The sequence below is a fragment of the Erinaceus europaeus genome, chromosome 19 (assembly GCF_950295315.1).
Source record: "Erinaceus europaeus chromosome 19, mEriEur2.1, whole genome shotgun sequence".
Lineage (NCBI taxonomy): Eukaryota > Metazoa > Chordata > Mammalia > Eulipotyphla > Erinaceidae > Erinaceus > Erinaceus europaeus.
Window position 1 is genome coordinate 60713223 of NC_080180.1, and position 142302 is coordinate 60855524.

The 142302-nt window shown below is 46.0% G+C and overlaps 4 protein-coding genes and 1 long non-coding RNA gene across 7 annotated transcripts; 2 read left to right on the forward strand and 3 right to left on the reverse strand.

Annotated features, from left to right (window-relative positions):
• Positions 1–5957: 5957 nt before the first annotated feature.
• Positions 5958–12330, reverse strand: RAB33B (RAB33B, member RAS oncogene family). Its single transcript, XM_007523757.3, has 2 exons — positions 12091–12330; positions 5958–6444 (listed from the first exon to the last, which is right to left on the reverse strand). Exons 1-2 carry the CDS (start codon positions 12328–12330, stop codon positions 6004–6006), a joined length of 681 nt encoding a protein of 226 aa, XP_007523819.1. The 3' UTR covers positions 5958–6003.
• LOC132534664 (uncharacterized) lies at positions 7903–8754 on the reverse strand. Its single transcript, XR_009546401.1, has 2 exons — positions 8033–8754; positions 7903–7966 (listed from the first exon to the last, which is right to left on the reverse strand). It is a non-coding gene; the product is annotated as an uncharacterized LOC132534664 (long non-coding RNA).
• Positions 12331–24033: 11703 nt separating the features above from the next.
• Positions 24034–84711, reverse strand: NAA15 (N-alpha-acetyltransferase 15, NatA auxiliary subunit). Of its 3 annotated transcripts, none has more exons than XM_007523754.3 (20): positions 84341–84711; positions 60300–60384; positions 59231–59335; positions 55541–55698; positions 54685–54819; positions 51793–51946; positions 48894–49013; positions 47142–47237; positions 46911–47017; positions 45889–45961; positions 43122–43291; positions 40403–40555; positions 39218–39346; positions 36845–37058; positions 34560–34753; positions 30593–30701; positions 28616–28714; positions 26907–27053; positions 26439–26536; positions 24034–25484 (listed from the first exon to the last, which is right to left on the reverse strand). In XM_007523754.3, exons 1-20 carry the CDS (start codon positions 84392–84394, stop codon positions 25284–25286), a joined length of 2601 nt encoding a protein of 866 aa, XP_007523816.1. In that variant the 5' UTR covers positions 84395–84711; the 3' UTR covers positions 24034–25283. The 3 variants fall into 3 exon arrangements, with proteins under 3 accessions (XP_007523816.1, XP_016043924.1, XP_060035048.1); XM_016188438.2 differs by having other exon boundaries at positions 26907–27050; positions 84341–84679; XM_060179065.1 differs by lacking the exon at positions 39218–39346 and having other exon boundaries at positions 84341–84596.
• Positions 84712–92238: 7527 nt separating this feature from the next.
• NDUFC1 (NADH:ubiquinone oxidoreductase subunit C1) lies at positions 92239–96641 on the forward strand. The gene is made up of 4 exons (XM_007523753.3): positions 92239–92332; positions 92681–92784; positions 94609–94688; positions 96497–96641. The coding sequence occupies exons 1-3, from the start codon at positions 92269–92271 to the stop codon at positions 94666–94668; spliced, it is 228 nt and encodes a 75-aa protein (XP_007523815.1). The 5' UTR covers positions 92239–92268; the 3' UTR covers positions 94669–94688; positions 96497–96641.
• A 6380-nt stretch (positions 96642–103021) lies between these two features.
• On the forward strand, positions 103022–118810 carry MGARP (mitochondria localized glutamic acid rich protein). Its single transcript, XM_007523763.2, has 4 exons — positions 103022–103174; positions 110736–110839; positions 112546–112639; positions 117720–118810. Exons 1-4 carry the CDS (start codon positions 103093–103095, stop codon positions 118019–118021), a joined length of 582 nt encoding a protein of 193 aa, XP_007523825.2. The 5' UTR covers positions 103022–103092; the 3' UTR covers positions 118022–118810.
• Positions 118811–142302: the final 23492 nt, after the last annotated feature.

Below are 142302 nucleotides of genomic sequence, written 5' to 3' on the forward strand. Positions count from 1 at the left end.
GTGGTTTTATCCCCAAGACCAATCTCTTCCCTGAAACATACCCTCCAATTCTTGCCATGCAGGCACTGTTAGAACACTCCTTAATAAAGATGCCCCACCCCCACCGTGGCAGGTGTTCTGTTTTGTTTTCTGTTTTGACCCTGGATCTAGCAAAATGATCGACATGACAGACTGTACTGTGTCTCTCAGCAGTGTGTACACACCTGCCCAGGTAGCGCTGCCACACTTGGGACTGCCCTGACTCGGCTCGCCGAGTGCTGGGGGACTCACAGGGCCTGTGTGATGCCCGTTGACCATAGGAGAAGTTTACGTTCATGGCTCAGAGCTCCAACTCCCAACATTTGGCCCCTGTGTTTTCTGTTTTTCTTTCTTTTTTTTTTTTTAATCCAGAAATGCATCTGTGAGGTGTGAGGCATGTTTACACATGGGAAGCCAGGGTACTTTCACCGTGGAATACAACCCAAAGTTCACTCCATCTCTCGTTCACAGTGGGGACGGGCCTCTCCAATTGGTCTTTTGTGGGATTTCAACTAAATCTATGAGCCTTATTCAATATCTGTAATTCTATGGATTTTTAATTATGGGGATTAATGGAAGATGTTTACATGAGTAATGTTTGCCCTTACTGTGTTATGAATGAGACTTTTGTAGTGTGTCTGGGTGCATGTGCAAGAGAGTAGGAAAAAAAAATGTTTCTGAAATTAAACTTGACATATTTGTAATGAGAAGTAAATTTAAAGATTGCTATAATTGCGCTATAGAAATAATGCAAGTATTAAACAAAGCATACAATCACTTGTCTTTGTCTTTTTTCAAAAAATTGTTTAAATTATCTTTATTATTGGATAGAGACAGCCAGAAATTGAGAGGAAGGGGGAGACAGATGGAGAAAGGCAGAGAGGCACCTACAGACCTGCTTCAACACTTATGAAGTGTTGAACCTCCTTGCAGGTGGGGGCTGGGGGCTTGAACCTGAGTCCTTGAGCATTGTGACATGTATGCTCAACCAGGTGCACCACCACTCAGCCCCAAGTCTTTGTCTTCTTTTGACTGAGCAGAAATGAGTCCTCTCCTTGTGACCCACCTATACGTAGTTTAATTTAAACTACTAGGAAAGCTGGGCATTTAGGTTGTTTACAAATATCTCAAATTATAAATACCCCTAGCGTTATGGTGAGGCAGTAGGGAAGCATCAGGATCTTGCTGTATATACCTGATATGAAGAAACTGAACACTCTCCTTTCTCTTTTGCCTCCAGGGTTATTGCTGGGGCTCGGTGCCTGCATTACAAATCCACAGTTCCTGGTAGCCATTATTTTTCCATTGTTGCTGTGTAGGACAGAGAGAAATTTGAGAGAAGAGGGGAAGACAGAAAGGGGGAGAGAAAGGTATTTGCAGACCTGCTTCACCGCCTGTGAAGTGACCCCTCTACCCCCTGCAGGCAGGGATCCAGTGGCTCAAACCCGGATCCTTCCGTGTGTGCTTAACCTGGTGCACTACTGCCCAGGTCCTGATTATGTTTTAGTAAAGAAAAAATTCTAGCTCTGAGGTTCTCACACCCAGTACTTGAAGAGTACTCCGAGATAGCACGGCTGATAGGCAGTGTGTCTTACTGAGCACAAGACCATGGGTCTGAATCCAGACACCACGTGGGAGCACCACGGATGGTGGAACGGTGTCGTGGTGTCTCTCCCTGTCTAAAATGAAGAAATATAAAACCATGCCAGGAAGGCTGCTCAGCGATAGCAGGTATATTGAATAGTGCTCTGGTTCTCCCTTCCTCTCTCCCATGAGTAAGTAAGTATTCACTCCTCACAGTTCCCAAGGAGAAAGGGACTGTGGGTTGGGGGCCAGGGTGAGGGGGCCAGCATTCAGGGAGTTTGGGACTGGGCAGAGGGAGAGGGAAACCATTTGGTAGTAAGAAAGGATGGCTGTGATTTATTTTAATTAATTTAAAAAAAATTTTTTTACCAGAGCACTGTTCAGCTCTGGCTTATTGTGGTTGCAGAGGCTTGAACCTGGGTCTTTGGGGCCTCAGGCATGAGAGGCTGTTTGCATAACCATTATGCTATCCACCCTCTGCCTGGCTGTAACTTTTGATCTGAGCCCGTCACCGCTATCAACGTCCACGGCCTCAGCCCAGTCATGGGCACGCTCCCTGGGGGTCTCTGTTTCCCAAACCAGCTGGTGCTTTCTTCATGGTAAGTTCTTCATTGGCAGTAAGGATTTGGGTTGTTTTTTATTTATTTATTCCCTTTTGTTGCCCTTGTTTTTTATTTTATTGCCCTTGTTTATAGTTATTATTGTCGTCGTCATTGGACAGGACAGAGAGAAATGGAGAAGGGAGAGAAAGACAGACACCTGCAGACACCTTGTGAAGTGACTCGCCTGCAGGTGGGGAGCGGGGGGGCTGGTCCTTGTGCTCTGCGCCACCGCCCACCCGACTCCCGGCAGTAAGGAGTTGTTCTCACTCTGGATTGGACATGAAGTGTAAAACAGACTGTAAAGGCAAAGGGATGGTTTAATACATTAAAACAGAAAAGTGAAAAAGGAAATGTTTATTTCTGTCTTCGGTTGAGACTCTTAAGTAACCCAATGAAGAGATCGCTCTCGGGCTTTTTAGTCAAATAAGCCTCCATTTTGAAAAGGCCACTAGCCCTCTGGCAGCCTGCAGGAGGCTGACTTAACAAGACTTACCTTTCAAAGCAAGCAATGCCCTTCTATTCTCACAACTCTTTAAAATCTCTGTCTAGGAGATACAGCAGAGTGGTTATGTAAAATAGACTCTAATGCCCAAGGCTCTGAGGTCCCAGGTTCAACCCCCCCATACCAGCATAAGCCCTGAGCAGTGCTCTGGTAAAATAAAGAAAATCAAACACCACTTCATGGTAAAGCTGGTTTATTGGAATTTACCAGGAAGTGTTACAGAGACACAATTTTCACAACAAAAATTACTAAGCCTTAGTTTAGTGGAAACTTCAGTTTCACAAGGAAATGAAGCAGCAATAGCCATTGATGAAACACTGCCGTCAAAAGCTGATACACTAGGGTCTGAATTAGCTTCCTTTGGTGTCCCCAAGTCAAGACTTTGCCAAGACATAGCTGACGACTTCAATGAAAGGTCACAGTTACAGAAGATCCACACAGAAGTTGTCAAATGTGGGATCTGGGCCCTACTGCACAGCCGCTGTGTGAGCAGTGAGGACTCAGCAGTCACAATGAAGTGCTTTACAGATGTCTCGGAAAATATCACCAAGTTTTATCCCCAGTTCAACTAATGGGTTTGTTCTTTGTAAAAAAAAAAAAATACCATACTTAGAGACAAAAATTAAAACAGTGACTCGTTATGAGATACAAATATTTTTAAATTAATAAATATTAAAGTGAAAAAATAAGTCCTTTGATAGCACTATAGAGGGTACTTACTACTACTCACTTCTTAGAAAAAGGAACAGTTGGTTTTTAGAAATCCATTAGTCACTGCACTGACTAAACGTAAGTGTGCTTGGGAGTCTGTAAACCGTCTTCTCCCACTGTAGGAACTGTTTGGGGAGGCAAAAAGCAGATCCCTCAGACAGTCGCCTCCACTGTATCTACCCTGCTATCATTCTTTCACTACAAAGATAGACACGATTTAACATTGATTGAGAGAAGAGTTAAGCCATTTTCCATTCGAGCATGAGAAAGATGAGTTCATCTCCCTCCATATGAATAAGGCCAATTTATCTTTTTCTTAAGCCCCAATACTTAAATATTTTTCAACAGAATGATTATTTCCTATAATTGTTACTACCAGTTCCTTTGATAGTAAGTCACCTTGTATTTATAATGATTCACTTATCCTGCTAGGACCACCTTAGTGATGAAACAAACAAGATTAGATTACATATTTAAGTGGTCTCTTACATCCTCAAAACATGAAGTACAATCACCTGTTGGTGCCGCTGCCTCCAACGCGTCCGGGGGAAGCCTCTGCAGACAGAGTGCACACTTCACGGTCACGGCTGGACTCCATCGTGCACTGGCTCACACGCAAGCTCCCTGTCTCCCTAGCCAAAGTCTTAAATGCATTTAGTGTAGAACCAAAATGAAAAATAAAGAAAAACCAAACAACTTTTTCAAATATTCCTTTCACCACAGAGGGACATGGAAATATGTTTTCAGGGGGCCAGGAGGTAGCACGCCTGGTTAGGTGCACATGCTACCGTGCGCAACACTCAGGTTTGAGCCCCTGCTCCCCAACTGCAAGGAGGGAGGCTTCACGAGAGGTAAAGCAGGCCTGCAGGTGTCTCTCTTCCTCACACTCTCACCATCCCCTCTTGATTTCTCTTTGTCCTATCCAATTAAAAATTAGAAGGGAAAAAAAAAGGATAAAACAGCCACTGGGAGCAGAGGACTCATAGTGCCAGCACCAAGCCTCATAACCCTGGGAGCAGGAAAAGAAGGAGGAGGAGGAGGAGGAGGAGGAAGAAAAGAAAATATTTTTCAGCGTCTAATTAATTTCTCAGGTGGAAAAGGAGTAGCTGGTTGTGCTCATACAAAGTAGATGTTAAGAGCCGATGTGTGCTGACACATCTACAGAAACAGGGAGAGTCACTGGCGTGAGAGCTAAACTCCTCAGAGCTGCAGCGTGTGGAGGAGGCCCGCTGTGTCAGCCCAGACCAGCCAAGCGGTGTGTGGAGGGAGGGAGCAGGCTGGAAGTCGCTAAATGCCGCGCAGTGCGTCTCCTGGGAGCCTTCTGATTTCTCCCCAGCTGCTTCCAATTCCAGTCGCCCTCCCTCCCCCTTCCCCCGTGCACTGTTTAAAGACATCAAAGTCTAAAGCACCTTATTATGTCACTTGGTTTACATTAAAATCTGACTGACTTTTCCACATTACAAAAGAATTCAGTAAGAAAACGATCCCAAGTGGCCTGGGAGGTGGTACAACGGATAAAGCACTGGACTCTCAAGCATGAGGGCTGGAGTTCAATCTTCAGCAGCACATGTACCAGAACAATTCTCTGGCTCTTTCCCTCTCTCCTCCTCTCTTATTAAGCAAAATTACGGGGGCTGGGTAGTAGGGCAGTGGGTTAAGCGCACATGGCGCAGAGCACAAGGACTGGCTTAAGGATCCCGGTTTGAGCCCCCGGCTCCCCACCTGCAGGGGGGCCGCTTCACAGGCGGTGAAGCAGGTCTGCAGCTGTCTGTCTTTCTCTCCCCCTCTCTGTCTTCCCCTCCTCTCTCCATTTCTCTTTGTCCTATCCAGCAACAATAACAACAAGAAATAACAACATCGATAAACAATAAGGGCAACAAGAGGGAAAAAATGGCCTCCAGGAGCAGTGGATTCATAGTGCAGGCACTGAGCCCCAGTGATAACCCTGGAGGCAAAAAAAAGAAAACAATCCCAATGACTATTTCAAAAACAGTGAGTTCCGTAGAGCCGATGGGTAGCACTTAAATACTAGACATCTAAAATGACTGGCAAAGCCATTCTTTATGAACTGAGACCAGAGAACATTCCCTACTTCTCCCACCGGAACTGAAATTCTGACCGTGAAGTGTACCAATAACAATGTGATGAAATACGTGAACAAATAGTCAATCCACTCTAGAGAGGAAAGGCCAGTCTTTCTCCTACTGAGAACACTGCCTGTTCCAGGACACACTTTTAAGTATGTGTCTACTAAGCCCTTTCGATTTTGTCTCGCCCTCAGGAACCCAGAATTGATTGGCCAATGACTCTTAAAACCCACACCTTCCACCGGAGCCTCCCGTGCTAGGCTCTCAACGGGAAGGTGTTCTCTGACTCATCTGCCTTCGCTTTGCTCTCAACCTCACCTGAAGAGGACCAACTTCCCTTGTGCTGCCACAGTGACAACGCACACAAGTGTGTGTGACAGTGAGAACAGACAGGTGTCGGGATGCTCCGGACATCTTAGATTAAGTCTTATGACTGAGCGCAGCCACACGTGGGAAGGTTTTCCTCCAGCCCAAGGGGATGGGACAGTAACAGGTTTATTTAGCACCAGCACGGCACGGCAGGCTTGGGTCCCGGCTTCAGGACAACTCCGTCACTGGGGGGTTGGCTGAGCATCAACGGTTTGTGGCTCTTGAGCTTATGGGCCAGGGTCATAAAAATAGCTTCCACGTGGTCGTTGTCGTTGGGGTTTTTGGCAGAGGTTTCAAATAAAGGCATACTGTGTGTGTCGGCGAATTTCTGTGCCACGTCCGTGGGCACCTGGACGGCGCTTCTCAAGTCACACTTGTTGCCGACGAGAATGCGGGGTGTGTCGCCGGCCAGCAGGTGCTGTCTGCATTCTTCGATCCACGCCGGCAAGCTGTGGAAGCTCGCCATGTTGGTCATGTCGTACACGAAGACCACGGCGTGCGCGTTGCGGTAGTAGTGCTGCACCATGCTCTTCCGGAAGCGCTCCTGGCCCGCCGTGTCCCACAGCTGGATCTGCAACAGCAAGGACAGCAGCCTCAAGCTCATCCAACGGGCGGCAGGTGTGGGAAAGCGGAATCACTCAGGCCCGGGTGGTGGCGCACCTGGCTGAGCGCACGTGTTGCAGTGCGCAAGGACCCAGGTTCGAGCCCACGGCCCCCACCTGCAGGGGGAAAGCTTTGCGAGTGGTGAAGCTTGGCTGCAGGTGTCTCTCTGTCTCTCTCCCTCTCTAGCTCCCCCTCCCCTCTCAATTTCTGACTGTCTGTATCCAACAAGTAAATATAGTAAAAAAAAAAATTTTTTTTTAATGAATTGCCGTTGTGTGGGCTTAGGGGACCTTGTGTCGTCCCAGAATGCCCTGTGTGGTGCTGTTTATGGGACCTAGGCTTCACGATGAGGTGTCTAGCTACCTCATCGTGAATGTGAGTGGATTTCCAAACATTAAGAGAAAAGCATCATATTTTAACAAATGTGGGGTCACAGGGTCACCAAGTATGACACCTGCACTGCCAGGCTGTGGCCCCAGCACTATGCAGGAGCAGCTGTGGCCTTAGGGGCAGCTCTGGTGCTGTGGTGTCTCTCCTCCTCATCTGCCTGAATAAAGTGTGTGTGTGTGGGGGGGGGGGGTGAGAGCAAGCCTGGAGCAGTGAAACTGTGCCCAGTTCTAAAGGGAAAATGAGTTTCAAAAACATCACGTGGGGACCAGGCACACTTTACCATGCACAAGGTTCAAACCTCTGGTCTTCCTGCAGGGGGAGCTTTATGAGCAGTGAAGCAGTGCTGCATGTCTCTCTGAGTTCATCCCAGTACCAGAGTGATGCTCTGGTTCTCTTTCTCATTGAAAGAAAGAGAAAAAAATTCTGGGATGGGGGTAGATAGCATGATGGTTATGCAAACAGACCGCCATGCCTGAGGTTCCAAAGTCCCGAGTTCAATCCCTTGTATCACCATAAGCCAGAGCTTGTCAGTGCTCTAGTTAAAAAAAAAAAAGAAGGGGGGTTGTAGGGTGGTAGCGCAGCAAGTTAAGCGCACGTGGCACAAAGCGCAAGGAACAGTGTAAGAATCCTGGTTCGAGCCCCCGGCTCCCCACCTGCAGAGCAGTCGCTTCACAGGTGGTGAAGCAGGTCTGCAGGTGTCTATCTTTCTCTCCTCCTCTCTCCATTTCTCTCTGTCCTATCCAACAACAATGGTATCAGTAATAATAATAACTACAACAATTAAAAAAAAAGGGCAACAAAAGGGAAAATAAATAAACATAAAAAAAGGGGGCCAGGTGGCGGTGCACCTGGTTGAGCGCACATATTACAGTGCACAAGGATCAGGGTTCAAGCCCCTGGTCTCCACCTGCAGGGGGAAAGCTTTGCAAGTGGTGAAGTGGGGCTGCAGGTATCTCTCTGTCTCTCTCCTTGCCTATCTCCCCTCCTCCTAATTTCTGGCTGTCTCTATCCAATAAATAAAGATAAAAAGATGAAGGAGGAAAAAATTCTGTGCACTTTATTGTGTGTTATACTCTTTAAAACCTGGTTACTAGATGCCCCTCTTGTGTTCTCTAGTCTGATCTAGAACCTTGAGCCTGGGGCCCACTCCCTGAGACCTTCGGCACCCCTGGGTCCCATGAGTGCTCTCAGCTGATTCCCAATCTCCAGCTGATTCCCAATCTCCAGCCACTATTATCACCTACTTTTCCACACTGGAGACATCTGTGGAGCCTGCCCAAGGACTAGATTCCCCAGCTCCCTGACACAGAGGGAGGGGCTCCTGGGACACAGGACTTCCGATGTGAAAAGTGGGGGAGCACACCCCAGTACCCTCACCCTCCCAGAGCCCCAGACTTAGGTCTGGGAGGGGCTCCTGAGCCAAGGGAGACCCTTGCAAACCTCAGCAGCTCTGCCCGTCTCTGTCCACAGCTTCCTGGGGCTATAGCCCCGGCCACAAGAAGAAAGCCTTCCGATCCCCTGGTCCAGAGCAGCCGGAGGAACACCACTGGCGCTGCAATGGGGTCAGCAGGCCCACTGGCTGCCTGTCCTGAGCGCACACTATTCCTTTAACTAAATGCATTTCCGGGCACACAGGGAGCCCGAGGTCAGCACTTCCTCATTTCTCAAGGTCAAGCCTAAGCTTTGCCTCTTGGAGTGTGCCTTCTTTCAGGTCTGTACTCTTCTCCAGAAAGTAAGGAAGAAAGGGAAAGAGGACAGGTGGGAGAGGGAGAGCACACAGCACACAGCACAAGGCCCCGGTCCAATCCCCATGCCACTAAGAGCCCAGGCTGAGCTGTGCTCCAATCAAACAAGAAAAGCTCAGACCAGAAGCCTGACTTGTCTTCATGTCCCCGCCTTTAGCATGTGACACATCAGCTGAGATGGAGGAGCGAGAGGGAGTCTCACAGGGAATGACATGGCCTCCTGGTCCACAGGGGCTGCGTCACAGCTGAAGCCAGCTCCCAGCCCGCAGCTCCCCTCCAGCACAGCCCCACAGTCCAGGCGGAGAAGGAAGCAGCCCTCACATTCTGCTCTCGAGCTGACGTGGAGAGAAAGTCCCAGAGGTGCTTTGTCCCGTGTTTTTGTCCCCTTGAAGTGGGACTATGTCTTACAAATGTCACGGCTAGGTGGGTAGATCCAGTTGGGTCTCCCTGGCAAAAACTCTGAATAAAACCCAAGGGCCCTGAGGTGGCACAATGTCAGAGCACAGGACGTGCGTGTGTGCGACCCGCAGGGAGGTCCCGGCACTGCACATGCCACAGTGCTGCTCTGGCCTGTCTCTCGTTAACAGACCCACCGATCTTTGAACAAGGGTCAAGGGCTAAGCAGCTGTCAGGTATCACGGCCCATCCTCAGAATCCGGCAGCAGCGAAGTCTGACCTAGAGCCCACTTTCCCTTTACCGCCATCAGCAGAGAAAGCTGTGCAAGACAGGGGTGATCTGGGGCCAGAAAGTAAGATAAACATGTTGCCTTGGGGTGTAGGGAAGCAGTGTGCCTACCCACCCCCTCCCAGCTCAGCACACAGGGAAATGTGGTGAAGACATGCTTCCTAACGTAAAGCAAAAAAGCAGAGGGTATGAGGAAGGCTGGGCAGCTCCTGGGCCCGGGCGTAGGGGTTCTAGAATGGGTGTCGAGGAGTGAAGTGTTGCTAAGGGTTACCACCCTCGCCCTGTCATGTATCCTGCCATGGCCTCCATTCTGCCCCACAACCTTCTTTGTCACTGTGTCCTCAAGGTCAGGAGGCCCCAACATGAAAGAAGGGCATCAGGGGTAACTCCAGTAGGGACTCACAGGACTGCACTGTTTCTGTAAGGAAACGGAGATTTTTCTTTTTTCTTTTTTGAAATATTTTTATTTCCTTTTGTTGCCCTTGTTTTATTGTTATTGATGCCGTCGTTGTTGGATAGGACAGAGAGAAATGGAGAGAGGAGGGGAAGACAGAAAGGGGGAGAGAAAGACAGACACCTGCAGACCTGCTTCACTACCTGAGTGACTCCCCTGCAGGTGGGGAGCCGGGGGCTCGAAGTGGGATCCTTACGCTTCACGCCACCTGCACTTAACCTGCTGCGCTACCACCCGACTCTGGAAACGGAGATTTTTTTCTAACCAACTCGAGAGCACGCAGAAACCACTGAGGCAACACTTGGTGAGAAATACCTAAGTACTTCCTCAAAGGCATCTGAGGACACACTTCCACAATGTCTAGGGCTGGGCACAGATCAATGTTTCATAAATAACATCTGGTCCTTTCTCTCTAATAAATACATTTTAAAAAAATAATAAATTTTCCCGGGTCAGGAATTGCATGTGTGAGGCCCCAGGTTCAATCCTTGGAACACCATTTATGCCAGAGTGGGGACTCAAACCTTTCCCTTCCATAAAATAAATGAGCGGTCTGGGAGCACTGCACGGTAAGTATGAGGCCCTCAGGTTTGATCCTCAGCATCATGGGCCAGAGTAACGCTCAGGGTGTGTGTGTGTGTGTGTGTGTGTGTGTGTGTGTGTGTGGCGTTCGGCTAGGCCATAGTGTACACATGGGGACACACACACACACACACACACACAACACTGCATATATGTTGGGGGTCAGGAGGTGGCCTGCAGGTTGCCGCAAGAAATGGGAGTGGAGGCGGGGCTTGGGTGTTCAAAGCCAGAGCTGTGGGCGTGGCCTCTCCATCTGCCCAGGTGACTAGGAGCTGTCAGGGGTCTCTCTCTCTCTCTCTCCCCCTCCCTCTCTCCCTCTCCCGTCAAGATGTGAGTAGGGGGCTTCTCTCTCTCATGTTCTCTCTGCTGAGGTCACCGTGAGAGTGAGCCACGCCCACAGCTCTGGCCTATAACACCCAAGCCCCGCCTCCACCTTGCCAAGCCACACCTGTCACCGCTTCCATTTCTAGGGCGGTAACTCCAGGTACCTCCTGCCCTCGTTATTTACATGCACTCGTTCTGCATTTACAGGCTCTGCATCTACATACACACAGTCACTGCATTGACACACGGACACTGCATTGACACACGGACACTGCATTGACAGACTGCACTCACACACACAGACACGCACACACTGCATCGACACACTGACACTGGACACACTGACACTGCATTTACACACTGACACTGCATTGACACACTGACAGACACTGCATTGACACACGGACACTGCATTGACAGACTGCACTCACACACACAGACACGCACACACTGCATCGACACACTGACACTGGACACACTGACACTGCATTTACACAGACACTGCATTGACACACTGACAGACACTGCATTGACACACGGACACTGCATTGACACACGGACACTGCATTGACAGACTGCACTCACACACACAGACACGCACACACTGCATCGACACACTGACACTGCATTGACACACTGACAGACACTGCATTGACACACGGACACTGCATTGACACACGGACAGACACTGCATTGACACACGGACACTGCATTGACACACGGACAGACACTGCATTGACACACTGACAGACACTGCATTGACACACGGACACTGCATTGACACACGGACAGACACTGCATTGACACACTGACAGACACTGCATTGACACACTGACAGACACTGCATTGACACACTGACAGACACTGCATTGACACACGGACACTGCATTGACACACGGACACTGCATTGACAGACTGCACTCACACACACAGACACGCACACACTGCATCGACACACTGACACTGCATTGACACACTGACAGACACTGCATTGACACACGGACACTGCATTGACACACGGACAGACACTGCATTGACACACTGACAGACACTGCATTGACACACTGACAGACACTGCATTGACACACGGACAGACACTGCATTGACACACTGACAGACACTGCATTGACACACGGACACTGCATTGACACACGGACAGACACTGCATTGACACACTGACAGACACTGCATTGACACACGGACACTGCATTGACACACGGACAGACACTGCATTGACACACTGACAGACACTGCATTGACACACGGACACTGCATTGACACACGGACAGACACTGCATTGACAGACTGCACTCACACACACTGACACGCACACACTCTGCATTTACACACACACACACACACACAGCTTGAGACGCACAGCCTCGGGGATCGGGCTGCACACTCGGACCCCGGCCCCCCGCCCCGGCCGCTCACCTTGATGCGCTCCCCGTCGATGTCCACCGCCCGCTCTCGGAAGTCCACCCCGATCGTGGCCTCGGTGCGGTCGGGGAAGCGGCCGGCGCAGAAACGGAAGGTCAGGCACGTCTTGCCCACGTTGGAGTCGCCGATCACGATGATCTTGAAGATGCGGGAGCGGGCGGGCGGCAGCGTGCCCGTGGCGGTGCCGCTGGCCGACAGGCTGGTCTCCAGCGACGACTCCATGTCGGCGGCCATACTGCCGACGCGCCAAGGGCCTCAGCGCGGGGCGCGATGACGCCACCGCCCGCCCGGCCGCCAGTTCCGCGCAGCGACGTAGCCGCGCCTCCGCCTTTCCGGCGCCGCAGTGCGCGTGCGCGTGCGCGTGCGCCGCGCTTGGCCTCGCCCCGCCCACCGCAGAGTCCCCGCCCCGCCAGGTGTGCCGCCCACTGCGCAGCCGCGCCGACCGGGCGTGGCCCCGCCTCCACGTCCACGTCGGTCCGGGGCCGGTGCGCGTCTAGGGGCGCGCGCGCGGGGGCTGCCGGGAGCTCAGTGGTGGCTCGCGAGGCGGCAGCCTCCCGGCCCGGTGGCGCGCCTGCACCTGGCGGCCGCGGGGGGCTGCCGTGGACCGCGTCCGGGCACGGGCATGCCCCAGAGCTCGCCGAAGGGGAACAGGTACCACCAGGTGCACTTCTGAGACACGGGGGCGGCGGTGCAGGGGGCGCCGCCGGGGGTGTCGGAGGCGCAGGGGCCCTGGCTGGCCGGGCCGCCCCGCGCCTGCAGGTGCAGACGGGCCCCCGTGGCCTGCAGCTCGGGGCTGCCCCCGCGGCCGTGCGGCCGGGGCCCGGGCAGAGGGGGCAGCGCCCAGGGCGGGGCTGCGGGGAGCCGCCGGCGCGGGGGGCTGGCGGGCGGGATCCCCGGGAAGCGCGGGGCTCTGCTGTCACCGGGCCCGGCGCGGGGCAGGCGGGCGACGCAGGCCGCCCCCCACCGCGGCTCCCACCGGCCCCTCGGCCACACGAGGCCGCCCGCTCGGCCTTGGCCCCCGGCCGGGTAGGTGCGGCTGGGCGCCGGTGGGTCAGCCGGGGACATTGGAGGCCGAGCTGTCGCCCCTGGGCCGCTGGTGATGGATGAGCGCGCCCTTTATGCCCTAGCGATTGCTGTCCGGGACCCGCTGGGTGACGGCGGCGGCGCCCGGAGCATCTGGCTGAATCGTCGCGGGCTCCCGGGAGAGACGCCTCCGGCCCGAGAGGGTCTCTGCATTTCTCTGGGTTTACACCGAGCCATACATACTCACGGGCCCAGGGGGTACCGACGGAGCCTCTTTATTTGTTCCTTAAATTTCTTGATTGGGGAATTCATGTTTGACATTCAACAGTAAATACAGTGGTTTGTGCATGCAGAACATCCCCCAGTTTCCCATATAACAAGACAACCCCCACTAGGTCCTCTGAATCCTTCACGGACCTGTATTCTCCCCACCCCACCCACCCCAGAGTCTTTTACGTTGGTGAGATACGCCAATTCCAGTTCAGGTTCGACTTGTGTTTGCTCTTCTGATCGTGTTTTTCAACTTCTGCCTGAGAGTGAGATCATCCCATATTCATCCTTCTGTTTCTGACTTATTTCACTTAACAGGAATTTTTCAAGGTCCATCCAGGATCGGCTGAAAACGGTGAAATCACCATTGTTAATAGCTGAGTACTATTCCATTGTGTATCTAGACCACAACTTGCTCAGCCACTCATCTGTTGTTGGACACCTGGGTTGCCTCCAGGATTTGGCTATTACAAATTGTGCTGCCGAGAACATATGTGTACACAGATCTTTTTGGATGGGTGTGTTGGGTTCCTTAGGATATATCCCAAGGAGGGGAATTGCAGGGTCATAGGGTAGGTCCATTTCTAGCCTTCTGAGAGTTCTCCAGACTGTTCTCCACAGAGGCTGGACCCATTGACATTCCCACCAGCAGTGCAGGAGGGTTCCTTTGACCCCACACCCTCTCCAGCATTTGCTGCTGTTACCTTTTCTGATGTGTGACATTCTCACAGGAGTGAATTGTTATCTCCTTGTTGTCTTGATTTGCATTTCTCTGACAATCAGAGACTTGGAGCATTTTTTCATGTGTTTCTCGGTCTTTTGGATCTCTTCTGTGGTGAATATTCTGTCCATGTCCTCCCCCCATTTTTGGATGGGGTTATTATATATATATATATATTTTTATGAAGTTGTTTTTCTGCAACAAGACTTGCACTTATTCATTTTCTGTCTTAACTGATGGTTTGTAAAGTCAAGGCCTGTGGAGAGGAGGACGTGGCAGGCCTTCAATAGAACGAGGGAAGAGTACTACAAATTCTAGAAAAGGGGGTAAAGCTACTAATTCCACCTGAAAAATAGTCAGACCAGATCAGTGGTAAAACCAGAGCATATGCAGGGTTCATGAGAGTTTGCAGAAACCTTATAGTCACTATAGAAAAACTTGAGAGAGTTGTTAATACACCAAATGACGCTAGCCCTCAAATCAGGTCTTCACCTGGTTGTGGAAGCGAGTCAAGCTTCCTGTTCCAGGAACTAGAGAGAGCATGGGCTGCAAAGTTCCGCTTGTCTGATTTCTTTTCCCCCATGAAGAGAAATCATTCCAGAAATTATTACAGCGCCTTAGAACATATTCCTGCTACTGACTCTGCCAGCCCCATTCAAAGGAGACTGAAGATTTAAAAAACAGAGAGGAATTGAAGAACTGACTCAAAGCTGTGGATGAACAGGTAACTTCTAAGGGTAGTGAGACCAGCACACGTGCCGTCACTCCAGAAGATGTGGCCGCGTTTGTGTGTGTATTCTGGCGTTTCAACTTAGCTCTTGTAAAATCTATCTGGTCTTTATGCAAATCCTGTTCACATTTACGTCTTAGAGATATCTCATCTCTGAAACCTTATGATTATTCAACCTAGAATTTTTTTTTACTTTTATTTTAAGTCTGTAATCCATTTTTGGGGGGATGTTCATTTGATCTTTGAATACTATTTCACTAAGTGTCATGATTTTGTATCATTCTACGCCTAAATTGAAAGAGCGTTGTCATTTACCAAATGCTGAATAAATAAAAAATTCCTTGTGTGAAAACTGCCCATTTGAATTGTTTGTCAGCCGTGCACGACACTGTTGTTGACAGGAACATCTTCATAGACGCGTCGTCTTGGCTCTCAGCTTGTTAAGGAGTTGCTTCATGCCATTGAAATACGTGTGTGTGTTTTCTACCTTTTCAGCTTTGGGGGTCTAACGTGTGTGACTACGCTGCTACCTGGCCCATGTTTTTTATTTTTTTGAAATTTTCATACAGGGAGAAAGTGACGGCAGAGAGATCACATTATCGTTCGCCTGGTGCCACGTGTCATGCTCTTGTGTGGTTCTGGGCTTCTAGCCTGGCTGTCCGTATGGTGAAGCTCAGGGTCTACCCGCCGCACTCTCCCCTTACCCCCTTACCCCCTTACCCCCTTGCAACTCTTCCTGAATAGCTGGCGAAACTCCAGGTCTGACACTTAGAGGAGATCCTTGAGTTAAAAAGAGTACCTAAGATTATGCAGCCCTGTTTCCGGAGAATTCATCTTGGCCTTAGAGGGCTTCATTTTCTAATGTGACTGCCACTTGGCCTCAGATTGTAAATGTGTAACTTTTTTAAAAAATTTATTAATTTATTTCCTTTCATTGTCCTTATTTTATTGTTATTGTTATTGATGTCCTTGTTGTTGGATAGGACAGAGAGAAATGGAGAGAGGAAAGCAAGATAGAGAAGGGGAGAGAAAGATAGACACCTGCAGACCTGCTTCACCGCCTGTGAAGCGACTCCCCTGCAGGTGGGGAGCCGGGGGCTCGAACCGGGATTCTTATGCTGGTCCTTGCGCTTTGTGCTACCTGCGCTTAACCCGCTGCGCTACTGCCTGACTCCCACATGTATAGCTCTTAGAACTCTATGCAACTGTAGAGAGGCTAGAGTTGAATTCATCGAGCTTTACCACATAAGCCGGATACCACAAATGGTTTAGAGTAAGACAGGCCAAATGAGTGGCAGCACAGTGAGCATTGCACTAAAGCCTGAGCCCCCCCCCCCCCCCCCCCCGGTTTCCTCCTCAGCATTGCGTGCCAGAGGAACACTCTGCTTTTGTGTGTGTGCATCTCATGATAATTAATCTTTAAAAAGAAAGAAAACTCGTTACCACACACAACAAGCAGGTATGAGCTTGTTTGACAGTGGTGTCCTCACCTGCTGGGGGCAGCTTCGCAAGCAGTGGAGTAAGGCTGCAGATGTGTCTCTCCTTCCTTCCCCTCTCAGTGTTCCTCTGTATCTCCCCAACAGCTAAAATAAAATACTTAAAAATAAGTAAAATGAAAGTATCCTAATGAGGAAAGACTGAATAAGTACTTAAAACGTAGGCTAACCTACAGATAATCTTACAAAATATAGCTATTTCTTTTCATTTTTTTTTTTTACTACAGAGAACGCAACTCCCTATGATAGACATTTAAATTCAGATTTTATTGGTTTACCAGTTTACAACAGCAAAGACATTTCAAGAGTCCAGTTCACCACACCCACAGCACCACTCAGCCATCTTCCCTGCAGTCAGACAGACCCCTCTACAGATTAAAATGTCCTTAAGTGCAGTGCAGACTGGGCTCCAGCCTAGGCTGCACACATAGCAAAGCAGGACACTGTCCTAGTGAGCTGTTTTGCTGACTCCCTTATTTATTGGGGGGGGGGGGCGTCATTTCTCGGGCTTCAGTGCTTCCTGCTGTTTCCAGATAGAGAAGGGGTGAGCGTGGGGGCCAGCACAGCCTCCCCCAGTGCTGAGGGCCTGGGCTCAGACCTAGGTCGTGCGCATGACAACAGCACACTGCCAGGCGAGCTATCTGTAGGCCCTGCTTCTCCATGTTCATCCACCCCTTGCTGTCTTAGTCCTTAGATATTAGAAATCATTTCCTGGGGGAGGGGTGGCACTCCTACTTGAGCTCACAGGCTACCATGTGCAAGGACCCAGGTTCAAGCCCTTCTTCAAGTCTCCACCTGCAGAAGGGAAGCTTTAAGAATGGTGAAGCAGGGCTGCAGGTGTCTCTCCTTCACTATCTTCCCTTTCCAGTCCACTTTCTGTATCTAGTAAATGTATAAAAAAATAAATTTTTTAAAAAGATTCCCAAAGGGAGTCGGGTGGTGGCGCAGCGGGTTAAGCACACGTGGCGCAAAGCGCAGGGACCGGCGTAAGGATCCCGGTTCGAGCCCCTGGCTCCCCACCTGCAGGGGAGTCGCTTCACGGGTGGTGAAGCAGGTCTGCAGGTGTCTGTCTTTCTCTCCCTTATCTCTCTGTCTTCCCCTCCTCTCTCCATTTCTCTCTGTCCTATCCCACAACAAAGCAACGTCAACAATGGCAATAATAACCGCAACTAGGCTGCAACAACTAGGGCAACAAAAAGGGGGAAAAATGGCCTCCAGGAGCGGTGGATTCATGGTGCAGGCACCGAGCCCAGCAATAACCCTGGAGGAAAAAAAAAAAAGATTCCCAAATACTAAAAAAAAAAAAGTTTTTCTGATTGCAGTATAGAGATCACATTAAAAGATAAGCAGTGTGATCAGATGGTAGTTTCTGGGAGTAATTTAGACAAAAGATGAGGGTGCTAACCGAGAGTTAACTACATGGGACCAGAACTGGGCACTTTGTAGTGTGTCTTGCAGATCACAGTGAATACGGCTTGCTAAACAGCTAGCTGAAAAGTTAGGAAAAGGCAGACACCAAGGGTCATTCCCATGTTTCTGACTTAATAGCCAACCAGATGGAAGCACCCAGAAAGTAGAGGGAGAGTGAAAAACCCAAGTTTAATTCCTTGGAGCTAGAAACATACATGGTGTATCCAGGAATAGAGGTGATGGCTAGGCCCACGGTGTCCTCTGGTAAAGAGATCTGGGACGTGTCAGCACACGGGCTGTCACCCATAGATGCGCCCCGCAGAGGTTGAGGCTGGCCGTGTGCCTGGACCAGAGGGAAGATGCAGGGCGGCCCACTCTGGCGCCCCACCTTCCCAGCCACGCACCTGTGGAGGCCCCCTCAGCTGTCACGCCGTGTACTTCATCTCTCCTGCTCCACGTAAACATCTGAAGACCAGGCTCATGTCACAGTCATCACTGGATGCCCAGGACTTAGCACAGCACTTGCAAGTTCTTTATCAAATAACTGATGAAAACCCTAGGTACTTTTCTGGGTTAGTCTGTCATGTACTACGGTCCAAAAAAGTTCAAGGAGTTGCTCAAGAAGCTTCCAGGATCCAAACCCAAATGTGTGGATTTCTTTGAGAGGGAGGAAAAACACCCAACACTTTTTGTTTCCCAGAACACTGCTCAGCTCCGGCTTGTGGTGGTGCTGGGGATTGAACCCCACACTTGGTGCTTCAAGCATGTAAGTTTTTGCAGAAGCATTATGCTATCTCCTCAGATGAACACTTGAATCTCAACATTTTGTCTGCTCACAAAGTTTGTGTTTAGTTATTCCAAACTAGTGTTTGTTTATACCAGAACGTAAGCATTTGGTCACAAGTAACTAAAACTGAAGGTGAATCTTCAGTGTGGAGAGACTAGAACAACTTCGATCTTTCACTTGGCAAAAAGCAAGGTCAGAGGAAGTCCATCTGCCTATACTCAACAGAGAAGAACAGAATCAGCCCAAGACTTCAAATTCTCTAAGCAGCAAGTTGGAAGTTTCAATGGATGAGCAATAAAACAGTCACTCTTGTAGCTCAGGCAGTTGCCCAAGAAGTCTGCCCGTACAGGAGAATACTAGGTGCAGTCATTTCTAGGAACCTATCTGGTTGGTTGATCTATTCCAAAATGTCGTGAAGCAGGGTTTGCCTGCATGCAGGTCTTGTAGCATTACATCTCCTTTTTATTTAATTTCAGTTTGAGTGCTATAGAAAGCCCTTCTCAGCTCTGGCTTGTGGCGGAGATGGCGATTGAACCTGAGACCTTGGCGTCTCAGGCATCCAAGTCTTTTGCAGAATCATGATGATGTGTCCCCAGCCCATTACATCTGTTCACTGCAATCTGGATGAACAATCCCATCTGCACCAGAATCATGGCTCAGGTCTGAGATGTTTCTTTGCCACTGGGGTTTTCATCTGTGCAATCACATGGTTCCCAGCTAACTTTCCTTTCTAGAGCTTGAGAGCTACAAACTACAGCACTGCTTCATGAGTTGTGAAGCTTTCCTTCAGTATGTGGTTGCCAGGGGCTTGAGCTAGGGTCTTTCACAGTACACTGTGCATTGTTCAGGATATTTCCTGGCCCCCACAGTGGAAATTCCCCCCCCCCCGATTTATTACTGATTTCTTATTGATAAGACTGTGGGATAAGCAGGGTAGAATTCCATAGAATTCTCACCACCACAATGCTATATCCCATCCCCTCCATTGGAAGCTTCCCCATTCTGTATCCCTCTGGGAATATGGACCCAAGATCTTTGAGGTGCACAAGGTGGGAGGTCTGATGGACATGGGTGTTGACAGGTTGGTCTATACCCCCACATCAGAGATTTTAATAGTTCCTTTTTTTGGGAGATGAGCCCCACATGCATTTGACTGGGGATTAGGTGTGTGGACATTCAGGTAGCTAGCAAAGCCCCCACACCAAGATGGAGTATCCACTACAGCAGTTATCCTTGACAAGTTGCTTCAATGGAAACCATATTACCAGGACATCTCATAAACTCTCGTGTTGTAAGTCATATGGTAGAAGCGTAACTCTAAGTGGAGAAAAGCAAACTGGAGGGGACCACTGCCCAGGCCGGGTTCCAAATGATTTAAATCAGCAGGTCTTAAGGCTTATGATTTCTGTTGTTCCTGAACTGCTTTCCTGGTGTAGGGAAGCTCATGGCAACCACAACCGCTACAAGTGGCAACAGTGGGAAACAGCCTTCCAGGTCGGAGGGCTTGTGTGCCTCTAGTTTTCTCTTACTACCTAGAAGCGAGCAGCTGAGGGTCAGCCTGGGCTCGCCACAGAGGCAGTTGGGAAAGCATCACCTGCCAACAGAGGCGGGTCACAACCACTCTTGCCAGACCAGAAGCCCCCCCCCCCCCAACAGGCATGTGAAAAATCAAAGCACAATTATCTGTGGTCCCTGAGTTTGTGTCAACGCCTTAGGATCAACAGAGGGAGGGCCACAGGCAAGACAAGTGGGAATGCTCCGAAACAGATAAGGGGGGAAAAATTGTGAGTCTTTGTTAAGTGACCTGAAAGTTGAGAGTACTTTATTGCTATTTTCTACAGTCCGTAGGGCAATTATTAATATTCACAGTAAGTTTAACAAAGATTGGGATATCTACTATAAGCTGTCCTAGTCACTACACTTTTCTACTACAAGTAGCCAGTAAAAAGCCTTAAGGTTTCACACAACAAATGGGTGAGTCCAATTTAAAGCACTGGTCATTTCAATTGATATTGCAATTACACACTTCTCACTTTAAAAGTGTCTTTACAGGTGAATGGGAAATGCTACGTGAAACGGAATGCATGAAACAGCAAGTATGTCCTGAAAGTAAGTTTCTAAAAAATTACAGGTGGATTAGTTGGCTTTTCGTAAGTTCTTTCGAAACAACCACCAAATAAGCAGTGCTAACAGCATCATCACACTAGCGGTATCCGTGTTGCTAAAGGCTTATACTGATGCCCAGTAAAGCTTCTTACAAAGTTAAGGGGAAGAATTAGCATTCAGCGTTTGTTTCACAGTTCAGAACTTTAGGAAAGTCTACTATCTCCTTGAGTGGTCTTTTCATGACAGATTTCAACCAGCTGCTGGCTACTTTAGAAGACAGGAGATGAGTGGTGGTGGCTAGTCTAGCTGCATGGTGAGGAAGCGCTGTAAAGGACACTTTACAAAGAGCAGCTTCTATTTCAGCTGTGAAGGAAGCGTCAAGAACAGACACTGGGCCCAACAGTCTTAACAAGTCACAGTATGAACAGCACACTGATGAAGGCCCAGCGTCAGGCAACATGACAGACAGTGCAGGTGGTGTGGAAATGAACAGACAACTAGGTTAGAAGGCAAATGTAATTACCAGCTGGAAGCAAGCTGAGGGGTCCAGCATGCACTCCAAAACTCTCTTCGCTTCTAGCTTGTTTCCAAATGAAAATGTGTATATAGTCAAGATGAAGGTTTAGAACAGCAGAAATGTGCTTATCAGTAAGAAAATATATGCTCATCATCATCAGATTCTGCCCCCGCCCCCGGGAAGAATCGTACCATGTATATGAGAGAGATCTTAAAACAGACAGAAACGTCTGGCATTTAAAAAACGTAAGACACATTATAGTATAGTGCTGACTCTTATGTTGGGGTCGGGCTGTGGCGCGCCAGATGGAGTGCACGCGTCAGGTTGCTAATGGCCGGTGTTACATGAATAGGCAACCCTGAAGCTGCATGTACACTCACAACACTGTTCTGGAAGTAGAGAACATAAATGTTTCCAGGCTCTTTCCTAGAGGACATTTTAGTAATGGCTCTAATTTAAATACGGTATTTTCTTCTTCTGGCCACAGTCCCAAGATGGCACTGCTTGTAAGGCAGCTGGAATAAACTGAGGCTGAAAACCTCTAGACTCTCCTAGAAATACAATTCCCTTTCTTTCCACCTCACTGTAGGTCATTACAAGAGGGTACACGTCCTGGTGGAGGTAGCAGTGTCACAGGGGCTGTTAATTAAATCTAAGACTCTTCAGCTTTACTGAATTCAATGCATTCTCTGCTCCTTCAGAACCTCCTGCACACTATCAGTAAATGTCGTTCAAAATCCATGTTACAAGTTGTGTGTACTGCAAGCTGAGGGTGCAGCTCCAAAGACCCAGTTTCTAACATTTAACTACAGCTGTCACATTTGCAATCGCCACATTTAGAACAAAACGCAAGGCTTCAGCTCTCTCTGGCGATACCAGTCATTCCACAAGACTAATTTAGGTTCGGCAGTGGGGTTTGACGATGCGGAATGGCATCGAGAAGTCTTATCTCTAGCAATAGCTTGAAGTGCATATAGGAGCTTCAACAGGAAGACTGCCTTCCATCTGAAAGGTATTTTGAGTTAACTTTAAGGTTGGTAATTACTAAGAAAGGTACGCATGCATCTTGTAATTCACTTCTTACTTTGTTCTAAGGTTAAGAACTACACATGGCAACTGAAAGATTCCCCAAAACTGCAGACTTCCCCAAACCTGTCACAACCTACCTCAATCTAGATCACACTGTACTTGTAGTCATGGCTTATCACAACTCATCACACAAGCAGAGCATGAGTGCAAATGACAAGAGCCTGATGAGAAGAAAGAGTGCTGGTGAATCTTCACATTATCCTTAGAGAAACACGGCCATAGGTCACTCACGCTTGTATATAGCGCACACAGGAAGTGCTAAGAAGTCTCAGCTATCTTAAAGCTTAGTGAACTAGTGAGATCTGACTTTTTAAGTAAGAAATGACAGGTAAGTATAATGAAAAGGAACAGGACTTTACTTTCCTATTAATGTCAAGGGACCCTTCATCTCAAAGGGTTCAAAACACCAATTCTTAGCAGTGAACATAAGGCACTTATTTAAGATTACAATACCGCTGATCATTCCATTTATTTTTTTAACTAAGCTCCCCCCCCCCCCCCCCGCAATACCTGGAATTGACTGGGTGAAGGAGGCCAATGTGTGACAGCTTGGTGGTACAGCACAGTGGTGTCTGGGGTGATGCCTGAACATGACACAAATCTTTGTCAAGGTCCTCTGACACCAAACAATGTAACCACTATCAAGTAAACCTCAAAGAAAATAAAATATTTATTCAAGAATTCCAGTAAAATTGAGCTGGGATACAATATACATGTTAGGGACTGAGCTCCTCGCGGACGGTCTCTGCATCGAGGCATCAGTACTTATGGACACTCCTTCTAAGACAGTCTACATCATCTGAGCATTGTCAAGACAAACAAATTCCATTTCCATATACAAAAGCGTTTTAACATGATCCACATATATACCCTCCTACAGCCAGCGCCTCCTCCAGACACCAAATCAGCGGCAGAGGCGGGACCAGTGTTCTCCCCCAACGATGACTTCAGCCGCCACTCATTAAACAGTTCCTGAGACAGGGCTAGTGAATAGAACATCGTAGCGCACTGGAGTCAGACTCGCACATCTCTTTAATGGCTAAACCACCAAACTGGCATGTGGAACACAGGTCGCGTACTGTGACGGGCTGAGTTTAATCCAACCCTTCCATCAGGAAAAGGGTCAGGGCTCCTGAAAGTTCTCTTCAGAATAAGCTTTCTATAAACTAAAAGTACCACAAAGAGGTCAATTATATATACAGTTGATTCATTTTAATTTTTTGTTGTTGCTCAGATTTTGCACATACATGAGAATACGGAGTCTGAGGCTAGTTCCCAGTACACATTTGTCATTTTTCTTTATTGTTGTTACTGATGTTGTTGTTGTTGGATAGGACAGAGAGAAATGGAGAGAGGAGGGGAAGACAGAGGGGGAAAAGATAGACACCTGCAGACCTGCTTCACCGCCTGTGAAGCGACTCCCCTGCAGGTGGGGCGCTTGGGGCTTGAACCGGGATCCTTAACGCCAGTCTTGCGTTTCGCGCCACGTGTTTAACCTGCTGTGCTACACCTGACTCCCCACACATTTGACGTTTTATGGCTCGTTTTCTTGATCAAAAGAGCAGTTTTCACCTTTCCTTCTGAATTATGATATTCCTTGTCTGCCACCACCCGAGCCCTCAGCGAGCTCTGAATGGCGCACCGTGCACTGGTTTCAGGGCTCCCTGCCACCAGTGCTTCCAGACAGCCGCCTATCTGCACAACAGCACACCGCCTCTGGTATGCACCTGTGTCCACCTGTGTATTCCACAGAAGCCCAACACAGATTAGTTGAAATATTCACACCACTGTTTTTCAAAACAATTTATTGCATCATATTTGGTACCTTATGTTTTTGACAACAAAAAGGAAATTACATCTGTAACTGCAAGAAAAAGAAGCTGGTCTGTTATTGGAAAAAAAAAAAAAAATCTTGGGCCCTTTAAAAATTACAAAGTCTTGGGCTTGCCTGAAACAACTGAGCAAGAAATATATTGTTAGAAATGTAGGGCTTCAAGTATTACAAACCTGTGACACTGTGGAAAATTCCAGAGGTATCTAAGCTGCAGCACTTTCTCTGCACATCGTGAACAAGGCCTGCTGAGGCTGCTATAGTCTCTCGACCAGTCAGAGCGTGGTAGGCAGGAGTTCTGCTCTTTAACTTCAAGCCATGGTGGATTTTCTTTTTTCACGCTCGAGTGAAAAAACCCGTGCTTGCTAATTGGTTGGTGCCACATCACAGTGCATTTGGTTCTTGCATTACAGTTTTAACAAGTTTGGCCAAAACAATGCTTGAAAAGTTTGCATTGTTGTTTTAGTTCTTCAAGTTTTAGTTAAAATTGAGATTGTTCCAACTGGTTCCTTCAGTTAAAAACTGTGGTACAAGAACACCAAACTGATCATGTACAGTGAACTGTGGAGACACAACAAGCGTATCGAACACCCTCTAGGTTTCTTATAATTCTGCTTGGTATCTACACGTCCCAGCTTCTACAACGTCAAGCATCTGTTGTAGGTTTCTCTGTAAATAGTGATTCACATTCATACTTCCTATGGTCAGAATCAACCCCGTAACAAAATCAGTCAGATGCTAAAGCCCCAACGACGCTTTGTGCTCAGTGAAAGAATCCAGTGCTAAAACAGCTTTTTTCTTTTTTTTTTTTCTTTTTGCTGTTTGAGATATAGTAAAATCTCACAAGATAAATTTAAAGTAATATTTCTGCCACACACCTGCTTTGTTAGCTGTAACGCCTCCAGATTTTATATAAATTAGTTAAAAACATGGGTGGGTAGGTAGGAATAGGATACGGAATCTTTTTTTTTTTTATCCTTCAATTTTAGCAGCTTTTAATTTTTTAAGAAACTGAACCTATATCATGTAGTATGTTAGATATTTTATATATTTTTCAGCAGGATAAAAAACGTAAAACACTATTTGAAGGCAAGAACATTTACTCTTCTCATTCTTGTGTAAGTTAGAGCAATGCAGCAGGTGCGTGACACAAATATTATACAATAGATATGGTCCAAAGTCATTCTGTTTGCTTGTTTAATGATGCTCAGATTTCATTGGCCAGTTCTTCAGTTTCCACAGAACTATCTCCATTAACTGTGATCTTCATGTCTTCTTCATATCCAGGGGGCATGAAAGCCAAAGCATAAGGGAAAAGCTTATGACAATCTGCTCTGTAAATGTCAGCAGCTTCTTTACAGTCTCCTAAGCTACCGTCACACAAGGCTTCTAATACCTCCATACAAGTCTAAAGAAAAATAAAAATGCCACGTTATAACCTGTCAAAACTTTTTAATGGCATTACCAGAAAATTCATTTCAAGGTCTGCAGATTCTAAAAAGAAGCAAATGTCCCCATTTGAATTAGTTGTCTCAATGACTACAATTAAATTTTTTCTGAGGCTTCAGTCACCAAATTAAATAGTAGCTTCCCATCTTGTAGTTAAGTCGAGATCTGTAATGTACATACAACAATTAAATCGGGAAGGGTCTCAAACACAAAGTGTGTATGTACAAGAAAAGATGGTTCTCGAAAACTTATTTCAACCCAGCAAACACTGTTCTGCATCTACATGTTCTTTTCTCTGGCCACAGGGCTGCGCCACAGCTACGCGCCCACAAGGCCCCACTATTCGCAGGTGTGGGAGTGGGTTCAGGCAGATGGTGAAAGGCAGAGAGAGGAAGAGATGCCATAGCACGTCGCCACTCGTGGCGTGGGGCTCCCATGTGGCGGCCGGGGCTTGGAACCCACGTTCTGCCTCACTGACAAGAGCGTGTACTGTACCAGGATGACGAGCCCCTGCAACTTTCATGTTTCTAAGTGATTAATCTGGACTTTCCTCGTGTCTTTACTTTCCATCTACCAAACACGAGGTGCTATCCAGATCTGTAACGAATACCCTAGGAAGGTACTGGATGAAGCTCTAACAACCAACCAGCCTATCGCTTTTCTTAACGAGAGTTTCTTCATTTGCTATTAAAAGAATATACTTACCTGTCTCTCAGCAAGTGCTTAATCTTGTTAGTGAGCTTACTCTAAACTAGGAGAGATCTGTAATTTTTTTCTTTTACTGTGCTAAGGGTGTAAACTATGGACAATAACTTTAAATCTATCACAATCGCCGATGAAACCACTGCCTGTTCAGAAATGCAGATACAACAGAAAGCCAAAATTCAGAAAGAGAGTTTCAGCAAAACATTACCTGAAGGTTTCTGTTAGTGAGGGATTCATCAAGTGTTGTTGCCAACTCTATCGCTCGCTTCTGACTAGAAGGATCTAAATAATATATCATTTTGGCAGCTAAATAAAAAGACAAAGGGAATTTGTTTAATTACAAAGCAGAACTAACATCTTTCCCTATTTTCTTCAACTATAAAGCATAGTTTCTTAGCAAAGTAAGAATAGCTATTTGAAATACTCTCGTAAAGATAATTCACATGTCAAGGTGAAGGCTATTTCTGATGTACTAAGCAGCATTAGAGTTGACTTAGCAGCACGACTACTCGGCCATCTGTCAGTCATCTTCAGACAAATGAGTTCAGAAGTAGTTTAAGTCTCCGAAGCAAGGGAATGACTAAGGTAAGAGAGACTAGACAGGCATGAATTTGGTGCTTCTCCTAAAAGAAACCTAACTTAGGGTTGAGGAAAACACTCCAAACAGGAGGGTTACCTGATAATCTGTGTGGCAAGGATTCAGAATTCCTCTTCAGGAACGTTTCATTAAAATTCTTTGGATTTGTTGCTCCAAAAAGTCTATTCATTTCTTGTTTTAATACTGTCCTAACTGTATCGGGCAAATCTTTACTTTCAGACACTGCTGAACAAATTAAAAAGAACCTCTATTAGCAGCTGGATATTTTCATAATGTGTTTAAAAGCAAAAAAAATATAAAGCCAATGAAATGATTAAAGTTGAAGAATTTATCTGTATACATATAAAGACTAATGGTTTTCCAAAGGCATACAAAGATTTATCGTTGCCGGGGAAGAAATTTACATAAAGAACAGAAACAGAAAGTATAGCTGACAATATAGTCCTATTGGGTAGTGTTGCCAAGGGGTTAGAAGGGAGGCCCTAAAATGTTAAGGGAACCCATGGATGTGGTAATATCACACAGCAAATATTGGGTTGTCAGAAAAGTCAGGACACATTTTTGTATAGAGATACGTTAAAAAAAAAAAAAAAAAAAAGTCCTGTATTGTTATATGGGAAACTGGGGAATGTTATGCATGTACAAGCTATTGTATTTACTATTGAATGTAAAACATTAATTCCCCAATAAAAAAAAAAATCAGAGAAAAAAAAAAGTCCTGACTTTTCCGACAACTCAGTATGCAATGTTAAAGCAAATGAACGAACATCCCACCATACTTTCTATCTTGTATCCAGCTTGCATTATAAACTTAACCATTTTAAAGAAAGTCATGGTTGAATATGAATATAAAGTATGGATTCTAAGGGGGGGGTTGAGTGTCCATCCAGGAATAACCAATTGAAATCATTCCCAATCTCTGCATATACTATTAATGATTCAATTTTTCTACCACCATTCACTGAAAACCAAAGAACAATAGCAACACTACTTGACTATAGAAGTATGTTAAATGAAAATTAAACCTTTTCTAGGGAGGAAAAAAAAAAAGTAAGGGCTGGGTGGTGGAGCCCATGGTTTAGTGCATGCATTACAGTGCCCAAGGACCCAGATGCAAACCCTGGGCCCCACGTGTTGGGAGAAAGCTCTATGAGTGGAGACGCAGTGCTGCATGCCAGTATTTCTCCCTCTCCCTCTCTCTTTTCCTCTCAATTTGTCTCTATCTAAAGAAGTAGAAAAAAGAGTAATGTGAAGATCTCACTTCACTATTGATTATGTTACCTAAAAGTAAGTAAATCCATTAATCTTTTAAGGTCCTCGTTTCTTAACTTCCCATGAGAGATGATTAGCGTAAACTTTACCTCTCACTCTCTAAAATCTTGTAGTTCTAGTTCGCATTAAAACTCATCTCTACAGGCTACTGTCAAAATACATGAAACGGTGTATTTTGTGTTAAAGTTGCTCTAAGTCTCCTTAGTGGCAAAAGGTCCAGGCATCAATTGTGCTAACCACAACAACTGTGGTGGCAGTGAAACTGAGATTCTTCAATTTTAAAAGTTTACAAAATAAGCAAAAACCTTTACATAATGAAATAGGACTCAAAACTGCAACTTACATGTAACATTTACATACAGGTAACTTTTCAAATATCTAAGACTGAATGATACTGTAAAACACAAGTGCTTTCAAATGAGTACGCTTACGATGAACAAGTACAGATCATTTACACAGTCACTGCCAGCAATGGTAATCACAGGTAATCACAGAATAGACAGCAACTGACATACCAGAACTAAAGAGTCGAATCATACACTCGTGAAGCCAGGGATTGCTAGCATCAATAGCAAAGGCCCTTTTTACCGACTGCAGCATCAGAAGAAACTTCTCTGGAAACAAAAAAAGTTGTATCTTGATTACGGAGTAAAATAAGACCTTACAAACTGAACAATTGGTTGAGTCAACTGAAACATGCCAAATAATTTTCTGAAAATTAGCGACATTAGCGATTATTATTCTAGACAGCATTCAACAATATCTGGCAGAAACCAAGACCCAATTTGAAACCACTCATTCCCTTGCCTTCAAAGTAAAGGAGTTGTCCCTGCTTTGGAGTAAACATTGCTGATGCCTGAAAGCTAGGTCCTTCTGTTCTGAGACACATGAAATGGGGACCATCCTGAGTCCCATACCTCAAGGAGAGGCTGACACCACCCCCCAAGCTGTCTTCCTCATTCTCCTGTACCGTTTGACCTGCATGCTCACCGTACACCAACTACCTGTTACCACTTCCCACATTTTAAACCTTTCTTCTAGGTGAAAATCCAAAGCCCCAGACTCCTGGGACAATTTCTTTTCCTTTACCCCGAACAATCAGAAAGCTAAAATCACCACCAGGCCCTCCGTCCCTCTGTCCCTCTCTGTTTCCACAACCGCAGATTACAAATGCTGCAGAGTCCTTCTGGGGTGAGAACACAGGCCAAAAACCAACTGGCTAAGATAGCTGCTATCATATTTTATACTGGGAGGGCCCACTGAAAGAGTGATGGTCAAAGGGAAGCTGTGTTCACAGATAACGGTTCTTTTCTTATCTTTATTTATTGGGTAGAGACAGCCAGAAATTGAAATTCACCGTTGATGAAGCTTTCCCTCTGCAGGTGGGGATCGAGGGCTTGAACCTGAGTCCTTGGATACTGTAACGTGCACTCAACCAGGTGTGGCACCACCTGGCCTCTATAAATAATGCTTCAAAATGAATGCATAAACTTATTTCTAAAACTATAGTCTTAAATTTAATTATAAAATTTATTTCCTCTGTGTGACCCAGGAGGTGATGCAGTCGATAAAGCATTAGACTCTAAAGCCTGAGGTCCTGAGTTCAATCCCTGGCAACACATGTACCAGAGTGATGTCTGGTTCTCTCTCTCTCTCTGTTCCTATCTTTCTCATTAGTGAATAAATACTTTTAAAAAATGAAAATAAAAATAAGATTTTTTATTTCCTCAATGTTATTACCTTTGATAAACTTTATCTTCATCTGACTCAAGCAATATCAACAACTCAGTATTTTAAGACATTTCTATTGACTTAGAAGATTATCTTCCACTCTGTGCATTTATCTTTTTTTTAGAAATATAATCTATCGTTCAGGAAAAACTCCAAATATAACATGTTCCAGCTGAAGTAGCTAACACTTAATGTAAACTCTGTAAGGTGCGCTTTTCAATGGTTGTTATTTTATGAGACAGAGACAGAAAAATCAGCACGCCACTTCGGCTCATGAAGAATGAACAAAGCCTTGGACATGCAGTCCTATGGTCTGCTAGTTAAGCTACTGCCCCAGTCTCTTAAGGAGCTAGTCTTAAGCTTTACATGTATTCACTAATGTCAACTACACGTACAATGAATACATTTGAACCAAATCCTAACTATATACACATATTACTGATTTTTAATGTTCTGTAAGAAATCACTGTAAGGTCCCAAAATATTTTCTATCATACAAAAAAAAAAAAAGAAAGAAAGAAAGAAAAGATACATACAATATAAAACTACAGCATAATTATGATTTTTTTCATTAAGATACTTACATAGACAGAAGAATGTTGTGGAACAAACAGTTTAAAAAAAAAATCAGAGCTATTCTCTTAGTGGGATCTGAGTTGTAACAGGAGACATTTCTGTGGGGGAGCTGCAGTGGTGTTTGCTAGAACACTCACTGCAGGGTGTGGTACTAGTATCAGGGTCACGGAATCCTAAACACCTACCTTTCCTAAAGTAAATCTCAAAGGCAAAAAGATGCGTTTCTATCTTGTTCTTCACTAAGTTCTTCAATGGTGTTAAAAATTTAATCGCTTCTTCCAATGGAGTTTCAACCTGACAAAAATAAAAGATAACGCATAAATGGAAGATTGGGAGGGATGCTCTATTATAAATATGTCATGTTTTATAAAAACACAACTTTTAAATTCTTTTTTTCTTTACCAGAGCACTGCTCAGCTCTGCCTTATGGTGGTGTGGGGAGTTGAACCTCAGGCATGAAGGTCTCTTTGCCTAACCATTATGCCATCTCCCCTCCCCCAACTTTTAAATTCGTCAGTTTCTTTTCTGTTATTGCTGTGGTTGTTTTGCGGTCACCACAGGGCTTCACTGCTCCAGGATGACTTTTTCAGATAGTCAGAGAGGCAGAGATGACACAAAAGCAACTACAGTGCCAAAGCGTCCTTCAGCGTGGCGGTAGCAGGGCTCAGAGCTGGATCTTGCACATGACAAAGCAGCACACTAATGAAAATGCTACTTTGCAGCCCCTTTTCACTGTTGTGTGTCCCCACACCCACAGAGACTGCACAGCCTGTAAGGAGAAATAAACCAACAAGTAATGCAAAAGCTAACACAAACCCAAGAAAGGGAAGTAAGCTAGCCAGGAGTAGCCAGGAAGTAACAGAAGGGTATGAAGATGGATGAGGGACAAGGAGGCTGAGGAAAAGATGACAGATTAGTGATGTTATAAATTCAAAATGAAATAGAATCAACCAATTTAAGCAAATAGAATCAAGCAATTTAAGCGGTCTTGCTTTTTTAAAGAAACTTCTGTATTGGGGAATTAATGTTTTACATTCAACAGTAAATACAATGCTTTTGTTCACAAAGCTGCACAGTAGTGGTTCTGAGCTCTAGTGGTGAGAAGGCATTTGAAAAGACCTTTATTTCCACAGACCTACCGTCAACCCACCCTTTCTTTCTCCAGCATCTACTCTTCCTCTAAGTATTCTACTATAAAACTAAAGTGTCCCCCTCCGTTAAACCCTTTTCTTAAAATATTTATTTATTTATTCCCTTTTGTTGCCCTTGTTGTTTTATTGTTGTTGTAGTTATTATTATTTTTGTTGATGTCATTGTTGTTGGATAGGACAGAGAGAAATGGAGAGAGGAGGGGAAGACAGAGATGGGGAGAGAAAGACAGACACCTGCAGACCAGCTTCACCAATTGTGAAGCGGCTCCCCTGCAGGTGGGGAGCCAGGGGCTTGAACCGGGATCTTTATGCCAGTCCTTGCACTTTGCGCCACCTACGCTTAACCCACTGTGCTACCACCAGACTCCCTTTAATTTTCCTTAGCTGCAGTTTCTACCCACCCACCTCCCTACCCAAGATCAAGAATTCACACTCTACCTTCAGCAAGTAGCTTTTCAAAACAAAACTGCATTCATGGCCAAAGTAGGGGAAAAGATTCTAGAAACCTGGCCTGCTACCTGTAGTAATGATAGCAATGTCCTGTTACTTACTTACTAATTCATAGTCATTACTAGGCAGACACAATGTTTACTACACAGTGCTACTGACAGACTCCTAGACTGAGTACTGAAACAAAAGTATTTCCTATCTGCCAGGGCTAGGAATGGTAAACTGTGTTTATCAAAATGGCACTGAACATCTGGATTCTATATTCATCTTCCGTAAATGCAGAGGCATATAAAAACTAGGGCCAGAAGACAACTACAAAGGTATGCTAGAATGTAATAAAAAATACTTTTTGTAGGGGGCTGGGTGGTGGCACAGTGGGTTAAGCACACGTGGCGTGAAGCACAAGGACCGGGATATAGATCCTGGTTTGAGCCCCTGGCGCCCCACCTGCAGGGAAGTCACTTCACAGGCACTGAAGCAGGTCTGCAGGTGTCTTTCTCCACCACCCCCTTCTTCCCCTCCTCTCTTGATTCTTCTCTGTCCCATCCAGCAATGATGACATCAATAACAACGATAACAAGGGCAACAAAAGGGAAAACATAGCCTGTAGGAGCAGCGGATTCGTAATGCAGGCACTGAGCGCCAGCAATAACCATGGAGTGAGGAAAAAAGAAAAAAAAAAAAAAGCTTCGTGTAACAATAGATGGCTTGGCTTCAGTGTTGTTTTTGCCTCCAGGGTTATCAATGAAACCTGGTACGAATATTTTTCTCCCTTTTGTTGCCCTTGTTACCGTTGTTATTGCTGTCACTGTTGTTGGATAAGACAGAAAGAAATCAAGAGAGATGGGGAAGACAGAGAGGGGGAGAGAAAGATAGGCACCTGCAGACCTGCTTCACTGCTTGTGAAGTGACCTCCTTGCAAGTGGGGAGCCAGGGGCTTGAACCAGGATTTTTACGCTGGTCCGTGAGCTTCGGGCCATGTGCACTTAACCCGATGCACTACCATCAGCCTCTTGCTTCAGCATTTTGACATTAAGACACACACACGCACACATAGGGGAGACAGTCTAGTGGTTCTGCAAAAGACTTTGATGCCTAAAGCTGAGGCCCCAGGTTCAATCCTCAGCACCCCCAGAAGACAGAGCTGAGCAGTGCTCTGGTATTCCATTCTGTCTATCTTTCTGTGTCATTCCCTCATTCAACTACATTTAAAAAAAAAAATTAGGAATGCATACCATAAGATCTTTGCCTTGGGCCAGCAACATAGCTAACTCGGACAGAGCACTTATGTTGCCCCGTATGACCTACACTCAATTCGGGCCCACACTGCACTGAAGGAAGCTTAGGTGTGGTGGTGGCCTCACTCACCCGCTGAAACTGAAAAACCCGACCTGGGGCAGTGAAGCCCCAGCGCCAACAGGGCAACAAACAGGTGTTCAGATAGTCTCAGCACATACAATAGGCTCAGGACAGGACAGAGAAATGCAGAGAGGAGGGGAAGACAGAGGAGAGAGAAAGACAGACACCTGCAGACCTGCTGCACCGCCTGTGAAGTGCCTCCCCTGCAGGTGGGGTGCCGGGGGCTCGAACCAGGATCCTAACGCCGGTCCTTGTGCTTTGCACCACAAGTGCTTAACCTGCTGCGCTACTGCCCGACTCCCAATATTCATTTTTTAACAAGTTCAATTTAGCCTGGCTGACCACTTTTTAAAGACAGGAGTGTTCCGGATGCAGGAGACAGCATAATGGTTATGCAACGACTCTCAGGCCAGAAGGTCCATGTTCAGTCCTTTGCGCCAACTCATTGGGATACTGTGTTGCTTTGCCAAGTGAAGCCCCCAGGTACAAGTCAATTCCCAGTGCACTGGAGGCCACTTAGGTGCTGGGGTCGTTCTCTCTGTCTCTCTTACCTGGAAAAGGTCACACCAAAGCAAAGGCCTCACTCTTCCAGATTCTCTAGATGGGGGCTGGGTAGTGGCGCACCGGGTTGGACACACAGCGCCAAGCACAAGGACCTGCACAACGACGCTGGTTTGAGCGGTTTGCTCCCTATCTGCAAGGGGGTTGCTTCTTAAGCGGTGGAGCAGATCTACAGGTATCTCTATCTATCTTCCCCTCCTCTCTCATTTTCTCTCTGTCCTCTAATAGAAATGGGAAAAATGTGGCTGGCAGGAACAGTGATTCACAGTACTGGCACTGAGCTCCAGCAATAACTCGAGAGGGAGAGAGAAGAGGGGAAGAAGGAGAGAGATTATGAGATTTCTTTAGTCTCCAATAAATAGGAAACTGCCAGAGAGATGAACAAAGTGTCCACAGAGACCACAATGACTAACAGTCAAGTATACCATTACCAGACGTACCCTGGTTCAAACTCCTTATTTCAAGTTCAAGGCATGAAGTATAATCAAAGGGAAAAAAATAAAACCTCAAAGGCTAAAACCTACAACGATTTTTGTGCTAAAATCCCTAATGAGAAGGGCTAGATAAGATACTATAAATGGCAGTAACTGGTGAGGAAACTCCTCTGGAGGGTGCTGAACACTATTAATACCTTGGCCAGCTTTTCAGGAATAAGTTCTTCTTTTGGACCTCCAATTTCCTCATCATCATCATCCTTCTTCTTTTTCTGATTTCTCTGCTGCTTTTCTTTTTCTGCATTTTTTTTCTCTTCTTCTAGTTGGGCTTTCTTTTGGGCTCGTCTTTGTTTATTACGGAGCTTCTTCAACTCCTTATCAGACATGTTTGCTGTAAGAAGTGTCAGTAAATGTTACTAAGGTCAGTAATGTTCAGCTACTAAGATCTGGTGTTCCCATACAAACTCCCATAAGCATAAAGGTGAGGAGCTAGCACAGTGGGTAGGTAAGCAGATGATTTTCATGGTAACATCGTAAGCCAGAGCTGAGCATGCTAAGTCAGCGCTCTCTCGGCCTCTCTTTAAGAGCCATTATTTATTTATTTATTTATTTATTTATTTATTTATTTATCTGATATTTATTTATTTATTCATTCCCTTTTGTTGCCCTTGTTATTTATTGTTGTGGTTATTTCGTTGTTGTTATTGATATCGTCGTTGTTGGATAGGACAGAGAGAAATGGAGAGAGGAGAGAGCAGGGGAATACAGAGAGGGGGAGAGAAAGACAGACACCTGCAGACCTGCTTCACCACTTGTGAAGCGACCCCTCTGCAGGTGGGGAGCCAGGGGCTTGTACCGGGATCCTTACGCCAGTCCTTGCGCTTTGTGCCACGTGTGCTTAACCCACAGTGCTATTGCCTGACTCCCATTATTTATTTATTTTAATATTTATTCTCTTATTGCCCTTGTTGTTTTATTGTTGTAATTATAAATAAAATAAAAAGATAAAATAGGCCCGCAAATTCTTCCCTTCAAAACCTAGCTTTACTACTTCTTGTAAGTGTGAACTGTAACTGAAGACTCAGTTCTAAGGCACAGAATGTGCTAGAAATCTCTACCCTTCTACATGCCCAAGTCACTTTCAGTTTGACTAACTACACATATATGTAGTTTCCCAAAAATATCCTACTTGAAAAAAATTTGCCAGTGTTAAAGTCCAGGGCACTTTTAAAAATTATTATTATTTGCCTCCAGAGTTATTACTGGGGCTTGGTGCCTGCACTATAAATCCACTGCTCCTGGAGGCTATTTTTCCCATCTTGTTGCTCTTGTTGTTGTTGTTATTCTTGTAATACCTGTTGTTGGGTAGGACAGAGAGAAATGGAGAGAGATGGGGAAGACAGAGAGGAGGAGAGAAAGACACCTGCAGACCTGCTTCACCGTTTGTGAAGTGACCCCCTGCAGGTGGGCTCAAACAGGATCCTTACACCGGCCCTTGCGCTCTGCGCCATGTGCTGCGCTACTTAACCTGCTGCGCTACCGCCCCCAACTCCCTAGGGCACGTATTTTGGGTCATCTGCAAGGCTTTACTGCATCAGGTCAACTTTTTTCAGACTGAGAGCATGGCGGTGTGTATGGAGGGTATGGAGGGGGAGGGGGCAAAGGGCACACATCAGGGAAAGACACAGCAATGAAACTTGCCCCAGTGCAGTAGGAGTCAAGCTCAAACCTGGGCCACGTGCATGCAAAGCAGGCACGCTATACAGGTGACCTACCATGCCAGCATTACTGAGCAACTAGCTCCCTTAATTCACAACCCAGGCAGGTTAATTACAAATGACTATTAAAAAAGAGAAAGCGAATGTAGAGTTCCAACACTAATTGTACAGTTAACAACTGATAGTCTTGGGAGTCGGGTGGTAGTACAGCAGGTTAAGCACACGTGGCACAAGGCGCAAGGACCAGTGGTGTAAGGATCCTGATTCGGGCCCCGGCTCCCCACCTGCAGGGGAGTCGCTTCACAGGCGGTGAAGCAGGTCTGCAGGTGTCTGTCTTTCTCTCCCCCCGTCTTCCCCATCTCTTTCCATTTCTCCCTGTCCTGTCCAACAATGAGGACATCAAGAAAAACAAAGACAACAAAAGGGAAAATAAATATAATAAAAAATATATAAAATATTAAAAAAAAACAACTGATAGTCTTGCACTCATGAAGTTACAGTACTGGATAAAGTACATATTAAAACCCTTGAGATTCAACTCCATAAAAACGAATTGCCAGCTACAAATTCAGTTCTTGGAAATATAAAGTTTAGTATTTTTCTTTTGCTCCTTAAAGAAACGCACAGAGACCCCCATCACTTGGTAAACATGTAAACTATATTCCCACATGACACTCAATAGCTCAGTGAACTATAAGGTGCGCGCACACACACACACACACACACACACACACGCACACACAATAAATCTTTGACTACTATACCTGTATCAGCTTCATGCTCTTTATTCTCATCCGTGAGGGGGTTGTCGTGAAGCTTCAGGTATATCTCTATAGCAATCCTTGCTGCCTTGAAGTAAAACGGATGTTGTCGAAGTATATCTTCTAGCTTTAGTAAGTCCACATATGATCTAAGGGTAATCTTCCTCATACAATATGTATGAAAGTCAAACTGGTCATCAGTGATTTCTATAAAATGCTAACAAAATTACCTCTTTTATTATGCTGAAGTATAACAATTTCAAAGAAAAACCACAGCCCAGGACAATTACTAATTTCCTTAGCATTAAGAAAAATAAAGGGGGCGCTGAGTGGTGGTGTATAGGATTGAGTGGACATGTTACAATGCGCAAGGACCCAGGTTCAAGCCCCAGGTCCCTACCTGCAGGTAGAAAGTATCACAAGTGGTGAAACAGAGCTGCAGGTGTCTCTCTTTCCCTCTATCACTCCCTTCTCTTCCCATTTCTGGCTATCTCTATCCAATAAATAAAGGTAATACCAAAAAAATTGAAAGAGAGAGGAAGGAAGGAGGGAGGAGGAGGAGAGAGAGAGAGAGAGAGAGAGAGAGAGGGAGGAGCTTAGCCTGTAAAGCACACACCATACCACGCACAAGGACCTAGTCCCCGGTCACCACATGGGAGAGGTACACAGAGGAAGAGTTCACCAGCAGTGACTCGATGCTGGAGTGTCCCTCCTCCTCTCTGGGTTTTTTCTTTGTATTTGTTTTTTTTGCCTCCAGGGTTATTGCTGGGGCTCAGTGCCTGCACCACGAATCCACTCCTCCTGGAGACTATTTTTTCTCTTTTGTTGCCCTTGTTTATCGTTGTTGTGCTTATTACTATTGTTATTGCTGTCATTGTTGCTGGATAGGACAGGGAGAAATCGAGAGAGGAGAGGAAGACGGGGAGAGAAAGACAAACACCTGCAGACCTGCTTCACTGCTTGTGAAGCGACCTCCCTGCAGGTAGGGAGTGGGCTCCAACTGGGATCCTTATGTTGGCCCTTGCACTTTGTAGCATGTGTGCTTTGCACCGCTGTGCCACTGCCTGGCTCCCTCTATCTTTGCCTTTTACATGCAACTGGGGGGAGGAGGGAGAAGACTGCCAAGAATAATGGAACTGTTCTGGCACAAAGTCCCAGTGGAGGCCTGGTAGCAAGGACTCAATAACAAAGAGCAAAACAAATACTTTGCATATGAAGCAGAAAACTATAAGGCAGATGTATCAACCACTGAATTTGAAAAGGAAACTGCAGTACTTAAAACAGTAATGCACCTATCCTTAGTCAAACCTAGTATATAACACAATACAGTAGATTTATATGCACAGAAATACAATTTCAGGGGCCAGGAAGTGGCGTAGCTGGTTAACTGCACACACAACAGTGTGCAAGGACCCAGGTTCAAGTCCCTTGTCCTCACCTGCAGGTGGAAAATTTCACGAGTGGTGAAGCAAGGCTGCAGATGTCTCTCTTGCCTTCTCTACCTCCTACTCCCCTCTCAATTTCTGTCTCTATCCAATAATAAATAAATAAAATTTAAAAACGTATGTCATATTTTGTGATCTTTTAAATCTTAAGGACATATAGCATTAACAAAATGTACAAACAAGGTTTCCAAGGTAACAGCTAGCTATGTGTGTGAAGCCACTGCACCTACTGGGGGCGGGGATAGCTAAAAGAAACAGAAAGTCAAGATGAGAATTCTAAGGTTTCTGCATTAATTCCTAAAAAAATATTAAATGGTTAAGTAGGAGTCAGGCGGTAGCCCAGCGGGTTACGCGCAAGTGGCGCAGAGCGCAAGGGCTGGTGTAAGGATCCCGGTTCAAGCCCCCGGCTCCCCACCTGCAGGGGAGTCATTTCACTGGCGGTAAAGCAGGTCTGCAGGTGCCTATCTTTCTCTCCCCCTCTTTGTCTTCCCCTCCTCTCTCCATTTCTCTCTGTCCTATCCAACAACACCAATAATAACTATAACAATAAAACCACAGGGGCAACAAAAACGGATTAATAAATAAATACTAAAAAAATTTTTTTTAAATGGTTAAGTATCCTGAAAGTATAATCTATTTCCCATTACGAAAATAGAATGACTTTCTGAAGTCTCTCTCTTTACACCAGTGGGGCTTGCTCACTATTTTAGGCTACCTTTTTCAGGCAGAGAGGGAAACAGCACTGAGCTTCCTCAAGTGCCTGGATCAAGGAACCTGAAAGCCTCAGTACAAGCCAGCACCCTCCCCGGATATCTGTAGTGGCAGCGAAATACTGGCTTTAGAAATGGCTCGCTATGAATTACAGGGAAATCAATTCAACTTTTCACCAAGATTCAAAGTATAACAAAATAAAGCAAGGTAGGATACTTACTCTCTCAATCTCGTGACACTTTTTAAGTGCTTCACCAAATTTATTCATTGCTTTATAAGCCTGTGCGCATTCTGTCTGGAACCACATGCACTGCATCTCATTCAAGTTCTCTACTGCAGACGTTCCTTCCTACATAAAAATCATGTATCAAGACAGTTCTTACCAAAGGCATTATTTCACCATAGGATTTCAGAAGATACAAATGAGCAATGGTTTAAATTCTTTCAAAATCATTTTTCTAATTATCAAACCATTCTCAGAGTAAGAGAGACCCATTAATATGTGACATGACCCCTGTGCCAACGATCCTATAAAACTACATGTCCTCAATAAAGCGATTTTAAAAATATATATGTGAGGGGCCTGGAAACAGCTCACCCCTGGCCACTGCATGAGAACAACCGCACAGGGGGAGCTTCCTGAGCGACGGACGGCACTGTGACGCCTCAATCCTCGCTCTCGCCCTCCATCTTAGGGGGAGGAAAAAAGTTTCCATTGAGACTGGCAGAACCATGCAAAGACCAACACCAACAACAAGAATGTCCTGCCTGCAACCAGAGGAGGTGAGTGCAGATGCTGTAATTTGACATTCTAACAATAAACCACAAAAACAAAACCCTAACTTTATAAACAGTTATCAGAAAATCTGCATAGCCAGAGTTGAAGTGGATCCCAAGTAACAGAGCACGAGTACTCAGCAGGAACACAATTATGTCCCTTTCTGTGCTAGAGCTTGCATCTGGCTACCTGGGATGTGGGACAGTAACTAGTGGGCTTAGAAGCATGAGTTCAATCCCCTGCACCACATGACACCATGGTGTTGCCTCTCTCTCGTCAATGAGACGGGGGGGGGGGGGATGTTAAAGAAATATTTATCTGAACACCTAAACTAAAAAATGTTTTAGACGAGTGATTTCTGCCCATTAGTAAATCAACTTAATGAAAATTCACTGTGACGTTTAAACAGATTAGAAATTAACGCTGGGGTGGGTGTAGCTATCATAACAGTTATGCAAAGAGACTCATTCCTGAGGCTCCAAAGTGCCAGGTTCAATCCCCCTGCACCACCATAAGCCAGAGCTGATAAGTGCTCTGGTGGAAAACAAACAAACAAACAAAAAACCACCTCTGGAAAAGTGTACGTATGAACTAGCTCATGTTCTCGTGGAAAGAACCAGTACCAACCCTCGTGAACTTGGAGCACATCTCTTCAGCTTCTTTGATCAGGTTGGCTTTCAACATGTATTTTGCACACTTGGAGTTAATGAATCTGTCTGCTGTGTCCAAGGCCTGGGCTTCATCCATCCACCTTGCAGCTTCTTTAATATTCCCGGCATGCTTACAGGGTGCAAAAGCAAAGTGAAATGGTGAGGGTCCAATTTTTACTATGGTAATTAGTTAGCTGTTAATAAATAACTAAAACATAAACAAATTGTTCTGATTTTTTAATCTTTTTTTATTTTTACATTTGTGACTGGTTAAAAACTGTTCTGATTCTTGGGAGTCGGCAGATAGCGCCGAGTTACGTGCATGTGGCGCAAAGCACAAGGACCAACTTGAGGATCTCGGTTCGAGCCCCCGGCTCCCCACCTGCAGGGGAGTCACATCACAGGCGGTGAAGCAGGTCTGCAGGTGTCTGTCTTTCTCTTCCCCTCTCTGTCTCCCCCTCCTCTCTCCATTTCTCTCTGTCCTATATAAAAACTATGACAGCAATAACAACAACAATAAAAACTACAACAACAATAAAAAAAAGACAACAAGGACAACAACAGGGAAAATTAAAATAAATAAATAAATAAATAAAATTAAAAAACTGTTCTGATTCTTAAGGCCTAAAAGGAAAGTAGATATATATATCTATCTATACTGCCACGGTGTAAGTCTGACCGTAGACACTTTGATAGCAAAGACTTGTATTACCGGTTCTTTCTACAGCTATGACCTCATTGTCCAGCACAGCCAATACTCAGAATTAATGGTTGAATCAACAGTAATAGTGGAAATCACTAAGTCAGTACAAATAAAAGTCAGTGTGAAGGTAATAAAAATAATTGGTGGCGGCGGCGGCACACTGGGTTAAACACACACGGCATGGAGCACAGGCACGTACTGGAGTAGATAATCCAGTTTGAGCCCCTGGCTCCCCGCAGTAAAGCAGGTCTGCAGTTGTCTATCTTTCTCTCCCCCTCCTCTCTCGATTTTTCAGTGTCCTAGCCAACAACAGCAGCAATAACAACAATGTAATAGAAAAAACGGCCTCCGGGAGCAGCGGATTCCTAGTGCAGGAATGATGGTAACCCTGGAGGGGAGGGGAAAGGGGGGTGGGTAGGGGAGACAGCATAATGGTTATGCAGAAAGACTCTCAAGCCTGAAGTCCCAAGATCCCAGGTTCAGGAAAAGGAAAGCAAAAATGCAAAGCCAAGGAGAAGAAGGAAGACAGAGAGACAGGTAGGCAGAATCGCTCACTTGGACAGTGTCTGCTTTGTCACGTGTGCAACCCAGGTTCAAGCCTGGCCCACTACACTAAAGGAGCCTTCAGTGCTGTGGTCTCTTTCATCATCTCTATTTCTATCTGAGGAAAAAAAAGGTCCATCAGGAGCAGTGAAGCCCCAGAAAAAACGACCCCCCAAAAAAAGAAAGGAAGGGGAGTGGAAAAAAACAAAACAAAGGCAGGCAGGAATTCCGGCAGTAAGGGAGTGAGGTAATGAAAGAGAAAGAGGAAGGGAGGAGGAAGGGAGGGGAAGAAGTAAAGGGATAGACGAGTTTCTACTTCAGAGGGACATGAAAACTGATGAGGACAATCAGTGGACACCTCACAAAGTGACACCCACTTTAAATCACCTAATTAGTACATCTAGCAGAGCCACAGAACTAATGAACATCATTCATCTCTGCAAAGCACTATGAAAACATTACTTAACTTCATTACAGCCTGGCAAACAAATTATTGGTGTACAGTCTCTTCCACAAGAGTTCTTATGACTAAATTATACTGAGAAACACAAGCATAGTTAACTTAACTTAAAAGATGGTGCCAGAATATACGACCGGAGATTCTCCAAGCAAGACCCAAGAGCTCAGGAGGCGTGGTCCGGGAGGTGGCAAAGTGGATAAAGCGCTTGACTCTCAAGCATGAGGTCCTGAGTTCAAGCCCTGATAGCACATGTACCAGAGTGATGTCTGGTTCTCTCTCTCTCTCTCTCTCTCTCTCTCTCTCTCTCTTATCTTTCTCATCAATAAATAAATAAAATCTTTAAAAAAAAAAAAAAACAGCTCAGGAGGCAAAGCTACACAGTTGAACTTACAGCGGCACAATCATTTCATTAAGACTGTGAGATATTGACACATGACACTCAAATGTTAACAGAAACAACTACTTGACAGTAAGCAGAACTATCTTCAACTAGCTACTCTTACTACTCAAACCTGCCCCGCCCCCAAGTCAGGCGTTAGCCCAGCAGGTTAAGGCAGCGCAGCAGGTTAAGCGCATGTGGCACAAAGACCTGTGTGAGGATCCCGGTTGGAGCCCCCGGCTCCCCACCTGCAAGGGAGTCAATTCACAGGCGGTGAAGCAGGTCTGCAGGTGTCTATCTTTCTCTTCTCCTCTCTGTCTTCACCTCCTCTCTCCATTTCTCTCTCCAACGAAAACATCAATAACAATAATAACTATGAAAAGGGCAACAAAATTTTTTTTAAAACCCCCAATCCAGAAATGCTTCTGAGAATATGTAATTATGACCCACTGTGACACACTTTTAAAAAAGCAAATCAGCATGACTATGACAGGTCTAAAGTCATCAGAAAAGCTGCTGAAGTCTGAAGAGCCGTATCTCAAAGCATTTAAGTTATGAAGCAGAGGAAAGATATACTCTATTACATACATACAAAAAAATAAGATTTTTACCTTGTAGATTTTAGCTTTCACAAGAAAGAGTTCTATCAACGTAGGTGTGCTCTCGATGGCAGTGTTGATATAGTCCAGGGCAATGGAGGGCTGGCCGGTTTTGTCATAGTGCTGTGCCAGGTAGTACTGGACCCAGAGCAGCGTGGTTGGTGGCTCCTCTTTTCCATCATCTTCAACAGTGGGGGTGGGGAGAGTGAGAGCAAAGGAATTCAATGTAGTCATTCCTGAGGACCCACCAAAGAACTGCTCTGTATTTATTCGGGGGTGTGGGGGCATAGTTTGGTCGGCCGGGTGGTGGCGCACCTGGTTGAGTGCAGGGTGTTACAGTGCACATGGACCTGGGTTTCAGTCCCCGGTCCCCACCTGCAGGGGGAAAGCTTCGAGAGTGGTGAAGAAGGGCTGCAGGCGTCTCTCTGTCTCTCTCCATCTCTATCACCCCTCCCCTCTTGAGTTCCGGCTATCTAATAAATAAATAAAAATAGTTTAGTGGCACTGGTACTAGACCCCTGCACACATAAAGTTCTGAATTAGATCCCTGTCACTACATGTGCCCACAGTGATGTTTCCTTCCTGATAATTTCTCTCTCTCTCTCTAACACCAGGATTATCACCAGGGCTCAGTGCCTACATGAGGATACAGGGCATACTCCCCAGAGACAGAGAGGGGACAGCTACAGCACTATTCCACTACTCATGAAGCTTCACTTCACTGCTACACTTGGGGGCTTGAACTGAGCGGTTGGAATCCAGGTCCTTGCACATCTTAATAACTGTGCCCTACCATGCACGCCAGCTCCTCTCCCTCACTTATGAATAAAATAAAATGTTTAAGGAAAATAGTTCCTGCTGTTATATCTAGTTAGAAAAGTACCCCTAGATGTTAGAATAGAAAAGGACTGTGCCATGCTTTTTTTAAATTTTTATTTATTTATTATTGGATAGACACAGAATTTGAGATGGGGGGAGATTGAGAGGGAGAAAAATGGCGCATCCAGTAGAGTGCACATACTATCACGCCCATGGCCCCAGTCCAGCCCCTGGCCCTACCTACAAGTAGGAAGCTTCACGGAAGGCGAAGTAATGCTACAGGTATCTCTCATTCTTTACCCCTATTCTCCCCTCCATCTCATTTTCTCTGTCTCTATCCAATAAAAAAAAAAAAAAATGAATGAATAAAATACTTTAAACAGAAACAAAAGGAAGAAAGTGACATTCAGGCATATTGAATTTTAGAGTATTGAAACCTGGGATTTGTACCAAAACAACAGAGGAGTATAGGAAAGGAGGCTGTGAATATAGTGAAGTAAATCTCACAGTGAGTTAATAATTACTCAATCTAGTTGGCAGGTAAAAAGAAATTCACTATTATTACTTATCAGATTCTATAGCTGTTGGAAAAAGTCGTGTGTGAAATTTTCATAATGGGGAATCAGGCAGTAGTGCAGTGGCTTAAGCACAGGTGGCGCACCTGCAGAGGAGTCGCTTCACAGGAGGTGAAGCAGGTCTGCAGGTTTATATCTTTCTCTCCTCTCTGTCTTCCCCTCCTCTCTTGTTGGATAGTATGCCAGCTCCCCCTGGCTTCTGCTTAACCATATGCCTATATAGGGATTGATTTGATCCCATTCAAAGCTTTGGTCTATTTACATAAATCACTTTTACATTTACATAAAGCACCACACCCCCCCCAGGGCATTGGTGGTTTAGTGGTAGAATTCTCACCTGCTCCACCCCCTCTCCTTGTCACACCCTGATCCTCTCCTTGTCACACCCTGATCTTCTACCAGTCACTTTTTGCTCCTTCCTCTCTATGTCACATCCTGTTTCCACCCTACTTGGAGAGTATAAAAACAGCTGCTCTTCTGATTAAAGACACTTGGAAATTGCTTTCGGCTCCAAGAGTTCCAGAGTGTATCTCCTGCGAAGTTAGTGCGGCACGAGTTCCTGATCCTGATCCCTCTCCCACGCAGCAGCCTAGATCGGCTCCAGTTGAGTTCTCTCCAACCCAGAGAGCACTAGCTCAGGAAGAAGCACCCTCAGGCTATCCCAGCACTCTCTCCGTTTCTCTCTGCCCTATCCAAAAATGGTGTCAATAACTACAACAATAAAACAACAAGGGCAACAAAAGGGAATAAATATTTTTAAAAATGTCAAAATGTTAATGTGACTCATTATTTTTTTTCTTCATTCTTTCCTATAGTGCAGAGCTGGGTGAGAAATATCCAACCTGTAAGAGCATCTGGTCTGGCCCCACCATATCAACCACAGGCAAAACTTAAAATTCAACAGGTCTAGGAGCTTTCTTCTGAGCAACATTAACTGCTCATTTATAAGTTGTTAATTTTCTATCTCCTGTGGATGCTGTAAACATGCAAGTCACCCCCTGGCAGGAAGATTCCCCACCCCGACAGAGAAGATGAGAGACAGAGAGGTTAGAGAGACAGCTGCACAAGGAGAGAGACACTGGCACTGCAGCACTGCTCATAACACTGACCACCCTGCAAGGAGCTTCCACGTGGTGCTGCAGGTGTTCAAACTCTGGTCCCATCACAAGGCAGCACATGGACTCTACCAGGCTAGCCATCTTTTGGTCCCTTACCAGGTATTTTCATAGGAGGTGCATATTACTGCATCTCCAACTTAAAGGGGCAAGAAGTCTGAATATATTCTGCTTTCTGCCCACGCAACAAAAACTACTGACTTGATAAAGAAGTTCATAATCCATTAAAATTCTCAAGATGTGTTAAAAGCATAAACCTTCAGCACTTACCATTGGGGTTAAATAACCGGCAGCTTTTTAAAGACGTTTCATAACCTACTACTAATTCTTCTATGATTGCCACCTAGAGCACAAACACAGAAGCACACTTTAATTATACATACGTAAATAATAGGTGGTCCGGGAGGTGGCACAGTAGATAAAGCATTGAACTTGTTTCAAAGCATGTTCAATCCAGGGCAGCACATGTACCAGAGTGATGTCCGGTTCATTCTCCCTCTCTCTCTCTCTCTCCCCTTTCTTATTAGTAAATAAATAAAATCTATAATAATGGTAGTTATTACTCTTGTGCAAAATGTGTTCTATTTACTACTGAGCAGTTTACCGACCATTATAACACACATCCCTTTGTAAATTTCTTAACCTTTGGTAAATAACTAAACCATTATTGAGGGTGTATATTAAAACAAAGCGTTTTAAAAATTTAATGGCAACTAGAAAGTAAAGTCTCAAGCTGAACTAGAAAATCAGGGAACAGCTGGACAAAAGAAGCAAACCTGCAGATGGGTCTTAGTTTGGTTCGTTCTCATTTCAGCTCACACATCTGATTTAAGCAGCACCTATGTTAGCATTTGTTCTTCCAGAATCTAGAATTAAAGTCCTGGAGTAGGTAACGGCATCCACTCTAAAGGAGACGCCTGAATCGTAAAGAGTTTCAGGCCAGATTCTGGCATCTGAGTCACAGCCACACTCCCTGTTCCTGCGTTTGACAAAAGCTCTGTGAATACTTGTAATATACACACTAATTCTCTTCGTTTAGTTTATTGTTACTGAACCTGAAACTATAGTTCTTTTAAATGACCCCAATTTAACCAACTCAGCTGATTAACAGCAGCTCTCTCCATTGTCCCCCCCCAAGCCTGGGAGGACTGCATGGTCACAGCTAAGGGACTCGTGTCTTCTGCTCCCACAAGTTAAGCTACAGACACTTAAGATTTTTGTTTTCCTAAATTTGAATGAGTCTGTGGCATTTATTGCCCTCGCTGCTGAATTCAAATCCTATTTGACTTTACCTTCTCTTTATCTTTGTATAAAGACCTCAGAGTATTGAAGACTGGTGGGCAGCCCTTGCTGAAGTTCATCCGGAGAAATTTATCCAAACATTCTTTAAACTTCTCACCTTGGAATAGAAAAACGTTGCTCATTACTCAGGTAACTCGAACAAAGCACTGTAATAGTAACATTTAAGACCAAGAAAAGAACTAAATCCCACTGCCACCTCAACTCCTGGCGCCGGCACTCACCAGATAAGAAGTTTAATGGCAGTCTTCTCGGCACCAGGCCCCGGGGGTATTTAGTCCAGGCCTCCTCGTAAATTTTTAGCCGTTCTAACATATTAGCTGCAGACAAAGAAAGTTTCTTCTTTATATATAAATATAACTTGTATATAATAACTTGTATATTAAATAAAAGTTATACTGCAGATTAGGAAATAGCTCCACAGGTAAAACACTGAACTGAAAAGCCTGAGGCACCTCCGTTTAAACCTCAGCACAGTATGCAGAACACTCTGTATCTCAGATGAAATAAAGTACATGTTTTTTAAAATGTCAAATAGGGGTGGGGGTTGACAGCATAATGGTTATGCAAAGAGATTCTCAGGCCTGGGGATCCAAAGTCCCAGGTTCAATTCCCTGCACCACTATCAGCCAGAGTTACGCAGTGGTCAGGTTTTAAAAAAAAGTCAACGGGGACTGGGTGGTGAAGCAGGGCTGCAGGTGTCTCTCTGTCTCTCTCCCCGTCTGTCACCCACTTCCCTCTCCATTTCTAGCTGTCTCTGTCTATAAATAAAGTTTTTTTTTAAAAAAAAAAGTCATAATCAGAAGATGGAAAAATTCTAATCCAATCACCCAAATACATCAACAGTTAATTTAGAAAAGCTCCTAACATTTCACATTTTAAATAGCTGTATCACAAAAATATACTTTTCTTTTTAGAAAGCCTTCAAAACTGGAAGGCCGCCTTTAACCCACTTCTGAGAGAGGCGCTGTAATTCTACCTGCACACATTCCTACTACCCGCCAGTCTCTTTTCTGACACTTCTTGGATTCATTTTCCAGCTATAGAGCTACCCCGCAATCGCACTCCTCCTCATCTCGCTAACTCTCGGCTCACAGCTTTCTTCAGCGGGTCAGCTTCCCACTCCATGGGTCTGTCCTCAGCTACAGGCCCTCTTCTAGGCAGTCTAGTAACGACTGTGTCGTTAAGTGGGCTTTTCATCGCTCGGCATCCTAGTGGGCGCTACCACTTTCCTGTTTCACAGCCCCAACGCCCTCCCGTCTCAGCTTTCTCCATCATGCCCTCTCCTGTCCTTTGACCAGTACTGATGATTAATTAACCAGACCTGCGGTGCTCCCGGGGAAGCATGGCATTCGTTACAAGATCATCTGCAGCAAGATGTTTCTCTTGCACACATCAATGTATCAGGAATGACTCACTACCAGCCTTGAGGGAAGCAACTTCAAGTCAGATCACCTTGCTGAGGACCCTGCCTGACTGCAGACATGTTTCTGGGCCTGCCCTCACAGGCGGGTCCCATTCATGGTACAGAGTGATGGGGAGGGACCCGAGTTTGGATGGAAATTTAGTCCATCTTCCCACATAGGGAGCAGTGTTGTTCATTCAGCAAAGCTACATTCCTGTGCCTCTGGCAGGCCACTCTGCTACAGCCGCAGGATGCCACAGAAGTTATGTTTGCTTCTTTCCTGTAGGGAGACATCTCCGTTTCTGTCAATGGAAATTTCCTTTTCATGTTTTTGATGCTACTATGCATTTGTGAATTTCCAAGTTACTTCTAAAATGTTCTTCTCAACTGTTTCTATGAATCAGTAGAAGGTTCCAGAAAATGTTCAGTCTTCCATTTTAAATGGAAGTTTTGCAAGTTTTTTTATTAGTATTTTGAAGTCCTAAACCACTGTTTTCCAGTTATGCTTTTAAATGATCTAGTAAAGTATGTTAATAAAACAGATTAAAACTTACAAAGTCTTAAACAATACCTGGCTTGAGTGCCTTCTCTAAGCCTTTGTAATAGGCCCAGTTTTCAGGATTTCTCTCCTGTAACCCTCTATAAACATCAGCTGCATCTTCCAAGCGGCATAATTGCAACAGAAGTTCCCCTAGTTAAAAAAATAAATAAATAAACCAAGTATCTTTTAAAAAAAATATTTATTCCTTTTTGTTGCGCTTGTTGTTTTATTGCTGTAGTTATTATTGTTGTTGTTATTGATGTCATTATGTTGGATAGGACAGAGAGAAATGGAGAGAGGAGGGGAAGACAGAGAGGGGGAAGAGAAAGACAGACACCTGCAGACCTGCTTCACCGCCTGTGAAGCGACTCCCCTGCAGGTGGGGGTATCTTCTAATTTTAATTAATATTTCCTCAAATTTTCCATTAAAAAAATGCTGCAAATTAGGGGGTGGGTGGAGGATTTGTATCTTTCCAGGTCCTAATTCATCATGAAAAATCACTTACCTTGTTGTATTATTGTTCCTCCTTTTTTGAAGTGCAACTTATCTTGGAACTCTTATCCTCTTCACAACTTTAATTTATTAAAATACTTCTCTGACTCGACTACTTTCCCAAATTCAATGAACAAACCGCCAACCGTCCATCAACCACGACTCAGTTACTCCAGACAACACACAGACAAGTTCAACATCCAAATTAATAGATCACTGTAATACTTTCTGATCTCTGAATCAACTTTTCAACTATTTTGCTGTGGTAGTCCATCATCAGGGACACACTCTAAATCTGTTTTTCAGGGCCAGGCACTGGCGCACCTGGTTAAGTGCACGCATTACCGTGTGCAAGGACCCAGGTTCAAGGACCCAGGTTCAAGGACCCAGCTTCCTGCAGGAGGAAGCTTCACAAGTGGTGGAGCGGTGCTGCATGTGGCTCTCTCCCTATTGCCCTCAATTCCTGTCTCTAGCCAATAATAAATACTGGAAAACATTTTAGTCTGTTTTTTTATCACTATCATGGATTCCAAAAAACCTGAGGCCAGCTCTTTCCCACAGCCACAGGGCTGTTCAATAATCAATGAAGAAGCCTAAACTAATTTTTGACCAATTTGAAATTTTCCCATATAGCCATTATAATTAAAGGCCCTGAAGAGCTGATCAATGTAAATGAAAAAGGGACACCCTGGATTTACATTCACACTACTTCTAAAGCCATCAGAATTCCAGGTTTACTTTAACTTCTGCTATAATTCCATCGGTCAATTATGGGGACAACCCCTCTATACATGTGGCATACCTTTCTAGTATTAAGCTCTAAGGGAACCAAAGACATTTAAAACAAGCAAACCTAAGTGTATGACAACAAAGGGCAAAGTAACACTTCAGACATTAGTTCTTAGAGAGTAATCCCATTATCAATAAACTGCCATTCTTACTTCTGGATTTACAGAAAGTCGTGACTTTTTCCACCACTGAATATAACTATTCCCTTAACTTTAAATACTCGTAAGACAACTTTTGTGGACCTCTCTAACAAATGGCAGTACTGCACACTTCCATTTAGGGACACAAGCCCATCACAAAGCACACACACAGACCCATCCTCTGGTTTCAATTCGTGTTGGATGTTAAGAAGGACATTCTTTGGTAGGATGGGGGACAGAAATGTGGTGGTAGGTGTGGTGTGGAACTCTTAACTTGTAAACGGTGTGGTCCAGGAAGTGGTGCAGTGGATTAAAGCACTGGATTCTCAAGCATGAGGTCCTGTGTTCAATGCCTGGCAGCACGTGTACCAGAGTGATACCTGGTTCTTTCTCTCTCCTCCTATCTTTCTCATAAATAAATGAATTAAAAAAAAAATTTTTTTAAATAAAATCTTGGGAGTCGGGCAGTAGTGCAGCAGGTTAAGCACAGGTGGTGCAAAGCGCAAGGACCGGCATAAGGATCCCGTTTCAAGCCCCCGGCTCCACACCTGCAGGGGAGTCGCTTCACAAGTGGTGAAGCAGGTCGCAGGTCCTTCCCCGTCTCTCCATTTCTCTCTGTCCTATCCAACAACGACGACAACAATAAAACAAGGGCAACAAAAGTGAATAGACAAAATATTTTTAAAAGGTAGTTTTTTAAAAAGAAATAAATAAAACCTTGTAAACAATGACTAAACACAAATGAACAAAGCTTGATTGAAAAATAGAGATATTTCCAAAAGACTAAAAGGACCCATATAAATGGTTCGTATTTTAGAATGTAATTTAACACTACATACTGTATGTATTTAGTTTTGCTAAAACTTTGTTTCTAAGTTTTTCTCCTCTTAAAATTAGAATGCAATCCTGCCTGCCTCCAATATTATGGCTGAACCTCACATTTTCATATCAAAGATAATGATATCCAAATATTTCATTTGATATCCAAATATTTCATTTACTATTTACTATTTCATTTACTATTATCAAAATCTTGAATTGCTCAGAATTGTCAGAAGTAAATAGATTCTTTTTTTTTTTTTTTTTAAAGTCTTTTTAATTTTTATTTATTTTACCAGCTCTGGTTTTATGGTGGTGCAGGGGGATTGAAACTGGGACTTTGGAGCCTCAGGCATGAGTCTCTTTGCATAACCATTATGCTATCTACCCCTGCCCAGAAGTAAATAGATTCTTCAGCACTGTTTTGCAGAGTACTACAATAAATGGCATTCTTAAAAAACACAGCGTATTGCACCAAAGTAAAAGACTCTGGGGTGGGTGGGTGGGGAGAATACAGGTCCATGAAGGATGATAAATGACATAGTGGGGGTTGTATTGTTAAATGGGAAACTGGGGAATGTTATGCATGTACAAACTATTGTATTTACTGTTGAATGTAAAACATTAATTCCCCAATAAAGAAAGAAATTTAAAAAAAAAAACCACCCTAAAAACCACAATACAGTACCTTTGGTTTCTTCCACAGCAAGTTTATCACAAATCTGCTTCTCGTAGGTACAGAGATGCTCCAGCGCTTCTCTATAGAGACCTGCTTCTCGAAGAACTTGATTCTGATATAAAAGTAGCTCACTATATTCATAATCCACTTTATCAGGGGATGTCTGTGTATGGATATAAAAATTGTTTTCACATCAGCAAATTATATACTCAGACAAAAATTAAAAATATGATTAATAGTATCCGATTATCTGAAATTTCCTAATAAGTATCTGCTTACGGAGCAATCGAGTAAATAATGACATTAAAAAATACTTTCATTTATTTTAATGAGAGGCAAGTACAGAGAGAAAACCAGAGAATAAGAGCACTGCTCAGCTCTGGCTTATATCAGTGCTGGGGATTGAGTCCAGAAGCCTCAGGCATGAGCGTCTACTTCCATAACAATTATTCCATCTCCCCCCGCCACACAAAAATGGCATTTTTAACTTATTAAAGATTTACTTAACTTATTCATGTATTTGACAGAATGAAGACAAACTGAGGTGAGGGACAGAGAGGAAGAGAGACAGCCCCCTGCAGTGCTGCTTCTTCGGTTAGAGTTCCCACCTGCAAGAGCTTGCGCACAGCATAACGCGTCCTCAACTGCAAGTGCCGCCTCTCAGCCCCAATAACGGCATTTTAAAGAGGTGTGAGACATGAGACAAATTTCACTTGAGACAAAGAGAGACAAGCCAGAACTCCACTTTGGTCTAAGTGTTGGTGGGTATCAAACCAGGAACCTCAGGCATAACAGTATTATAACTCACTGGCTCTAATAAAAGAAAAGATCATTAAAAGAGAATCATCGGGGAGTTGGGCGGTAGCGCAGCAGTTTAAGTGCAAGGACCGACGTAAGACCCTGGCTCCCCAGCTGCAGGGGGAGCCACTTCACAGGTGGTGAAGCAGGTCTGCAGGTGTCTATTTTTCTCTCCCCCTCCTCTCTCCATTTCTCTCTGTTCTATCCAACAACAACATCAATGATAACTACAACAATAAATCAACAAGGGCAACAAAAGGGAATGAATGAATGAATGAATGAATGAATGAATGAATGAAAGAATGAATGAATATCAATCGTTGGTCCCCGCCTGCAGGAAAAGCTTTACAAGTGGTGAAGCAGTGTTGCAGTGTTGCTCTGTCTCTCTTCTTTAGTATCACCCCCCCTCGATCTGACCAATAAATTAAAATAAAAAAAAGTGATCTACTCAATGTTTCAAAGGCTTAATAAAAAGAAAGCTGTGACACCAATATAGTGGAGAAATCATCTCAACCAAGTCATGTAAGCAAATATACATCATGTGTCTCTTACTGGAATCACCTCAGCAAGGCTCAGTATCCTTTCTGTGGTTTCCTGTCTCAAATGCACAACTATATATAACAAGAAGGAAACACTGAACAATTCAAACTGGGGGAACTTCAACAAAAGCACTGCCCTAAACTCTTAAAAAGCATAAATTCTGTGGTCTGTGAGGTGGTGCAGTGGTAAAGCTTTGGACTCTCAAGCATGAGGTTGTGAGTTCGATCCCCGGCAGCACAGAGTGATGTCTGGTTCTTTCTCTCTTCTCCTATCTTTCTCATAAATAAAATCTTAAAAAAAAAAACAACCATAAATTCATTAAACAGTCTTTGAAACTGTTCCAGGTAGACTCAAGGTGGAATGGGGAAGACAGACTGGCAAGTCTGAGACACTGGAGACAAAATGCAAGGCTGCCGCGTATGTCAGTATTTCTGCACTGTTCGAATCTGTCTCTACGCTCATTCTCATAATCCAAGAGAGTGACATGGGAGATGATGGCGGTAAACACCTGGACTTCCAAGCAAGAGGTGCTACTCAACCCTCACCAGCAAATATGCCAGAGTCAATACACTGGCCTCCCCCCTCCCCCAAATGACATGAATCTTTTTCTATTAAGAAAGGAGAGGGGCCGGGTGGTGGTGCACCTTGTTGAGTGCTTATGTTACAATGTACAGGGACCTGGGTTTGAGCCCTCAGTCCCCACCTGCGGGGGGGAAGCTTCATGAGTGGTGAAGCAGGGCTGCAGGTGGCTCTCTCCCTGTCTCCCCCCCATCCCTCTCAATTTCTGGCTGTCTATATCCAATGAACAAGTAAAGATTTAAAAAAATAATAATAGGGAGTTGGGCTGTAGCGCAGCGGGTTAAGCGCAGGTGGCGCAAAGCACAAGGACCAACATAAGTATCCCGGTTCGAACCCCGGCTCCCCACCTGCAGGCGGTGGAGCAGGTCTGCAGGTGTCTGTCTTTCTCTCCTCCTCTCTGTCTTCCCCTCCTCTCTCCATTTCTCTCTGTCCTATCCAACAATGACAACAACAATAATAACTACAACAATAAAACAACAAGGGCAACAAAAGGGAATAAATAAAATAAGAATAATAATAAAAATAAATGAAAGGAGAAAGAGAAATTACTAACTAAGCCCGTGTGCTTTTTTTAAAAAAAGAAAAAATATTTTATTTATTTATTTATTTATTCATGAGAAATTATAAGAAAGAACCAGACATCACTCTGGTACATGTGCTGCTGGGGATTGAACTCAAGAAGCAGGTCTGCAGGTGTCTTTCTTTCCCCCTCTGTCTTCCCCTGCTCTCTCCATTTCTCTCTGTCCTATCCAACAGCAATAACAGTAACAACAATTGTAACAACGAGAAAAAGATCACAGCAATAATGTGTAGAATGCAAGCAATCACTGATGTGGCTAAAGTCCTACGTCAAGCTCTCACTATTCTAGCAGATTTTCTGTGAACGTCAAACTATTCCAAAATAAAAAGTTGGCAAAGTCACGTGTGCTTCTTTTTACTGAATCAGACCTAGTTGACCAGACAGGTCTAGCTTCAGGTTGTTACCTGTTGTGTTTTCCTAAATTCTTCTAAAATCTTTGCTGCCATCTCATAATCTTCTAATAAATGATAAGCAATAGCGTAACCAATCCATGATGCTCTCTGTGCAGGTCGAAGTTGAAGTAACTGATACCTCGTTTCCTTAAGGGGGAAAAACACATTTTCTTAGTTTTACAGGTAAATCAAATATTCCTTTGAAAAGCCTGTGTTATATACCCTGAAATATTTAAGCAGTCAGCAGAACAGCTCACTTGGATTGTGTGCTACTTTGCTGTGTACACGACCCAGGTTCAAGGCCCACCACAGGGAAGAAGCTTCAGTGTTGTGATGTTGGTGCCTCCTCTCTCTCTCTCTCTCTCTCTCTCTCTCTCTCGGAAAAAATTAAGAGGCACAATGAAGACTACAAGGCTGTATTTTTTTTCTTAAAAGATTGAGCTGTCTTTTTATTTTCCAATTCATTTAGCTCTAAGAAGAAACCGGATAGAAAAAGATTTATTAAAAAATTCTTTAAGTCAATAAATGAAGACCTGTTAAGTGTCCAGCTACGAAATTAAGAGTGATAGAAAACTCACTAGGTAAGATTTTAAGGGGGCAGACAGTGGCACACCTGGTAGAGTGCACAAGTTACAATGCACAAGGACCCGCCCAGGTTCAAGTCCCCTGACCCCAAGTGAAGGGGGGAATCTCATGAGAAGTGAAGCAGTGCTATGACGCCTCTCTTTACCTCCCTCTTATCTTCCCTGTTTCTAAGTCTCTATCCAAAAAAATGAAATAAGTAAGAGATAAAGAAAAGGAGGGAACAGTACCCAGAGGGGGGAGAGAGAGAGAGAATAAAAAAGTTTTAAAAAGCACTTTTCCTTACCCTGTAACCCTCAAGATCTCGCATTTGAATCTGTAGTAAAGAAAGGTCCCTTAAGATTTGAAGATTGTCTTTGTCCCATTTTAGTGCGTTTCTGTAACACTTAATGGCTTCATCGTATTTCTTGTCTGACCTCTGGAGAAGGCCATACACATGCCAACCTAAAAGACTCAGTTAAGGATACACCTACAAGTCAAGCAACAACACTCCAACGTTTCTTCAGAACTCACAGATCTGCAGCTATTTACAAAATGACCCGTCTGGGTCGATCGCAGGTGTAGTACCTGGGCACCACCACTAGCCAGAGCTGAGCAGTACTGAGAAGAAAAAGGAGCATAAGCGCCCTGGAAATAGCTTGCTCAACAGTGTGCCCCTTTGCCATGTGCATGGACCAGGCTTGAGTCCAGCCCCCACCACCTTGAAGAAAGTTCCAGTGCTGAGGTCTCTTTCACTCTTTCTTAGAAAAAAAGAAACAAGTTTCTCTTAACTTCCAAAATTCCAAGACTAGCAAAACAGATTAAAAGTAAGAAGGTGAGGAGTCGGGCAGTAGCACAGTGGGTTAAGCGCACATGGGGAGTCGGGCAGTATAGCACAGCGGGTTAAGCGCACATGGAGTGAAGAGAAAGGACCGGCGTGAGGATCCCGGTTCGAGCCCCCGGCTCCCCACCTGCAGGGGAATCACTTCACAGGTGGTGAAGCAGGTCTGCAGGTGTCTGTCTTTCCCTCTCTCTGCCCCCCCCCCCATTTCTCTGTCCTATCCAATGACAGCAACAACAATAACCATAACCACAACAACGATAAAACAAGGGCAACAAAGGGGGGGGAATGGTCTCCAAGAGCAGTGGATTCATGGTGCAGGCACTGAGCCCCAGCAATAATCCTGGAGGCAAAAAACAATTAAATAATTAAGAAGGTGGGGGAGTCAGGCAGTAGTGCAGCGGGTTAAATGCAGGTGGCACAAAGAACAAGGATCAGCCTAAGGATCCCGATTCGAGCCCCCAGCTCCCCACCCACAGGGGAATCATTTCACGGGTGGTGAAGCAGGGCTGCAGGTATCTCTCTATCTCTCACCTTCTCTATCGCCCCCTCCCTCTCAAGCTCTGGCTATCTCTATCCAATAAATATTATTTATTTATTGGTGGCACAACTGGTTGAGTGCACATGTTGCAATGCAAAAGGACCCGGGTTTGAGAAGTCTCCAACTGCATAGGGAAAGCTTTGCGAGTGAAGCAGGGCTGCAGGTGTCTCTCTGTCTCTCGCCTTCTCTATCGCCCCCACCTCTCAAGTTCTGGCTGTCTCTAGCCAACAAATATTTTTTTTTAAAAAAAAAGTAAAAAAAAAAAAAATCATTAAAAAATAAATAAATAAGAAGGTGGGGGCTGGGTGGTAGCACAGCAGGTTAAGTGCACATGATGCAAAGTACAAGAACCAGCATAAGGATCCTGGTTGGATCCCCCGGCTCTCCACTTGCAGGGGAGTGGCTTCATGAGTGGTAAAGCAGGTCTGCAGGTATCTCTCTTTCTCCATCTTCCCCCTTCCTCTCTTGATTTCTCTGTCTTATCCAACATCAACAGTAATAACAATAACAACAAGGGCAACACAATGGAGAAAATGGTCTCCAGAAGCAGTGGATTCATAGTGTAGGCACCAAGCCCCACCAATAACCCTGGAGGCGGGGGGGGGGGGGGGAAATAAGGTCATTGAAAATAGTGGGAAATGGCACAGCTTTTTGACACAGAAAAATTAAGTCTAGCTTGTCTTGTATGTTTTGTGACCTTAATCAAGTTATTCAATTTTGCTGTTTTCACAATTATAAGGTGTAGATAGTTTTATATAGCAAAACATATTCAGTTTGGTGACTAAATGAAATGGCACATAAATGTGTTCACTGGCTGACACAAAATAAATGCTCAATATAAGGTTAGAAATTATCATTTATGGGAGTCGGGCTGTAGCGCAGCGGGTTAAGCACAGGTCCCGCATAAGGATCCTGGTTCAAGCCCTGGCTCCCCACCTGCAGGGGTGTCGCTTTACAAGCGGTGAAACAGGTCTGCAGGTGTCTATCTTTCTCTCCCCCTCTCTGTCTTCCCCCTCCCCTCTCCATTTCTCTCTGTCCTATCCAACAACAATGACAACAATAATAACTACAACAATAAAACAACAAGGGCAACAAAAGGGAATAAATAAATAAAAATAAATATAAAAATATATATATATAAAGAAATTATCATTTATAGGGCTGGGGAGTCAGCATAATGGTCATGAAAAAAGATACTAGTGCCTGAAGCTCTGAAGTCCGTTTCAATTCCCAGTACCACCATAAACCAGAGCTGAACAGTGCTCTGGTATTTCTCTCCCCACCCCAAAACATTTATAGGATATAGACAGAAATGGAGAGGGGAGGGGGAGAGAGGGAGACAGAGACACCTGTAGCCCTGTCTCACTGCTCGTGAAGCTTGCCCCCTGCAGGTGGGGACCAGGGGCTTGAACCTGGGTCCTAGTGCACTGTAATGTGTGCACTTAACCAGGTGCACCACCACTTGGCCCCTGGTCTTTCTATAGCGCTCTCCCTCTCCCTCTCTCATTAAAATAAAAAGAAACCATTATTTATAGGAAAAAGAGGTAGGATCCTGGACATGGCACAACAGTGGAGTTCTGGCTCTTTCTCTTCTCCCTATTTCAATAATAAACAGAGAAATGTTTACGGTGGGAACAGAGAGCTAGAGAAGCAAAAAGGGTGAGAGTGCAAGAGATCACAGCACACGAGCTTTGTCAGTTAGGTGGGGTCCGGGCTTGAACCTGGACCCAGCACTTGGGAGAGCACTGTACCATCTAAGAGAGCTATCTCACCGGCCCTAAGAAAAACCAAAACAAATTCATGAGCAAGAGAAACCTAGAGCATCGCTCTGGTATATATGGTGCTGGGGAACCAACTTCAAACCTCCTGTTTGCCTGCATCGCCTCAAGGGATGGACAAAACACGCTTTCTTTCTTCTGGCACGTGTATTTGCTGCTAACCCTCAGGTTTCCTTCATCAAATAAAATGTGTCTAGAATAGTAAGACTTAGTTTTATCACAGACTATGTTAAATCTCCTTGTGAAGTGTTTACTGTAGACTGGAGAGTCGGCATAATGGTTATACAAAAAGCCATTCATGCCTGAGGCACCAAAGGTCCCAGGTTTAATCCCCAGCACCAGCATATGCCATGGCCGGTGCGCCGCTATGTTCCATCGCTGGGGAGCCAGAGACGACCCGAACTGCCCCTGCGGCTCCAGACAGACTGTGACCCACATAGTCAACGACTGCCACCTCTCCAGATTCAAAGGAGGTCTCGAAACTTGACATCAGGCTCAACCTGACGCTGTGGACTGGCTACGGAAGAAGGACAAACGCTAGAAGAAGAAGCATAAGCCAGAGCTGACCAGCACTCTGGTAAAATTAATTAAAAATTGACCACACCAAAGTGAGGTCACCTCCATCTCCAAAATGTGGAAACAAAGTCCTTAGCTCGGTTAGGAAGGAGCTGTGTTGGGATTCAAACCTATGTGAAGCATGTGCCAAAGCCTCTGGCCTGTATTTACAGACTATCATCACATCTGTCCTGTAAAGTAGGATCCTGATGAAACATGGAGGATTCAAACTGCTACCTTGGCTTGACACCAAATCTTTATGACATATTTCAGAAAGGATACACACATGACTCTTCAAGTCATTTCTTAAACCTCTACGAACCAATTCGTAAGCTTCTTCCTTTTTTCCCAAACAGTTCAGTGTTAATCCTTTCATAGCCAGGGTTTCTATTTAAAAAAAGAGAGACGATTTCTTTATTACATTTAGCTAACAAATAAAGGTAACCATAAGCCCAAAAACAAATGTTCCATCATCCTAAGAACTTATCATCTAAAAATATGATTACTAGGATTTCTCCAGGTCTACGAAAATAGAAATATTCTGAAAGTTGACAAACCAATTTAAATACTAACTTCAATGTTCTAGGCCTCCATGAGTTTTATCAAGAATAAAATGTTGGGTGGGGTAGATAGTGTAATGGCTATGCAAAGAGACTCTCAGGCCTGATGCTCCAGAGTCCCAGGTTCAATCCCCACATCACCATAAGCCAGAGCTGGGCAATGCTCTGGTAAAATAAATAAATTAATTAATAAAATAAAATAAAATAAAATGTCTTTAGTTGAGCCAAATCTTTTAACAGCTTAGGTAAACTGGCTTATTAAACTCAGTCAGCACACTAGTTCTAGCAGGCTGGCTTTCCTCTGGCATTAATGTGAGCTATAGGAATAAGTTCTAACTGAAACTAGACATGTCACCTTGGTATTACGTTGAAAATGAAATATAAGTCTCTTCTCACAAGAATCAAGGGTAAAAAGCTTCATTCCCGGGGCCAGGTGGTAGGTAGCACATCTGGTTAAGTGCACATTACAATGCCCAAGGACTCAGGTTCAAGCCACCACTCCCCACCTGCAGAGGAAAAGTTTTGCGAGTGGTAAAACAGGGCTGCAGGTGTCTCTCTGGTTCTCTTCCTCTCTACCTCCCACTTCCTTTCAATTTCTGGCTCTCTCTATCCAATAAAGAAAGAAAGAAAGACAATAAAATAGAAAAGAAAAAATTCAAAAGTATTTTTTAAACAATATTGAAAAGTAGTTGAGGGACCTGGAAGTAACAGAACCCAAGTAAATGAAGACAGACAGACAGACACACAAGGCCTCATCTACTTCTTCCTGCAAATAAGTGTGTTACACTTACCTCCATGCTCTGCAAATTTAGGATTAGAAAGGATCTGCTTACAGAACTTCAGTCCATTTCTATACTGTTTGTGTTCATAACATCTCTGTCAAAACAAGAAAGACAAGTCTGAGTTTAGGCCGAAATGCAAACAATAGGAAACTGTGAACTGAGGGCCGGCCCAACAGCTCCCTCCGTACGATGTTCCGAGTGTACTGCTCTCCCACCCGCACTGACACAGGTCACAGTGGGCCCACCCCACTGAAGGAAGCAGCAGAGCTCTGTGTTCTCTTTCCCTCTCTGCCTCTCTGCATCTTAAAACTTAAATGGTTAAATACAACTGAATGACCTCCTAGGTCCCACTAAAATGTCAATTTAGCAGCACAACTACACACGATGAAACACACAAATTAAATATATACAACAGAAAAAAATTAACTGCGCTCACTCCAAAAGATCCAGTAAGTGATGAGAAGTGAGAACTAGAGTGAGTCAAAGTGCTGAAATCATTTAAGACAGAGAGTCCACGATGCAGGCACCTGCCTTGCTGCGCACTCAGCCAGGTTCCAGGCCTGGGGCCACACCGGAGGTGCTCGGGGCACCAGGGCACGCTGGTCCTGGCTCTTCCTCTCTGTTGCTCCAGCAGAATGAAAAAGCAGTTCAGAGCAGTAGAATCATACATGTGTAAAGTCCCAGCTCCACAGAAATAAACGTTAAAAAGAATACAGTATAAATTTAAAGCACTTAGTTTATCTACTAGACGTGAGACGTGCGACAAAGAAGTCGAGCCCCACTACAGTGTACGGCGCTGGGATCCAGCAGGAACCTCAGTGTGGAAGGCTCTACTGGTGGAGTTAAGAGCCCCGGCTAAGAAATTACCTTGTAAAGTTTTCGGGGGGGGGGGGGATGCAGCTCAGTACTAGAGTGCATGCCTCCCCAGGCTCAATCCTGGCATGAGAGCATGATATAAAAGTGAGGTGAGAAATGAACAAATGAATGAATATACACAAACACAGAACAACGAACCAACCAAGTACCTTAGTTTACCAAATGAAAAGCGAAAAACAAATCCTCTCTTTGAATGAGCTATAACAGTACAACAGCACTTTTTATTCTTTATTTCATCACTTCAAAACTCGAATTAAATTTCAGCTGCTAATGACTACTGTGTTTCTGAGCAATGAAATCCGGCAGTGTTGAGTACTAAAGTAATATTCAATGCCATTAATCCAATCACCTCCCATCAATGTGACCTGTAAGAGTAGCTCAGGGGCAGGGGAGATAGCACGACAGTTATGCAAAAAGACTCTCGTGTGTAAGGCCCCAGGTTCAACGTCCCACACTATCATAATCCAGAACAGTACAGGCTTTACTAATAAGTAAGTAAATAAATAAATATCAGTATGCATTTAAAGAAAATTGATCTTAATCTCTTGTTTCCTACAGATTCTACAAAACTAAATCTGGAAGGAAGGCTTTGTGACAGTAGTTTGAATACTGTTTTACACAAAGCACAATTTGCATTCAATTCATTTAAAACAGGTCTTGTAAAGTGATACAGTAAGTTCTTCACAGTAGAATCTACAAGTCCACTCTGAAACTTACACTGTCCAGCTCTGGAGAATTCAGAGCTATGGACAGGTTTCCCTTGGTAAGGAATGAAGGTTGTGTGGTAGCTGTCTATTTGCCTACTTGCCATACACGGGCATATGTGAGCTCATAACTGAGCACAATGCTAGAAAACTGTCGCTTATCTTTGATCACCAGTTAAATTTTAAAATATTAACACTGTGTGGTGCCAACAATAAAGCAGGGCTGGAGCAACAGCTCACTTGGGTGTGCTGCCCTGCCGTGTGCAAGAAGCTTCGGTCCTGTGTTCTTTCACTATCGATCTAAACACGCAATGAAATGAAGCAAAATGCTACTGAATGCAGCCAACTTTGTTTTGACTGAATAGGACAGAGACATCAAGGGGGAGTGGGAAATAAAAGGAAGAAAGAGATACCTGCAACCCTGCTTAACTGCTACTGAAGCCCTCCTCCACTTGCAAATGCAGATCAGGGGCTTGAATCCAGATCCTTCACAAGTGTTCAATCAAATGCACTACTGCCTGGCTCTCCAAAGTGAACCGTTTTAATAAATTTTTAAATTCCGTGTGCCAAACGTTGGCATCACATTGTCGAGACTGCTTCCAAATGAACAGGAGTACCTGACACCTGTCAAGTATTAAGCTAGTAGGTATGTGTGAAATCACAGCCTCTGGTCCCTGGACAAGAGACAGCACGTGGCTGTGGGCTCCAAAAGGGAGCAAGCGAATCACGAGAGCCTTTAGCTGTCTAGAGGCATTTTCCAGACCTCAGACTAGGGAGGGGACCCAAACAGAAGGAAGCAGTCTGCCTCTCCTCTACCTCCCCCTTTCCACTCAATTTCTCTCCATCCGAATAAATAAGTCACTACAACGTCTTATTATTAAAAACTTCCAAGGAAACATGGACACAATAAGGCTTCTAAGTTCCAGGTTCAATCCCCTGCCCCCACCAGAAGCCAGAGCTGAGCAGTGCTTTGGTAAAAATAGTAGTAAATTAAAAGCTAAAATGGACATTCTAAGACAGCAAAATACCCCAAAACAAAAAGGTTTTAAACTATCAGACACTGTAATGAATTTGCAGTCTGCAGAAGTTAAAAGTGGCTGCAGTAAACATGAATAAATAAGTGAATGCAGTTGGACAAGCTGTGAAAATCCCAGGAGCGCCAGCAAAGTAGCTCACTTACGCGCTTTGCCACGCCCACAATCTGGATTTGAAACCTGGCCCTTCCTAAGGCACTGGAGAAAGCTTTAGAGAAAGGTGTGGTGGGTCCTTCTCCTTCTGTCTCTCTCTCTCCATCTAACATACCTGAAAAAGTGGTGAAGCCACAGTAATAATAATAATAAAGATAAAATCCCAGAAAACTTGAGCAGAAAGTTCATTATTCTCCAAGTATTTATTACAGGACAAATGAACTATTTATTCCCTACTAGTAAGGACTGCCACAAGCCAAATAAACGAAGCCGTCCTATTAGAAGAGACTGCGCTGTCAGAAAAGTCAAGGCCACTTTCTTCTACGCAAAACTGTCTCATGACTTGTCTAAGTACCCAACAGTAATGCCAAAATAATTCTTAAAGGAGTGAAGCTTGGCTTTATTTTTTTAATGAGAGAGATAGAAATACCAGAGCATTGTTCAGATCTGGCTTATGGTGGTGCAGAGGATTGAGCCTAGGAACTTGGAGCCTCAAGCATAGTCTTCTGCATATCAATTTTGCTGTCTCCCCAGTCCTCAATCTTGGCTTTAAAAGGTAGTTAGTTATCTCATCCCAATGCAACTGTTCTGAAAAACGTTTCCCCAATAAAAAAATTTTTTAAAGCAGCCATGTAAACCAAGGGGTGGGAGCCAAAGATGATAAAGAACGAGTGAAAGGCTGGCGGTGTCAAACCTAGAATGCAGGTACATCGTATTTAAAACATGGGGGGTGTGCGTGTGAATGAATAATCAAATGAATAAAGCATTGCATAATAAAAAGCTACAAAGGCAGCCCAGGAGGTGGTGCAGTGGCTAAGCTGACTCACACATGGCAGAGTGACACTCTGATCCTATGTCTCAATAAATGTGGGGCTGGGTGGTGGCACACCTGGTTGAGCGCATGTTACAATGCTCAAGGACACGGGTTCCAGCCCCCATTCCCCACATGCAGGGGGAAAGTTTCATAAGTTGTGAGGCGGGCTTTTAGGTGTCTCTCTCTCTCCATGCCCCCTTCCTCTCAATTTCTGGCTGTCTATATCTAATAAATAAACAATTAAATTTTAAAAAACACAAGTCAATAGATGTGCTTTAAACAACTGCAAGCAGCAGCTTGGAAGTACAAATCAATCAACAAGCACTCACTAGCTGAACAGGACGGGCTGGGCTTTGGTGGTGCCCATACTGAGCTGGACAGTCGTTCTCCTTCTGTGAAGCAGGAGGGCATGGTGAATGGGCACACAGCCTTCGAAGCCAGACTCCAGAGCTGCAGCTATTTAACATCTTAATTAACGGAAAAAAATCAAACCTTCTATGAAGCTCAACACTTCGGGCTAGGGAGACAGCATGATGGTTATGCAAAGAGACTCCCATGCCTGAGGCTCCAAGGTCCCAGGTTCAGTCCCCAGCACCACCATAAGCCAGAGCTGAGTGGTGCTCTGGTCTCTCTCTCTCTATATATATCCCTCATTAAAATCAATCAATAAATTTAATAAAAAAAAAAAGCTCAACATTGCAACTCAGACGTTCAATAATAGCATGAGGCTAGTTAGTGTACTAGACAACTTAAGGCATGGAACATCTACAGAATCTCACACACACAAATTCTGTTGGTGGTCTGGCAAACAGGTTCAGAGGCAGTGCACCTGCTCCCCTGCCGTGACCCAGGCTTGAGCCCGAGCCTGAGCCCGAGCCCCACGGCACTAGCAGAATCTTCACTGCTATGACGTCTAGCCCTCACTCTATCTCCCTATCTGTCTGCTTGTAATTGAGAATAAGGTGGGGAACATAAAGATTATGCAGAACTGGCCAACTCTCTCCTATTCTTTCTCAATTTTCCCATCTCTATCCAAAATAAGTAAAATTAAAAAAACTTTAAAACCATACAGGTCAAGAAACACAACCAGTAAGATCACCCACACTCGGGTAAGATAACTGAAAATGCTCATTTGGGTATACTGAGTTGTTGGAAGTTATGATGCACTTTTGCATAGAAAAAACTACACCATGACTGTCCCAAAAACCCCAAAATTCTCCAAGACCAGAAGGGTCAGCAGAACTGTCCAAAAGAGCAACGCAAGTGAGTCTCCGTGGTGAGCAAAGCCATGTAACATGAACCAGGAGGCAGCCTCAGAAGGAGAGGCCCTGTGCCAAGAGGAAAGGCTGACACGCAGGGTCAGTGTGAGCAGCAGGTACCAGGGAGTCAAAAGGACGCTGAGGAGACCAAAGGTGGCAGTTTGAGCTGGGCACCACTGTGGAGGAGGAAGTGCGACCTACACAGAAGGAGGAAGTTTCACTTGAAGACTTGAAGGGAAGGAAAACACGGAGAAGCAGAGCCCTGCTAAAGTCGAGCCAAGGCCTGGCCTGCTAGGTTTTGAATCAGGTTTGAAGAAGGCATGCAGAGCCTCTCAGACCAGCAACAACTGGAGGAATTCACACCACTGTACAAGATAATGGAAATTAAAGGGACACTCACAAAATGAAAAGACAGAATGACTTCACCCATAGGAGGAACAAATGCAGCCGGATCAGTGAATTAAAGACAGCAGAACTTGGGGGGAGGGTGGTACAAGGGGCACCTGCAGGGGAGTTGATCCGATGGACTTTTTTTTAAAGTATATTACTTATTGGAGACAAACAGAAATCAAGACAGACGGGAGAGAGAAAACCAGCACTGTTTTACTGCTTGTGAACCCCCCCCCCCCAGGTGGAGATCGGGAACTTGAACCTGGGTCCTTGAACACTGTAGCATGCACACTCTACCAGGTGCAACACAATGCGAACCCTCAAGGGGATTGATCTAGCTCAGTTCTCTATTTCTCTGGGATTGATCTAGCTCAGTTCTCTATTTCTCTGGGATTGATCTAGCTCAGTTCTCTATTTCTCTGGGATTGATCTAGCTCAGTCCTCTATTTCTCTGGGATTGGTCTAGCTCAGTCCTCTATTTCTCTGGGATTGGTCTAGCTCAGTCCTCTATTTCTCTGGGATTGATCTAGCTCAGTCCTCTATTTCTCTGGGATTGATCTAGCTCAGTCCTCTATTTCTCTGGGATTGATCTAGCTCAGTCCTCTATTTCTCTGGGATTGATCTAGCTCAGTCCTCTATTTCTCTGGGATTGATCTAGCTCAGTCCTCTATTTCTCTGGGATTGATCTAGCTCAGTCCTCTATTTCTCTGGGATTGATCTAGCTCAGTCCTCTATTTCTCTGGGATTGATCTAGCTCAGTCCTCTATTTCTCTGGGATTGATCTAGCTCAGTCCTCTATTTCTCTGGGATTGATCTAGCTCAGTCCTCTATTTCTCTGGGATTGATCTAGCTCAGTCCTCTATTTCTCTGGGATTGATCTAGCTCAGTCCTCTATTTCTCTGGGATTGATCTAGCTCAGTCCTCTATTTCTCTGGGATTGATCTAGCTCAGTCCTCTATTTCTCTGGGATTGATCTAGCTCAGTCCTCTATTTCTCTGGGATTGATCTAGCTCAGTCCTCTATTTCTCTGGGATTGATCTAGCTCAGTCCTCTATTTCTCTGGGATTGATCTAGCTCAGTCCTCTATTTCTCTGGGATTGATCTAGCTCAGTCCTCTATTTCTCTGGGATTGATCTAGCTCAGTCCTCTATTTCTCTGGGATTGATCTAGCTCAGTCCTCTATTTCTCTGGGATTGATCTAGCTCAGTCCTCTATTTCTCTGGGATTGATCTAGCTCAGTCCTCTATTTCTCTGGGATTGATCTAGCTCAGTCCTCTATTTCTCTGGGATTGATCTAGCTCAGTCCTCTATTTCTCTGGGATTGATCTAGCTCAGTCCTCTATTTCTCTGGGATTGATCTAGCTCAGTCCTCTATTTCTCTGGGATTGATCTAGCTCAGTCCTCTATTTCTCTGGGATTGATCTAGCTCAGTCCTCTATTTCTCTGGGATTGATCTAGCTCAGTCCTCTATTTCTCTGGGATTGATCTAGCTCAGTTCTCTATTTCTCTGGGATTGATCTAGCTCAGTTCTCTATTTCTCTGGGATTGATCTAGCTCAGTTCTCTATTTAGCTGGCCACCAGGCTGTCGCTGGGGCTCCATGCCTGCACTACAATCTGCTGCTCCAGGGGCTCTTAGTTTACTTTCCTTTCCTTCTTTCCTCTTTCATCTGACAGAACAGAAATCGATAGGGGAGGTGGAGCCAGAAAGAAAGACCCCTACAGACATGCTTCACCACTCATAAAGCATGCCCCTGTGGGTAGGGAGTGGGGGCCTTGAAGCTGGGTCTCTGCACATGGCAATGTGTACACTCAAATCGGGTGCACTACTAGCCAGTCTCCTGCAAATGGACTTTAAATTTTTTTTTTAATTTATTTCTGACAGAAAGATTGAGAGGGAGAGGAGAGGTGGAAGTGGAGGGGGTAGAGAGTGAGAGAAACCTGCAGTGCGCAACCAGGTCCTGGCACTCTATAATGTGGGCGAGTATCAGATGTGTCAGCACCCACCCCTGATGGACTTTGGTGAAGGGCTACTGGTCATCTGGTGGAGTAACACACCTTGAGATGACGCAAACTGTACTTCAGAAACATAGGCTTGTAGCCAAGGTGAACGTAAAAACAAAAGTTATATAAAAGAAAGAAAAAGAGATGAAACAAGAAAAGGGAAAGGGGAGTCGGGCAGTAGTGCAGCTGGTTAAGCACATGTGGCGGGGAGCGCAAGGATGGTGTAAGGATCCTGGTTTGAGCCCCCGGCTCCCCACCTGCAGGGGAGTCGCCTCACAGGCGGTGAAGCAGGTCTACAGGTGTCTGTCTTTCTCTCCCCTCTCTGTCTTCCCCTCCTCTCTCCATTTCTCTCTGTCCTATCCAGCAACAATGACATCAATGACAACAATAATAACTGTAACAACAACAAAAAAGCAACAGGGCAACAAAAAGGAAAATAAATAAATATAAAAAATTAAAAAGGAAAAAAATGTGGTCTGGGAAGTGGCGCGGTGGATAAAGCACTGGACTCTCAAGCATAAGGTCCTGAGTTCAATTCCCGGCAGCACATGTACCAGAGTGATGACTAGTTCTTTCTCCTCCTAGCTTTCTCATGAATAAATAAAATCTTTAAAAAAAAAGGAAAAAAATGGAAAGGAACATTTAAAATACAGTATTTCACTGTAGCAACAAAAGAGGGCATTGCTGAACTTAGACACTGAGAAATCACCCAAAGCTAATTCCAAAAATAGTCTATACTGATGATCCAGTAAAATCCACCACAAAAGACTTAAAGACTTTTAATACATCACAAATAACTTGGACAGGAAGGGAGGAAGGAAAGAAGGGAGGGAGGGAAGGAGAGGAGGGAAAAGATGGAAAAGGAAGGAGACCAGAATACACACCAAACTACTTCCATAGCGTTTTTTCTTAAAAAGAAACTTTTTGACAAATGAAAACATAACAAAAACCCTAAGGGGGGGGGGGGAAGTGTCCCATAACCATTTCACAAATTAAAACAAACACACGCTCAAATAATATACTGAAACGGCAAGACAATTGGGGGCAGATGGTGGCACGCCTGGTTAAGCGCACATGCTACAGTGCGCAAGGACCTGGGTTCAAGCCCCTGGTCCCCACCTGCAGAGGGAAAGTTTCACAAGTGGTGAAGCAGGGCTGCAGGTGTCTCTCTACCTTTCTTTTTTTTTAATAACTTCATTATTTTTTTATATTTATTCCCTTTTGTTGCCCTTGTTTTATTGTTGTAGTTATTATTGTTGTTGTCATTGTTGTTGGATAGGACAGAGAGAAACAGAGAGAGGAGGGGAAGACAGAGAGGGGGAGAGAAAGACAGACACCTGCAGACCTGCTTCACCGCCTGTGAAGCGACTCTCCTGCAGGTGGGGAGCCGGGGTTCAAACCGGGATCCTTATGCCGGTCCTTGTGCTTTGTGCCACCTGCGCTTAACCCGCTGCGCTACAGCCCGACTCCCGTCTCTCTACCTTTCTATCTCCCCCTTCTCAATTTCTGGCTGATTCTATCCGAAAAAAATAAACATAATAATAATAAAAGGCAAGACAGAACTGGCAAAAACAGAAGATTTAACACAGGCATGGGCCAAATCTAATCAACAGAAGACAGACATACAATCATCATGGCCATCACCATGCGCAAGGACCCAGGTTCAAGCCCCCCCCCCTCCACCTACGGGGGGAGCAGTGCTGCAGTTGTCTCTCCTTTTCTGTCTCTCCTCTCTTCCTCTTACCTTCTAGCAAATAAAAGATAAAACATGGTCACTTGGAGTGACAGAACCCTGCAGGCAACAAGCCCCAACAATAACCCTACTGGGGGAAGAGAAAAAAGAAAGAAAGAAAGAAAGAAAGAAAGAAAGAAAGAAAGAAAGAAAGAAAGGAAGAAAGGAAGAAAGAAGGAAGGAAAGAAAGAAAGGAAGGAAGGAAGGAAGGAAGGAAGGAAGGAAGGAAGGAAGAAAGAAAGAGAAGGCTAAATTATCAGATATATGCTCTGAAGAGAGAATACAGAAATAGTACTCAGGTAAATGAAAAAGAAACTGGTGTGAATGGAAGGGGGGAATAAATAAAACAGAGGCAAAGAAAATCCAAAATGAAACAAAGCACTCAAAGCTACAGTTCCTGACTGTAAATATATATCAGCCTGTATTCAGAAACCACATGCCAGGGAATACTTGACAGTAGTAAAACAATTTCAAAAAAAGAGACTAAGACAAAGATAAAATATCAGGTTGATATCAGCAACAGATAGGCAACATAACAGAATATATCTTCAAGACACTAATGTTGTGAGCCAAGGATTTTATAATCAGTCAAGTTGTTTTTCATATACCAAGAACACAGGAAAGCGAGTAAAGATCAAGCACTACTGAGGAATTCACTAGACCATGAGATTTACCTACTGAATGATGACTAAAGAAATTTCAGCAAAAGGTCTGCTGGATATTGGTAATATTATAAAACTAAATCTGAAACAAAGGTAATTTGATTACAGTGGAAGAACAGTACATAAAATGGCATGTTCTCACAAAGTTAAAGTAACTTGAAAATGTCAGGGTGGGAGCTAGGGACAGTGTAATTGTTATGAAGACTTTCATACCTGAGGCACCAAAGGTCCCAAGGTCAATTCCCAGCACCACCACAAGCCAAAACTAAGCAGTGCTCTAGGAATAAATAAACAAATAAAATGTCCATATGTTGCCTGAGAGGTGGCACAGTTCTTCTAGCGTTTGCCCTTCTTCCGTAGCCAGTCAACAGCGTCAGGTTGAGCCTGATGTCAAGTTTCAAGACCTCCTTTGAATCTGGAGAGGTGGCAGTCGTTGACTATGTGGGTCATAGTCTGTCTGGAGCCACAGGGGCAGTTCGGGTCGTCTCTGGCTCCCCGGCCACGGCCTGTTCGATAGCGATTGAGGAGGGCCCGATCATAACGTGCTAGGTCAAAGCCGGGTTGACACTTGCAGGGGTCTGTGATGAGGTGCTTGTTCTTGACCTCAGCTGACTGCCAACTCTGTTTCCAAGAGTCTGGAGCAGAGAAGTTCAGTGTAGGCGTAGGGGACCAGATTGGGTGACAAGACGTCAAGCGTTGGACAGGGTGGGCGAAGATATCCGCGTATATTGGCAGGTCCGGTCGAGCGTAGACGTGGGAAATGAACTTAGATGATGCCGCATCCCGACGAATATCTGGCGGGGCGATGTGGCTAAGAACTGGCAGCCATGGAACCGGGGTGGAACGGATGGTTCCAGAAATGATCCTCATGGAGGAATATAATTTGGAATCGACCAAGTGGACATGGGGGCTACGGAACCATCCTGGGGCACAGTATTCTGCAGTGGAATAGCATAATGCCGGAGAGGATGACCGTAGTGTGGAAGCGCTCGTGCCCCATGAGGAGCTGGGTGCATCTGGGTGACAAGTCTAGCAGATGGAGACTTGTCTCAAGTGGCCTCCCCCAGGGCTCTGTTCTGGCTCCTACGCTATTTAATATTTACATCAGTGACCTCCCAGAAACTTCTTCAAGGAAGTTCATCTACGCCGATGACATCTGCTGTGCAACTCAGGCATCCAAGTTCGACATCCTCGAGGAAACACTCACGAAAGACATGTCTCTGATATCTGATGACTGTAAAAAATGGCGACTAATCCCTAGCACTGCAAAAACGGTATCATCTGTTTTCCATCTATACCATGCCTCGGCCTCGCGTGAGCTTAATGTGCAGCTTGGCGATACGAGAATCCGGCATGAAGCCCAGCCAGTCTATCTTGGCGTTACTCTCGATCGCACTCTGTCATTTCACGAACATCTCATAAAAACTGCAGCAAAGGTGGGCGCGAGGAACAACATCATTGCAAGACTGGTGGCACAGTGATAGATCCCAAATACTGAATATACTAGAGTAATGCTCTGATGTTCTAAGGAGATAAAACAATTTTTATTTATTTAATCTTTTTAAAGTTTCTTTATATTTATTTTCCTTTTTGTTGCCCTTGGTTTTTTTTAAATATTTATTTTATTTATTTATTCCCTCTTGTTGCCCTTGTTGTTTTATTGTTGTAGTTATTATTGTTGTCGTAGTTGTTGGACAGGACAGAGAGAAATGGAGAGAGGAGGGGAAGACAGAGGAGGAGAGAAAGACAGACACCTGCAGACCTGCTTCACCGCCTGTGAAGCGACTCCCCTGCAGGTGGGGAGCCGGGGGTTCGAACCGGGATCTTCATGCCGGTCCTTGTGCTTTGCGCCACCTGCGCTTAACCCGCTGCGCTACCGCCCGACTCCCACCCTTGGTTTTTTTAAATTGTTGTTATTGATGTCGTTGTTAAATAGGACCGTGAGAAATGGAGGTGGGAGAAGGAAGAGGGGAGAGAAAGGCACCTGCAGACCTGCTTCACTGCCTGGGAAGCGGCTTGAACCAGAATTCTTTTTTTTTTATTTATTTATTCACTTTCATTGCCCTTATTTTCTTGTTGTTGTTATTGATGTCGTTGTTGTTAGACAGGACAGAGAGAAAAATGGAGAGAGGAGGGGAAGACAGAGAGGGGGAGAGAAAGACAGACACCTGCAGACCTGCTTCACCGCCTGTGAAGCGACTCCCCTGCAGGTGGGGAGCCGAGTGCTCCAACCAGGATCCTTGCTCAGGTCCTTGCACTTTGCGCCACATGCTCTTAACCTGAGGCGCTACCGCCCGGCTCCCTGAACCAGAATTCTTAAGCCGGTCCTTGTGCTTTGTGCCATGTGCGCTTAACCTGCTGCACTACCATGGGACTCTCACTTTTTTTTTTTTTAATCAAGCAAGATGGTATAAAGGCTAGAACTCTGGATTTAGAAGAGTTCGATCCCTGCTGTCCCATGTGCCAGCATGATTCACTGCTTCTTTTTCCTCTATCATTAATTAGTAAGCAAATCTAAATAAATGTCAGAAGAAAAGAGGTGGGGAAAAGCTGAGGAAGTTCATTCACTGAATCACACAGGAAAACGCAATCCAATGGTTAAAGTTGGCATGTTGAGTGGTAGAAGATAAGGGGGATACAATGACAAGCAGAATTGTTTTTGAAGGTATAAACAGAAAGACAATTGACTAGAACAGAAATGTAAGCCTTCCCAGATGTCAAAAAATAAACAAAGGAGATTTTTTTTTTTTGCCTCCAGGGTTGTCGCTGGGGCTCAGTGCCTGCACTACAAGTCCACTGCTCCTGGAGGCCATTTTTTTCCTTTTGTTGCCCTTGTTGTTTATCGTTATTATTACGGTCGTTGTTGTTGAATAAAGAAAAAGAAATTGAGAGAAGACAGAGAGGAGGAGAGAAAGATAAACAAGATAAACACCTGCAGACCTGGTCCACCACTTGTGAAACACCCCCCCCCCCCCGTGCAGGTAGGGAGGAGGGGGCCTCGAACTGGGATCCTTATGCCGGTCCTTGCACTTTGCACCATGTGCGCTTAACCCACTGAGCTACCTACCACCCAACCCCCAAAGATGAGTTTTTTTTGTTATTTATATTTATTTATGTTCCCTTTTGTTGCCCTTGTTTTTTATTGTTGTAGTTATTGTTGTTGTTACTGATATCGTTGTTGTCTGATAGGACAGAGAGAAATAGAGAGAGGAGGGGAAGACAGAGAGGGGGAGAGAAAGACAGACACCTGCAGACCTGCTTCACCTCCTGTGAAGCGACTCCCCTACAGGTGGGGAGCCCGGGTCGAACTGGAATCCTTAGGCCAGTCCTTGCGCTTTGCACCACGTGAGCTTAACCCACTGTGCTACCGCCCAACTCCTGAGATTTTTTTTTAAAAAATATTTATTTATGCCCTTTTGTTTTATTGTTGTAGTTATTATTGTTGTTATTGATGTTGTCACTTTTGAATAGAACAGAGAAATGGAGAGAGGAGGGGAAGACAGAGAGGGGCAGAGCAAAACAGACACCTGCAGACTTGCTTCATCGCTTGTGAAGCGACTCCCTTGCAGGTGGGGAGCCGGAGCTTGAACCAGGATCCTTACACCAATCCTTGAGCTTTGCGCCACCTGCGCTTAACTACGGCCGACTCCCCAAAGATGGGATTTTTTTTAATATTCATTATTTATATATTCTTTTTTTGTTGCTCTTGTTGTTTTATTGTTGTAGTTACTGATGTTGTTGCATAGGACAGAGAGGGATGGAGAGAGGAGGGAACCAGGATCCTTACACCGATCCTTGAGCTTTGCGCCACCTGCGCTTAACTACGGCCGACTCCCCAAAGATGGGATTTTTTTTAATATTCATTATTTATATATTCCTTTTTTTGTTGCTCTTGTTGTTTTATTGTTGTAGTTACTGATGTTGTTGCATAGGACAGAGAGGGATGGAGAGAGGAGGGGAAGACAGAGAGGGGAAGAGAAAGACACCTGCAGACCTGCCTCACCGCCTGTGAAGCGACTCCCCTGCAGGTGGGGAGCTGGAGGCTCCAACAGGGATCCTTACGCCGGTCCTCGTGCTTTGTGCCACGTGCACTTGACCCGCTGCAAAGATGAGATCTTAACACACTCCACTACAACAGTGAGCACTTGCATACACGGTTTATCCTTCATACATCTCACCGCCTGATTTGGGAGGTAGGTCAAAAAAGGACCGCTTTTCTCTTCTTAATGAGATCTGCAATCTCCTGAGATTTAACTCTTTAAAAAAGCAAAGCATCATAGAGTAAAACAGAATAGGAGTCAAATCCCAGCGAACCTTTATTTCTTAATTGTTCCTTTGATAGAGTGAAACATATATATATATATATATATATATATATATAGAGAGAGAGAGAGAGAGAGAGAGAGAGAGAAAACACATACAGCACTTCTCCAGCACCTGTGAAGCTTCCCCCTGTAGAAGAAGGATGGGGACCTGAACCAAGGTCCTTGCATGTGCTACTGTGGTGTGTGCACTCTACCAGGGAGCCACCACATAGCCCAGAACTTTTTTTTTTAAAGATTTATTAATTAACAAAAGACAAAATTAGTGTTATCACCCTGGCAAATGCTATGCCAGAGATCAAATTTGGGAGCTGGGGCTGAAGTCCACCAAGAGTTCTAGCAAAGAAACATTCACATTCTAAGCACAAGTTTCCTTAGTGGCTGTGCTGTACTAAGATGACAAAGAATGTGACATTATCTCAGGAACAAAATGCAAGAACTTCTCTGAGCTGAGCACCATCTGGTGTCTCTTATTAAAATAAAGTAAGGGAGTTGGGTGGTAGCGCAGCGGGTTAAGCGCATGTGGTGCAAAGCGCTAGGACCAGCGTTAAGGACCAGCTCCCAGCTCCCCACCTGCAGGGGAGTCACTTCACAGGCGGTGAAGCAGGTCTGCAGGTGTCTATCTTTCTCTCCCCTTCTGTCTTCCCCTCCTCTCTACTTTTCTGTCTTATCCAGCAACGACCTTAATAACAACTATAATAATAATAACCACAATGATAAAATAAGGGCAACAAAATGGGGAAAAAAAAAATAGCCTCCAGGAGCAGTGGATTTGTGGTGCAGGCACCGAATCCCAGCAATAACTCTGGAGGAAAAAAAAAGCCTTCCACACCCAAAGGTTTTTTACGTTTTAAAAACTCTTCATGCCGTCAGCACTAACAACTGACATTCTTTTCAGAGTCATTTCCCACTAAGAATCTAAGTTCTAACTTTTCAGGAGTTTTTACTTACAAATACAAAGCAAAGTGTAGTTAGATGTGAATGCTGATGGCTAGTTAGGAGCACTGAGAGTTGAGTGGCTTGCTCTGCTACCTGCTGTCCTTAAACACCTTTCCAAATGCCAAGGATTCAACTCAATTTCAAATGTTCTGAAAAAAACACAAAGCAACTGGTAGTACACAGCGTTCCCGTCACCTTCATATTCCCATCTCCCAGTATCTTGTGCCAAGATCCACATTCCTGACTGAATCATAATCAGTCATAGAACTTTATGAAGACACAGACGACAGGGCTTAGCAGGCTCAACAAGCACCCTCAATTCAGATGCCATTTCTACCACCAATGCAAAAATAATCAAAACAAAGAAGTTCTCGTGTGTCTGATGAGAGCAAGACCTTACAAACTAATACGTATGATGATTCATTCATAAGAGAAACTTCCACGGTCTCACGGGTAATTCAGGTTCTGCTTGATAGCCTACAGTTACCTCATAATTCCGTGCTCTACAAAGCCAAGGCCCAGTGCGACTCCTTTCTGCAAACATTTTCATGCAAACACACAAACAAGAACTTTCTCTACTGCTCTGCTCACTGTTTTAACATTCATTTCATTCAACAAATGTTTATCAGGCATTGTACACTATTTTAGCCAATAAAAATGCAACTAACAGAAAAATTCCTATAGTTATTGTCGAAGGAACATGGTAAACAATTACAAACACACAGGTGATGATATGGAGAAAATAAAGCAAGGGAACAAAGCAAAAGGCTGGCAGGAGGAGGACTGCTCTGGGTCCAGGAAAATCCCTACTAACAATCAGAGGACATGAGGGCAGGAATCTAGAAGACAAGAAGCCATGTGCGTATCTGGGCTAGAAAATTCTGAACAAATTGTTCTTTGCATATGACCACTTCTGTGACCTACATTTCTATAGCCAAAAACACCTTTATGAACAATGCTCTGTGAGAACTACATTATCAAAAGCAGTAGTAAAGGAAGTAAGAATGCACACTAAGCAAAGTGATCCCTTTCTTCAGTTAGAGCCTCGAGCAGCAGTCTCACAGGGCACTATTTCACCTCTACAGAAACCAACTTAACCAATGCTTCAAAGAACAGAACGGAAACTATTATCATCAAGTAGCTTAGCCCTGCAGGGGGGTCGCTTCACAAGCAGTGAAGCAGGCATGCAGTTGTCTCTTCTTTCTCCTTCTGTGTCTCCCCATCTCTCTCAATTTCCCTGTCCCATCCACTAAAATGGAATAATGGCCACTAGGAGCAGTAGATTCGGAGAGCTAGCACCGAGCCCCAGCAATAACCCTGGTGGCAATAAACAAACAAATAAATAAAATAAATAAATGAAAGTAACTTAGTGTAATCCCCAGAAAAATTCCAGGTTAGCAAGACTTCAAAAAGGCTCAGCTTGTTTGCTTTTCCAAAAATGCAATGCTGTCTTATCTACCGTGTTAAAAATACAACTGAAAGGGGTCGGGCAGTAGCAAAGCGGGTTAAGGGCACATGGCACAAAAAAAAAAAAAAAAAAAAGGGCACATGGCACAAAGTGCAAGGACCTGCCCCCAGCTCCCCACCTGCAAGGAGGTCTCCTCACAAGTGGTGAAGCAGGTCTGCAGGTGTCTTATCTTTCTCTCTCTGTCTTCCCTTCCTCTCTCCATTCTCTCTGTCCTATCCAACAATGACATCAGTAACAACAACAACAATAATAACCACAACAATAAAACAAGGGCAACAAGAGGAGAAAAATAAAATAAAGTAAAATAAAATGAAAAAAAAGACAACTGAGGCAACCCGAGAGATGGCACAACAGATAAACACTGGACTCTGAAGTGTGGGGTCCAGAGTTTGACCCCTAGTATTGCATATTCCAGAGCACCGTTCTGGTTCAACCCTCCACCCTCCCCCATTAAGTAACTAAATGCATCTTTTAAATTTTGAAAAAAAATTACCTTTAAAGTTAAGTGAAAACATAGGCTTATTCATTCAGTCATACTAGCCCCCATTCCAGGAAGAATTTTAAAAAGAATAAAGTAGGGACCTGGTGGTGAGCACCTGGCAGAGCGTGTTACAATGCTCAAGGGCCAGGGTTCAAGCCCCATCCCCACCTACAGATGGAAGCTTCATGAGTGGTAACGCAGTGTTCCAGGTAGCTCTCTCTCTTCCAATCCCTCCTTCCCGTTTCAACTTCTCTGTCTCCATCCAATAAATAAGTAGAATACTTTTTAAATGAAGTTTAAGAAAGAACTTGCCACATATCATATTGTTTTCCTCCACAAACACTTCATAGCAAAAAAAAAAAAAAAAAGATTTTCTTACTTCTCATAAAGTCTGTACAGGTGTTTTAAAAGTATTGTGTGGATTTTATAAGTTTATATGTACTTTATAGCAAAACTGTGCTTTACTGTTTAATATATTTTAAAGCAATTCAAAGCAGTTGAAAACTTTAGTTTCCATTTTCCCCCTTGTTCTACTCTAAACAGGCAGTACAGGCAAAGTCCACTAAAAGCAGCATCAAGGTTCTCTTCCACACTTGGTATATAACTAGTGCCCAGACAGGAACTTCAGTCTGATCAGATATGTGCATGTGGATATCTATCTACCTGTTAGCAGTCCTTAGTCTAGGTCAGGGAGACAGCTCAACTTGTTAGAGCACACTGCTAGTTAAGTATGCCCGAGGTCCTAAGGTCCCAGGTTCAATCTCCTATACCACCCTAAACCAGAGCCAAGCAGTACTCTGGTCTATTTCTCCTTCTGTTTCATTAAAATACATAGTTAAAAAAAAAAAAAAAACACCCTTACTCTTAATTACACCTGCAACTAAATCCAATCAAAGTACTAACTGTCATAAAAAGTCCAGGTTCAGGAGTCGGTGGTAGCGCAGCTGGTTAAGCGCAGGTGGCGCAAAACGCAGGGACCAGCTTAAGGATCCCGGTTTGAGCCCCGGCTCCCCACCTGCTGGGGAGTCGCCTCAAGGGCGGTGAAGCAGGTCTGCAGGTGTCTGTCTTTCTCTCCCCCGTCTCCCCCTTCTCTCTCCATTTCTCTGTCCTATCTAACAACAACATATATAACAACAATAATAACTACAACAATAAAAAACAAGGGCAACAAAAGGGAAAATAAATTATAAATAAATATATTATAAAAAAGTCCAGGTTTAGGGGCCAGGCGGTGGTACACCTGGCCCCCACCTGCAGGGGGAAACTTCACAAGTGGTGAAGCAGGGCTGCAGCTGTCTCTTTCTTTATTTCCCCTTCTCTTCTCAATCTCTCTATGCAATAACAAATAAGAATAAATGTTAAAAAATAATAATAATAATCCAGGTTCACTGCTAGACGTCACCAAGAGACAGCCAGAGCTGCACTCTGATTCAAGTCTTTAATTGTGCCCAGTACTTTCTCTACAGAAACAAGCCACCTCACAATGGTAGCCATCTAAGATCTTCTCCCACAATACAGATGATTACGGGGAAGGCGTGGTGGGGTCAGAAGAGACACCTCAACCGGCGGAGCGTGAGACTTGATGCCTGAGCCTCTGTCAGATCCCGAGCACGTACCAGAATGTTGTTCTGTGCTGGCTCATTCTCATTCTCTCATTCTCTCATTCTCTCTCTCTCTCTCTCTCTCTCTCTCTCATGAAATAAAGAAATTATCTTTTTTTCTCTTTGGATCTTCACAAGAAAAGAGACAGAGAAGGAGAACCAGACTGTTGCTCTGGTACATGCAATACTGAAATAGGACTGGAGACCTCATGCTTTTAAATCTAGAATTCTACCACTGAGCCATCTTTATTAAAGAGAGAAGAGGAGGAGGGGAGAGGGAGGAAGAGGGAGTGGGGTCTAAGTGTCCTTAAAAATGCTAAAGATATCATTTCCTTAGTAGAAGGCCTCCACCTTGAGACATCTGGGGAATTCATAAAGGACCCTAAAAGTGGGCTGGCACACCGGGTTAGGCACACAGTGCAAAGCGCAAGATGAGCGCCAGGGAGCCTAGTTCAAGCGCGCGCACTCCCAGCTCCCGCCTGCAGGGGTCTCTTCACAGGCGGTGACGCAGGGCTGCCGGTGTCTACCTTTCTCCACCTTCCTCTCCCCAGTCTCAATTTCTCTCTGTCCTATCCAACAGCAGCAGCCACAGCAATGGGGGGAAAATGGCCACCAGGAGCAGTGGACTCGTAATGCAGGCACTGAGCCCCAATGATAATCCTGGAGACAAAATAAAGAAATAAAGGACTCTAAAAGCGCAGTAACTGGGCACTATAGATCAGCCTGTTAAAGCACCAACTTGCATGCCTGTGGCCGCAGACGCCAACGGTTCAATAGCCACCACCACCTTATGGCAGAGAGGAACAGTGCTCTGGTCCTCTCATTCCTCTCTCACACACATAATACATAATTAATAAGTCAGGGGCCAGGTGGTGGCGCACCTGGGTAAGCGCACACATTACTGTGCAAAAGGACCCAGGTTCAAGCCCCTGGTCCCCACCTGCAGAGGGAAAGCTTCACAGGTGGTGACGCAGGGCTGCAGGTGTCTCTCTGTCTCTTTCCTCTCTACCCCTCCCCTCTTAGTTTCTATCCAATAATAAAAATGAAAAAAAAAATTTAAAAACCCATAATTTATAAGTCAAACACACCAAAACATGACTGTCTGGATTTTAATTTTAATAAAATCTTTAAAGTCAATTCCTTAATCACCAGTACAAAGAAACCAAATAAACAAATAGAGTTAGCATACTGGACAGAACAGATGAAGACTTTTTAAAAACTTTACTTTTTTAACTATCTTTATTGGATAGAGACAGCCAGAAATTAAGGGGGGGAGGGAGGGAGAGAGAGAAGAGACAGAGACGCCTACGGCACTGCCTCATCACTCGACTCGCAAAGCTTTCCCCGTGCAGGTGGGGACTAGGGGCTCAGAGCCCGGTCCTTGCGCACTGTAACACGTGCACTCAGCCAGGTGCGCTACCACCCAGCCCCATAAAGAACACTTTCATCACTCGCGTCCTACTGTACAGCACAATAGGCAAAGTTTTCAGTAAGTCACAAATATCACCATGCTATTTTTTAAAACAACTTTTCTAGGTAAGGAAAAGTCTGTCCTTTACACTTTTAACAGCATATGTCATTCAGACACAAAATTACAGAAATAGACTAATGATGTTCGAACTATAAATGCTACCAACTTTTCCTCGTAGTTCACGTTAACTGAGAGAGGCAGCAACAGGCGCCAATCTGGCAAAGCCTGACCGCAAAGCTTCAGGGTGTGTCCAGCTTTTTGAAATGGGGTAAACATTTTAACCTGTATCTTCTTAAATTTATCCCCTGCCCCCTCTCTTAACAAATCACAGAGAAGGCGCATTTTGCAAACATTTAACCAGCTTATGACAATGCTTTACAAACCATGAAAAAGTCCTGTAATGTGGGGGGAGTGACTCAAGTAAGCAGCTAACCTGAGTCTGAGTCAACTAGAGGGTGGGGCGGAGGGAGGGGAGAAGGGAGGTGGAGGGTGGATAGCCTCATGGTCACGCAAAGAGACTCATGCCCGAGGCTCCGGAAGTCCCAGGTTCAATCCTTGGAGTCTCAGGGCGGATATCCTCCGCTCAATCAGATGAGGCACTGTCACCAGCTCCTAAGATATCATTGGGGAGGAGGGAGACAGCATAATGGTGATGCAAAGAGACTCTCATGCTTGAGGCTCCAAAGTCCCAGGTTCAATCCTCCACACCACTATAAACAAGAGCTGAGCAGTGCTCTGGTAAAAAGTTAAAAGAAAAAAATTTTTTTCAAGTTAACATTCTGTGAAAAGTGAGGGAGCACAGATACAATTTAAAAAACTAAATGCTAAACACACTTTTGAGTAGCTTCCGATTCATCTGTAATGTAAAACAGCACCAAGGGCAGTGTCTCCCCTTTATCCATTTAATGATTCCCACATTTCTTTTGCACACACCTTTCCCCAATAAATTCCTTAGCCCTTTGATGTGACCTGGGGGCTCTGTCACTGCACTGCTTTTCTCTCTCCCCTAGTACAGCACATACTTTCCCACGAGCAAGGACCCACTTTGAGCCTATGGCCAGCACACGGGAGCATCATGCAAAGGGGAGGCCTCCTAAGAGGTGGAGCAGTTGGGAGTCAGTCCCCCCCCACACACACACCACTTTAAGCCAAAGCTGAGAAGTACCCTGTTAAATAAAAAAAAAAAAAAAAAAAAAAAGGAGGGGAAGGAGGGAGTCGGGCGGTGGCGCAGCGGGTTAAGCGCACGTGGCACAAAACGCAGGGACCAGCTTAAGGATCCCAGTTCGAGCCCCCGGCTCCCCACCTGCAGGGGCGTCACCTCAAGGGCGGTGAAGCAGGTCTGCAGGTGTCTGTCTGTCTTTCTCTCCCTGTCTTCCCCTCCTCTCTCCATTTCTCTCTCTCCTAACAACAATGACATCAATAACAAAAATAACTTCAGCAACAAAAAAAGGGCAACAAAAGGGGAAATAAATATATTTTTTATATTTATTTATTTTCCCTTTTGTTGCCCTTGTCTTTTCTTTTTTGTCATTGTAGTTATTATTGTTTTTGTTATTGACGTCATTGTTGTTGGATAGGACAGAGAAATGGAGAGAGGAGGGGAAGATAGAGAGGGGGAGAGAAAGACAGACACCTGCAGACCTGCTTCACCGCCCTTGAGGCGACTCCCCTGCAGGTGGGGAGCCGGGGCTCGAAACGGGCTCGAACCGGGATCCTTACCTTACGCCAGTCCTTGCGCTTTGCTTAACCCACTGCACTACCACCTGACTCCCAAATAATTTTTTTAAAGATAAAAAAAGAGGTAGAGCAGTGCTGGGGGGGGGGGGTCCTCTCCCCTCTCATACCCTCTACCTGGAAGGGGGGAAGAATTCACCAAGAGTGCTGGACTGCACAGGCAAGCCAACAAAATTTTTTAAAAAATTAAAAAGCGCTATTCTCTGAAGCTAAACAAAGATGCACCCTTATCACAGACTTCTACTCAAAAATGAAAACATCAACACTCCCACCACCCTGAGTGAATCTCCAGGGAACTGCCGCCTAAACACAGACCAGTCTTAAAGTGGCAGTGCGAGTCTTTGCAGTAAACTTTTAAGTGGCAAAATTACAAAATAAGAGGACAGATGAGCAGCAGCTGCCAGCTTGGGGGTGGGGCAGATGGAAAAGGCGAGCGGGTGTGGTCCTCAAAGGCCAAGTGTGGGATCCCTGTGTGGAAGGAACTGTCAGTGGACCCAGGGGAGACGGACCGTCAGGATACCTCTACACATGAGCAACACCACAGCCAACCAAGCACAGACACTAGTGTAAGTAAAAGAGAAATCCGAGCAAGGCCACGAGATAGCAGCAGCGTTTCCATACTGAACCACAACTTTGCAGGCGCTCTTTGTCACCTCAGGCTACAAGGCAAAAGACACAGCGCACCTCTACTTCGTCTTCAAACTGCGTGATACAGTGTGCAAGGACCCAGGTTCAAGCCCCTGGGCCCCACCTCCTGGGGAAAGTTCCAGAGTGGTGAAGCAGGGCCTCTCTATTCCCCCCCAATCTCTTCTCAATTCCCCCGTCTCTATTCAATCATTAACTAACTAATACTGCATATGTGGATCTAGTTAACGCAAAACTAGAAGCTATTCGATTTTTCTAACAGGTTATTTTGTTGAGGGATGATGATCACAGAGGTACAAGTGAGATCCCCCGCCCCATGTCAGCCATCAGGAGAACCTGGCCGTGAAGGGCTAGTATTAGTCAGGGGACACAGCCACCAGCATCACGGTCGTACGACGAGGTCCTCACGCAAGTGTCCCACCTGCACCCAGTATGCAGGCTCTCTGGGCCGCTCTGGGCTCTCTCCATTCCTCAACTTGAGTGTTTTCAAACTAAAGAGGGTCGCGCTCAAAGACAAACTGCTAACCCCACAACAACGTTGCCCCTGACCTACACAGCAACTCGTCTGGAAACGGCTTAGGTGCGGCACGTCCATCGTTCCGTCCCACCTACACTCGGGTCGGACAGCGAAGAGCTCCAGTGAAGCCGGGTCCAGCCCGCACTCAGCTCCTGCCCCGCGATCGCGGAGCACAGGGGCGGGGGGCTCGCTCACAAAGCAGCCGGGGCCGCGGGCAAGGGGGCGGCCAGCAGCCCGCACGCTCCGCGGCCAACAAAGAAGGCGCTGCCATGTGGGAGGCGCGGCGCCCGGGCTGCAAGTTTTGACAATGTCACCCGTCCCTCCGGACCCTCCGACGAGGCCGGGCGCACGCGGCGGCCGTGCAGGGGACCCGGCGGGCCCCGCACCTCCGAGCCCGAGCCCGAGGCCGGGGCCTTGCAGCCCCTGGTCCTGCCGCCCCGCCGCTTTGCGTCGGCCGCGCTCGCCCTGCAGCCCAGCGGCTTCGGAGACCCCCACACGCCCCCTCCAGCGGGTCTCGGCCCCGAGCTCCGCCACTTCTCACTTCCCCTCCCGCCGCCCCGGGGTGGGGCTGCTTCCCGCTCGGAAGCGGAGCCCTCGACGTCCCTGCCCCGCGCCGGCAAGGAGGGGACGAGGGCGGCCGGGGCGCTGCGGGCGCGGGGTGCGCGCACAGCGCGGAGGCGGCCGTGGGGAGAGCCGGCCCGCTCGCTCTCCCGCTCCTTCCTTCCTTCCTTCCTTCCTTCCTTCCTTCCTTCCTTCCTTCCTTCTCGCTCCCGCAACCCCCCTCGCCCCCCCGGGCCCCGCAGTGACCCCGGGCCAGGCCGGACGGGGACAGGTGGGTCCCACGAGAGGCCGAGGGAGGGCCGGGCAATGAATGAGGCGGGCCGCGTCCGCACCACCTGTTCCTTCCCGGGCGCCAGGCCGGGGCGCAGCCCGCGGGGATCCCCGGGCCCGCGGCGGCCGCCCCCAGGCTCCAGGCCGGGCTGCTCGTCCCCGAGCTGGGCCCGAACTCGGGCCGGCGGGCGGCGGCGGGCCGGGAGCCGGGGAAGGGGAAGGGGGGACACGACGGGGCCTGGTCCCGGGCCGCGGCCTCCGGGGCGTACGGGCGGCGGCGGGAAGGCCGGGCCCCGGCGCGCGGGGAGGCGGCGGGGGCAGCCGCGGCCCGAAGGCGAGGTGCGTGTGGGGCGGGGGTGACAGGCCCGCGGGCCCGCGGACGCCTCTCCAGGCCCGCCCGCAGCCCCCCGCTCACCAAGATCCGCTTGAAGAGCGCGTTCTCCTTGGGCGGGAGGCTCACGGCCGGCATCGTTCCGGCTCCTCCCGCGGCTCCCGCCACCGCCCGGCTCGGTCAGTCTGTTTGTCCGGCCGCCGCCGCCGCCGCCGCCGCTCCCCGGCCGCTTCAGCCTCGATGGCCCCGATCCGCCGCCGCCCCGCGGCCTCGGGGGGTCACCGCGCCGCCCAGCCCCCGCACCCCCGGCCCCTGGTTGTCTTTTTCTCCTTTCTCACTTCACCCCGCCGTCGCCGCCTCCCCCCTCCACGGGTCTCCGTCGGCGGTTCACGTGGTAACTGAACAGACCGACAGAGGCAGCCAAAATGGCGGACGCGCAGGGCTTTCCCACCCGGGTCACGCCGCCCAGCGCGCAGGCGCCGTGACCTCCAGGGCCCCGCCCCCGCCGCCCGAGGCCTGCCGGGAAGTCGGGGGGTCGCCGCTGACCCCGCCCACTGCTGGCTGCCGGGTCGGCCGAGCCGCTGCGGCGGTTCGCGGGGTAGCCGGCACCCTGCCCGCCCCGCACGCCGCTCGCTCTCGCGGACCGTGTGGCCGAGCTGCGGGTGGGATTCGGGCCCCGTGCCTCAGCGCTCAGCACAGCGAGAGAAGAAGGGTCGCCCCCCTTGTGAGCAGAAACGGGGAGAAGGGGCCTGGATCCGCTGAAAGCCCTGGACGAGCGTCCCCCTGGGGCGGGGGCTCGGCGGCTGCCCGCACGTTGCCCTCGCTGAGCCGGAGCGGCCACCCCCCCAGGTCCCCTAGCTCAGCCAGAGACGCAGCTGGAGACTCAAGCTTTTTCCTTTAACCACCTTGGGGCGACTGACAACCACTTCCCCCAAGATGGCTTCACACCACTGCTCAACTAATAGAGTGATTTTTTTTGTTTGTTTTGAGTTTTTATATATAAATAAACATATATATATATATATATATATGTTTATTTATTTCCCTTTTTTGCCCTTGTTGTTTTTATTGTTGTTGTAGTTTTTATTGTTGTTGTTATTGATGTTGTCATTGTTGGATAGGACAGAGAGAAATGGAGAGAGGAGGGGAAGACATTAAGGGGGAGAGAAAGACAGACACCTGCAGACCTGCTTCACCGCCTGTGAAGCGACTCCCCTGCAGGTGGGGAGCCGGGGGCTCGAACCGGGATCCTTACGCGGGTCCCTGCACTCAGCGCCACGTGCGGTTAACCCGCTGCGCTACCGCGCGACTCTCTAATAGAGTGATTTTGAGCCCCCGGAAATCTCCCATTCTTTTTTTTTATTTTATTTCTTTTTATTTAATTTGATTTGATAAAACAGAACCTGAGAGGGAGACAGAGAGACAGCTGCAGCCCTGCATGATGAAGGGTCCCCTCCCCACAAGGGGACCAGGGTTTGAACCTGGGACCCTTGTGCAAGGCAATCCGTGCACTGAACCAGGTGAGCCACCCGGCCGCGGCTGGAGGGAATCTGGCTGGGAAGAGCTGGTGCCAGAGGCTAGGTCAGCCTAGCAGGGCCTCTCAGGGTCAAGTCCATCCTTTGCAAATGGTGTTTTTATGTCATTTTTTTTTTGGGGGGGGGGGTGTTTCGTTTTTGCTTTATGTTTATTTACTTGTGAAGGGAAGAGAGAAGCGGAGCATCACTCTCATTTGCGGTAGTGGGACTTGAATTTTGATCTTAGGCAAGTCCAGAGCTGTACGACTGAGCCACCGCCCTCGTCCTTACCCTGGATTATTCATGATTTCTCTCCAAATCCTGAATTCCACCTGTTGCATTCTTTCCATTCTCCATCTTAATATGTTCAATAGCTTTGCTCCTTTGGATTTGTACAGTGATTTTACAATTTCCACTTGCATTTCTTTAGTCTCCCCTGAGAGGTGTAAGTTGAGAGAAATCAGGGAGAGATATTCAGGAGTCGAGCGGTAGCGCAGCAGGTTAAGTGCACGTGACTTGAAACACAAAGACCGGCATAAGGATCTGGGTTCGAGCCCCGGGCTCCCCCACCTGCAGGGGAGTCGCTTCACAAGCGGTGAAGCAGGTCTGCAGGTGTCTTTCTCTCCTTCTCTCTGTCTTCCCCTCCTCTCTCCATTTCTCTCTGTCCTATCTAACAACGACGACATCAATAACAATAGTAACTACAACAACAATGAAAAACAAGGGCAACAAAAAAGAAATTAAATATAAGAAAATTTTTAAAAGAAATCTGGGATACTCATTTGTTTTGCCCAGGTCATAAGAGGGTTTTATCAGTCAGATTCTGGAATTCCCTCAAAGCTGTGATCTCTTCAAGTTTCAGCAAGAAAAAGTTATCTAAGGGAAACCATCTTTGCATTTTGGTAAATGGCCACTTTTTAATCTTCACCCTTTTTTTAAGTAAAATTAAAAGGAAACTTAGACCTCATAAAAATAAACAAATAAATACACAGTTGTCATTTAAGTGATAATTCTCAGAGATGATTGCCTCCAATAAGTCTTCTAGACAAATTGCTTTACTTCAGGTAGTAATGCTGCTTACTTGGGTTTGCAAATCTTCGACTTCATATCTAAAAGGCCCTATAGTAATGTTATTCTCTATTGCTATTCGAACTTACGTAAATAATATGCTATTTCCCCTTGTGGAGAAAAATGTCTGGCATTTGAAATTATTTTCACCAGAACCTGAGTGTCAAAATAAATGAACCAGCAACAGTGTTTTGCAAATATGACAGCTTTGTAGACTGGTAACAAATAAATAGCTACTTCAAGACTCAGTGAATATCAGTCTAATTCAACACTTCTCTTAATGTCCTAGAAATGCACCTGCAAATAATAGTTGGATGATACAGTGTCATGACAGCCTGAAGTCAACAATAAAATATCTACTCTGATAGACCACTCCTGTTCAACAAAAGGCTCTCCCATTCATTTGAGTCAGATTTCGAATGACAGCTAGGCAGGAAGGTAACAAGTCTGAGGAATAATAATGAAGATGATGACTTAATTCATTCATCTTACCCCACAGACCCCATGTATTTGCTTATCACTTATCAAAATGCCTCTTTCTCACAAAAACAAAGGACCACAACTAAATAAGTAATTTAAATTGCATGCAAATTGTATAGGTGACATGTGGAGTGAAATATTTCTATCTCCATATGTGTAAAATGTTTTCTGTTGGCACTTGTACATGTTCATTAAGTATTTGAAATTATTGACATACAGAATTAAGGAAATCTACATATTTGCCACCCAGATTTATCAGATAATAACTTTTTGTGAATGCATTTTTGAATACTCACAGGAGGTCTACCTCTCTCCAGATTCTGAATTTAATGTCATAAATCAAAAAGCATAAATATAGTGGAACTACTATTTATACTGTTTCTAACATATGGCCCCTCTAGGGAGACGTGAGTTGAGTTAAGATGTTTCCAGTAGAAAGATCTAAGACTAAGACTTGGGTTTTCTCCTTTCTTTTGCCTCCAGGGCTATTTCTGGGGCCGGTGCCTACAATATGAATCCGCCGCTCCTGGAGGCCATCCTTTTCCCCCTGTTGCCCTTGTTGTTTATCGATGTTGTTATTGTTATTGCTGTCGTCGTTGTTGGATAGAACAGAGAAATCAAGACGGGGGAGACAGAGAGAGGGAGAGAAAGATAAGACACCTGCAGACCTGCTTCACTGCCTGTGAAGCAATTCCCCTGCAGGTGGGGAGCCGGGACTCCAACCAGGATCCTCAGGAGGGTCCTTGCGCTTTGCACCATGTGTGCTTACCACGCCGCGCTACCGCCCAGCCCCCTTGGCATGGGTTTTCTAGCTGCTAATGTGAATCACCTTTTTTCCTGGGCCATAAATAAAGGTTTTGTCATTCAGCCTTTGGAGAAGCTTTACATGAGCATCACATAAGGACTTCTACAAAGTGTCATAGCTCTTAGCTCCTGATGGGAAGTGCTTTGTCAGGGCTCTTGTAGGTAGAGACTCACCTAGGGCTGCCTACTTCAAGTATATGGTTCCATCAGCTCTGAGGGCAGTGAGAGGTGTGCTTATCCCTCATCACTTCCCAAAATACACACTAGTAAGAGGATCCGGGCACCGAAAGGATGGAACAGCTTTTTCCAGCAGCACAGAAACAAGTAATTTGCTTGCTGGCTCTGTCTGCTCTGACTAAACATGGTTTCTGCTGTGACTTGTTGGATACCAGCAAAAGCCCTGTCAGGACAAGCTTCCAAGGGAAGGTGTGGAAAGAATATACAACTGACAGGCTGCTGAGTGAGAGCCAGCTACTGACTCAGCGCATTAGTTGGGTGGTTTGCTTACTTGACCAGAAGACTCAGACCGGGTTCAAATTAGAGTGACTCAGTTCTGCCATCCAACTGGCCCTTGGCTGCATGTAAGAGTGAACCCGAGAGCATACTATGACCTGCTTTTTATTGTTTAACCAGAGTACTGCTCAGCTCTGGCTTATGATGGGGCTGCTGAGGCCTCAGGAATGAAACATCAGTGCACTGCTGATAACACTATCTCCCCGGCCACATATTATCACATATTGCTCTAGTCAGTAGATAGGACTTTGGTACTATGTGTGAGTGAGTGTGTATCAGTAGCCTTTTTTTTTTTTTTTTAAGATTTTATTTATTTATGAGAAAGACAGGAGGAGAGAGAGAGAAAGAACCAGACATCACTCTGGTACATGTGCTGCTGGGGATGGAACTCAGGACCTCGTGCTTGAGAGTCTAATGCTTTATCCACTGCACCACCTCCCGGACCACGATCAGTAGCCTTCTTAACAAAAATACAGGAAAAAAAAAATTGTTAGCTTCTAATTTGTTTTGAAAGTGAACCTGGGGACTGGGTGGTGGCACACCTGGTTGAGTGCACATGTTCCAATGCATGAGGATTCAGGTTCAAGCCCCTGGTTCCCCCCTACAGGGGGGAAGCTTTGTAAGTGGTGAAGCAGGGCTACAGGTGTCTCTCTGTCTCTCTCCCTCTCTATCACCCCCTTCCCTCTCAATTTCTGGCTGTCTCTATCCAATAAATAAAGATTATAATTTTTTTTTAAAGTGAATCTGACTGGCATTAGGTTGTTTACTGTTTTTATTTTTTTCTTCCAGCAAGGTTATCTATCCCTGGGGCTCAGTGTCTACATGGCAAATCCACTGCACCTAGTGGCCACTTCCCCCCTTTTATTTGATAGGACAGAGGAACCGAGAGGGAAGGAGAGAGAGAGAGAGACACCTGCAACACTGCTTTACTACTCGTGAAGCTTCCCCACCTGCAGGTGGGGGCTGGGGGCTTGAACCTGGATCCTTGCGCATGGTAATGCACAGTCAGGTATGCCACTGCCTGCCCTCTACTATTTCTTTAAATATTTTATTTATAAATGAGAAAACAGGAGAGAAAGAGAATCAGAACACCCCTGTGGTATATGTGCTGGTGAGCATCAGACTTGGAATCTGGTGTTTGAGAGTTCTATGCCTCATCTGCTGTGCCGCCTCCCAGACCACAGGGTGTTGGCTTTAAATGACTGTTTACCAGGGTCCAGGAGGTAGCACAGTGGATGAAACATTGAATTCTCAAGCATGAGGTCCTGACTTCAATCCCCAGCAGCACATGTATGAGAGCAATGTCTGTTTCTCTCTCCTCCTATCTTATTCATAAATAAATACATAAAATATTAAAATATAATGATCTCAGAGGCTGGCATTATAACTCATTCTGATAGAGTACAGACTTGCATGCCTGAAGACTCAGATGCCAGGGTTTCAATTTCTAGACACCACCTTATGCCAGAGCTGAAAAGTGCTCTAGTCTTTCTTTGACTTATAATTAAAAAAATTTTAATTACCATTATATAATATATATATATATATATATATATATATGCATTTAGACATCAGATGCCCTTGAAACTTGACTGCACAAAAAGTCCTACTCAATGTAAGATAAAGCCTATTAATTGGTGCATTGTACAGAGAGAGAGAGTAATCTGCCTAGAAGCCATGCAGCTAAAAAGTGATGGAGAATACGAAAGACCCCTTGAGCCCTAACAGGGTTCAGTAGATTTGTGGGTCTTAAGGCCTGCGGCCAAACCACATGCCCCCAGCTGTGTGGACTTGAGCTGATGAAGTAGGGGACTTCTGTCGCCTAAGAGGTGGTCTGACTAGCGCTTCAGACTACAACATGAGGAGCGGAGTTCGACCTCTAGCACTACATATGCTGGAGCGATGCACTGCGTTTCTCCGCTCTGTCTCTTATTATTATTAAGACAAAAAAAAGAATGGAGACGGGCGTTGGTGCACCCAGTAGAGTGCACACACATGAGGATTCAGGTTCAAGTCCCCTTCTACCAGCTGCAAGGCGGGGAAGAAGCTTCAGGAGCAGTGGAGCAGGTTCCTCAGCCCTCTGTGTCTCTTACTATCTCTCTGTCTCTCTTTAGCCCGCCCCCCCCAAGAAAAAAATGAGTATTAGGAACTGGGGTCCTACAGCCAGTGAGCCCCAGCTATAACCCTGGTGGAAGAGGGGAGCTGTCTTCCTCACTGAGTTGTGAGGCTTCATTCTGGTTGTGTGACCGGACACAGAGAGCTATGAGGGTCCTTCTCCAATACAAGGTGTGGGCAGGGCTAGATAGCATAATGATTATTATGCAAAGAGACTCGTACTTGAGGCTCCCAAGTCCCAGGTTCAAACCCCCCTCCTCCCACCGTAAACCAGAGCTGAGCAGTGCTCTGGTAAAAAGAAGAAGAAAAAAAATCAAATACAAGGCATAACAGGCCACTTGGGCTGGCGGCATGCCTCCACCTCTGAGTCTGAGTCTCATTTGTAAGTTGGGGTGACAGTCCCAGCCACTGTGAAGACAGAAGATACAAGTCAAGTGCAACCCAGAGCTACTCATGGCCCAGTGCACACGCGTCTGGTTCCCTGGCTAACATCGAAAGATCTTGGCAAATGGAATCTGAATGAAACCTTCAGTGCACAGGGAAGTGGGAAACAACCTTTTTCTTCCCTTCAGATCATTTCTTTTCTTTTAATTTATCTTTTTAATTTTTAAAATTTTTGCCTTCAGGGTTATTGCTGGGGCTCAGTGCCTGCACTACAAATACACTGCTCCTTGAGGCTATTTTTTCCTTTTTGTTGCCCTTGTTGTTTATCATTGTTATTATTATTGTTGCTGTCATTGCTGTCCTTGTTGTTGGATAGGACAGAGTGAAATGGAGAGAGGAGGGGTAGACAGAGAGAGGGAGAGAAAGACAGACACCTGCAGACCTGCTTCACCGCCTGTGAAGTGTCCCCCCCCACAGGTGGGGAGCCGGGGTTCAAACAGGGATCCTTATGCCGATCCTTGCGCTTTATGCCACCTGCGCTACCGCCCGACCCCCTGCTTTTTATTTTTATTTATTCATTTATTTTGCTCACTATGAATCCACTGCTCCTGGCCGTCTTCCCCCCCCCCCCCATTTTATTGGATCGGATAGAAACCTAGAGAAGAGGGAGGAGATAGAAAGATAGACAGACAGACACCTGCAGACCTTCACCGCTTGTGAAGTATGTCCCCTGTAGGTGAACCAGGATCCTTGGCGCTTAACCCGGTGCACCACCGCTCGCCCCCCCTTCCTTTTTATTTTATTTATTTATTTGATAGAGACAGAAATTGAGGGGCCAGATAGTGAGAAAGACAACTGCAACATTGCTTCACCATTCGTGAAGCTTTCCCCTTGCCGGTGGGGCTCAGGGACTTGAACCTGCAAACTTGCAACTCCACCACCTGGCCGGGGATCCTTTACTTCCTAACGTCAACTTTCAGAGTGCTCAGAAAGGCCCTTCAGAGGCGGTGTTACTGGGACCTGCCGCTCCGAGACGGGCCCGCCGCCCGCGCCGCCGCCGCCGGCCACCAGGGGGCGCTCCGTGCGCTCCCGCGAGGGGGCGGGGCGTCGAGGGGGCGGGGCCATCCCGGCAAGATGGCGCCGTCCATGCTGCGCCAGGTCTGCAGGCTCCTGGCCCCCGCCCGGCTCCCCCGCGCCTGTGAGTGTCCCCCGCTCGCAGGCCCGCCCTCCTCCCAGCCGGCTCCCTCCCCCCAGACAGCGGGCAACCTGCGGGGCCAGGGGGGCCCGGGAGCGGCCCGACCGCGTCCTGCGGTGACCTTGGGGCCCAGAGTCCGCGCCCGCCCCCCACGCGGACTCCAGCCTCGCGGCCGCCCGCCCGCCCCGCATCGCCGTGAGCCGCCCTGCAGCTCGGACTTGGGGGGGCCGTGGCTGCACAGCCTGGTCCAGGGGGGCCCCACGGTGGGGGGAGGGCTGCCCGCACACCTGAGTGGGAGATGGACGGACGGAATGACGGACTGACCGACTGACTGCCCGTGTTCCCTTGCAGTCTCGGCCCGATCCAAGTTCTACGTCCGGGAGCCGCCGGACAGCAACCCCAACTGGCTGAAAGTGGGCCTGACCTTGGGCACGTCCATCTTCCTGTGGTTCTACGTGAGTCTCTGCGCCTTCGCCGCCCGTAGGGAGTTCTGACCCCGACAGCGGGGTGTTTTTCTTTATTTTAAGATTTTGTTTATGTATTTATTAATGAGAAAGAGAGGAGGAGAGAGGATGAAGCGGGCATCACTTTGATACATGTGCTGCCGGGGATTGAACTCAGGACTTCATACTTGAGAGAGAGTCCAGCGCTTCTCCCCCTGCACCACCTTCCAGACCACCGGCGGGGTGTTTCTGTAATGACTACCACCAGTTCTCCTTGGGGGGAAAAATCTCAAGGACCAAAAAGAAGCACCAAGATGTTCACGGCCCCTTGGATGTGATGATGAGGCTGACTTTTCTATCATTTAGCATGGTTTGGTGATGAGTCACAGCTTCACTGAATACTAACTTTTCTCCTCCTCCTTTCTTTATTTTGTGTATGTATGTATTTATTTATTTATTTATTTATTTTGCCTCCAGGATTATTGCTGGGGCTCGACTAATCCACTGCTCCTGGAGGCTATTTTTTCTCTTTTGTTGCCTTTGTTGTTTATCGTTGTTGTTATTATTGTTGTTGCTGTCATTGCTGTCGATGTTGTTGGATAGGACAAAGAGAAATGGAGAGAGGAGGAGAGGAAGGTAAAACACCTGCAGACCTGCTTCACCGCCTGTGAAGCGTGAAGCGATCCCCTGCAGGTGGGGAGTTGGGGGCTCGAACCCAGATCCTTGAGGCGGTCTGCCGGACCCCCATAATTAATCTTTAATAGTGTCTGTTATTATAAAATATTGTACCTAAGAAGGTAAAAGTTTCTCTGCAGTGCCACTGAGCATTCTGATTGAAACTGGATCTTTGACCACAGTAAATGTCACTCTGTATCCATCATTGTTCGAGTTCTGTATTTTAAGTAGCTCCAAAGAAGTGACTATCTCATGGGAGTCGGGCGGTAGCGCAGCGGGTTAAGCACAAATGGCTCAAAGCGCAGGGACCCGCATAAGGATTCTGGTTGGAGCTCCCGGCTCCCCACCTGCAAGGTAGTCACTTCACAGGCGGTGAAGCAGGTCTGCACGTGTCTATATTTATCTCCCCCTCTGTCTTCCCCTCCTCTCTCCATTTCTCTCTGTCCTATCCAACACAACGACATCAATAACAACAACAATAATAACTACAACAGCAATAAAAAAAAAAAGGGCAACAAAAGGGAAAATAAATAAATTTTTAAAAAGAAAGTGACTATCCCCCATGACATGTAATTTGTACATGTAACACTGTGGGGAGTGACGGATCATTCATCCATAATGTTACACTCCCCATAGTAAAGTCTAACACACACCATATAGCCCTGACCCCATTACATAACCAAGCTCTGCTGTATCTCGCGCTTCTGCCTCTCTGCTCAAGCATCCCCTTACAACTGGTTACCCACTGAATTAAGTAATTTATAGTGGTACTTTCATCCCTGGTTTCATTTTCATGGCTTCAGTTACTTGTAGTTCAGAAATCTTACAGTAAGATATTGAGAGGGAGAGACCACATTCACATAGCTTTTGTTACAGTGTATCATTGGAATTGTTCTATTTTGGTTTTGGTTACTATCATTAGTCTATTATTGTGACCAATTTATACATTAAAGTTTTATCACAGATATGTTTAGGGGAAATATATATATATATATATATATATATATATCTTGTTTTGGCATCCACTGGAGCTATGGGTACTGTTATATTTGACAGAATTTGAACTTTCTGGGATAACTTTGTTAAAAGTCATGTGTCAGATCATAATGAATAAAAGCATTTATGATTTTGGACCTTGGTCTGTTCCCTTTGTGTTTCTAGCTTATCAAGGAACATAATGACGATGTTTCAGAGTACAAAAGAAGAAATGGGTTGGAATAAACTTTTGAGATACTGACATAGTAAGTATGTGATTTTATAGGAGAATAGATTATTCAAGTTATTTTGACCTCATTTGTTCAAATTGTTTGGGTTATTTTTCTTAATAGGTTTATACTTAAAAAAAAATTATTTAGGGGGTCGGGCGGTGGCGCAGTGGGTTAAGCGCATGTGGCGCAAAGCGCAGGGACTGGAGTAAGGATCCCGGTTCGAGCCCCCGGCTCCCCACCTGCAGGGGAGTCGCTTCACAGGCGGTGAAGCAGGTCTGCAGGTGTCTATCTTTCTCTCCCCTTCTCTGTCTTCCCCTCCTCTCTCCATTTCTCTCTGTCCTATCCAACAACGAATTGCGTCAACAAGGGCAATAATAATAACCACAACGAAGCTACAACAAGGGCAACAAAAGGGGGAAAAAAAATGGCCTCCAGGAGCTGTGGATTCATGGTGCAGGCACTGAGCCCAGCAATAACCCTGGAGGAGGAAAAAAAAAATTATTTATAAAAAGGAAACATTGACAAAACCATAGGATAAGAGGGGTACAGCTTCGCACAATTCCCACCACCAGACCTCCGTATACCAACCCCTCCCCTGATAGCTTTCCTATTCTTTAACCCTCTGGGAGTATGGACCCAAGATCATCGTGGGATGCAGAAGGTGGAAGGTCTGGCTTCTGTAATTGCTTCCCCATTGAACATAGGCGTTGACAGGTCTAGTCATACTCCCAGCCTGCCTCTCTCTTTCCCTAGTGGGGAAGGCTCTGGGGAAGCGGAGCTCTAAGGCACATTGGTGGGGTTGTCTGTCCAAGGAAGTCTGGTCACATCCTGTTAGCATCTGGAACCTGGTGGCTGAAAAGAGAGTTAATATACAAAGCCAAACAAACTGTTGGACAATTATGGACCTAAAGGCTAGAATAGTGCAGGTGAAGCATTGGGGGGGTCCTCCATTTTGTAGATAGCTAGTAGGCATATTTTAGTTATATTTCAAAGGGCCTGTAGCTATACTAGTGGTTTTTTTTGTTTGTTTGTTTGTTTTTGACCTGAGCCTGAAATCTGATATGCAGGTGAATCTTAATTATTGTCTGGGGAGATGATGTCACGGCTGGGAAAAGGACCAGAAAGCTGGATCAGGGAAGAGAGTAGCTCCCTAATATGGGAAAGGGGTATAAATATTACTGTAAGCCCCATCAGTTTGATGTGATCTGGGGCCCATAATTAGCTTAGGAGCCTGTGTGACCTCTACATCCCTCTAGATCTGAGGGATACCCTTGTTGTTTTATTGTTGTAGTTGTTGTTGTTATTGATGTTGTCATTGTTGGATAGGACAGAGAGAAATGGAGAGAGGAGGCGAAGAGAAAGACAGACACCTGCAGACCTGCTTCACTGCCTGTGAAGCGACTCTTCTACAGGTGGGGAGCTGGGGGCTCGAACCAGGATCCTTACGCGGGTCCTGTGCTTTACGCCACGTGCGCTTAACCCGCTGCGCTACCGCCCGGCTCCCTATATTATTTGTGATGATCATTTCAAAACTGATGCGCAGATTAAGAGGCAGAGACAGACTGAGGAGCCCTGGAGCAGCACTCTGGCATCTGTGGTGCCCAGGATCAAACTCAAGACCTCGTGCTTACAAGTCCAGCACCTTCTCCCCACCTGGAAATCCTGTATTCTGCTGTGACGTGAAAAATCACTTTTCAATAGAAGATACATTTATTTATTTATGAGAGAAAGAGCACCAGAGCTTCAGTCTGACACATGCAATGCCAGGAAGGGAATTCAAACATCATGTATTAGTTACTTCAGAGTGGTTAATCGGCTTTTCTTTTCCGTCTTCTTTACAGGCGTGTTGTAAACAGTGACTATAGCAGTCTTCCAGGACCCACCAATCTGCTGAATTGCACATGTGAGAGAAAAAGTTACTTGTGGATGTCTGTCAAGTCAGCAGTTGTTCTTTACACTGTCAAATGAAAAAATAAATACTCTGTATTCAGACTGTATTGTGCAACAACTTACAGAAAATATCTATTAGCAGGTACGGTATTACTGGCAGAAACATTTCAGTGTGGAAGCTGAGTCAAGGTCGGTGGTAATTCAGGACAATTGGTGAGAGAATGTATGAGGAGACAGGTCCTCATGCTTGAGGACCCAACATTTTACCCACTGGGCCACTGATGTTTCTCTTTTCTTTTTTAAAAAGATGTGTTTATCTATGAAACAGAGAGAGAGAGAGAGAGTGAAGCAGAGTATCACTTTGGGACCTGTAATCCTAGGAGTCCGTTTCGGGACTCGATGCTTGTAAGTCAAGTGCTTTAGACACTGCACCTGCACCACCGCTCGGGACTCAGACTGAATGCTTTCCACTGGGTGACTCTTCTCAGTGTGTATCACAGCATAAAGCCTCTTGCTCTTTTTTTGTTTGTTTTGTTTATTTAGTATTTTTATTTATTATTGGATAGAGAAAGAAATTGAGAGGGAAGCGGGGGAAATAGAGAGGGGAAGAGACAGACACCTGCAGCCCTGCTTTACCACTTGCAAAGCTCCCCGCAGGTGGGGCCGGGGGCTTGAACCTGGGTCCTTGTGCACTGTAACATGTGCCCCTCTTGCCCTTTTTGGCTCCTGTGATTTGCATCTAAAGATTAACGAGCTCCTGGCCATTCTTTTCAGTCTGCTGTGCTCACTGGTGGAATTGTAGAGCGACTGGGGGTCATTTCTGTAGACCAGTCTCACAATTTTACAAATGCAGAAATCAGGGGAGAAGTGGCCTGCCCAGCCTCGCTGTAGGAGAGAGAAGACCAGCTCCTTAGAGGTGAGCAAGCCCTGCTCCCCAGAATCTGTATGCTGGGCTGTGTGCAAACGGAGTCAGGGTTGCAGGGGAACTAACTGCTCGTCCGCTGACATTGGAGTGGGGATATTATCTTTCGTCATGCAGATGTGCAGTCACTGAAGGCTTTATGAGTGGAGAGTTAAAAAAAAAAAGTGAGTCAGGCGGTAGCCCAGTGGGTTAAGCGCAGGTGGCACAAAGTGCAAGGACCGGCGTGAGGATCCTGGTTCGAGCCCCTGGCTCCCCACCTGCAGGGGAGTCACTTTACAAGCAGTGAAACAGGTCTGCAGGTGTCTTTCTCTCCCCTCCCCATCTTCCCCTCCTCTCTCCATTTCTCTCCAACAATGACATCAATAACAACAATAAAACAACAAGGAAACAAAAGGGAATAAATAAATTAATTAATTAATTAAATAAAAGAATCCTGGTTTGAGCCCCCGGCTCCCCACCTTCAGGGGGGTAGTTTCACAGGCAGTAAAGCAGGTCTACAAGTGTCTATCTTTACCCCTCTCTGTCTTCCCGTCCTCTCTCCATTTCTCTCTGCCCTATCCAACAACAGCGGCAATAACAGTAACTACAAAGGCAACAAAAATGGGAAAATTGGCTTCCAGGAGCTGTGGATTTGTAGTGCAGGCACTGAGCCCCAGCGATAACCCTAGAGGCAAAAATTAATTAATTAGTTAATTAAAATTTTAAAAGAAAGAACTAATCACTGCTGGCTTGTAAGATAGGAAGGAGCCAAGAGTCAAGAACGCTCACACCTTCTAATAACTAAGATTCTGTCCCTGGACCTGCAGACAGGGACACAGACCTGCTGAACTCTTTTATTCCAGTTTTCTTACCTGAAGGACATAATACTTTTATGTTTGTTTGTTAGTTTTGTTTTTTCTAGACAGAGAGGCAGAGGGAATGAACGTTTCCACAGCACTAAAGCTTCCTTCAGTGTGATAGAGGCTAGGCTCAAACTTGGGTTCACACACATGGCGAAACTGCACATTTATCCAAGTGAGCTCTTGTCAATCCACATTTATGATGTGTTGTCATTTGTTTTTTAATGATGTTTTAGGCTACTAAGTTTGTTGTAGCAGCAACAGGAAAACTAATACTATCACTTGGTAAGAGAAACCAAGATGTGAGGTCAGGTATCGGCTCAGTTCAAGGTACTATGTATTAAAAGAAACAAAAATTCATGTCCCTAACCAGAACAGAAAACTCTTAAGACACTTACAGTTCTGGAAACTGATAGCTTTCGTTAGACGTTAACTGTACGTTTTTGGAGTACTATTTCCAGCGTCAGGCCTGGAGGATAAGCAAGTCTTGTGTGTTATGGTCTTGGTTGTGGCTGGATAACTAACTCTCGGTGAAGCCATTTCCCAAGACCCAGCACCAGAAGAGCTGTCCACAGTGGGGAGTGTCCTGCCTGCACCCTCTGCACAGGGGCCAGAAGTCCCATGTGACTTTGGAGCACTGGAAGTGCTGTCAGTGGGACTGAATGTTCATTACTTAATTACATAGCTGCATGAGGCTGGTGGTTACCAAAATTAAACAGTGAAACCTGCCTCTGTTAAATCAGAAAGAAAGAAAGTCATCACACAGAATGACTCAATAAGAAATGTACCTGCATCCAGGAACACTTGGAGCCTGGAACTAAAAAGAAAAAAAAAAAGTGGCTCCACCCATTGTGGAACCTGGCTGCCTTTTTAGCCGGATTCAGGTCACCTGTATCTCCCTCCCCCACCCCAGGCGAGCTACCCAGTCACCAGCCTGATTCATGGCACCTGGGGTCCCTACCCATCCCAGTCCCTGTTGGCTGATCAGCCTGATTCTGCACCCCTCCTGACACCACCCCCTCCAGAGCTAGCGAGCCAGCCTTCAGGTCTCAGATACTCCATCAGAATTCTTGTCCTTTGTCTTGTGGCTCTGCACATTGAGCTCTCTCACAACTCATTAAAGAGAAGACTTTAGGGTTTACATCTTAGTTCAGAAGAGTAACTGGACTTAACGAAAACCCTGATCCTAAATTCTGAAGCGGGAACTATGACCAAATTAAGCGCACATAGTGCAGAGACCAGGGACACATGCGAGGGTCCCAGCCTGAGCCTCTGGCTTCCCACCTGCAGGGGGGGTCACTTCACAAGCAAAGAAGCAGGTCTGTAGGTGTCTGTCTTTTTCTCCCTCTATCTACCCCCCTTTCTCAATTTCTCTGTCCTATCCAACAACAATGGAAAAAAGATGGCCTCCAGGAGCAGTGAATTGGTATTGCGGGCACCCAATACGAATAACCCTGGAGGCAAAAAAGAGATCTTTTAGTAAAAATATAAGTGTTTCCACTAAAAAGGATGCAAACAAAATAATGTATCAAATTTTTGTTTTTTTTAAACCAGGGCACTGATCAGCTCTGGCTTATTTTGGTGCCTGGTGCGGGTGGGGTTAAACCTGGGACTTTGGAGCCTCAGGCATAACAGTCTGTTTGCATAACCATTATGCTGTCTACCCCTGCCCTAGTATGAATTTTTGCACGGAAAAGTATGTCCTGACTTTTCCAACAGCCTAGTATAATTAAGCTTTTTATAAGATTAAAAGCCCAGCAGACCATTCCTGAGATCCGGTCTATGAAGCATTCATTTGAATTCTATATAAGTGGTCCAGGAGGTGGCACAGTGAATAAAATAAAGCACTGGACTTTCAAGCAAGAGGTCCTGAGTTCAGTCCTCAGCAGCACATGTACCAGAGTGATGTCTGGTTCTTTCTCACCAATAATAAATAAAATCTCTTAAATATTTTATTAATGAGAGGGATGGGGGAGAGAGAGAGAGCTCCCAGTTCCCCACCTGCAGGGGCCAACTTAACAAGTGGTGAAGCAAGTCTGCTGGTGTCTGTCTTTTTTTTTTTAATTTTGTCTTTTAAATTTTTTATTTAATTATTTATTATTGGATAGAAACAGTGAATTTGAGAGGGAGAGAGACAGACATCTGCAGTCCTACTTCACCACCAGTGAAGGCCCCCCCCACCCCATGCCTGTCTTTTCCTATTTCCCTCCCCTCTCAATTTCTCTCTGTCCTATCCAATAAAATGGAAAAGGCGGCCTCCAGCAGCACCACACTGAGCCCCAGCAATAACCCTGGAGGCTAAATAATAAAAACATGTGAGTAGGCGGGAAAATGAGAGGCAGCCTTCAAAACTAGCCGGAGAATGTGGCGTCATGACTGACCTTCCACCATGTTGCTGCAATAGTTTGGATGATCAAAGGAGCTTGTCAGGACCTCGAGAGTTACTTGCCGGCTTGTGTTCCTAGGTTATTAAACCGATTCACTTTATAGTCACACAGATCTGTTAAAAACACCTTAGAGCCTAGAAATTTCATGTTAAGGAAGACAAAGCTGTCTCTAGCTTTCTGTGAGCCTTGGATAAGACTTATCATACGTCTTTGAGGCTAATGTCTTTGTCAACAGTCACAATCATTGAGGTCATCTTTGCTAAACCAAGACGTTATCTCGGAGCCCAGATTCATGTTTGCTCAACCAGGGCATAAAAAATGTCAAGGCTGTGCACAAAGGCCACTCTTGTCACTGGGTCTGAAGCACAGAGACTTCAAATTCAAAATCCCTTGTGTTGGGGGGAACACCCCACAGGCAGCTTCTTTCCCAGGACATATTTCAAGCCCTGAAATGGTGTCAAAATGGAGAATCACACCTTCTGTGGGAGCAGCAGTGCGGAAGGTTCCCTCCAGCATGCCACTGATGTCGCGTCGCCTCTCCCGGGTGGGTCTGAGGCACAAGTCGCTGCCCGTTGAGCCTTTCCAGCAAAGCTGGAGGGTGGGGAGAGACAGCTCACAGCAGGGCACAGGTCTTGCTCGCATGTGGGCTTAGGTTTGGCGCCCACGTTGCGTATGCCAGAGCTGGTAGGTATTCTGATGGCTCTCATTAAAAAAAAAAAAGTCAATCTGCCACCAGGAAGGCAGCTCCGCAGTGGACTTGCAAGAATGAGGCCCTAAGTGCTGTCCCCTGCATTGCATGTGCCAGAGTGATAGTCTGGTTTTCTTCCTCTCCTTAAATAAACGGGGCTGGTGAGGTAGTTTGCGTGAGCAGTGCTCTTGCTCTGTCCTGGCCCCACACTGAAGGAAGCTCTGGTGCTCAGATGTCTTTACAGCTCTCCCTTTTCTTTTGCCTCCAGGGTTACTGCTGGACAGCATGAGAAGGCCACTGCTCCTGGCCGCCACTTTCTTTTTTTTTTTTTTCATTTTTTAAAATCTTTTACTTATTTCCCCTTTTGTTGTCCTTGTTTTATTGTTGTTGTAGTTATTATTGTTATTGATGTTGTCGTTAGGACAGAGAGAAATGGAGAGAGGAGGGAAGACAGGGGAAGAGAAAGATAGACACCTGCAGACCTGCTTCACTGCCTGTGAAGCGACTCCCCTGCAGGTGGGGAGCTGGGGGCTCGAACCGGGATCCTTACACCACTGGTCCTTGCGCCTGGTCCTTGCGTTTTTCGCCATGTGTGCTTAACCCGCTGGCTACCACCCGACTCCCGGCCATTTTCATTTTTATTGGATAGAACAGAGAGAAATTGAAAGAGGAAGGAGAGAGAGAGAAGGCGAGAGAAAGACACCTGCAGACCAGCTTCACTGCTTGTGCAGTGACCTCCCTGCAAGTGGGGAGCCTGAGGCTCTAACCTGGATCCTTGCATGGGATCTTGCACTTCATACTATGTATGCTTAACCCCCTCTGTCTCTATCTGAAAAAGTCAGCCTGGAGTGGTGAACACCCATTGGTGACCCAAAAAATTAAATAAAACCTGGGAGAATGTGTCAAGTCTTATTAGGACTGAGTTCATGTTCAGTTATTCAAGTAACGAACGGGTGAACAGCAAGCGAGTTGTAGCAAATCAAGAGGATTTGAAGCTAGAAAACTGTTAACTCAGAAGTTTGGCCCTGAACAGCCCTCCCCACTATGTGCTAAAAAGGAGTAATCACCACCTGCCTCCCCGGCTGAAAGGAGAATTCAAGGCGCTAACAAAGGCGAAAGTGCTTTCAAAGCTGCCAAGTGCGCGCAGAAGCCTAAGCACACAGGAGGGTTCGCGTTGAGACCTGGCGCATCCACAGCCCAAGAACTGAAATGGGGTGGGTTGGGGGCGCCGAGTAACCGAGCCTCTCTCCGTCGAGATGGAAACACTGAAACACACCCAGTGCTCGGACCCACAGCCTTGGGTGAGTTTTTATTTCATGTCACTGATCGGCCTGGAGATTCCCCCCATGTCTGGGGTGGGCGGTTTCTGCCTGTTCTGGACAACGCCCCAGGACACCGGGTTGGGGTCCCCCTTCCTCACCTCATTTGCAGGAGACTCCCCACCAGCCTGTTCAGCCCAGGCGGACAGGAGGGGGGCGGCTCCATGGTGTGCTCGGCCATCGGTGACCTGGGTGGGTGCTGGGTTCCCGGGTGCGCGCACCTGGGTGCTGGGGTGTCCGGGGGTGGGACTGTATGGAGAGTCCACCCCTGGGTGGGTGGAGGACAGCGGAGAGGGGCGGGGCTCCCCGGGCTGCGGCTCCCGGGCTCCCGGCTCCCGGCTCCCGGCTCCCACCTCCCCGGCTCCCGGGCAGTGGCTGCAGGCGGCGGCGCGATGTACTTGCGCAGGGCGGTCTCCAAATCCCTGGCTCTGCCTCTGCGGGCGCCCCCCGGCCCCGCGCCCCTCCGCAAGGACCGTGAGTCCCGGGACCTGGAGAGGGGAGGCGCCCCCAAATTCCCGCAGGCTTGAGGGTGGGTGGGGTGCCCGGCTCCTTTTGTGCGCAGCTTCTGAATCCCAATTAGGCTGCTTTCCGGGGTCCGCATCCTGATGGACCGCAGGCGAGGGGGCCTCAGTTTTCCCACCTGCGAACTGGGCCCGAGGGCCCAGAGCGCACAGGGGGACCCCGCTCCCCTAGCTTCGTAGACGTAGGACGAGCATGACCGCGGGGGTGGCCAGGCGCCCCCTGGCCAAGCACCCCCTGGCGGGGGACCCCCTGCCCGACCTCCCTGCCAGAGCTCCCTCTGACCGAGTCCCCTACCCGGGCCCCCTTGCTGAGCCTCCTTGGCCGAGCCCCGCAGGCCGGGACCCCCCCCCCCCGAATACCCACCCTGGCGAACCCTCCTGGCCGGTTCCCCGTTGGCAGAGACCCCCCCCCACCCCCACGGCCAGGGCAGGATGACCATGGAGGCTGAGGCTACACCTGGAGCGGTCCTGCCTTGGATGGGGAGGTCCTCTGTCACCCCGATCTGGGGGTGCACGGGGAAGGGGAGTGTAGTTAGGAGGAAGCTGGCATATAAATCCCCTCATTTTTTTTTCTGTTCAGAACACCACTGAGCTCTCCCCGCTCTCCCTCCATTATGAGCCCCTTGTGCTCATAACCCCACCCTTGTCTGTTTCACTCGGAGCCTCCCAGGTGGGCAACTCTGGAACTTCTCATGGAAAGCTCTTAGTATTTCACTTCCCTTCCTCACTTTCAAAGTCTGATGAGATAACCTTAGTACCAAGTGTGCATTCCAGTGGAGGAAGGGGTGTGTGTGTGTGTGTGTGTAGAGGGAGAGAGAGAGAGACTCCTGTGGAAAATGCCATGGGCTACTTGTTTCCACTTTGGTCAGGGCTTGTGATGGCAAAGTAGAGAGGGAGTAGGAAGAAAGTATGTCCAGCTGGTATTATTTGTCTGTCTGTTGTGTCTATCTTGTCTGACTGTCTCTCCCTGTCATCACAGGAGCCTCACCATTCAGGGCTGACTTTTCTTTTTCAGGTAGAAAGACAGAAGGGTGTGTGTATGTGTGTGTGTGTGTGTGTGGGGGGGTGACAGAGACAGAAAGAAAGGAAGAAAGATTCCATAGCACAGAAGCTTCTCCCAGTGCTGCGGGCATGGCTGGGGCCTGAGTGGCACACAGCAGAGCAGGAAGCCTGTCCAGGCCAGCTGTTTTGTTAGAGTAACAATACCCACACCACTCAGACCAGTTCTGCTCAGCTGGCCCCATTTTTCTCTTAAAATGCTGGTGAAGAGCTTTGTGTCAAGTAGCAGAAAGTGTGTGTGTGTGTGTGTGTGTGTGTGTGTGTGTGTGTGTGTCTGGCGATGCAGGGGTAATGGACTTGGGACCCTGAGACTTCAGGAATGAAGATATTTGGCTATCTCCGTGGCCCCGTCTTCCTTGATCTTTCTCCATGAAAGATAGAACACTTTTGTTTCCTGATGAAGTAGGAGAGGACGTTAATTTTTTTTTTTTTGCCTCCAGGGTTATTGCTGGGGCTCGGTGCCTCCACTACGAATCCATTGCTCCTGGAGGCCATCCCCCCCCCACCCCCGTGTTGTTGCCCTTGTTGTCATTTTTATTGTTGTTACCATTGCTGTTGTTGGATAGAATAGAGAGAAATCGAGAGAGAAGGGGAGACAGAGGGGGGAGAGAAAGACAGACACCTGTAGACCTGCTTCACCCCTGTGAAGTAACTCCCCTGCAGGTGGGGAGCTGGGGGCTCGAACCGGGATCCTTTTGCCAGTCCTTGCGCTTTGTGCCATGTGCGCTTAACCCGCTGCACTACTGCCCGACCCCCATAGAGGACATTAATTTTAAGCTTCTGGAATTGATGAGACAGCTGAGAGGCCTGGGGTGGGGGGAGGGGATGACAAGGATGAGCCTGGGGAGTGACCTAATTTACATGCTGGATTTCTTCTGGCGTGTACACACACACACACACACACACACACACACACACACGTTTTTGTAGTTGCACATATTTCAAATAATCTCTAACTTGTGGCAAAAGAAAAAATAGTTGGGGGCCAGGCGATAACACAGTGAGTTAATTGCAAGGACCAGCATGGGGATCCCGGTTCAAGCCCCCGGTTTGAGGCCCTGGCTCCCCACCTACAGGGGAGTCGCTTCACCTGGAGTCTGCCCCCAGCCAGTGCCACTGTTTGCATTTTAGTATATTACATTTAGTCTTCTGCACCCCTGCCTTTCCCCCTGTGTACATTGCCTCCACAAATCTTTGATAAGTTTCTTTAGATTATTTTGCTATGACTTCGAATTTCACACATTGTAGGTATTGTCCATGTAAGTAAATATACTTCTGCAAAATGTATGCCCATTGGTGGTATATAATATAAGCATGTTAAAATCTGTTTATTTAATTTTATTGAATATTTTGAGTTATTTTAGCGTAGTTGTAGTTTCCCAAATACTTAAATCCCTAACACTTTTCCTCCTATTAAAAAATCCTGGGAGGCGGTGGTAGAGCAGCAGTGGTAGAGCACAAGGATCCCAGTTGGAGCCCCCGGCTCCCCACCTGCAGGGGAGTCGCTTCACAGGCGGTGAAGCAGGTCTGCAAGTGTCTGTCTTTCTTTCCCCCTCTGTCTTCCCCTCCTCTCTTCATTTCTCTCTGTCCTGTCCTACAACGACGACATCAATAAGAACAACAACTACAACAAAAAAACAAGGGTAACAAAAGGGAACAAATAAATAAATAAATATTTTTTAAAAATCCTTTTGATGGGAGTCAGCAGCGGGTTAAGTGCAGGTGGCCACGCAAAGCACAAGGACTGGCATAAGGATCCCTGTTCAAGCCCCCGCTCCCCACCTGCAGGGGAGTCGCTTCATAGTTGGTGAAGCAGGTCTGCAGGTGTCTGTCTTTCTCTCCCCCTCTGTGTCTTCCCCTCCTCTCTCCATTTCTCTCTGTCCTATCCAACAATGACGACATCAACAATAATAACTACAACAATAAAAACAACAAGGGCAACAAAAAAGGAAATAAATAAATATTTTTAAAAATCCTTTTGATATGTATATCAGAACTATGAGGGAGATGTACTTCCTGTGTAATAAAAGCTGTATTTTCTGTCACCCCTGGGGATGTAGTGCCCTGGGCCGACTTCTGGAGAGAGAGAGAGAGAGGGAGGTGGAGAAATAGAAAGACACAGAGGCTTCCTCCAGAGAGTGGGTTAGGTTCCAACTTGCATATAGCAAGACAGATGCATTCTCTTGCCAATCCAACAGATTTTTTTTTTTCCTATTGGGACAGAGGGAAATTGAGAGAGGAAGGAAAGATAGAGAGAGACCTGCAGGCACTCAACCAGGAGCACCATCGCCCACCTCCACCCCCAACAAATGTTTTATTTTAACCAGATCGCAGCTCAACTCTGGCTCAGGGTGATGGACCCTGGGACCTTGAAGACTTAGGCATGAAAGCATTTAAAAAATTTTTTTTTTTAAAGATTTATGTGATCTGGGAGGTGGTGCAATGGATAAAGCACTGAACTCTCAAACATGACGTCCCGAGTTCAGCCCCCGGCAGCACACGTACCAGTGTGATGTCTGGTTCTTTCTCTCTCTCCTCCTATCATTCTCATTAATAAATAAAATATTGTTAAGAAAGGATTTACTTTATTTATTTCATATGAGATAGTTTTACATGAGAGAGATTGAGAAGCTAAAGCACCACTCCCATACATGTGGTCCTAAGGATCAAACCGGGAGCCTCAGGCAGTCAAGCCCATGCTCTAGCAGTCACGCTGTTTCAAGCACGAAAGCCATCTGTATAACCACTATTGTATCTCCTCAGCCCTGGGTGTTTTAACAATATATATTTTAGGGAGTAGGGCGGTAGAGCAGTGGGTTAAGCGCACATGGCACAAAGCCCAGGACCGTTGTAAGGATTCTGGTTCGAGCCCCCAGCTCCCCACCTGCAGGGGAGTCCCTTCACAGGCAGTGAAGCAGGTCTGCAGGTGTCTGTCTTTCTCTCCCCCTCTCTGTCTTCCCCTCCTCTCTCCATTTCTCTCTGTCCTATCCAACAATGACAACATCAACAATAACTAATAATAAAACAACAAGGGCAACAAAAGGGAATAAATAAAAAATATATACATATATATATATATATTACTTGTTTTGTTTTAAAGAGAGAGAGAGATGCAGGAGCTTCGGTGACAGCAGCAAAAGGGAAGAGCAATAAAACTTAAAAGGTTTATTTACTGACTGATTGTAAGTCCAGCACTTTAGCTGCTGCCATGCGTAAAATCTCCTTTCAGGGGGTCGGGGATAGTGCAGCAGGATAAGTGTACATGGTGGGAAGCGCAGGGACCCGGCTCAAGGATCCTGGTTCGAGCCCCTGGCTCCCCACCTGCAGGGGGGTTGCTTCACAGGCTGTGAAGCAGGTCTGTAGATGTCTTTCTCTGTCCCTCTCTGTCTTCCCCTCCTCTCTCCATCTCTCTGTCCTGTTCAACAATGACAACAGCAATAACAACAAAACCGATAAACAAGGGCAACAAAAGGGGAAAAAATAGCCTCCAGGAGCAGTGGATTCGTAGTGCAGGCACCGAGTCCCAGCGATAACCCTGGAGACAAAAAAAAAAAAAAATCTTTCCAATGTTGCTGCTACAGAATCATGTAGAGTGCAAATGTCTTGTCAGATTTGTCCAGGGCACATCAGGAACATTAGCGATCCCACACCCACCCTCTCCCTGTCAGGCACTATCAAATCACTGAGATTCACGCCTCTTACTTCTGGTCCATTCCCATTTTACCTGACAAGCTCTGACTGCCTTGCAAGCTGAGGCTGTCTGCTTCCATGTGACGGCTGCCTTGAGCCAGAGTTTGCTCAGAGTTAGCTGAGTCTTTTCACTGCTTTTCCTGCTGCCTTTGCATCTCGGTTGCATCTGTCTCAGCCCTTGTCTGACTGCTCTGCTGGTCCAGGAGCATTTGTACCTGTGTCCCTTCAGAGCAGCTTGGGTCTGGGGCCTCTGTTTACTTCTGCAGCCTCGGGGCTTCCAGCAACGCCAATGGCAGTACTGGTGCTCCTCTGTATTTGCTTATTGGCTAGTAAATGTTCCTACAGCTTAATCTTTTTTAAAAAGTAGTATTCCCAAACACCTAGACACCTATCCTGGGGAGGTAAGGGCTTGTGCCTATGTGTCATTGACTGTACTGTAAACCATGAACCCCCTTAATGAAAACTAATTATTAATGAGAGAGAGTGAACCAGAGCATCTCACTTGGGCACTATGCAAGGGATCAAACTAGGGACCTCATGCTTCCAGGTCCAGCGCTCAAGCCAATGTGCCACCTCCAGGGTTCCTCTGTTGTTGTTTTGTTTTTTTTTATCTCTAAAATAGAAAAGGGGCAGGGGCCAGGCAGTAGCACAGCGGGTTATGTGCACATGGCGTGAAGCGCAAGGACCAGCTTAAGGAACCCAGTTCGAGCCCCCCACCCACCTGCAGGGGCATCGCTTCATGGCGCTGAAGCACGTCTGCAGGTGTCTATCTTTCTCTCCCCCTCTCTGTCTTCCCCTCCTCTCTCCATTTTTCTCTGTCCTATCCAACAATGACAACAGCAATAACAACAATGACAATAATGATAACAAGGGCAACAAAAGGGAAAAAATGGCCTCCAGGAGCAGTGGATTCATAGTGCAGGCACCGAGCCCCAGCTATAACCCTGGAGGCAAAAAAAAAAAGGGGGGCCAAGGGGTGCACCCTCTTAGAGAGCACATCTGCCCATGCACAAGGACCCAGGTTCAAGCCTTCAGGGGGATGCTTCAAAAGTTGTGAAGCACTTAGTACAAAGTGCAAGGACCCAGGCAAGGATCCTGGTTTGAGACCCCGGCTCCCCACCTGCAGGTGGGTCACTTCAAGAGTGGTGAAGCAGGTCTGCAAGTGTCTGTCTTTCTCTCCCTCTCTATCTTCTTCTCCGCTCTCTATTTCTCTCTGTTGGATCCAATAAAATGGGGAAAAATGGCCGCCAGGAGCAGTGGATTCATAGTGCTGGCACCGAGCCCCAGTGATAACCCTGGGTGGGTGGCTAGGAGCTATATGAACTTTCAGAACCTTCTAGCTTTTTAGAAATTATTTATTTTGATAGGACAGAGAGAAAGGAGTTGGGGAAGCAGAGAAAGACAGAGAGACACCTGCAGTACTGCTTTGCCACTCGTGAATCTTTCCCCTGCAGACGGAGGCCGGGGGCTTGAACCCGGGTCTTTGTACTTGGTAACACACGCACTTAACCAGGTGCACCGCTGCCTGCACCCTCTTCTAGGTCTCACTTTCTACAGTAGGACCAGCAGAATAGTTCACCTGGCTAGTGTGCCTCCTTTGTCATGTACATTCAAAGTAATAAAAAGTCAATACATGAATATTTACTACTACCTTTATCTGTTTCTTTTTAAAAAATATTTATTCATTCTCTTTTGTTGCCCTTGTTGTTCTATTGTTGTAGTTGTTATTGTTGTCGTCGTTGTTGGATAGGACAGAGAGAAATGGAGAGAGGAGGGGAAGACAGAGAAGGGGAGAGAAAGATAGACACCTGCAGACCTGCTTTACCACCTGTGAAGCGACTCCCCTGCAGGTGGGGAGCCGGGGACATGAACCAGGATCCTTATACCGGTCCTTGCGCTTTGCACCATGTGCACTTAACCCGCTGTGCTACCTACCGCCTGACTCCAATATGTTTCTTTCAAAGATATTTATTTACTTACTTTGGAAAGTGAGTGATAACTTGAGAGGGAAGGGGGAGATAGAGAGACCCCTGCAGCATTGCATCACCTCTCGTGAAGATTTCCCCCCTGCAAGTGGGGACCAGGGGCTTGAACCTGGGCCGTTGTATACTATAACATGAGCAATCTACTAGGTGCACCATCTCACAGCCCCACCTTTATCTGTTTCTACTAGTGTGCGCAATGCTATGCTTCTAGTTTAGGTTTGACCTACTTGCAATACTGGTCTCTAAAAAGCTTCTGTCTGCCCATGTTAAAGACTTGACTTTAGATATTATGTTAAAGTTTCTTCCTAACCCACATGTGTGCGACATTGATAGAATTTTAGTCCATTGCATTTCAATGTAAATGTTTCATGTGACATATAAATTGCAAGTGTATTTAGTTCTTGTTTTGGAAAACTCCTTTTCCCCACTGTGCCCTGTGATGGAGAGGCAACAGTGAATGCACTTTCCCCCCCTTATTTCTCTGTGAAAACGGGCTGGCACTCTGACCACTGCTCCTTTTCCACGCCTGCCCTCCTTCTAGAACACCGAGTTGCTTCCAGTTGTCCTCAGGGTGACAGGTCTCCTCAGGATTTAGCAGATGAGTGTACAAAACAGTCAAGTGGGATTATCACCCTGCCTTGCCATCCAGTATCCCCTGAAGTTAAAATCCTCTTGATGTTAATAGGCTCCTGGGTTGCAGAGAAAGGAATCTTGCCCTCCAGATACAGTTGTTGGGAGCAGTTTGTGGACAGCCACTCATGCCTGAGTCTTGCTTTCTAGCATCACTTCGCTGGATGTCATCTAACAAGTTTCCTGGGCCACCTGGGTCCAACATGCTCTACTATGTGCTGGTGGGGGTCACGGTCAGCGCTGGTGGATACTGTGTAAGTCTCTGTCTTAAAAGAAGTTTGCTTATTTCAATATATTATTTTAAAAGTAACCCACAGGCAGGCCACATTTATCTTTTCATTTCCTCCTTCTCCTCCTCCTCCTCTTTCTTTTTCTTCTTCCTCTTCCTCCTTGTCCTCTTCTCCTTCTTCTTTGTCTTCTTTTCCCTTTTCTTCTTCTTCTTCTTTCTGTTCTTCTTCCTCCATAACACTCGAGGTGCCAGAAGTCCTTAAACATTTTTTTTAAAAGATTTACTTACTTATTAACGAGAGAGAAAGAAAACCAGAAAGTCACAATACAGCAATTCTGGGATCAAGCTCAGGACCTCATGCTCAAGTGTCCTATGGTTTATGCACTGGACCGTCGACTGGGGTGCATAACCTCATGCTTTTAAGATCAGCGCTCCAACCACTGGGCAACCTCCCCGGCCAGCGCACATATATTTTCATATTGCAAGGGTCTGGGAGGCAGCACCATGCTAGATAAACCAGACTTTATTGCCCGAGGTCCAGAGGTCTTAGGTTCTATCTTGTTCATTAAGAGAAGATAAAGTAACTTGTTTTTTCATGTTGGAGGGCCAGAAAAATAGCCTACTTGGGTAGTGTGCTGCTTTGCCCTTGAAGACCCAGGTTTGAGCTCAGTCCTCCTGACACTAGAGGAACCTTTGGTGCTGTGGTTTCTTTCCCTCTGTTTCCTTCTGCCTCTCTGTTTCTATTTTTTAAAAAACCAGTCCAGAGCAGTAAAACCCCAGAGATGACCAACGGAGGAAAGAAAGGAAGAGAAAAGAAAAGAAACCCCTATGACTGGGATAGGTTCCAGAGGATATTTCTGAGCGCCGCCTCTCAGAGTAGTTTGACGCTAACGCAGGTTGTCTTCTTCCTGCTCACCTGCCGGCCTGTCTGATTTCAGTGCTCTTTAATTCCTGTTAGAGCACTTGTTTGTCTTTTTCAAGCATTTTACTTAACTTTTAAAAAAAATTTTTAGGGAGTCGGGCGGTAGCGCAGCGGTTAAGCGCAGGTGGCGCAAAGCTCAAGGACCGGCATAAGGATCCCGGTTCGAACCCCCGGCTCCCCACCTGCAGGGGAGTCGCTTCACAGGCGGTGAAGCGGGTCTGCAGGTGTCTGTCTTTCTCTCTCCCTGTCTCCCCCTCCTCTCTCCATTTCTCTCTGTCCTATCCAACAACGAAGGCATCAATAACAACAATAACTACAACAATAAAACAACAAGGGCAAAAACAAAGGGAAAATAAATATTTAAAAAAATTTTAAATTATTTATTTTCCCTTTTGTTGCCCTTGGTGTTTTTTTTTTTATTGTTGTTGTAGTTATTATTGTTGTTCTTGATGACATTGTTACTGGATAGGACAGAGAGAAATGGAGAGAGGAGGGGAAGACAGAGAGGGGGAGAGAAAGACAGACACCTGCAGACCTGCTTCACCACCTGTGAAGCGACTCCCCTGCAGGTGGGGAGCCGGGGGCTCAAACCTGGATTCTTATGCTGGTCCTTGAGCTTCGCGCCACGGGTGTTTAACCTGCTGCGCTACCGCCCAACTCCCGCATTTTACTTTTTGACAAAGGCTACAGGAGGTAGTAGAAGAGGAAACAGGTGTGTTACTTTCTGTTTTTGGATTATCTACACCTTTGATTTGGCACGGTGAGCGTGGTAGTTGAAGCAGTAAACTTATGCACACCTTGCCTTTCAGACCTTCAAGGCCATCACCTCAGACCAAGCCAAGCACCCTGTGCACATGACCAGTCTGAAAGAAAAAGCCAGAGCAGAGCTACATCTGCATCAAGGTAAAGGGAGTGTATTGCTGATTCCCCCTGAGGGGCAGATTCCCACCCTCTTCATCTTGCAGTGAACACAGTATTTTTGGCTTCTTTGCTAACTCCATCCAGAATGGCTCAGGGCTGGAGTTTATTCAGAAAAGACAAGCCCTCCCCAAACCTACACAACAGTGTGATGCGTTTTGACTGAGTGCGTTTGGTCAATGAAGAGGCTTAGCGTTTCTCCTGCTGACCAGCGTGTCTGGCTACTATGTGTGGGGACCTGGCGTGCCTCTGCCCAGGCTGGCATCACACAGCAGCCATCTGGCTCAGCAGCTTGGCCTCTCACATTCCCTCCTGGGAGGATCAGAAAGCTCATTTTTGTGTCGGTGTTGGCTAAGACCACATGTCTGTCTGTGTGCGAAGAGCACTCCTGTTTACTGAGCTCATCCCCTCCCTAAAAAAAAAAAAAAGATTTATTGGGGGTTGGGTGGTAGCACAGCGAGTTAAGCACAGGTGATGCAACGCACAAGGACCAGTATAAGAATCCCGGCTCCCCACCTGCAGGGCAGTCGCTTCACAGGCGGTGAAGCAGGTCTGCAGGTGTTTATCTTTCCCTCCCCCTCTGTCTTCCCTTCCTCTCTCCATTTCTCTCTATCCTACCCAACAACGATGACATCAATAACAACAATAATAACTACAACAATTAAAAAAAGGGCAACAAAAGGGAAAATAAATAAACATTTAAAAAAAAGGGGAGTCGGGCGGTAGCACAGCGGGTTAAACACATATGCTCCCACTTCCTCATGCAGGAATAGCACACGAGAACCTAGGTCACACAGCGAACATACACAGAAGATAGATTCCAGCTAGCTTAACTTTATGGAGAGGGTGACCAGGTCAGCACCACCTTGCTGCCTTCTCAGTAAGAAATAAAACAAAACTCATTGATCAAACAATGGAACAGATTTTATTTTAAAAATGGGCTATTCAATTTGTTTTTTTTATTTTTTTTATTTTTTTTTCTATTTTTTCTTTTTATTTATTTATTTATTATTTTTTTTATTTTATATATATATATTTTTTTTATTAAATGGAGAGAGGAGGGGAAGACAGAGAGGGGGAGAGAAAGACAGACACCTGCAGACCCGCTTCACCGCCTGTGAAGCGACTCCCCTGCAGGTGGGGAGCCGGGGGCTCGAACCGGGATCCTTACCCCGGTCCCTGCGCTTTGCGCCACGTGCGCTTAACCCACTGCGCCACCGCCCGACCCCCCTATTCAATTTGTTTAAGGCCCCTAGAAACATAACAAGCTTGAACTTTCTATGGACCACAGCTTCTGATGCGTAGGGGCAAGAGGACGGCATAAACAGACAGGTAGAATATTAATCTTAATCAATAGGACATCTGCCTAGCACACAGGCACAGGGATAACAAAATACATAGAAACTGTGATGTGATCTCTAGGGAGGAAAGTGCCCCTGGAATGTGAATGTTCCACAAAGCAAGGAGGTGTTCCCTACCTGTGCTGTTCTTACTTGGCGATTTTTGTTTTAGTGATCAAAGCCTTGGTGACATATGTATTAGTGACCAAAGCCTTGGTGATTTTTGTTTTAATGATCTATCCCTTGGTGATTTTTGCTTTAGTGATCGAAGCCTTATGAGACTATAAGTTCTGCCTGCACACAGCAGAAGAGCCTCTCTCCTGTTCCTGAAGCAGTTGACATGTCTCACAGCTCATTCTCGCCAATGCCCCTCATCATTCAGGATACCTTAATAACCTGCCGGGGCTGGCCCCTGCCATGGAGAGAGGAGGGGAAGACAGAGAGGGGGAGAGAAAGATAGACACCTGCAGACCTGCTTCATTGATTGTGAAGCAACCTCCCTACAGGTGGGGAGCCGGGTTCTTGAACCGAGATCGTTATGCCAGTCCGCTTTGTGCCATGTGTGCTTAACCTGCTGCGCTACCGCCTGACCCCCTATATTATTATTTTCACTAAAGCACTGATCTTCTCTGCTTTACAGTGGTGTGGGGGATAGAACCTAGGACCTTGGAGTCTCACGCATGAAATGAAAGTCTCTTTGCATAACCATTATGCTATCTACCCTGCCCATAGCTCATACCTTAAGTTATTTGCTTCCCTTTTCTTTTTAAAATTTTTTTTAACTAATTAACTAATTTTTACAAGAAAGACAGAAATGCTAAGCTCTGGCATATGGCAGTGTTGGTGATCAAACCTGGAGCCCCAAGCAGGCAGAAGCTGTTTTCCTTGACCCATACTTTCTGAAGAGGTCACTCACTGGGTGGAGGCTTGCCTTATAATGCTCAAGGCCCAAGTTCAAGCCCCAGCATCACAGGGAAGCCACAGCCCTGGGGGAAGTTCTGGTTCTGTGGTATTTGTCTCTCCCTTCCTCTCTCTCTCTAGCTGAAAAAGTCTGCCCAAAGCAGTGAAATCATGCATGTGCAAGACCCCAGAGATGCCAAACAATTTATTTCAAAGAAGTATTTACTAGTTAATGGGAGAGAGGGAGGGAGGGAGGAAGGTCAGCGTCACACTGGCACATGCAGTGCTAGAGGTTGAACATGGGACCTCATGCTTGTGCGTCCAGTGCTCTAGTCACTGGGCCACCTCCTCCCAGCTGCACCGAACAGATTCTTACTGTAGACCATACTATCTTTTTTCCTCTTTGTTTCTGTGGTGCCAGGCATGGAAGCCAGGGACTTATACATGCTGGACACAAGTCCTGACACAGGGCAGGGGTACCTAGCATAATGGTTAGGCAAAGAGACTGTCATACCTGAGGCTCCAAAGTCCCCAGGTTCAATCCCCCACACCACCATAAGCCAGAGCTGAGCAGTGTTCTGGTAAAAAAATGAAAAAAAGCACAAGGGCCTGCGTAAGGATCCCAGTTCGAGCTCCCGGCTCCCCACCTGCAGGGGTGTCACCTCACAGGAGGTGAAGCAGGTCTGCAGATGTCTATCTTTCTCTCCTCCTCTCTGTCCTATCCAACAACAACGACATCAATAATAACAACAACAATAATTACAACAATAAAACAACAAGGGCAACAAAAGGGAATAAATAAATATTAAAAATAAAGAATAGTAATAAAATAAAGTAAATAAAATAAAAGAAATACAGATTAAAAAAAAAAGACCTGCCACACTCTCATCCCTGGTACTAGAAACCAAGCTCTGTCATAGTCCAGGAAGTGGCGCAGTGGATAAAGCATTAGACTCTCAAGCATGGGGTCCTGATTTCGATCCCTGTCAGCACATGTACCAGAGTGATGTCTGGTTCTTCCTTTCTCATTAATAAGTATATACAATCTTTACATAGAAACTAAGCTCTGCCCTTCTTGGCTCTAATAGCATTTTCAGGAATCACTGTCACCAGGACTCGTAGGCAGAGGCAGTAGTCTTACCCCTCACACTGGAGGAAGGTTCAGTGCTGTGGTGTCTTCCCTTCTCCCTCTGTTTCTCTGTCTCTTCTTTATCTGAAAAAGCTGGCTCAGGGCAGCTAAGTCCTGGCAGGAGCAATAGCAAGAATAAAAATAGAGGTTGAGGGAGTCAGGTGGTGGCGCAGCGGGTTAAGCGCAGGTGGCGCAAAGCGCAAGGACCGGCGTAAGGATCCCGGTTTAACCCCCCGGCTCCCCACCTGCAGGGGAGTCGCTTCCCAGGCGGTGAAGCAGGTCTGCAGGTGTCTGTCTTTCTCTCCCCCTCTCTGTCTTCCCCTCCTCTCTCCATTTCTCTCTGTCCTGTTTAACAATGATGACATCAATAACAACAACAATAATAACTATAACAACAATAACAAAACAACATATACGTTGCAACATATATATATATCAGATGTTGCAACAGAGAAGGAAGGCTTTGAACTCTGATGCCTGGGGTGCTGAGTTCAATCCTTGGCATCATGCGCACCAGAGCAATGCTCAGGTTCTCTCTCCCTCACACTCATAAAGAATTCTTTAAAATTGAAGAAGGGAGTCGGGCAGTAGCACAGCGGGTTAAGTACACGTGGCGTGGAACACAAGGACCGGTGTAGAGAATCCTGGTTTGAGCCCCCAGCTCACCACCTGCAGGGGAGTCATTTCATAGGTGAAGCAGGTCTGCAAGTGTCTCTCTTTATCTCCCCCCTCTGTCTTCCCCTCCTCTCTCCATTTCTCTCTGTCCTATCTAACAATGACATCAATAACAACAACAATAAAAAACAAGGGCAACAAAAGGGGAAATAAATAAATAAATATAAAAATTATTTAAAAATATAGAAAAGAAAGAGACAATGTTATCAATTAGCATTATTGGCTATAGTCATAAGAAGGCTGATTGTAATAGCTACAGAAGGCCATGTTTGCACACCCGTGTTGCCTTCAAGTCCTTTTTCATGGATTTGATTGTCATCATTTGGCTTTCACTGCTCTGAGTCTGCTTTTTGGGTATCGACAAAGAGAGGAAGAGACCACACCCCTGAAGCTTCCTCTGCTGTAGTGAGGGCTGGGCTTGAGCCTGGGCTGCACACATGACAGAGCAGTTCACTGCTCAAGCGAGCTATTTTGCTGGTCCTGGGAAGTGAATTTTGTAAAGCTCAACAGGCCCTGGGGTTGTTATCACTATAGTAACTATTACTGTTATTGTATATTGATTTGTTGGGTAAATAATGATTAATAAGGTAGTTGTTGCCATGTGGGTACAGCCTCTCATCTTTCCAGGGCAGGTGTCTACACACCACCCCCACCACCATCTTCAGTCCTTCACCACTGTGGGCTGGGTCCCAGTACCCTCTCAACACCCCCTACCTACCCACTCCTGTCCTTGCAGGCCTCAGACGGGCTACAGCAAAGCAGAATTCCACTTTTGTCCTTCTCTAGAGACAAAATACACCTGTCTTTGGACTCCTCCAATCCTGTGTCTTTCCAAACTTAACTCCGTACAGAGACATCTCTCCTCTTTCTGTCTCCACATAAAAGCGAGTACACACTGCCCTTCCCACGCCACAGTCGACCCTGAACACCAGTTCGTATCCTCACAGAAACATCTGTCTTAGTTCATTGTAGTTTAAACAAACACAAAGTCATCTCCCCGTGTTTCCCCAACATCTTTCAGGTGAAGAAGAGAAGGGGGCGGAGGCCGACGAGGCACCTTTGGAAGCCCCTGAAGAGAAGGGGGAGGAGGCCGACGAGAGGCCGACGAGGCACATCTGGAAGCCCCTGAAGCAGCTGTCATGCGAGCAGAGGTGGCACAGGCTGCAGAAGACCCAGAGGCAGCAGGGGCTGTCGCAGAAGAGGCCAGTCTGGGTCCCAGGGTGGCGGCAGCAGGCGAGCAGGTGGAGGAGCAGGTGGGGCAGCTCAGCGCCGACCCTGAGCCCGAGGCTCCCCACACGGTGCAGGGAGAAGCCCCGGAAGTGAGCCCTGGCCTCACCTGCGAGGGCCCAGAGGCAGCCCCTGAGGAAGCCCCAGCCCTCAGGGATGAGCCAGGCACTCCGGAGAACACAGGCCCTGGGGAAGGTTCGGCACCAGACCAGGAGGAGGACACGCCCGGGGAGCTGGGACCCTCCGGGGAGGCCTTGCCCAGAGAAACCGCCACCCTGGGCTCTGAAGCCGCCTCAGAGCAAGGCTGACTTGGGCTGGCCGACTCCAGCAGGAACGTCACCCAGTGTCTCATAGGTGCTTTTGCATTGTTAGAGATCTTAGGATTTTATTTTCCCCTTTCTTTTTCTTTCTATTTGACTTCACAGGACAGAGAGAAACTGAGAGGGGAAGGGGAAATAGAGAGGGAGAGAGACACCTGTAGACCTGTTGCACCTGTCCTCAAGAGTCCCCCCTGCGGGTGGGGAGCGGGGGCTGGAACCTGAGTTCTTGTCCTGGGGACACGTGTGTTCCATCTTCTCTCAAGGCTTCTTTTGTAGAAAACTCCTGTGTGCTTTGAAGATTGGGGGCATCTGCTGATAGATTTCAGGGCTGAGAGATTTAGGAGATTTGACAGCTTGAGTTGATCTGACTCTGAGGTCAGAATATGGCATTGCGGTCAGAGCTCAGCAGGTCCCGGGGGCTGGGATCTTATTTCGGAGGCGTCCGGCAACCTTTCCGGCAACCTGTGTCCACCTTCATTCTGCTGTGCCTCTACCGTTAAAGTAAGCAAGTCAGGCAATGTGAGGTTTTATCTGAACTCATTTAAATAAAATTGGAAAATCTTTACTTGTTCTATTTGTATTCACTAATAGTTACGTGTATAGATTATACATATTAATAAACACATCAGTGTCACACAAGCATCGCAATATAGTCAAAGAAAACAGTTTTTCTTTCTTTGTTTGTTTTTTTTAAGTAGAGACAGAAAACAGAGAGGGGAAAAAACAGCCCCAGCACTGAGGCTCCCTTCACTGTCTAGGGCCAGACTCAAGCCTGGGTCACACACGTATCAGGCAAATCGGCACACTAGCCAAGTGAGCTATTTTGCTGGCCTCAAAAAACAAATGTGTGGAGAACTCTGCATGTAGCAATAGCTGTGTCTTGCCCCCACCTGCATTACACAGGGCACTGAGTCAGTATTTTCCACTTCAGTTCAGTTCAAATAACATTTGACGATGGTACCAGGATTCATTCATTCATGTATTCAGTAAACACTAACCAAACACCTGTAACCAACCAGGCACCATCTGCAGTGGCTACAGGAAGAAGAGTACTGGAGATGGTTTCAGGGCTGGGTTCCACCTAGCAAGGCCTGGGGAGCTTTGGGCTATTGCTTGGAGTCAGTAGGAAGGTGTAATGGGGGCTGGGAAGACAGCATAATGGTTCTGCAAAAGACTTTCATGCCTGAGGCTCCAAGGTCCTGGGTTCAGTCCCCAGCACCGCCATAAGCCAGAGCTGAGCAGTGCTCTGGTCTTTCTTTCTCTCAATCTCTCTCACTTTCTTAAAATAAATAAATGAAGTAGGAAGGTGTAGTGGACACTGAAAGGTCTCCTAATCTAGCTGGGCCATTCCTTCCTGGCTGCTGTGAGTGTGACACATGTGTACCTGTCACCCCAGGCAGTGGGACTCCACTGAGGACCCATGTGCTGGGCGGTGAGGACCACTAGGAAGCAGCCTCCAGGAACTGACTGGATAGGGTTCTCCCAGACAGACGGCAGCAGACCTCTCCACAATGGGAAGGGCAGGGCTGCTGGTCTGGTCCCCTGGAACAGACAGATTTTTAAAAAAAATTTTCTTTATTGGGGAATTAATGTTTTACATTTGACAGTAAATACAATAGTTTGTACATGTATAACATTTCCCAGTTTTCCATATAACAATATAACCCCCACTAGGTCCTCTGTCATCCTTTTGGGACCTGTACTCTCTCCCCCAGAGTCTTTTACTTTGGTGCAATACGCCAACTCCAATTCAGGTTCTACTTGTGTTTTCTCTTCTAATCGTGTTTTTCAACTTCTGCCTTAACAGACAGATTTGTAACACACACCCACACACACTTTTTGTTGTTGTTGTTGTTGTTGTTCCACAGCTCTGCTTGGCTCTGGCTTATGGTGGTGCTGGGGATTGACCTGGGACTTTGGAACCTCAGGCATAAGAGACTCTTTGCATAACCATTATGCTGTCTCCCGGCCCTGCACCCCATATTAAGATGGAGGAAAAGAGATAGGTAGGAAGAGATGGGCAGGTTGTCTTAATCACTGTGGAATGTTTTTAAAGATTTATTTATTTATGAGGGAAAAAGAACCAGAGCATCGCCCTGGCATATAAGATGCTGAGGCTCTAGCCTGAGAACATATGCTTGCAAGTCCAATGCTCCGTCCACTGAGCCATCCTCCTGAGTTGCTGTCTTCGGAGAGTCGGAATTGGAAGAGTCGGCCTAAGGACTTAGTCACAACTGAGACACAACAGAGGGGGCTCTGGAGTGCAGGATGGAAGTTTATGTTTGTCCCCACAGTTTATGTGTCACGGTATGGAGTCTGTATGAGGGACTTTTTTTTTTTGAGAGAGAGAGAGAATGATACCACAGCACAGAAGCTTCCTTCAAAGTGGTGGGGGCTGGGCTCAAACCTGGATCATGTACATGATAAAGCAGCGCTCTATCCAATGGAGCTATTTTCCAGACTCTTGAGCCTAAAACTCTGATGCAGGGAGTCAGGCGGTAGCTCAGTGGGTCAAGTGCATGTGGTGCAAAGCGCAAGGACCAGGTAAGGATCCCGGTTCAAGCCCCTGGCTCCCCACCTGCAGGGGAGTCACTTCACAGGCAGTGAAGCAGGTCTGCAAGTGTCTGTCTTTCTCTCGCCCTCTCTGTCTTCCCCTCCTCTCTCCATTTCTCTCTGTCCTATCTAACAACAACGACATCAATAACAACAACAATAACTACAACAACAATTTTAAAAAGGCAACAAAAGGGAAAATAAGTAAATAAATATAAAAAATTTAAAAAAAAACTTTGATGCAATTAAGGGGAACTGTTTGATGTCATATCATGTCACATCATGTCAGACAGAGAAACACAACCCAGCACCGATCTCTTCATCTTAGAACACACACACACACAGACACACACAGACACACAGACACACACACACACACACACCTTCTTCTCCACTGTCTGTGTCTTGTTAGGACGTTTCCGCAGAAATGGCAGGAATCTGCTGAGTGTGGTTGAGACAGTGGACGTTCCAGGCCTAGCTCTGCAGAGACCGGGCAGCCTGGGCCTGGTTGCTTTTGGGGCTCTGCTGTTTCTGTTACTGTGCTCTGCTATCCAGAATGTCTGGACATTCATCACAGGATGAATCATGGCTCAAGGTATTTATTCAGCCACAGTCATATGCATGAGAACGCTTTCAAAAAGAAGAATTTCCGCAGCTTAAAGTCATTTAAGCATGTTTTTTTCTACTATGTTTTTTGCCATAGAAAATTGCAAAGTAGGGGCTGGGTGGTGAACCCACTGTCCCATTTAGCACATTCCGCCCTCTACCTCCCCTGAGCAGTAGACTGGACTGCAGGGGTCAGCAGGGGTCAGCTGCACCATCAGAGACACTTCACAGCTCATGTTCTCACTTCTGTCAGCAGCCTTGTACCATCCGAGGGTCTTTTTCTCAGGGAGTTAGAGGTTTTACTCTTTCACTGGGAGTTTGCACTGTAATTTTGGGAGAGGGTTCTGGAGGTCAAATCCAAGGCCCAAAATTAGCAAAACATGTGCTCTACCAATATTGGATGGATTCCCTAAAGGACAACTGCCCTCCTCAACTGGCTATACTGACTTCTTTTTCTTCTAGCGTTTGCCCTTCTTCCGTAGCCAGTCAACAGGTCAGGCTGAAAGCTGTCAGGAGCTGCTTGTTGCTGGCTTTGATTCAGTCGGCTAGGAAGGATCGTCAGTTTCCCCAATGAATGGGTACTCACGGGATGCACCACGAGAAGGTCGATCCAATGCAACCCGCTATACTGACTGAGGCTGCAGTTCATTTTGGAAAGAAAGGAAGATGCTTGGATCTTCTTTTTATTCCCGGTTTTCAAATACAACAACCTCCCAGTCCTCTCCAGAGGTGATCAATGAACTGCTTCTAGTGTTCTTGTGAACTCAGCGATTTAAAATAATTAAGTGCCTCAATCCATTGCAGTTAATACCCCACTTCATGCTCAAGTTTCCCATTTCCCATCTCCCTTTGGCAAATGGGAGAAGTTTTTTTTTTAAATATTTATTTATTCCCTTTTGTTGCCCTGTTGTTTTATTGTTGTAGTTATTATTGTATTCGTCATTGTTGGCTAGGGCAGAGAGAAATGGAGAGAGGAGGGGAAGACAGAGGGGGAGAGAAAGATAGACACCTGCAGACCTGCTTCACCGCCTGTGAAGCGACTCCCCTGCAGGTGGGGAGCCGGAGGGCTTGAACCGGGATCCTTATGGCGGTCCTGGCACTTTGTGCAGTTTTATTGTTGTAGTTATTATTGTTGTTGTTATTGATGTCGTCATTGTTGCATAGGACAGAGAGAAATGGAGAGAGGAGGGGAGACAGAGGGGGAGAGAAAGATAGACACCTGCAGACCTGCTTCACCACCTGTGAAGTGACTCTCCTGCAGGTGGGGAGCCAGGGGCTCGAACCGGGGTCCCTACGACGGTGCTTGTGCTTAGCACCACATGCGCTTAACCCGCTGTGCTACCGCCTGACTCCCAACAACCTATATTTTCTAAACTTTTTTTATTTCAAAAAGCAATATAGTGAAAATTTAACAACAGGATTCCACAGGCCACATTTAAACATTTTTATTTATTTGATTTTTTTGCTGCCAATTAAAAAAATTATTATTATTATTGTTATTTTTAGCCAGGGCTTCATGACTGCACAATGCCCCTGCAGCTGGCAGGCATATATATGGAGGAGAGACACACAGCACTGTTCACCTACTTATGAGATGTCCCCTTTCTGTTGTTATTCCACATGCTGGTGGGGGCTGGAATCCAAGTCCTTGCACATTCAGTGACGTCTGCACTCTACCAGGTGAGTTACTTCCCACATCTCACGAATAGCATTTTTATCATTGGAACACTGACTCGTTTGAATATAATAAAAATATATTCTAAAAAATATGTGGGTGAGAGTCGGACAGCAGCACAGCAGGTTAAGCACAGGTGGCATGAAGCACAAGCACCGGCGTAAGGGTCCCGGTTCGAGCCCCCGGTTCGAGCCCCCGGTTCGAGCCCCCGGCTCCCCACCTGCAGGGGAGTCGCTTCACAAAGGGTGAAGCAGGTCTGCAGGTGTCTGTCTTTCTCGCCCCCTCTCTGTCTTCCCCTCCTCTCTCCATTTCTCTCTGTCCTGTCCAACAATGATGACATCAATAACAACAACAATTATAACTAAGACAACAATAAAAAACAAGGGCAAAAAAAAGGGAAAATAAATAAATAAATAAATAATTTTAATAAAAAGTCTATGTGGGGTGAGCTCCGGGTCCTAGACCACGTGAGCCTTTGCAAAAGAGACAAACTGGCTGTAGTCAGGGAGCCAAAGGATTTCTTGTCCATGGAGATAAAGAGGAGAACAGAAGATGCCTTCTTCTTTTTGTCATTATATTTATTTATTTATTTGGATAGAGACAGCCAGAAATTGAGAAGGAAGGGGGAGATAGAGAGGGAGAGAGACCCCTGCAGCCCTGCTTCACCACTCATGAAGCTTTCCTCCTGCAGGAGGGGATGGGGGGGCTCAAACCCTGGTCCTTGCACACTATAACATGTGTGCTCAGCCAGGTGCGCCACCTCCCGGCCCCTGGAGCATACCTTCTAACCAGCGCCGTGCCTGGGAATTTCATGGTGATTTTGATGGCAGGAAGGAATACATGTAGCCTGCTTGAACAATGGATCTGAGGAACCTGCTCTCCGCAGACAGTTTATTTATTTATTTATTTTATTACTATATTTATTTATTTTCCCTTTTGTTGCCCTTGTTGTTTTTATTGTTGCTGTTGTTATTGATGTCATTGTTGTTGGATAGGACAGAGAGAAATGGAGAGAGGAGGGGAAGACAGAGAGGGGGAGAGAAAGACAGACACCTGCAGACCTGCTTCACCACCTGTGAAGTGACTCCCTTGCAGGTGGGGAGCCGGGGGTTTGAACTGGGATCCTTACGCCGGTCCTTGGACCATGTGCTTAACCGCTGTGCTACTGCCCGACTCCTCGCTGAGATATTTTAATGTGAATTTTTTATGACAAAGTTGAGCGCACTGGCAGCACTGGAGAGTTGAAGCTGGGCTTAGCGAAGATTAGTTTCTGAATGTGTTAGTGATTTTGGTGCCAAGGATTCGTCTTGTCAGATGGCATGCGCAGACCAGAAGCGGCGCTGCCGTGAGAGTCAAGTGTTCTGCAGTGTGCTCCTCTCAGTTATAAGGCTCTGTGCAGACGCTTCTGGGAAAGACTGGTTTTGTTTTCTTTTTGAGTAAGGAATTTGGAAAAACAAAATATGAACATTTGAATCCTTTACACAGATAAATGATTTTAAATACTCTTTGCCCAAATTAATGCTTACTACAAAAGTTAACTTTTATTTGCTGGGGCTGGGTGGTGGTGCACTGGTTAAGGGCACATAGTATCAAGTGCAAGGATCTGTGTAAGGACCTGGGTTCGAGTCTCTGCTCCTCACCTGCAGAAGGGACGCTTCATGTGCGGTGAAGCAGATTTGCAGTTATTTAGCTCTCTCCTTCCCTCTCTATCGGCCCGCCCCTCTCAATTTCTCTCTGTTCTATCAAATAAAATTAAAACAAGCAAACAAAAAAGGAAAACAGTGGGGCCAGACAGTAGCACACATAGAGCCAGTTCAAGCCCCGAGCTCCCCACTTGCAAGCTGTCACCCCAAAAACTGTGGTCTGCAGGTGTCTGTCTTTCTCTCCCCGTCTCTGTCTTCCCCTCCTCTCTCCATTTCTCTCTGCTCTATCCAACAAACACATCAACAACAATAACAGCAACAACAATAGAAAAAGATGGCCGCCAGGTGCAGTAGATTCATAGTGCAGGCACCGAGCCCCTGAGATAACACTGAGAGACAAAAAAAAAAAAAAAAAGTTATCAAGAAAAAACTTTATTTAAAAATATTTATTTATTTATTCCCTTTTGTTGCCATTGTTTTTTTTTATTGTTGTGGTTATTGTTGTTGTTATTGGTGTCATTGTTGGATAGGACAGAGAAATGGAGAGAGGAGGGGAAGACAGAGAGGGGGAGAGAAAGACAGACACCTGCAGACCTGCTTCACCACCTGGGAAGCGACTCCCCTGCAGGTGGGGAGCTGGGGGCTCCAACCAGGATCCTTGCTCAGGTCCTTGTGTTTTGTGCCACCTGTGCTTAACCTTCTGCACCACCACTCAACTCCCAAAAACTTTATTTTCTTTCTTTCTTCCTTCCTTTCTTTTTTAAAGGCCTTTATGGGGGCTGGGTAATGGCACACCCAGTTGAGCACACATGTTATCATGTGCAAGGGCTTGTGTTCAAGTCCCCTCCCCCCACACATAGAGGAGGCTTCAGAAGTAAGGAAGCAGGTCTTCAAGTAACTCTCTTTCTTTCCCTCTCTAGCTCCCCTCCCCTCTCAATTTCTCTTTGTCCTATTTATTTATTTATTTATTTTTATTTTATTTTGTTTTATTTTTTTTGTGAGTTTCTTTCTTTTTTTTTTTAATTTTATTTTTTTTATTTAAGAAAGGATTAACAAAACCATAGGGTAGGAAGGGTACAACTCCACACAATTCCCACCGCCCAATCTCCATATCCCACCCCCTCCCCCGATAGCTTTCCCATTCTCCATCCCTCTGGGAGCATGGACCCAGGGTCATTGTGGGTTGCAGAAGGTGGAAGGTCTGGCTTCTGTAATTGCTTCCCCGCTGAACATGGGCGTTGACTGGTCGGTCCATACTCCCAGTCTGCCTCTCTCTTTCCCTAGTAGGATGGGTCTCTGAGGAAGCTGAGCTCCAGGACACATTGGTGGGGTCTTCAATCCAGGGAAGTCTGGCCGGCATCCTGATGACACCTGGAACCTGGTGACTGAAAAGAGAGTTAACATACAAAGCCAAACAAATTGTTGAGCAATCATGGACCCAAAGCTTGGAAAAGTGGAGAGGAAGTATTAGGGAGGTACTCACTGCAAACTCTAGTGTACTTTTGCTTTCTTACTTTGGTGCCATACTCCAAACTCAGTCAATTTCTGCTTTGCGTTTCTACTTCTTTTTTTTTTTACATGCATAACATTCCCCAGATTCCCATTTAACAATACAACCCCCACTATTTCATTCATCATTTTTCATGGACCTGTATTCTCCCCACCCACCCACCCACCCCAGAGTCTTTTACTTTGGTGTAATACTCCAATTCCATTTCAGGTTCGACTTGTGTTTTCTTTTCTAATCTTGTTTTTCAACTTCGGCCTGAGAGTGAGATCATCCCGTATTCATCCTTCTGTTTCTGACTTATTTCACTCAACATGATTTTTTCAAGGTCCATCCAAGATCGGCTGAAAACAGTGAAGTCACCATTTTTTACAGCTGAGTAGTATTCCATTGTGTATATATACCACAACTTGCTCAGCCACTCATCTGTTGTTGGACACCTGGGTTGCTTCCAGGTTTTGGCTATTACAAATTGTGCTGCCAAGAACATATGTGTACACAGATCTTTTTGGATGGATGTGTTGGGTTCCTTAGGATATATCCCCAGGAGGGGAATTGCAGGGTCATAGGGTAGGTCCATTTCTAGCCTTCTGAGAGTTCTCCAGACTGTTCTCCACAGAGGTTGGACCAATTGACATTCCCACCAGCAGTGCAGGAGAGTTCCTTTGACCCCACACCCTCTCCAGCATTTGCTGCTGTTACCTTTTCTGATGTGTGACATTCTCACAGGAGTGAAGTGATATCTCATTGTTGTCTTGATTTGCATTTCTCTGACAATTAGAGACTTGGAGCATTTTTTCATGTGTTTCTCGGCCTTTTGGATCTCTTCTGTGGTGAATATTCTGTCCAAGTCCTCCCCCCATTTTTGGATGGGGTTATTTGTTGTCTTGTTGTTGAGTCTGGCAAGCTCTTTATATATGTTGGTTATTAAACTCTTATCTGATGTATGGCATGTAAAGATCTTCTCCCATTCTGTGAGGGGTCTCTTGATTTGGGTAGTGGTTTCTTTTGCTGTGAAGAAGCTTTTTAATTTGATGTAGTCCCATAGGTTTATACTTGCCTTAGTCTTCCTTGTAATTGGATTCGTTTCATTGAAAATGTCTTTAAAATTTATGCGGAAAAAAGTTCTTCCAATATTTTCCTCTAAGTATCTGATAGTTTCTGGTCTAACATCCAAGTCCTTGATCCACTTGGAATTTACTTTTGTATTTGGTGAAATACAGTGATTCAGTTTCATTCTTCTGCATGTTTCAACCCATTGTTTCCAACACCAGTTGTTGAAGAGACTCTGCTTCCCCCATGTAATAGTCTGGGCCCCTTTGTCAAAGATTAGATGTCCATAGGTGTGGGGCCTCATTTCTGGGCTCTCAATTCTATTCCACTGGTCAGTGTGTCTGTTCATGTTCCAGTACCAAGCAGTTTTGATGACAATGGCCCTATAATACAGTTTGAGATCTGGCAGTGTGATGCCTCCGGTTCTATTCTTTTTTCTCAAGATTGTTTTGGCAATTCTAGGTCTTTTCTGGTTCCAGATAAACATTTGTAGCATTTTTTCTATTCTCCTAAAAAATGTGCTTGGGATCTTGATGGGGATAGCATTAAATTTGTAGATGGCTCTGGGTAATATATTCATTTTGATGATGTTAATTCTTCCAACCCATGAACATGGAATATCTTTCCACTTCTTTGTGTCTTTTTCAATTTCTTTGAGTAGTGACTCATAATTTTCAGTATACAAGTCTTTCACTTCTTTGGTTAGGTTTATTCCTAGATATTTTATTGTTTTTGTTGCTATAGAAAAAGGAACTGATTTCTGGATTTCAATTTCTTCTAACTTAGTGTTTGCATAGAGGAATGCCACTGACTTTTGAATGTTAATTTTATAGCCTGACACATTACTGTATTGCCTGATGATTTCCAAAAGCTTCCTGCTGGATTCCTTAGGTTCTTTGTCCTATTTAATGAAAAAAAAAAGGGGTGGTGGTGACCAGGAATGGTGGATTCTTCATATAGGTACTGAGTCTCAGAGATGACCCTGGTGGGAAAACAAACAAACAAACAAACAAAAACATTAAAGAACGCTCCAAGTCATTGACTGTCAGAAAAATGCAAGTAAAGACACAATGAGATACCATGTCACTCCAGTGAGAATGTCAGACATCAGAAAAGACAGCAGCCACAAATGCTGGAGAGGTTGTGGGGACAAAGGAACCCTCCTATGGGAATGTCAATTGGTCCAACCCCTGTGGAGAGCAGTCTGGAGAACTCTCAGAAGGCTAGAAGTGGACCTACCCTATGATCCTGCAATTCCTCCACTGGGGCTAGATCCTAAGGAACCCAACACACCCATCCAAAAAGATTTGTGTATATCTGGGTTCATAGCAGCATAATTTGTAATACCCCAAACCTGGAAGCATTACCATTATCAACAGAGAGCATTACCATTACAGGGAAAAAGCTCAGCTTGTTAGAGCAAAGTGTCAGTGTGCCTGAGACTCCAGGGTCCCAGGTTCAATCCCCAGTACCACCCTAAATCCAAGCTGAGTAGTACTCTGGGCTGGTTCTCTCTGTCTCTCTGTCTCTCCGTCTCTCCCTCTCTCCGTCTCTCCCTCTCTCCGTCTCTCCCCCCCTCTTCTGAAAGCAAGCAAGCAAGAAATCATTACTTTACAACCAAATTTCTCTATCTTCAGCAGACACTCAAGCCCCTCCCCCTAACCACACTTGGCCAGTCTCCTGCCTGTCTTGGTTTCTATCCTAACACCTGCTTTCCTTGTCCTTAATCTCCCCCATGTGGACAGCAGGGCCCCCAGAAACCACCTTCACAAACCCCACAGGGGCTCTCCCCCCACTGGCAAGAGCCCAACTGCACCCCCCAACACTGACTAAGCAGCTTGCTGACAATGCCGCTCCTGGCACCGGCTGCTTTGTGCTGAATTCTGTGCTTTGAGTTTGTTTTTTCCACCACAGCACAACTTAGTTCTAGTTCGTGGCAGTGCTGGGGATTGAACCTGGGACTCTGAGCCTCAAGCCTGAGCCACTGTGCTGTTTCCCTGGACCTAAAACTTTGTTACTAGTTTAGAATCTTCACCAGAAAGCTACAGAGAGCTTATGTGCACACGTATCCATAAACTACTGCAAAATATATACCTGAAAGCAGAAGTACACTAGAGTTTGCAGTGAGTACCTCCCTAACACTTCCTCTCCACTATTCCAAGCTTGGGATCCATGATTGCTCAACAAATTGTTTGGCTTCGTATGTTAACTCTCTTTTCAATCACCAGGTTCCAGATGCCACCAGGATGCTGGCTAGGCTTCCCTGGACTGAAGACCCCACCAATGTGTCCTGGAGCTCAGCTTCCCCAGAGACACACCCTACTAGGGAAAGAGAGAGGCAGACTGGGAGTGTGGACCGACCAGTCAACACCCATGTTCAGCGGGGAAGCAATTACAGAAGCCAGACCTTCTACCTTCTGCAACCCTCAATGACCCTGGGTCCATGCTCCCAGAGGGATAGAGAATGGGAAAGCTACCATGGGAGGGGGTAGGTTATGGGGATTGGGTGGTGGGAATTGTGTGGAGTTGTACCCCTCCTACCTTATGTTTTTGTTCATTAATCCTTTCTTAAATAAAAAATTAAAAAAAAAAAAAAAAAGAATCTTCACCAGAGTGGAAGCTTCTAAGAACAAAGACTGTTTTAGGAGCCTAGTAAATAAGTGTGGAGTGAAATTATGAGACTAAGGGAATTAGGGACTGTTTAATAGAGTTGAACTCTATAAAAGACCTGCTAGGGGCCGGGCAGTGGTGCACCTGGCCGAGCACACATGTTACACGGTTCAAGGACCGGGGTCCAAGCCCTCAGTCCCCACCTGCACGGGGGAAGCTTCACAAGTGGTGAAGCAGGGTTGCAGGTGTCTCTCTCTCTCCCTCTCTATTTCCCCCTTCCCTCTCAATTTCTGGCTGTCTCTACCTATTATCTAATAAAGATAATAATAATTTTTTTTAAAAAGACCTGCTATTTGTGGAGCTAGGTGGTGGTGCACTTGGTTAAGAACTCATATAACAGTGCGGAAGGACCCGGGTTCAAGGACCTGGCCTCCACCTTCAAGGGAAAAGTTTCACCAGTGGTGAAGCAGGGCTGCAGGTGTCTCTCTGTCTATCTCCCTCTGCCCTCTCAATTTCTCTCTGTCTCTGTCCAGTAATAAATAAATAAAATAAATTTAAAATTATTTTTAAAAATAGAATAAATAAGGGGGTAGCGCGGCAGGTTAAGTGCACATGGCGCAAAGCGCAAGGACCGGCCGTAAGATCACAGTTCGAGGCCCCAGCTCCCCACCTGCAGGGAAGTCGCTTCACAAGCGGTGAAGCAGATCTGCTGGTGTCTGTCTTTCTCTCCCCCCTTTTTTTTTGCCTCTAGGGTGCTTTTCTCTCCCCCTGTCTTCCCCTCCTCTCCATTTCTCTCTGTCTTTTTTTTTTTTTTCCCTCCAGGGTTCTTGCTGGGCTCGGTGCCTGCACCATGAATCCACCGCTCCTGGAGGCCATTTTTTCCCCTTTTTGTTGCCCTAGTTGTTGCAGCCTCGTTGCGGTTATTATTGCCATTGTTGACGTTGCTTTGTTGTTGGATAGGACAGAGAGAAATGGAGAGAGGAGGGGAAGACAGAGAGGGGGAGAGAAAGACAGACACCTGCAGACCTGCTTCACCGCCTGTGAAGCGACTCCCCTGCAGGTGGGGAGCCGGGGGCTCGAACCGGGATCCTTACGCCGGTCCTTGCACTTAGCGCCACCTGCGCTTAACCCACTGCGCCACCACCCGATCCCCCATTTCTCTCTGTCTTATCCAACAACAACGACATCAATAAGAACAACAATAATAACTACAACAACAGTAAATAAAAAAAAAAAAACCAAGGCAACAAAAGGGAAAATGAATTTAAAAGTTAAAAATAAAATAGAATAAATATGTGGTCTGGGAGGTGGCTCAGTGAATCAGATGTTGGATTCTCAAGCATGAGGTCCTGAGTTCAATTCCCCGCAGCACATGTGCCAGAGTGATGTCCAGTTCTTTCTCTCTCTCTCTTCCTATCCCTCCCATTAATAAATAAAAGGTAAATAAATAAAAACTGATATTTGGCCACATTTGATCAATAAAAGCAGCCATTTCTGGGGCTGGGTGGTGGCACTCCTAGTTGAGTACGGACGTTATCATGCTCAAGGACATGGGTTCAAGCCTCTAGGCCCTGCTTGGAGGGGGTAAGCTTCACAAGCTGTGAAGTGGTGCTGTGTGCTGCTTTCTCTCCCTTTCTGTCTCCTCAGCCCTTCTCAATTTTTCTCTGTTCTATCAGATAAAAGAGTGGAAAGGAAAACATGGCCACCAGGTGCAGGGGGCTCATTGTGGAGGCACTGAACCTCAGCCACAACACAGCTGACAATAACTACGAATGAGTGGGGGAGAGCAGTGACCCACCTGGCTAAGCTCGTGCATTACAGTGCACAAGGACCCAGGTTCGAGCCCCCAGTTCCCACCTGCAAGGGGAAAGCTTCATAAGTGGTGAAGCAGGTCTGCAGGTGTCCCTTAGTCCCTTTTCCTCTCTCTCTCTCCCTCTCCCCTCTTAATTTCTGTCTCTATTCAATAATAAATAAATACAAATGAAGCAAGCAAACAAGAAAACTCCCTGTAATTTCTTTCTTTTCTTCTTTCTCTCTCTCGCTCTCTTTCTTTCTTTCTTTCTTTCTCTTTCTTTTTTTGAAAGTGAGTAGAAGACTCACAATACTGTAACTTCCCCAGTGCCACAGGGGTCATGTCTAGCTTGGGTATGAACATGGCAAGGCAGGTGAGATCTCTTGCCAGTCTCAGCAGTTTCTCTCTTTTTAAAAAATTATTTTTAATATTTATTTATTCTCTTTTGTTGCCCTTGTTGTTTTATTGTTGTAGTTATCATTGTTGTTGTTATTGATGTCGTTGTTGAATAGGACAGACAGAAATGGAGAGAGGAGGGGAAGACAGAAAGGGGGAGAGAAAGATAGACACCTGCAGACCTGCTTCACCGCCTGTGAAGCGACTCCCCTGCAGGTGGGGAGCCCGGGGCTCGAACCGGGCTCCTTAATCAGGTCCTTGCGCTTTGCGCCATGTCACTTAACCCATTGTGCTACCTACTGCCGCACTCCCAGTTTCTCTTCTCTTATCATTGTCATCATCGTTATTATTGATTTAACACTGGTTCACAAAATCATAAGGCTTCCAAAGAACAATTTCACGCACCACCACCAAAGTTCATGTGTTCCTCTAGCCTATGCCTCCCTCCTCTTCAAAGAAACCCAGCGTTTTCTTATTATCACTCTAAATAGATTCCAAGAGGCAAATCTTGAAGAAAAAAAATCACATAAACCTCAGCAAAATGAATTTTCTGAGAATATATGTAAAGCTAAGTGAAGAAACTCCCAAACACAAAGGTGTTTTCCTTTACAAAGAAGTCAGGCTGCAGTTTAGATCTCTGTGCACAGAGTCTGAAGTTCTCACCACCTATGCCTCCTCGAAGAAAGCATGCCGTGCGCAGACATGCTGCTCTGCAGAGCTAGGCCTCTATCCCGGTCCTTCCTGTGACCTCTTTGTTAACCTAGAGAGGGTGAGTGTGGAGTTGAGCAATGAGGTGGGGCATCTTCTGAGCATGGGGACAGGCTTCCTGGGCTAGTCAGTTTTCCTGAGAACCACAGCTTCAGGCAGATTCCAGTGCAAATCACGCCTGCCACTTCACGTTATGTCAGCTTCACTGTTTCTCAACGGCTGGCCGCCTTCAAACACAGTTCTTCACAGCAACAACTGGCTCTCTCCCACACCAAAGGTTAAACAGAGACACCCAGTATCTCTTAAGATATTCTCGGGTAGGGGTAGATAGCATAATGGTTACACAAACAGACTGTCATGCCTGAGGCTTCTAAGTCCCAGGTTCAATCCCCTGCACCACTGTAAACCAGAGCTGATCAGTGCTCTGGTAAAAAAAAAAAAAAGATATTCTCAAGAACTCATTTCAAAATCAAGTCCACATAGTAACATTGAGATGAGAGATTATCTAAATTCTTGCAAAGGCATTTGTGTCCAAGGGTAGCTCGCTTCAAAAGACTGAAGCAGGAAAACAGTAGTAAGGAAACAGGTGTCCCAGCACCAGCTGAACTCTCTTTTACCCACTGGCTATTTGGGGTTGCAGCATGATTTCCTGCTTCTCCCTCCAGTCAATTTCCTGTTTCTTCACAATTTAGTCTTAACTGGAAGCAGAATTTCTCCTGTCAGGGCCTGCATTTGGCCATCATGTGGATGCTTTCCTGAGGAGTTTTGTTTAACTCAGGCTCCCAGAGTTCATAGTCTGTTGTAAATACCTCATGAGAGGTGAAACAGTGCTGCAGGTGTCTCCCCACTTCCATCTCAGTTTCTCTCTATATATATATATCCAAAATAAATAAATAAATAAATTTAAATAGGTGGTTATGAAATGAAGGATGTGTGTGAGGCATGACGGGGGAAGGGTGGTATAGCATAATGGTTATGCAAAAAAGACTCTCATGTTTGAGTCTTCAAAGTCCCAGGTTCAATCTCCTATCCCACCATAAGCCAGAGTTGAGTAGTTCTCTGGTTAAAAAAATAAGTGGGTGGTCCGGGAGGTGGCGCAGTGGCTAAGGAACTAGACTCTCAAGCATGAGGTCCTGAGTTCGATCCCCGGCAGCACATGTACCAGAGTGATGGCTGGTTCTTTCTCTTCTCCTGTCTTTCTTGTGAATAAATAAATAAATTCTTAAAAAAAATAAGTGGGAGGTCGGGCGGTAGCACAGCAGGTTAAGCATGCATGACATGAAGCCTAAGGACCGATGTAAGGATCCTGCTTCAAGTCCCCGGCTCCCCACCTGCAAAGGGGTGGTTACTTCACAGGCGGTGGAGCAGGTCTGTAGGTGTCTGTCTTTCTCTCCCCCCTCTGTCTCCCCTCCTCTCTTAATTTCTCTCTTTTCTATACAACAACAATAGCAATGACAACAACAATAATAATAACAACAAGGGCAACAAAATGAAAAAAATGACCTCTAGGAGCAGTGGATTCTTAGTGCAGGCATAAGTCCACAGCAATAACCCTGGAGGCAAAGAGGAAAGATCCCCAGCAGCACATGTGCCAGAGTGATGTCTGGTTCTTTCTCTCTCCTCCTGTCTTTCTCATAGATAAATAAAATCTTAAAAAATAAATAAATAAATAAATAAATAAAATTTAAAAATTAAGTTCTTTCTTTTTTCAATTAATTAATTATCTTTATTGGATAAAGACACAGAGAAATTGAGAGGGCAAAAGGTGATAGAGAGAGAGAGAGAGAGAGAGAAAGACAGAGAGGCTTCTGCAGCACTGCTTTACCACTTGTGAAGCTTCCCCCACTGCATGTGGGGGCCAGGGCCTTGAACCCAGATCTTTGTGTATTGTAGCATGTGTGCTTAACCAGATGCACCACCATCTGCCTCCCTTTTTTCTTGTCTTTAAAAATAGTTATTTATTAATGAAAAAGATAAGAGGAGAGAGAAAAAGAACCAGGCATCACTTTGGTACATGTGCTATCAGGGATTGAACTCAAGACCTCATGCTTAAGAAGCCAATGCTTTCTTTACTGTGCCATCTTGTGGACCACTTCTTTGACATTTTGAGAACTAGAAATTACTTGTTTTTTTCCCCTCTCTCTGGCAAGTCTTCATTAAAAGAAGAAGGAGGAGGAGGAGGAGGAGGAAGAGAAGGAGGAGGAGAAGGAGAAGGAGAAGGAGAAGGAGGAGGAGGAGGAGGAGGAGGAGGAGGAGGAGGAGGAGGAGGAGGAGGAGGAGAAGGAGAAGGAGAAGGAGAAGGAGAAGGAGAAGGAGGAGACGAAGAAGAAAAGAAAAAAGTCCTCTCCTCTGAATGGGTTTTTTCCCTGGAGGAAAAAAAAAAGACTAAGTTGGAGGTTCCCGACAGCCTCCTATGACCAGAGCTGAGTGGTATTATGACCTCTGTCATAAAGGGAAACAAAGATTAAAAATAAAAAAGAGCAGCAAACTTCAGAGCAGAGGCATATTTGCATCTCAAGTGTCCAGTGAAATAGGTCCCGGAGGAGTTAGACAACGTTCTCAGGGCTCCTGGTACTCGGTGCCACCCCCAGCCCTGCCCCAGCCCGAGGCTGCTTCTGCTTTCTGTTCCCCCGGTTTTTAATTTTGCCTCCCACTCTTCATTTAAACGGGATCAAGCACTATGTGGTCTCTTGTGTCAGTTTTCACTGACACAAAAAACATTTATTTCGGGAGTCGGGCCGTAGCGTAGCGGGTTAAGCACAAGTGGCGCAAAGCTCAAGGACCAGGGTAAGGACCACGGTTCGAGCCCCCGGCTCCCCACCTGCAGGGGAGTCGCATCACAGGTGGTGAAGCAGGTCTGCAGGTGTCTGTCTTTCTCTCCCCCTCTGTGTCTTCCCCTCCTCTCTCCTTTTCTCTCTGTCCTATCCAACAACAACAATATCAAAAACAGCAATAACTATAACAATAAAAAAACAAGGACAACAAAAGGAAATAAATATTAAAAAATTTTTTAAAAACACATTTATTTTTAGACAGTGGGGACATGTCTCTGAATGCTCAGTGAATTTGTTTGCTTGATTGCTTGTTTGTCGTGAAAAGACTGTCTCACAGGTACTCATAGGAGCACAGGCGTGCGCGCTTTTCCGGATGAGAGAGCCCCGCCGCCGCTTAGTAACAGCTTTGGTTCAGCACAGGCCCCGGGCAGGAGAGCTGAGCTTCTGCCGGCCCGCTCTGCCCCCTAGTGGCCGAGGCAGGAAGAGGCTTGTGGGGCGCATCGCGGCCTCTCCCTGAGTTCCCAGAGAAGAGGCCTGCTAACTAGGGATTCCAGGTGACAGCCCTTTTGTTGGCGAAGTTCCTGGTAGCAATTATTCATCATTCTCCGCAGTATTCCCTCTCCCCGCCTCCCCAGGAGAAGGTGTAGAGAGGAGCAGGGACTCAGCTGTGAAGTTCCAGCGTCCCCTCTGGCTGGTTGCACCCCAGTGACATCCTCTACCTGTAAGGCCAGGTGACAAAGGTACCTGTCTCCCGGGGCTGCTGTAAGGGGAAGTCAATCAGCGCTTCACCCCGTGGGATTACTTCTGGTAGAGACATTCCCAGAGCGCAGAACTTGTGGGGAGTGATCTCTCTGGCGATATTTCTCTCTCCTTCTCTCCCTTCTTTGATAAAGATTAATTTAAATATTTATTTTTTAATTACTGTTGGTATTCTTTTAATTTTCTTACTGGTTAGAGACAGCCAAAAATTGAGAGGGAAGGGGGAGATAAAGAGGGAGAGAGGGAGTTGGGTGGTAGCGCAGCAGGTTAAGTACACGTGGCGTAAAGCACAAGGACCAGCATAAGGATCTTGGTTGGAGTCCCAGGTTCCCCACCTGCAGGGGAGTCCCTTCACAAGCGATGAAGCACGTCTGTTTCTCTCCCCCTCTCTGTCTTCCCCTCCTCTCTGCATTTCTCTCTGTCCTATCCAACAACAATGACATCAATAAAACTACAACAATGAAACAAGGGCAACAAAAGGAAATAAATAAATAAATATTTAAAAAAGAGAGGGAGAGAGACAGAGAGACACCTGCAGCCCTGCTTCGCCACTTACGAAGCTTTCCCCCAGCAGGTGCTGACTTAGGGCTTAAACGCTGGTCCTTGCACATTGTAACATGTGTGCTTAACCAGGTGTGCCCCCACCCAGCTCCTAATTTGTGTGTGTGTGTGTGTGTGTGTGTGTGTGTGTGTGTGTGTATGAGAGAGAAACACTCTAAAAAATGCAATGTTGGAAATTAAAACTCCATTCACTGAGCCACCTTCCAGGCAGCTTCTCTCTTGCTATTGAGCGTGTATGTTACAGTACACAAGGACCCCAGTTCAAGCCCTGGCTCCCCACTTGCAAGGGGGAAAACTTGGCAGGTGATGAAGCAGTGCTGCGGGTGTCTTTCTGTTTCTCTGTCCTTATGCTGGTCCTTGTGCTTTGTGCCACCTGTGCTTAACCCGCTGCACTACCACGCGACTCCCCTTTCTTTCCTTTTTAAACAAAGGCTATAAATGACTGTGTGTGGCTAACTTGAAAACCACCAGTAAACATCCTGATTGCTCAGCTGCCTCCCTTCCCCCCTACCCTGAAGTGCCTGCAAGCTACCTCTGGGAAAATACACATTGTGAAGCTTGTGATCAAACCCTGTGCTTGTGATCAAATAGTCTGTAGGTCAAAATGTGACTATGCATTGTGTTGCTCTGTGTTTGGGTTAGTAAGTACCTCAACCTTCCCCCCAAGCAATGGGTATATCTGCCTGCCTTTCTGCCAATAAATGAGTTGTCCCATGAGGCTCTCCCAGAGCTGACTGCTTGTCTCTCTGAGCACTTTGCCCCCGCCACATGGAGCCACCCCAGGACTCCCAGGGGGCCGCTCTGACCCTTGCTTCCGCTGGCCAGGGGTGCGGGGGACCCAGAGCGACAGCCCGCAATCTGTTAAAAATCAATGATCTCAGTTGTGCACGAGAGTGTTTTGTAGTCACCTATCATGCGGGGGAGATGAGAAACTGTACCCATGTGTCGGCAACTGTACTACAAGCCATTGACCCCCAGACCCACAGAAAGTGACTAAAACAAACAACAGGTGCCAGCACGCAAAGCCTTGTGGCTGCCTGGCTCTGGAGCCTCCAGCTGCCCCCACCCCCCAGCCGGGGTCAGCACCAGTGTCTGTGACCAGTGGGGTGGCAGAAGAGGTGTGACATCAGGCTAGGCCAGAGGACACCCATGCTGGTACTTGTGTGGGTGGCCTCACAGCAGAGGTAAGACTTGGTACTGGCCTCTCATGTTAACTCTAATGGGAATCATTTAGTTGCAAACAATCCATTTATTGCACGGAAGGCAGGGTTTAAATAGCAGAAGGGAACAAAGGACATTTTTCACATGTGACAATAATGATGGGTTTTTAAAGGTCAGAACCCTCAAGGTGAAGGATCTGAGGAATGAAGAGAATTGATAGGAGTGGGGAAAGTTCAGGAATGATTAGTGGCTATTGGGTAAGAGAGTCAATTAGCTGAAGGTATTTAGAAAAACATGTTAATTATACCAGCAAGGGAGAGGCAGACAGAGAAAAACCTTTTGGTCAAGGCAGAATATTGATATATGGAGTATATGTCATCAAGAAATGAGGAAATGGGGAGTGGGCCTTACTGTTACACTACTGACAGGGTAGGATGATGGAGTATAGTCTGTATGTGATCACAGATGGATGGTGAACGTGTAGTGAACTTTAAGCAGGCAACCATTTGGTTTGTAACAAGGGAATGAGTTAAGTGTTAGGGGATGTAGGTGCCTGTGATACTTGGGAGACTGACAAGAGGAAACTGAGTCAGGAAAGCTTTTCCCTCCATGCTCGACCCCTGAAAGGGAGAGGCTGACGGGTGGGGTATCTTTTCAGACCTCCGTCTTTATGATGGGAGTTCCCCTCTGCTCTTACCATGCTTTCACAATCACCCCACACACCCAGAAGTGTCTGTTTGGGTCTTCAGGCTGCCCTCGGCAGAAGGGTTCCTCTGGCCACCCATGTGGAGGTGAGGCCTCCTCCCATTGCCAGATCCAGGTCCATCCACCAGCTCTGGCCCAACCTTCCGAGGACAGTAACCCTGCCAACATTTGGCTACCACCTCCTGAGAGACTGAGCCCCAGCACTGCCCCCCCAAGGCCACCCCCAAATCTGATCATGGGCCTTGGTGAGAGGCTGGTTTTCTGATTCTGTAGAAGATGAGGAACACCACCCACTGAGACAAATGTCAGCATAAAATGTACCACTTTCTATTCCAAACTGTTGTTCTGCTGCTATATACAAGTGCTGCAAATAAAACACCAGCTTGTGGGTTGCTCCAAAGACCCAAACTAGAACACAAGCGACAGACAAGAAACAGAATGGGGGTGTGCGTGGTAGTGCAGTGGGTTAAACACACATGGCGCAAAGTGCAAGGACCAGCAAAAGGACCCCAGTTCGAGCCACCTGCTCCCCACATGCAAGGGAGTCGCTTCACAAGTGGTGAAGCAGGCCTGCAGGTGTCTGTCTTTATCTGCCCTTCTCTGTCTTCTCTTCCTCTCTGATTTCTCTCTGTCCTATCCAACAACATGACAGCAATAACAACAACAACAATAATGACAACAACAAGAGCAACAAAAAAATAGCCTTTAGGAGCAGTGGATTCGTAGTGCAGGCACTGAGCCCCAGCAATAACCCTGGAGGCAAAAATATAAAAGAAAGAAAGAATGAGAATGGATCCTACTGCAAACCATTCTCCGCTCTCTCTCTTCAGAATTAGACCTTCCTCCAGTGCTATGGCATCTCCCATGTGGTGCTGGGACTTGAATCTGGGCTGCCCACATGGCAAGACTGACATCCTAATTCCATGAACTGCCGGGCTAGTGTGGGGGGTGCCTCTTCTCGGATGCGTACTCTCTGGGTTGGAGAGAACACGACTGGAGCCAGCCTGGGCTGCTACTCACTCAGCAAGAGAAATGACCCAGAAACAGAGCTGGTGGTGGTGAGGTGATTCAATTCTTTTTGATCAGAGAGCCAAGGCTTTTTAAAAGTCAGACCCGGAAGTGGCAAGTCAGAAACGGAAATGGCTTGACATGGTTTGGAAAGGGGCAGAGAAAGGCAAAAGGGGCTGGGAAAGGTAGGAACTTCCTTAGCAACTGTTGCAGGGTTTTAACTGGTGGGATTAATAATACCCTGCAGGCAGGGAGGGTCTCAAGGTAGAAAGAAGATAGATCAAAGGAATGGAATGGGTGGGGATCTTTCAAGCAAAACAATGATTATATAGATAATAAGGGAGCAGGCCATAGTATCAGGAATGCAGGGTGCTTTGTGAGGCAGGGAGTCTGATAAGACAAGGCAAAACCTTGGGGGAGTTGTGTCCCTCCTCGCTCAACCTCTCAGTAGAGAGAGAGACTGACAGGATGGATGTCCCCTCAAGTCAAGCCCTGCCAAGCTCAACCACAACCTCACCATTTCCCTACAATGAGCTATCTCTCCAGTCCCAGTGCTACATGCACTTAACCCGCTGCTCTACCGCCCGACTCCCTCAGTCCCAGTTTTCATTTTCCCCCCTCCTCTTCCTCTTCCTCCTCTAATGCCACCTTCTCCTCTTTCTTTTCAGTGCTGTTTTTTAGATAGAAACAGGTAGAGTGAAAAAGACCACAGTAACAAAGCTTCCTTCATTAGGATGGGGGTCAGGCTTGAACCTGAGTAACACAAAGGGCAAAGCTGTGCTCTATCCAGGTGAGCTGTTTTTCCAAACTTCCAACTATTTCTGGCAGCTTGAGCAAGAGAAATTGCCTGCACATGCACTGCGAGCTATAAACAGAAGAGGGCACTAATCAGGGGACTTCTGAAGCCAAGTTCAGTAGAGAAGTGGCACAGGGACACAGAGACTGACACAGAAAGAGTAAGAGAAACTGAGAAGGGGAGAGGGAAAGAGGAAACGGTAGGTGGCTCCCTGCACAGTGGGGAAGGAGAGGAAGAGAGGTGCAGCAAGAGGAGAGTCCCTTGATCAGGCTTGATATTCCCAGTAGAGACTGCAAATTGGGAAGAAGGTGAATTTTCAGGGGCTAGCTCTTCCATACTAGAAAGTGGCTGGGGGAGCCGAGTGGTGGCACAGTGGGCTAAGCTCACGTGGTGCAAAGCGCAAGGGCCGGTGTGAGGATCCTGGTTCAAGTCTCTGGCTCCCCACCTACAAGGGGGTTCCCTTCACAGGCAGTGAAGCAGGTCTGCAGGTGTCTGTCTTTCTCTCCCCCTCTCTGTCTTCCCCTCCTCTCTTGGTTTCTCTCTGTCCTATCCAACAACAACGGCAGCCACTGTTGTGACCCCAATGGGAGTTCAGGACTACTAGCATACGAATGGCATCAGCCTGAGGCAGGACACACAAAGAAGGGAATGTATAAAAGGCATGGACTTGGAGCAGGCTGCTCTCTTTGGCTGGTGATTTTTTCTCCTGGTCAGAAGCATCTCGGTGGAGGTGCTCCAGGTATCCACCATGGCTACTTCTCCTGGGAACTGAGCACGTGTGATTCTGCTAGCTGGTAAACTTTTAGACCTCTCTACAGCCATGAGCAACCTTTACCTGGGCTGATAATTGTTTGTCTTATGGGACTAAACTTTTGATAACTATACTCAGACTTTATGGATCTAGTGTACTTTTAACGCTTGATGATAAGTGCTTATTTTACCTGTTTCACCCTAATAAACCTTGTATTGTTTAAACCCGTTACCAGCTCCCCTATGTGAATCCTTTTACACGCCACAGCAGCTTAACTTAAACTCCTTTTAAGTTAAGTTACAACAAGCAGCAACAATAACAATAGCAACAATGGCAATAAACAACAGGGCAACAAGAGGGAAAAAATTTTGTTTTAATTAAAAAAAAAAAAAAGTGGTCCGGGAGGTGGCGCAGTGGATAAAGCATTGGGCTCTCAAGCATGAGGTCCTGAGTTCAATCCCCAGCAGCACATGTACCAGAGTTCTTTCTCTCTCTCTTCCTGTAGATCTCATTGATAAATAAATAAAATAGTAAAAGAAAGTCAAAAAGGTGACCTGCATTTGGTGCCAGGCATGTGGCTTTAGACTTCGTGACAAAGGAGCTCGGCTGTGTGGCTCATTCCCCTCATTTAGACTGTGCTGAGCAAATGGGTCTGACCTTCCTGCCACTTTGTTTCATTGATTTATTTTTTTTTAAACCTGGAAGTCTTTCAGTAAGCTCTGTTCAGTCTGCTCTAGAAGGAGAAACACTATTCTATACTGTTTCTAATTGCATCTGGAAATTTCAAGTATGTTAAGTTGATTGTTGGGAGATACATCTCTGGAGTTAGCTTTTCTGGTTAAGCCTAAATTGCAACCTGAATTGCCAGGGAGGTGGCACAGAGGTTGGAGTCATGGCTCAGGGTATGCGAAGACGTGAGGTCCCAAGCTTGATTCCTGGCACTACATGTGCCAGAGAGATGCTCTGGGTCTCTCTTTATTTCACCCTCTTTCTCTCTCA

What these genes read in the sequence shown, in the direction of transcription:
- NDUFC1 (XM_007523753.3), top strand. Translation starts at nt 92,269, where the DNA reads ATGGCGCCGTCCATGCTGCGCCAGGTCTGCAGGCTCCTGGCCCCCGCC. An exon ending in CGCCCGGCTCCCCCGCGCCT is followed by an intron (nt 92,333 to 92,680) that starts GTGAGTGTCCCC and finishes GTTCCCTTGCAG; the next exon opens with TCTCGGCCCGATCCAAGTTC. An exon ending in CCATCTTCCTGTGGTTCTAC is followed by an intron (nt 92,785 to 94,608) that starts GTGAGTCTCTGC and finishes TTGTGTTTCTAG; the next exon opens with CTTATCAAGGAACATAATGA.
- RAB33B (XM_007523757.3), bottom strand. Translation starts at nt 12,330, where the DNA reads ATGGCCGCCGACATGGAGTCGTCGCTGGAGACCAGCCTGTCGGCCAGC. An exon ending in TCGACGGGGAGCGCATCAAG is followed by an intron (nt 6,445 to 12,090) that starts GTGAGCGGCCGG and finishes TTGCTGTTGCAG; the next exon opens with ATCCAGCTGTGGGACACGGC.
- NAA15 (XM_007523754.3), bottom strand. Translation starts at nt 84,394, where the DNA reads ATGCCGGCCGTGAGCCTCCCGCCCAAGGAGAACGCGCTCTTCAAGCGG. An exon ending in TGAAAGCTAAAATCTACAAG is followed by an intron (nt 40,556 to 43,121) that starts GTAAAAATCTTA and finishes GCACCCTGTAAG; the next exon opens with CATGCCGGGAATATTAAAGA. An exon ending in TTCCTGAAAAGCTGGCCAAG is followed by an intron (nt 30,702 to 34,559) that starts GTATTAATAGTG and finishes TATTTTTGTCAG; the next exon opens with GTTGAAACTCCATTGGAAGA.
- MGARP (XM_007523763.2), top strand. Translation starts at nt 103,093, where the DNA reads ATGTACTTGCGCAGGGCGGTCTCCAAATCCCTGGCTCTGCCTCTGCGG. An exon ending in TCAGCGCTGGTGGATACTGT is followed by an intron (nt 110,840 to 112,545) that starts GTAAGTCTCTGT and finishes CTTGCCTTTCAG; the next exon opens with ACCTTCAAGGCCATCACCTC. An exon ending in AGAGCTACATCTGCATCAAG is followed by an intron (nt 112,640 to 117,719) that starts GTAAAGGGAGTG and finishes AACATCTTTCAG; the next exon opens with GTGAAGAAGAGAAGGGGGCG.